Source organism: Indicator indicator, chromosome 3, assembly GCF_027791375.1.
Source record: "Indicator indicator isolate 239-I01 chromosome 3, UM_Iind_1.1, whole genome shotgun sequence".
NCBI classification, from domain to species: domain Eukaryota; kingdom Metazoa; phylum Chordata; class Aves; order Piciformes; family Indicatoridae; genus Indicator; species Indicator indicator.
In genome coordinates this window covers 48,809,562-48,943,395 of record NC_072012.1, presented here as the reverse complement: position 1 = coordinate 48,943,395, position 133,834 = coordinate 48,809,562, and the positions used below count along the sequence as shown (strand labels likewise).

At 46.0% G+C, this 133,834-nt stretch overlaps 2 protein-coding genes across 2 annotated transcripts; one reads left to right on the top strand and one right to left on the bottom strand.

The window, feature by feature from the left end:
* Positions 1–34,935: 34,935 nt before the first annotated feature.
* Positions 34,936–91,502, top strand: CPM (carboxypeptidase M). Its single transcript, XM_054399792.1, has 9 exons — positions 34,936–34,953; positions 35,172–35,322; positions 69,118–69,215; positions 82,036–82,208; positions 84,425–84,609; positions 85,598–85,768; positions 87,156–87,308; positions 89,703–89,851; positions 91,266–91,502. The coding sequence occupies exons 1-9, from the start codon at positions 34,936–34,938 to the stop codon at positions 91,500–91,502; spliced, it is 1,335 nt and encodes a 444-aa protein (XP_054255767.1).
* A 5,975-nt stretch (positions 91,503–97,477) lies between these two features.
* On the bottom strand, positions 97,478–113,102 carry MDM2 (MDM2 proto-oncogene). Its single transcript, XM_054399443.1, has 10 exons — positions 113,031–113,102; positions 110,547–110,621; positions 109,743–109,876; positions 109,531–109,580; positions 108,161–108,228; positions 107,925–108,018; positions 105,064–105,221; positions 103,954–104,109; positions 101,557–101,634; positions 97,478–98,790 (listed from the first exon to the last, which is right to left on the bottom strand). Exons 1-10 carry the CDS (start codon positions 113,100–113,102, stop codon positions 98,224–98,226), a joined length of 1,452 nt encoding a protein of 483 aa, XP_054255418.1. The 3' UTR covers positions 97,478–98,223.
* Between the last annotated feature and the right edge of the window lie 20,732 nt (positions 113,103–133,834).

Below are 133,834 nucleotides of genomic sequence, written 5' to 3'. Positions count from 1 at the left end.
AAAAATAACAGGAGGATTTGCAGGTTGTGTGCAGCTAAATGTTTTACATGCATCTGAATATCTTAAGTTATGCATAGGTTTTATTGAGGTTTAAGAGGGCAAGAAAATGAAATATGAATGCAAAGGTCATTGCAGTCACCTCAGAAACCACCTCAGAGATTGCCACTGGCACTTGAAGGACCCCCTCTGGGAGTCTCTGGAGGGGAAAAGACGTTGGCTCTTTACTCTTTAAGATGATAAAGGATCATCAATGAAGCCCTTGGACACCCCTTCACCTGTGCTATGTTTCATGCTTAAGAGGCTTCTTCACTTTGGAGCCTTTCTAAATAGTTTGACTTTGCTAGATTTACTATCCTCCGGCATTTACAGAAGAGGCTGTGATCATTTCGATCCTTGTATACATATCATTAAGCAAACTGTAAATGGTGTACGAATCTAAACATTCTGCAAGCTGTTGTATTTACTTGCTGCTGCTTTTCATTCTTTTAATGAGTAGACCCCCTAAATATATCCTCATATTTACCCCCTAAATATATCTTCATATTTCTTGTCGCTCCCTTGTGATTTATTATCACAGTATCACAGCACATTAGAGGATGGAAAGGACCTCAAGAGATCATCAAGTCCAACCCCTCCACTAAGAAGTTTCTCCTCATGTTCAGCTGAAATCTTCTCTGTTCGTCTCCATTGGTCCTTGCCTTATTAGTGTGCACCACCAAAACCAGCTTGCCCCCCTCCACTTGACCCCCAGCCCTCAGCTATTGAGAGACATTGATCAGATCCCCTCTCAGCCTTCTCTTCTCCACACTAAACAGCCCCAGGGCTCTCAGTCTCTCTTCCCAGGGGAGATGCTCAAGTCCCCTAAGCATCCTCCTGCCTCTCCCTTGGACTCTCTCCAGCAGGTCTCTGTCTCTCTTCAACTGGGGAGCCCCAAACTGGACACAGGATTGCAGCTGTGGTCTGAGCAGGGCAGAGCAGAGGGGGAGCAGAACCTCCCCAGCCCTGCTGGCCACACTTTTCTTGCTGCACCCCAGGATGCCATTGGCTCTCTTGGCCACAAGGGCACATTGCTGTCCCATGCAGAACTTGCTGCTCACCAGGTCTTACGTCTCTGTAGAACACATTACGAGTTGATCCACTCCAGTGAAAATGTTCATGTTTCATGTTTTGCACGCATCAGAATTATTTAGCCCACATGTTGCCTTCACCTGGCAAAATTCAGAAGGCTGAGTTGGAGCATGGGCTGAAATACAAATGTGACCATCAGAGAGAGAATTAACAGTGGCATAGCTTGGTTAGAGAGGAGAGGCCTGATACAGTTTATTTGGGACAGCAAAAGCCATGACTTGTGAAATAATTGCATGCCTTCCAGACCTGTATCTCACCATGAGAAATAGTGACACCAGGCCCTTCCCAGCTTCCTTGCCCTCCTCTGCACTGGCTCCAGCACCTCCACATCTCGGATTGAGGTGCCCAAAACTGGACACAACACTCCAGGTGTGGCCTCCCCAGAGCTGAGTCCCAGGGGACAATCCCCTCCCTGCTCCTGCTGGACACAGCATTGCTGATGCCAGCCAGGATGCCTTTGGCTTTCTTGGCCACCTGGACACAGTGCTTGCTCAAATTCAGAATTGGGGCAATACACAAAGTGAGAGGAGGCCTCAGTTTAGCTGATGTGTGTTTTGTTGTATAAACTTACATTGTAGCTGTGTTATTTCAACTCCATTGAAAATGTTTTGTTTCTTTAGCCACAAAAGCTGCCTGGAGCCACTGTCCACATTCTTGTACTGTTTTTCTCCCAGCAGTGTAATCTATGTGGTCAAAAAGTGTATATTCTAGTGTCTTTTTCACTGAAATGCCCCAAATTATAAAAGCACTGGAAAAATGCCCCAAATTATAAAAGCACTGGAAAAAAAAAAAGTGTTATGTTCCACACAAGGTGCAAATCAGCACAAATCCTTGACTGTGTGCTTGCTTTCAAAGGCCAAAAGTGTTATTAACTCTAGTGTAGCTGCAGGCTGACAAGGAAAGAGACAGTCATGTCCCAGTTCCCAGACAAAGGCAGCAACAGCTTGTGCTGGCAAAGGGGGGATATTACCTCACAATAGAGATTGGAATGTGCCCAGAGAAGGATCATGAGGATAATCAGAGGGCTGGAGCTCCTCTCCTGTAAGGTCAGGCTGAGAGAGCTGAGGTTGTTCAGTTTGGAGAAGAGAAGGCTCTGAGCAGACCTTCTTGTGGCCTTCCAATATCTGAAGGGGGCTCCAAGAAAGCTGGGGAGGGACTTTTTAGGGTGTCAGGGAGTGACAGGACTGAGGGGAATGGATCCAAGCTAGAGGAAGGAAAATTTAGATTGGATGTTAGGAGGAAGTTCTTCCCCATGAGGGTGGTGAGACACTGGCACAGGTTGCCCAGGGAGGTGGTGGAAGCCTCATCCCTGGAGGTTTTTGCAGCCAGGCTGGATGTGGCTGTGAGCAAGCTGATGTAGTGTGAGGTGTCCCTGCCCATGGCAGGGGGGTTGGAACTGGATGATCTTTGAGGTTCCTTCCAACCCTGACTATTCTGTGATTCTGATTAAGTGTAATGTGAAACTGTATCTGAAGGGCACCTACAAGTCCTCCTACTGATAGGGCTATTGTAGCAAAATGGCTAATATTACTCATCTCTTGCTCAGAGTTGTCTTCTTGTAGGTATTCAATTCTCCTGGATTCATGCATGTGATCAGAGTGTTCCTTTTTTTTTTTCCCTCTTGTTTCAGCTCTTTCTTCTGTGGTTCAGAGGCAGGTTGAAAATCAGAGGGATCCAGAGGTGATTTGCAAATGGCATGGATATCCCAACCCTCAAGGGAAAAAGGTGTATTAGAGAAGGTGAGTATAGTGCAAGAGGTGATAATAAATTCAAGTCAAGCTCGTTGAATCCACTTCTGTATGTGCTGTTAATCAGAATGCTCAGTTTCCTCCAGAAGTATGACATTTAATTTTCAGCTTTAAATCACCTTTTTTTTTTATAGCTTCACTTTCTCTGTTTAAAAACTTCTCACCTAAAATTCATTTCTACCCTTAAGATAACACTAGTGTATTTTTTCTAGTATTCTTCTGCAGTTAATCTCCTCTTCTAAATGGACTGAAATGTCCTGGGGCTGAGGCTGTTCAGTTTGAAAAAGAGGAGGCTGAGGGGAGAACTCATTGCTGTCACAAAAGCTACTTGTCCCCGGCTCTGGTGAGGCCACAGCTTGAGTATTGTGTCCAGTTTTGGGCACCTCAATCCAAGAGAGATGTGGAGATGCTGAAGCCAGGGCAGAGGAGGGCAAGGAAGCTGGGAAGGGCCTGGAGAAGAAATCTGATGAAGAGAGACTGAAGGAGCTGGGGATGGTTAGTGTGAAAGAGAGGAGGCTGAGGGGAGACCTCCTGGCTCTCTACAACTCCCTGAAAGGAGGTTGTGCAGAGGTTGGTGCTGGTCTCTTCTCCCAGGTCATTAGTGAGAGAAGAAGAGGGAATGGCCTCAAGCTGCCACTGGGTAGGTTTAGACTGGACAGTAGGAAAGATTTTTTCAGGGCAAGAGTGGTGAGGGACTGGAATGTGCTGGGTAGGGAGGTGGTGGAGTCCCCAAGCCTGGCTGTGTTTGAAGGTGGTTTGGCTGTGGTGCTTGGGGCTGTGGTTTAGGGGTGAGCCTTGCAGAGTAGGGTTCTGGGTTGGACTTGGTGCTCCTGAGGGGCTTTTCCAACCTGAATGTTTCTGTGATTCTGTGACTCTGTGATCCTAAATATGAGTGCATTAAATGTATCTTTCTTTCTCTGAACAAGATATACCTATAAACATAGGAATAGCTCTATGAAGATCACTTTCAGATGTCTTTTTGAAGAGTTTAAGGTCTGGGGTAGCATAATTACATAGGATCCTGTTATTTTTCTTTTCCCTTTTTAACTGTTATTATCTTTTGAGATCAGGAATCACTTTAAATTTGAGACAAATAAACAAAAATCACTGTCACTCCTGTTTTGCACCTGCCTTTGCACATGGAGCCCAGGCTGGTACAACTGTTCTGCAGCCTTTGTCTCTCTTAAGCTCAGCTATTTAAAGCCATGCTTTCAGACAAGAGAAGCCTCCTCCACGACATTCAGGTTTGCTTCCAGATTTCAAGAGTGGCAGTATCTGTCAGCACTGTGTTACAAATATGCAAGAATTGGAAAGCAAAGTATCCTATTCAAACAGTGTGCCATCCTGTCTCACACTGCTCCTGGTGCACCTCTGCACAGCTCTGTTGAGTGATGTCTGTGTGAGGGATGAGTGATGTTCTGAGATGTGGCCATGCCAGTGGCCTGCAGAGGCTCATTGCTCCTGCTGCTGGGATGGTGTTTTGTGTGTTGTGGCAAGTCCCTATCCCACTGCTGGGATTGCTGCAGAAGGGTTAGGTGTCCCGTTTGTACCACCAAGATTTTGAGGAGTGGCTGTGCAGGGGAAGGGGCTCCTGCTTTGCAGAAGTGCAACATTGAGCAGGGATCATTCACTCTCATGTGCAGCTCTCCTGGGAGCCCTTCTGCCTGCAGAGAGGAACAACTTTTCATAGGTTTTCCTTTCAACATCCTGAGAGTGCCTGGGGGATGAGGCTGCACAGATAGCCCAGGGGGTTGCTCTTGAGGATACTGCAGTCACACTGTGTGTCCCATGGAGTCACCCCAGAGGAGAAGCCATCAACCACAGCCCATCCCATAAATCACAATTATATGTGCCCACTTGTTACAGGACAGAGATTTAGATTTAAAGAGAGCAAAGGGAAGGAAGTAAGCAGGACTGCACATTGATAAAAGTTGTGTGCTCTGGTGAGCTGACAGCACCAGACTTACTGTCAAGAATCAAGAATCAAGAATCAAGAAGGTTGGAAGAGACCTCAAGGATCATCGAGTCCAACCTGTCACCCTACACCTCATGCCTATCTAAATGTACTTGTAATACAGCAAGACTGTGGTTTTCAAGGAGTGCTTCAGTGATTCTCATCACAGAATCACAGAATGCTGGAGATTAGAAGGGACCTCCAGAGATCATCAGGTCCAAATCCCCTGCCAGAGCAGGATCACCCAGGGCAGTCCACACAGGAATGCATCCAGGTGGGGTTGGAAAGTCTGCAGAGAAGGAGACTCCACAACCTCTCTGGGCAGCCTGCTCCAGGGCTCCCTCACCCTCACTGGAAAGAAGTTTCTCCTCATGTTGAGCTGAAACCTTCTCTGTTCAAGTTTGTCTCCATTGTTCCTTGGCTTATCACTGTGCACCACCCAAAAGAGCCTGGCCCCCTCCACTTGACCCCCAGCCCTCAGCTCTTGAGAGACATTGATCAGATCCCCTCTCAGCCTTCTCTTCTCCACACTAAACAGCCCCAGGACTCTCAGTCTCTCTTCCCAGGGGAGATGCTCAAGTCCCCTAAGCATCCTCCTGGCTCTGCCTTGGACTCTCTCCAGCAGGTCTCTGTCTCTCTTCAACTGGGGAGCCCAAAACTGGACACAGGATTGCAGCTGTGGTCTCAGCAGGGCAGAGCAGAGGGGGAGCAGAACCTCCCCAGCCCTGCTGGCCACACTTTTCTTGCTGCACCCCAGGATGCCATTGGCTCTCTTGGCCACAAGGGCACATTGCTGTCCCATGCAGAACTTGCTGTCCACCAGCACTCCAAGGTCTTTCTCCATGGAGCTGCTTTCCAGCAGGGCAGCCTCTAAGCTGTCCTGGTGCCTGCTGTTATTGCTCCCCAGCTGCAGGACCCTGCACTTGTCCTTATTGAACTCCATGAGGTTGAACTTCATGTGTGTAAACAGCACATGGTTTTGCTGTTCACAGCACAGTGGCAAAAAACCCATTCCTTATGCTCAGTAAGGTAATTTCTTTAGGAATTTTAAGGGTATTTTAGGAATAAATAATTTCCATATCTAATAATTAACTTCTGGTGTGTAAGATGTTATTCTGAATTTCTTTTAGCCCAGTTTGATTTTGTGTTACTGAATACACACAAAGTACTCAATTATTTTTCGTTTTCCCAATCTTTTAGGATACAGTTTGCAAATATATATATATTAATTATATATTACATACTATGTATTATATATTATAATATAGTCATGAGCTCTCCCACTGTGCATTTTGTAGGTATACAGTGATATTTTTGTTATCAAAGGAGACATTTGGGCTCAAATTTCCATCTGCTGAATTTGGGAGAATGTGGGATCTAGAGTACCAAACACAGCAGTAGTAGTTGGTAAACACTGATGGAATTTAACACTTGTAGATGTTTGAGCCACTCAGAATGAGGGGGACATTGTTTAAAACTTTGATCTTCTCTTTCTGCAGGTGTGAGGCCAAAAGGTATCACTACAGCAGAAAAAAAAAACTAGAAAATGTCAGAAATATTGGAAATTAATGAAAACAGTGGCAAAAATCATAGAATCATAGAATCAGTCAGGGTTGGAAGGGACCACAAGCATCATCCAGTTCCAACCCCCTGCCATGGGCAGGGACACCTCACACTAGATCAGGCTGGCCAGAGCCTCATCCAGCCTGGCCTTAAACACCTCCAGGGATGGGGCCTCAACCACCTCCCTGGGCAACCTGTTAATATCATTTGACTGATTTAAAAGGCAACTAAGCAAATACAAATTCCCATTTATGTTTGTGTAACCTATCTGGAATGATTGAATATTAACCAGGAGAATAAATGAGAATCTATATTAGATTCATTAGAAGGGAGATAACATCCTAATGTTAATCTCATACTTCATTGTGAGAGAAAAGGAAAGGATAAGTATCTATAACAATAATTTTGTTCTTTATGCCTTCTGTTTGGCTTTTAACTTTTGTTGTGAGCTGAAAACATACATATGAGGAGCAATGGAGAACTGCATTGAGAAAAATAATAAATCTGTGTTTCAGGTAGAAGTTATATTTCTGCCAGACATTATGCATTGAAATAAAAATCAGACATGAAAGGAAAAACAACAGAAAGAAAAGGAAGAGAAAGCAGAAAAGCAGGATCAGAAAACCTGCTGTTTGTCAGGCAGATATAAAATGGCTCTAATGGCTGTTTCTATGGCAACTAAAAATGAATGGCTCTGAAGATAAACTCTGTCTTTTCTTTTTTTTTTTTTTTTCTTTCATCAGGAACATTAACATTGCTATCTACTGGGACACACTCCAAATGACATTCTGTGCCCCAAACTTGAGTGTGTACAGGTTCAGTATTACCATCCTATCGTTTCACACAGATCACAGAATCACACAGTGTCAGAGGTTGGAATGGACCTCCAGAGATCATCAGGTCCAACCCCTCTGCCAGAGCAGGATCACCCAGGGCAGTCCACGTAGGAATGCATCCAGGTGGGTTGGAAAGTCTGCAGAGAAGGAGACTCCACAACCTCTCTGGGCAGCCTGCTCCAGGGCTCTGTCACCCTCACTGGAAAGAAGTTTCTCCTCATGTGGAGCTGAAACCTTCTCTGTTCAAGTTTGTCTCCATTGGTCCTTGGCTTATTGCTGTGCACCACCCAAAAGAGCCTGGCCCCCTCCACTTGACCCCCAGCCCTCAGCTCTTGAGAGACATTGATCAGATCCCCTCTCAGCCTTCTCTTCTCCACACTAAACAGCCCCAGGGCTCTCAGTCTCTCTTCCCAGGGGAGATGCTCAAGTCCCCTAAGCATCCTCCTGGCTCTGCCTTGGACTCTCTCCAGCAGGTCTCTGTCTCTCTTCAACTGGGGAGCCCCAAACTGGACACAGGATTGCAGCTGTGGTCTGATCAGGGCAGAGCAGAGGGGAAGCAGAACCTCCCCAGCCCTGCTGGCCACACTTTTCTTGCTGCACCCCAGGATCCCATTGGTCCTCTTAGCCACAAGGGGACATTGCTGTCCTATGGAGAACCTGAAGATGACCTGCAACAACTTTTGTGGACAGAATCTGGTCTTTGGTAGTCTCAGCTGCACATACTTAGTATCTGCACATTAATCTGATCTGGCTGGGCTAGAATGGATATCTAACCCTATACCAAAGAATACTGAGGTGCCCCAAATGGTTTATTGTTTGTTCTCTAAGAATCATAGAATTGTCAGGGTTGGAAAGGACCTCAAAGATCATCTAGTTCCAAGCCCCCTGCCATGTCAGGGACACTTCCCACTAGGTCATCCCAGTAGGTGTGGAGACACATTCATCCTGGCCTTAAAAACTTCCAGGGATGAGGCTTCCACCACCTCCCTGGGTAACCTCTTCCAGGGTCTCACCACCCTCATGGGGAAGAACTTCTGCCTAACATCTAAGCTAAATCTCCCCTCCTCCAGCTTGGATCCATTCCCCCCAGTCCTATCACTCCCTGACACCCTCAAAAGTCCCTCCCCAGCTTTCTTGTAGCCCCCTTCAGATACTGGAAGGCCACAAGAAGGTCTCCTGGGAGCCTTCTCTTCTCCAGACTGCACAACCCCAACTCTCTCAGTCTGTCCTCATAGCAGAGCAGCTCCAGCCCTCTGCTCATCCTCATGGCCCTTCTCTGGACACACTCCAGCACCTCCAGATCCTTCCTGGTGGAGGCTCCAGAACTGGAATCAGAACTCCAGGTGGGGTCTCACGAGAAGAAAAGCAAGTTCTACACTCTCTCAAATTCTGATTGTAGTTTTCCATCTGTCTAGTTTCCTAATAGCACATTCTGGCTACCTTATTGTAACTCTGGGTGTCCCTTCTGTCTATATCCCTACCTGATACTATTTAAAGTGCTTCAAAATTCATAGCTTGATTTGATTACAGCTACAGTGGAAAATAATCAAAAAGAAGCTCAGGAGAGGGAAATTTTCTGTTCTGTCTGGACTTTCTCCTACAGTAGATGGCACCATAACTTCAGTCAAGTGACCAAGGCAGCTCCATGGGGATCTTACAAATCTCTCAATAATGAGATTCTTTGTGCAATTTTAAAGAACATTCCAATGAAGCAAGTAGGAATCAGGCCTTTGGCATGCATCTGTGTGGTGGCCAAACTCCAGTTTTTGATTTTTGTCAGGTCAAATTATTTCCTTAGAAAAGCTATGAATCACGCATTTGCATAATAGTTTTTCCATCTGCTTGCATTTCTCTGCTCACAGAGACTTATTTTTGTTCCTTTTTAATAGTTCACCTGAAAACACATACATCTTGTTTTCTCTATTAAATGCTATGAAAATCTTTTGAGCTGCTGTCAGTGACACACAACATGATGATCTAATCTTCCTATCCTGTTACTAACCAAAACAATCATTTCTGACTGTAAATGGGGAGGATCACATCCTGGAATGATACTGCACATACATTAATTTGATCTGGCTGAGCTAAAATGGGTATCTGAACCTATACCAAAGAATACTGAGGTGCCCCCAAGTGGTTTATTGTTTGTTCTTTAAGAATCACAAAATTGTCAGGGTTGGAAGGGACCTCAAGGATCATCCAATTCCCACCCCCCCTGCCATGGGCAGGGACACCTCACACTAGATCAGGTTGCCAGAGCCACATCCAGCCTGGCCTTGAAAACTTCCAGGGATGAGGCTTCCACCACCTCTCTGGGCAACCTGCTCCAGTGTCTCACCACCTTTGTGGTGAACAACTTCTGCCTAACCTAAATCTCCCCACTTCTAGTTTTGCTCCATTCCCCAAAGACCTATCACTACCTGACACTCTAAAAGGTCCCTCCCCAGCATTCTTGTAGGCCTCTTTCAGATACTGGAAGGCCACAAGAAGGTCTCTCATAGTTCCCATGAGGTAAGATGGGAATGTTATTCATATTTCCAAATAGAAAATGAAAGAAGAGATAGACCTGATGAGTTCACTGCATGAGTTCACACAGGGAGTGTGTTAGAGTGGAGCCTTCCATTATGCCTCTACACACAGATGTACAATGCAAGAATACATAGAATACATCATGGACACAGAGTACTTTTATTTCCCCCCTCTGTATCCCATTTGAAGAAAATAGCTGACATTCCTCTACTCTTCTATTTAGCTCATTCTGGTGGTTTTTTAGAATGAAGGCTTGGTTTGAAGTGAGTCTTGATGTTAAGCACTATATACTATGTACAGAAAAGGCCCAAACTACTGGGTATCTGAAATAAAGTATCAGAGGATCACAGTCTCACAGTACATCAGAGGATGGAAGGGACCTCCAGAGATCATCAGGTCCAAATCCTGCCAAAAGCAGCATCACCCAGGGGATCCAGCACAGGAATGCATCCAAGCAGGTTTGGAAAGTCTCCAGAGGAGACTCCACAACCTCTCTGGGCCAGCCTGCTCCAGGGCTCCCTCACCCTCACTGGAAAGAAGTTTCTCCTCATGTTGAGCTGAAACCTTCTCTGTTCAAGTTTGAACCCATTGGTCCTTGGCTTATTGCTGTGCACCACCCAAAAGAGCCTGGCCCCCTCCACTTGACCCCCAGCCCTCAGCTCTTGAGAGACATTGATCAGATCCCCTCTCAGCCTTCTCTTCTCCACACTAAACAGCCCCAGGGCTCTCAGGCTCTCTTCCCAGGGGGAGATGCTCAAGTCCCCTAAGCATCCTCCTGGCCTCTCCCTTGGACTCTCTCCAGCAGGTCTCTGTCTCTCTTGAGCTGGGGAGCCCCAACCTGGACACAGGATTGCAGCTGTGGTCTCAGCAGGGCAGAGCAGAGGGGGGAGCAGAACCTCCCCAGCCCTGCTGCCCAAATTTTTCTTGCTGCACCCCAGGATGCCATTGGCTCTCTTGGCCACAAGGGCACATTGCTGTCCCATGAAGAACTTGCTGTCCACCAGCACTCCAAGGTCTTTCTCCATGGAGCTGCTTTCCAGCAGGGCAGCCTCTAACCTGTCCTGGTGCCTGCTGTTATTCCTCCCCAGCTGCAGGACCCTGCACTTGTCCTTATTGAACTCCATGAGGTTTGCCTGCAGCCAGCTCTCAGCCTGTCTAGATCTTGTTGGATGGCAGCACAGCTTGACAGGCTGCTTTAGACAAGATGGTTGCTTTAGACAAACCTAAGGCATTTGTAGCTGCTACTTAAACTTCATCCCTGTTTCTAATCTTCTTTCCATTCTGTTGAAAAACTCACAGGCCTTTGAATGAATTATTTCTCTGGCTTGATGCTGTATTTAAAAGACAAGCTGAATCTCTCCAAGAAGCAAAGAAAGAAGTAATTCCACCAGAAAGCATGAGATTTAAACCTTCCCATGATGTATCATTTTATTGTCCACTGTATGCTGAAATACAGCTGTGGCAGCTACTGCATTCCATCAGGGTCATTGCTTTCTTCAAGATCATGTTGGATATGTATGGACCTTTGTTTCTTCAGTAACACACAGCCAAAACAGAACTAGATCTTGAGGTGTAAGGGGTTTTGTTAGTGTTCAAGAAGAAGTTCAGAAAGGACTCTAGTAATTTTTATTATGTTTTATTAACATCTGTATGACTATGTTCATCAGAGCAACTATGCTGCTGATATTACTTTATATCATGTAAGGACATGCCTTTCTACTATGAAAAAATAGATTTTAAAGACATCAAGAGCTGAATCTGAAAGTCAGGAAGAAAAAGATCACAGAATCACAGGATGTTAGGAGCTGGAAGGGAACTCCAAAGCTCATCCAGTCCAACCCCCCCCTGCCAGAGCAGGAGCACCTACAGCAGATCACACAGGAACACATCCAGGCAGCTCTTGAATATCTCCAGAGAGGGAGACTCCACAACCCCTCTGGGCAGCCTCTTCCACTGTTCTGGCACCCTCACAGGGAAAACATTTTCCTCCTGTTTCCATGGAACTTCCTATGCCTCAGCTTCCACTACTGCCCCTTGTGCTGTCATTGGGCATCACCCAGCAGAGCCTGGCTCCAGCCTCTGGGCACTCCCCCTGCACATCTTGATCACCAGAAATGAGGTCACCTCTCAGGCTCCTCCTCTCCAAGCTACAGAGCCCTCAGCTCCCTCAGGCTCTCCCCATAAGGAAGATCTTCCACTCCCTTCAGCATTTGTGTGGCTCTCAACTGGACTCTTTCAAGCAGTTTGCTGAAGGCCTTCTTGAACTGGACACAGTATTACAGATGTGGCCTCACCAGGGCAGTGAATGACGTGGCATGAGGCAGAACCAGAAGAAAAATTTGCTTACTAGGATATTTGATTCCAGTGCAGAGAACCATCTAAGTCATAAATCTTTTTTTACATAACCATCCCCTTTTTCCAACCAAGCATTCTGTTGTCCCAACAAATTATCTACAGGGCACTGTTTGTCCAAAAATTCGTCTCTAAGATAAATATTTTGACAGTTTTCCTCCTTTCTAAAATAGAGGCCTTGAGGTGTTTTCAATTAAGGCTAAGGAGTTTGCTGAGAATTTGGAGGATGCTTTTGAACCTGGGAAAAGAGTCAGTTGACAACTCAGATCCCTTTGGCACAGCCCCAAGGATTACAAACCCAAGACACCATGTGATTGCCTCTTGCTGCTGTTTCCAAACCCAAGTGTCACACTGAATGCTTTCCTCTGTTTTCCTGTGGCTCTTACTCTGTTCTTTTAAGGGAATGTGCTTCATTTCAAATTCACCGTAACAGATGCAATACCATCATGTCTACAAGAAAAAAGTCACACAATCACAGAATTATTTGGCCTGGAACAGACCTCTGAGATCATCAGGTCCAGCCTATGACCTAACACCACCACACCACCAGACCATGGCACTAAGTGCCACATCCAATCTTGCCTTAAACACCTCCAGGGATGGTGACTCCATCACCTCCCTGGGCAGTCCATCCCAGTCTCTCATTCCCCTTTCCAGCAGGAAGTGCTTCCTAACATCCAACCTAACCATCCCCTGGCACAGCTTCAGGCCATGCCCTCTTGTCCTGTCCCAAGTTGCCTGGCAGCAGAGCCTGACCCCCACCTGACTACATCTTCCCTTCAGGTACTTGTAGAGTGTGCTAAGGTCCCCCCTGAGTCTCCTCTTCTCCAGGCTGAACACCCCCAGCTCCCTCAGCCTCTCCTCATCACTTTCCCTCCAGTCCCTTCCCCACTCTCATTGCTCTCCTCTGGTACTCCCTTCAGGTAGTTGTAGAGTGTGATGAGGTCCTTCCTGATTTAACTGCCTGTGGTCATGGAGATGGGGAGAACACCAGGGAGAGACATTCTGAGGAAAGAGTAGGCATTTCTGTTTGCTTTCAGACATTTTAGTTACTGCTTTTCTACCTTGCAAGATTTCTACCTTCTAATCATTAACAGGGTCTCAAAATAGGCTAAAAGCACAGGCTGAGCAGATAGGAAGCCTGGGGAAAAACCAGAAGCAAATACAATTGTTCTGGTGCTTTCACAGCAGCATTTCTAACTCATAGAAAGCTCAGGAAGCAAAAGGGCTTCTTGCTGACATGACAGACACAAATGGTTGATTAAATCTAGCAGAGGAATAACAGGGCCACTTTGGCAGGAGGTAGGCAATACCTCTCCCAGCTCTAGCAGATTGCTTCAGTTTCATAAATGTGCTTTTGTTATGTTCATGCTCACAAGGGGAAGGCTTCATGTGGATAATCTCTCTAATCACTGTGCAATCTGAAGTTTATTTTTTCCTGGAAAGGTCACTGCAAAAGCTCTTGAGAGAGAGGATGAAAAGGGTGTGAGCTCTGAGAAGTTGTAAACTGAGGGAGGGAGAAAAATCTTGTCCTCACGGGATAGTGGAAAGGAACAAAAGGAGGAAGGAAGATGAACCCAAGAGCAGTGAGGAATACAGTAAAAATATTACAAGAGGCATGAAAAATGTCTTCTGTAAAGGAACCAGTGGGACTTGTATGCTCTTGGTGTGTACTTGCAGTCCAGAAAGCCAATTGTATCCTGGGCAGCATCGAGAGAAGTGTGGCCAGCAGGGTGAGGGAGGTGATTCTGCCCCTCTGCTCTGCTCTGGTGAGACCCCACCTGGAGTACTGTGCCCAGTTCTGGAGCCCCTAGTACAAGAAAGATCTGGAGGTGCTGGAACATGTTCAGAGAAGGGCCACAAGAATGATTAGAGGGCTGGAGCTCCTCTCCTATACAGACAAACAAAGAGTTGAGGTTGTTCAGCCTGGAGAAGAGAAGGCTCCAAGGAAACCTTCTTGTGGCCTTCCAGTATCTGAAGGGGGCTCCAAGAAAGCTGGGGAGGGACTTTTTAGGGTGTCAGGGAGTGATAGGACTGGGGAGAATGGAGCAAAACTAAAAGTGGGTAGATTCAGATTGGATGTTAGGAAGAAGTTCTTCCCCATGAGGGTGGTGAGACACTGGCACAGGTTGCCCAGGGAGGTGGTGGAAGCCTCATCCCTGGAGGTTTTTGCAGCCAGGCTGGATGTGGCTGTGAGCAACCTGCTGTAGTGTGAGGTGTCCCTGCCCATGGCAGGGGGGTTGGAACTGGATGAGCCTTGAGGTCCCTTCCAGCCCTGACAATTCAATGATTCTATGATACTATGATTCTAAAGCTGGCAACAGAGTCTCTCAGGACAGCGATGAACATTGTTTAGCTGAGGAAAGATATCACCAGATGCTGTTTCTTTCCTCTTTCATTCATCATTATTTTGTCTGTTCTGATTTATCTCCCTCTGGTTTCTATCCTCAGCTTTTCCCTTCTGTGTGGGAACAGGTACACCTCTACTTGCAGTTATGGGAACTGAAAAGACTGAAATATTTTTCCTGTACATTTCAAGGGAGAGAAAAGATAACCTCAATGTGCATTTGTAAATCCATTTTGTAAAAATATTTACACTCTTTGCGTTGTTATCTTGAATAGTTAAAATTATCCTTGTAACTTCAAAGAAAAACAAGTTATTGTTTTGATTTTGTTGGCTTACACAACTAGGACTTAGAATGGAGATTCTGTGGTCCTGCTCTGGCAGGGGGTTGGACACCAAGATCTCCAGAGGTCCCTTCCAACCCCTAATATCCTGCCTGTGTAATGTGTCAGATTGTCGAATATTTGATAGCAAAAGTCCTAAATCTATGGTAAAAATAAAATAAAATCTCTCTTCGCTGCTTGGTCCTAGAATCCCAGGATTACAGGAAAACTGAGGCTGAATTTGGGATGTCAAGAAGTCTGTGGCACAGCTTCCTGCTCCAAGACCAGACAAGGTTACTCAGGGCTTTATCCATCTGGGTCCTGAAAACCTCTAAAGGTGAACACTGCATAGCATCTCTGGGAAACTTGTTCCAATGTTTGACTCTCCTCAGTGTGAAAAACCTGTGTGTCTGTGCTGGTGTCTGCCAGTGAGACAATATTTTACTTCAGGAATTTGTACAGCTCAGAAGCGTACAAAGGCTTCATGTCAGTACTTCAAAATATTCAACCAGAATTTCTGAATTATGTTTTTTAACTGTGCTGTGTGTCTGTAAGGATAACAAGGATAAGTGCAGAGTCCTGCACCTGGGAAGGAAGAATAAACTGCAGCAGGACAGGTTGGGAGGAGATCTGCTGGAGAGCAGCCCCAAGGAGAAGGACCTGGGAGTGCTGGTGGACAACAAGTTCTGCATGGGACAGCAATGTGCCCTGGTGGCCAAGAAGGACAATGGACTCCTGGGGGGCATTCAGAGGAGTGTGTCCAGCAGAGCCAGGGAGGTTCTCCTCTCCCTCTACTCTGTCCTGCTGAGACCTCACCTGGAATATTGCATCCAGTTCTGGGCTCCCCAGTTCAAGAGGGACAGGGATCTGCTGGAGAGAGTCCAAGGGAGGGCTACAAGGATGCTGAAGGGACTGGAGCACTGTCTGGTGAGGAGAGGCTGAGAGCCCTGGGGGTGTTTAGCTTGCACAGGAGAAGACTGAGAGGGGATCTGATCAGTGTCTATACATATCTGAGGGCTGGGTGTTAAGAGGGAGTAGACAGCCTCTGCTCAGCTGCACCCTGTGATAGGACAAGGGGCAATGGATGTAAATTACAGCACAGGAGGTTCCACCTACACATGAGGAGGAACTTCTTCACTGTGAGGGTCCCAGAGCCCTGGAACAGGCTGCCCAGAGAGGTTGTGGAGTCTCCTTCTCTGGAGCCTTCCAGCCCTGTCTGGATGTGTTCCTGTGTAACCTGTGCTGGATTCTATGCACCTGCCAGAGCAGGACCTCTCCAGAGGTCCCTTCCAACCCCTAACGTCCTGTGAGCCTGTGATATCTGCAAAAAGCTGAAGAGAATGCAGAGGACTGCTGTTTAAACACAGAGCTTCAAAAATGTCCAGCTGGCTAACCCCCAGAGCAGATGGATGTCTAAAAAAGGCTAGAATCTGTACATTTAGGTGGCTATTTTGTGGTATGGAATACAAGAGACAGCTGTGGCTCCAGCCAGCTTCTCATGAAAGGAAATTCTGATTGCAAAGTTGTCACAGCAGTGTACACTGATCTATATACTTAATGGACATTTCAAGGAGAGGAGAACACTGAAATGTTCTTACCCTCTGAAGCTGGGAAGTGCTGTGAATCCTAACCCTTCAGAACCCTGGAGACAGAACCTAATGATTCATTGAGATTAGTTTAAAAACAGAGGGGTTACAAAGAATGAATGTTCCCATTTTCTGGCTACACATGCTTGAAATTTATTGAAAAATACAACTCCTTTTCAAAGCAGATAGAGAGCAGCTGGGGCCATTGTATAACCCAATGAAGCCACAAGCTTGGCTTTATACTGATGAACACTGCAAAAGGGCCTTGGTGTAAGAGTCAGGAGTTTTAGTTCAGTGAGATCAATACCTTCTACAGCAGGGTGATAATCAAAGCCACAAAACTGGAGGCTTGAACTTCTGCCTTTTCTTTACAGAAATCTCAGATGAAGAGAGAAGAAAGCTGATGCTTTTTTCTGAAAGGTTCAACTGCTGATCCTGCTTCATAGATCATCTCTCTCTTTCCTAAGTAATGTAGTGGGGCCAGCATGAGGAATCACAGAATTGTCAGGGTTGAAGGGACCTCAAGGATCATCCAGTTCCAACCTCCCTGCCATGGGCAGGGACACCTCACACTACAGCAGGTTGCCCAGAGCCACATCCAGCCTGGCCTTAAAAATCTCCAGGGATGAGGCTTCCACCACCTCCCTGGGCAACCTGTGCCAGTGTCTCACCACCCTCATAGGGAAGAACTTCTAACATCCAATCTGAATCTACCCACTTCTAGTTTTGCTCCATTTCCCCCAGTCCTATCACTCCCTGACACCCTAAGAAGTCCTTCCCCAGCTTTCTTGTAGGCTCCCTTCAGATATTGGAAGGTCACAAGAAGGTCACCTTGGAGCCTTCTCTTCTCCAGACTGAATAGCCCCCACTCTCTCTGTCTGTACAGGAGTGGAGCTCCAGCCCTCTGCTCATCCTCGTGGTATCAACCCTGCTCAGACAAACTCAGATGCAGTACCAGATACTTTAAAAAAAATTAAGAAAAAAGAAAGGAAAAAGAAATTTTTTTTTGCCTCGTTTCTTCATAATCAATATCAAAATTTATGTTCTGGCAGTGATCCACATTTCCTGATCTCCAGCAACTCCTGACTCTGTGGACACAGAAGGTCACAAGAAGGTCTCCTCAGAGCCTTCTCTTCTCCAGACTGAACAACCCCAGCTCTCTCAGCCTGTCCTCATAGCAGAGCAGCTCCAGCCCTCTGATCATCCTTGTGGCCCTTCTCTGGACATGTTCCAGCACCTTCAGATCTTGGGTCTGACACAGACTCTTTTCTGCATGCAACCCTCCTCACCCTAAGAGCTCTCCTGGTATCAGTGCTTGTGCTACAGCTGTGTTTCTGACATACTGTTCTCTGCTCTGTCCTTGCAATGCCCTTTGCACTGTGGCTTGAGGTTGTTGGAAGACACTCCTACAGCTGTTTTCCTTAGTGCCTGCCAGGACTCCAGAAGCCATCTCAGTTGCAGAGTGTTTCGGACTCTTCCAAAATGCTTCTCTTTTATTTTTTTTTTCTTTTTCCCCAGGGCTTAAAGGTTTTAAGGTGCAGGTGAAAATGTCATGGCAAACCAAGTCCTAACATCCTCCCTCAGATGTAATTTAAATTCTACTCAGTCAAAAAAACTCCTATTAACTCACTAAGTCTTTGGAGATTAGCAAACTGCAATCAGCCATAAAAGCAGCAACAGAGCTGAATCCCAGAGAGTAACATCAGAGTAACATACATTATTTCCATCCAAGTAAAAAGGTCTTCCAGGATTTTCTTTGGCCAAATCTAAAGCTAAACACATTACTCATCTGTGCACAAGTCTGTTTCCTTTCCAAGCCAAAACTCACTAGGAAAAAAAAACAGGAAATGATAAGATTGTGATATATAAAACTAGGTTGCTCTACTCTGTTCATTTGTCAGAGGAACAAAATGTGTTTTCCATTAGTTTGCAAGCAAGGGTGAAATGTTCAGTGCATCTCTATAGCCATCAATCCATCCATTGATCCATCCATCCATGCACCCATCTGTTCATCTTATTTTTTTCTGAGTGGAGCAGAAGTTCAGCAGAGTTTTTATCTCTATTTCTTAGTGTCTTTTGTTTAGAGAAAGGAACTGACAATTGTAAATTGCATTTTTCTCTTACTGGCAAGAGGGTCCCTGGAAAGGGGGAGTAAAACAGAGTCAAGAACCTCATGCTTAGAAGTGTGGTTCTGCTGGTGCCAGTCCCAGCAGCTCAGGAATCACAGAATCAACCAGGTTGGAAGAGACCTCCAAGATCACCAAGTCCAAACAATCACCCAATCCTGTCCAATCAGCCAGACCATGGCACTGAGTGCCTCATCCAGGCTTTGCTTAAACACCTCCAGGGATGGTGACCCCTCCACCTCCCTGGGCAGCACATTCCCATGGCCAATCTCTCTTGCTGGGAAGAACTTCTTTCTAAGATCAAGCCTAAACTTCCCCCTGAACAGCTTGAGACTGTGTCCTCTTGTTCTGGTGCTGCTTGCCTGGGAGAAGAGACCAACCCCCACCTGGCTACAGTCTCCCTTCAGGTAGTCACAGTCCTCCCTAAACCTTTCCTAAGGGCTGCTGAGAGCAAAGGAAAGTCATTGGGAAAATGCCACTGTTCTCCAGGTGCACTGCATCGCTTCCTGAAGAGCAGCATTCACCTTTATTTCCACATGCTTTAACTTGCATTCTCTTGTCAAACCTCCATGCAACCCCAGACCCCTGCAGCTCTTTATTTTCTGACCATGCTCTCAGAACTGAAAGTGTTGCAGCCACTGTTCAGAGGGCAGCTGCTGGCTGCATGCAGAGTGCAGGATTCCTTAGCAGACCAATTCCTTAGCAGGCTACCTAGAGCAAAACAGTCACATTCCATGGGTGCCAAGAACAGCCTCACCGTGGCACCCTTGGATTGGAGCATGCTGCAGGAGCCACCTCCTTGACATGCTGGCACCTCTCATTGAGAAAAGATTTGAGCTTATCAATGTGGTTGGGGTTTACTGGTTAAGGGTTGGTAACAAAGAGTATAAGAAAGCAGCCACTGAGCAACAGGCACTTGGCTTAGGGCTTCTCTAGGGACTTTGGTTAGGGCTGCTAGGGACTTCTGCTCCTGTTAGTTAGCTACTTCTGACTAGGGCTTTGGTGTAGAGATGCTGCTAGGGACATGCTTAGGACTTCTGTTAGTTGCTTTGTCTGTTAAGGGCTTCCAGGACTCTGCTAAACTAAGCTGATTGTGCATTGCATCATTGCCTAAGTTAATTGTGCATTATGTTACCACATTTACATTAAGCTCCTTTTATCATATCTCAACTCTTTATCTCAATCCAGAGTTTTCTGGGGGTGTGTTACTTTTCTCTCACTGCTGTGCTGGGGGAACCAGGCAGGTTAACCCATTCATAGGGTCACAGAGTCACAGGATGTTAGGGGTTGGAAGGGAACTCTGGAGATCTTCCAGTCCAACCCTCCTGCCAGAGCAGGACCCAGAATCCAGCACAGGTCACACAGGAACACATCCAGACAGGGCTGGAAAGGCTCCAGAGAAGGAGACTCCACAACCTCTCTGGGCAGCCTGTTCCAGGGCTCTGGGACCCTCACAGTCAAGAAGTTCTTCCTCATGTTGAGGTGGAACCTCCTGTGCTGCAGTTTCTATCCATTGCCCCTTGTCCTATCACAAGGTGCATCTAAGCAGAGGCTGTCCACTCCCTCTTGACCCCCAGCCCTCAGCTATTGATAGACATTGATCAGATCCCCTCTCAGTCTTCTCCTCTCCACACTAAACAGCCCCAGGGCTCTCAGCCTCTCCTCTCCAGGCAGTGCTCCAGTCCCTTCAGCATCCTTGTAGCCCTCACTTGGACTTTCTCCAGCAGATCCCTGTCCCTCTTGAACTGGGGAGCCCAGGACTGGATGCAATATTCCTGGTGTGGCCTCACCAGGGCAGAGCAGAGGGAGAGGAGAACCTCTCTGGATCTGCTGGACACACTCTTCTTAATTGCATATCTTCATAATGAGAAGAACTCTCTAGATAGATTTTTTTGGACAAGTTTCCTGAGAAGACTCCCATGTCATGCCCCCTTACCCTCCACTGACACTCTTTTCAAAACCACCCTGCTATAGAGGGGTATTTTTGTATGTTCTGGAAGATTTACTGTGGCTCATGAGACACTAAGACAGCACTGTTGCCTTCTGGTACGAGCTGTTACTGTGTTAGCCCTCTGTATTCACAGAAAGAAGCTACAGTAGGGCTGTTGTCCTGCCTTTCTGGGATGCACATCACTCTGAGCCAACCTCATCCATTCACTGATGATATCTGGACTGTTGTGAGGTCTGGGACACTGCAGTTTTGTTTCCATTTTCTTGACTATAGGCTTTGTGATGCTGTTCCTACCAGCATGCTCTTTCAGTTCTGCTTTACAGGAACTGAGCCCCAGAATCTCTTTCTGCAGTTGAAGGCACATTTCTACTAAATCTCTCCTATTGCATCAAAATTACTTCCTACTCTGAAAAGCAAGGAAGCTCAGAGCAGTGCTCCGTGACTTGAGGAGAAAGTACCACAGGGCCAGCCCATGATCCTGCTCTGGTGGGGGGGTTGGACTGGATAATCTTTAGAGGTCCCTTCCAGCCCCTAAGATTCTGTGATTCTGTGAACCTGGTTCACTGTCACCCATGCTACAACAAGGATTATTTCTAGCATTACATACACAGTGTTATCACAGGCAACCAAAACTTCCCCTTCTGATAGTCTGCAAACTGCAGGCTCCTTTACTCACCAGAACAGAAAGGATATTGCAAACACACTTTCAGCTCCTGAGCAGGACTGAGCAGGCTCTTCTAGGGGTCATCTGCTATTTCCTACCTGGTGCTGTCTTGTAATGATGGTTACAGGCCTGTGATTCCCGGCTTGGACTCCCTCCAGCAGGTCTCTGTCTCTTTTGAACTGGGGAGCCCCAAACTGGACACAGGATTGCAGCTGTGGTCTCAGCAGGGCAGAGCAGAGGGGGAGCAGAACCTCCCCAGCCCTGCTGGCCACACTTTTCTTGCTGCACCCCAGGATCCCATTGGCTCTCTTGCCCACCAGGGCACATTGCTGTCCCATGCAGAACTTGCTGCCCACCAGCACTCCAAGGGCTTTCTCCACAGGGCTGCCCTCCAGCAGATCACCTCCTAACCTCTACTGCTGCAGTTTATTATAGCTTGTCCTGTGCTGCACTTGCTGGTTAGACGTTCCTCCATTGGTGATACAGGTCTCTGTGGCTGTCCCTTGATCCAGTGATCTTTTGTCCTTGCAGTTTTCAGGGGTTTAAGAATCTTCTGTGAGATAATGGTTGGGTCAAGCAATTCAATGGCCAGCACTAAACCAGAGGTCAAACAGCCTGAGGGGTTAAACCATGACACACCAGAACTCAGAAACAAGAGGTTTGCTGCCAAAGTGCTTTTGATGATCTGCTCCAGGAGGTCTCAAAGCTCCTCTCTTTCATGAATCAGCAGGGACTGTCTTGGAGGCTACTGTTTCCACTTAAGTCATGGTGTGTTTGCTGTGGCACAGACACTCCTTTTTCACAGAGCTGCCCTGGAGCTGCAGTTCTCTGCTTGGACTGGGAGCATTAACAGCTCCTGTTTCAAATCTCCCATCTCTTTCAGACACTGGCTTAACCACTCCTCTGGAAAGTACTCCACCTTCTAGCTGAATCTCTGCCCCTGTGAAGAAAAGAATTGCCAAATTCTGAGGTCTGAGTGAATACTCTGATGGAACCTGGCTTTGTGATTGCAGCCCTCTGGCTGGTAGGCAGGATGCTACTGGTCTTCTGGTTGTAAATGAGCCCTAATAAGACCAGCATGGGAAAGGAACCCATCCTAGAGGCAACTCCTGTGATACTGGAGAGAGACCTGTTCCTACCAGCTGCTGGTTCTCCAGACAGTGGCTGAGACTTGCCACTGGCAGCAGCAAAACTGTTGGAGGAAGATAAGAAGGAGGACAGTGGGGAGGGGGCCACCAGCAGCAACTGGAAGTGGCTGTAAGGAGACAAAAGGTATATCTGAGGGATGAGTGTGGCCACTGTCCTCCCCATTCCCCTGCCCTTTGCAGCCTCCCTGAATTGCACAGATCACAGTGTGGCCAGAGTTGCTGGCTAGGGAAGAAGGACACTAGAAACCTGCATTTCAAGAAAAGCAAAATCAATTAAAGCCACTTATTTTGGCACTGAAGGAAACAAAACCATCTAATTCTGGGAGCAGACACTGGAGCTGAGGTGACTGCCTGGCCACCTGGGCAGTGCCTCCCCTTTCCCTGGCATTTTTGCGGCCCTTGGACGTTGCCTGCAAGTACTTAGGAGCTAAGTACTTCAGTGGTGAGCCCACTGTATGAGCAGATTCACACTCTGAATGCATGACCTTTCAGAGAGGATGTGTCTCCCTATGATGCTGGGCTCTGTGATTTATTATCTGCCAGGCTGAATATCCCCATCAACAGCCTTGTGTTCTCAGTGCTGTGTTATGTGCTGGGGAGTGGGAGGGTTCAGTAAAGTCACAGAATCACAGAAACATTCAGGTTGGGAAAGCCCCTCAGCAGCACCAAGGCCAACCCAGAACCCTACTCTACAAGGCTCACCCCTAAACCACAGCCCCAAGCACCACAGCCAAACCACCTTCAAACACAGCCAGGCTTGGGGACTCCACCACCTCCCTGCCCACCACATTCCAGTCCCTCACCACTCTTGCCCTGAAAAAATCTTTCCTACTGTCCAGTCTGAACCTACCCAGTGGCAGCTTGAGGCCATTCCCTCTTCTTCTGTCACTAATGACCTGGGAGAAGAGACCAGCACCAACCTCTCCACAACCTCCTTTCAGGGAGTTGTAGAGAGCCAGGAGGTCTCCCCTCAGCCTCCTCTCTTTCACACTAACCATCCCCAGCTCCTTCAGTCTCTCTTCATCAGATTTCTTCTCCAGGCCCTTCCCAGCCTCCTTGCCCTCCTCTGCCCTGGCTCCAGCACCTCCACATCTCTCTTGGACTGAGGTGCCCCAAACTGGACACAACACTCCAGGTGTGGGCTGAGCAGAGCTGAGTCCCAGAGGACAATCCCCTCCCTGCTCCTGCTGGACACAGCATTGCTGATCCCAGCCAGGATGCCTTTGGCTTTCTTGGCCACCTGGGCACACTGCTGGCTCCTCTTCAGCTGCTTGTCCATCAGCACCCCCAGATCCCTTTCTGCCAGCAGCTTTCCAGCCACACTGCCCCAAGCCTGTAGCATTGCTTGGGGTTGTTGTGACCCAAGTGCAGGACATTTGGCCTTGTTGAAGTTCATCCCATTAACGTTGGCCATGGATCCAATCTATCCAAGTCCCTCTGTAGAGCCTCCCTACCCAATCTTCTAGAGTCCTCCTTACCCATTCTTTGTTAGCTTGCAGTCTCTTTCCCTCCCCTGTGCAAGGCAAGCATTCAGATATCAGGGGAAAAATCCAACTGCTGGGACAAATTGTAAACTTCTGTAGCAAAAAGCACAGACAATGGAGTCACCAACTGGTTCTTTATTACAGGCCTCTCACTCCAGGGTCATGCATGGGAGGTCTGCATTCATACAGTGCATGAAGCTGAGCAAAGGGACATGGAGAATAAGGAATTAAATCAAAGGGAGGGTGGGGTGATGGAAACTGTGGGAGGGAAGAAGGAATAGCCAGAAAGGAGAGAGGAAGGGAGGGAAGATAGGAAGGGTACAAGCAGCTAAAGAAGGGGAACAGGTTAATGGGTGATCATACATCTGATGTGAATCATCCTGTGCTATCATTTCTCCCACTTTGTCGACTGCTGGAGCTACCACTTGACATTTTTTCATGGTGTGTTGCTGGGAACAGGAGTAGATCATGTTTCCAGGGAGCAGAAATGGAGCTGTTACTGGAAACCAGTAGCTTTTGGAAGAGATGAAGGTCCTCACAGATCTGGAAATAGAGCTCAGCTGCAAACGACACACAAAAGATGAAATCCTTGCCATCTGGCAGATTTCCTGCTTTTTAAGAGTGATTACAGTCCAACAATATGTTTTATTAAATGGTGGGAAATTATTAATTATGAATGTGGCATCCCCAAAGGAACTGTTTGCACCAAGTTGCATCTTTCCCCTCTTGGAATCCTTTGGAGATCTGTAAACATCAGTGGATGATGTTTGTGACTGGAGACAATTGCAGGGCTTTCTGTTTCTGCATTAAACTCCCCATCTGCCAGGCATCTCAATGTTTTTGCAAGGAACAGGAAGACAAGCTTCAAGGGTTTGTCTCTCCTCAGGGGCTGCAGGATTTGGCTATTCCAATTGTACAGAGGATCGGTCTGGATTGAAGTCTTTTCTGGATCTGGGCAGGGATCTCATGTACTTCCTAGATGATCCTTGTGGTCCCTTCCAACCCTGACTGATTCTATGATTCTGTGATTCTATGATCTTCTTCACCACAAATATCCCCCTTGAGGTTCATCCATCTCTCCCGGCACCAGTGCCAAGAAGAACTTATTGAGGTAGCATCTAACAGTGTTTTTGGATGCTGTGATTTTAATTTCCAAAGTGACTACTGCGATTTTTTTTTCAGCTGGCTCTTGGTGCTCTTGTTGGCAGCCACCTTGTTGGAAAGGATAATTCTCCATTCTTTTAATCTTTCTGCAGAGTTTTCTGTCACCAGATACTGTCTTGAGGCTTGAGGTTTTGAAGCAACCACTGCTGCATTCTAGAGGGTTTGGATGGAAGCTCTGGAGGTAAGAAGATCACAGAATCACAGAATGTTAGGGGTTGGAAGGAACCTCCAAGCTCATCCAGTCCAACTCCCCTGCCAGAGCAGGAGCACCCAAGCAGATCACACAGGAACACATTCAGGCAGGATTGGAATATCTCCAGAGAGGGAGACTCCATCACCGCCCTGGGCAGCCTCTTCCAGTGTTCTCGAACACTCACAGGAAAAATATTTTTCCTCCTGTTTCCATGCCTCAGCTTCCACCACTGCCCCTTGTGCTGTCATTGGGCATCACCCAGCAGAGCCTGGCTCCAGCCTCTTGGCACTCCCCCTGCACATCTTGATCAACATAAAGTAGGTCACCTCTCAGTCTCCTCCTCTCCAAGCTACAGAGCCCTCAGCTCCCTCAGTCTACCCAGAGACATCTGGCCCTGGCAGAGTATGTCCCCCTGGGCCACAGGTACTCTGCAGCACAGACACCAAATTGGACGGAAGTTTGGAATCATAGAATCATAGAATCAGTCAGGGTTGGAAGGGACCACAAGGATCATCTAGTTCCAACCCCCTGCCATGGGCAGGGACACCTCACACTAGATCAGGCTGGCCAGAGCCTCATCCAGTCTGAATCTCCCCACTTCCAGCTTTGTTCCATTTCCCCTAGTCCTGATATCCTTTGTTGTGCTTGTCCTGTCAAGAGTAGCAGCAGCCTAAGGGCAACTTTGACTATACAAAAGTGTATTTTCATATATATCATCAATTAAAGGATGGTATCTTGGCCACAATTTTGCTAATGAGCCACCAGTGTCACATCAGGCATTACAGAGGAAAAACCCCATCATCTTGATCATCATGATGATCATCATCCAAAACATTGCTGTGTGTTAGGAGGAGCTGTGTGCTCTGCACACTATAAGGAGGTCAGCAAAATCTGACAAAAGGAATAACAGATCTGTAAATAAAGGCAAGGAATATTGGTCCCCCGAGTTTGAGCACACCCAGAATGTACATGGCAAGGCTTCCAGCAGGTCTGGGGAGTTTCTCCTCCCCCTCTACTCTGCTCTAGTGAGGCCCCACTTGGAATATTGCATCCAGTTCTGGGCTCCCCAGTCCAAGAGGGAAAGGATTCTACTAGAGAGAGTCCAAGGGAGGGCTTCAAGGATGACAAATGGAGCACTGCCTGAGGAGGAGAGGCTGAGAGCCCTGGGGGTGTTTAGTGTGGAGAGGAGAAGACTGAGAAGGGATCTGATCAATGTCTATCAATAGCTGAGGGCTGGGGGTCACCTCCACATCTCTCTTGTACTGAGGTGCCCAAAAGTGAACACAGTACTCAAAGTGTGGCCTCACCAGAGCTGAGTTCCATTATCAAACTGTTCTTATCTCAACCCAGAAGTTTTACTTGGTTTCAATTCTCTTCTCCATCCCACTGTGGGATGTGGAGGTGAGTAAATGAGCAGCTGCTTGGTGGTTAGTTGCTGGCTGGAGTTAAACCATGACAGAACTCACTGAAATTTTGTTTCAAAATAGGATGGGAGGAATCAATGATGTCCAAACTTCTGAGCCCAAATCATGAAAAGAAGACACCATAGAAATTACAGATGCTTATGTCCATGGATCAGCTCTGGTTTTATATAAAGCAATGTAAACTCTACAGTGACTAATGAAGACCCAGCTATGAAAGCTTCCAAGCCTGTTCCCTCTCCTACAAGATAGCACATGTGTCCTCTTAACAATATGCTGTAACTGTGACTGAAGTCAAGAGAGCTTTGGCATAACTTTAAAGCTGTTGAATCTATGGTTGTGTGATTTACTGTTTCAGAGTCTTCATTTGCAGCTGGGTAAGGCTGGACAACAGAGAGAGATAAAGATCTCTTTTGTAACTCTAGATCTAGACAAAAGTACCAAAAATACTGAGAGTAATTAGGACAGCACTGGAAGAAATTCCTTTTATAAGGAAGAATGTCCTAGATATAAACATAGAACCATGAATCAACAAGGTTGGAAAAGACCTCAGAGATCATCAAGTCCAACCTATCATCCAGCACCTCATGACTAACCAAACCATGGCTTCAAGTGCCATGTCCAATCCTTTTTTGAACATCTCCAGGGACAGTGACTCCACCACCTCCCTGGGCAGCACATTCCAATGCCAGATCACTCTTTCTGTGAAGAACTTTCTCCTCACCTCGAGCCACCCTGCTGCCAGAGCAGGATCACCTAGAGCAGATCACACAGGAACACATCCAGGCAGGTTTGGAATATCTCGAGAGAGGGAGATTCCACAACCCTCCTGGGCAGCCTCTTCCAGTGTTCTGGCACCCTCAAAGGGAAAAAATCTCTCCTCCTGTTTCCATGGAACTTCCTATGCCTCAGCTTCCACCAGTGCCCCTTGTGCTGTCATTGGGCATCACCCAGCAGAGCCTGGCTCCAGCCTCTTGGTAGCCACCCTGCACATCTTTATCAACATGAATGAGGTTGTCTCTTAGTCTCCTCTTCTCCAAGCTGAAGAGACTCCAGTAGGCTGAACAATAATTAAAACTGCGTACAATCAGCAAGAGAAAAGCTTTGGTAGGCAGTAGGTGCAGCTTTGCAGTGCACACAACATTCAGCCTTGCTATCTGTTACGCAGATTTGAGCAGATGTCTCGAAGTGAGGGGATCCTTCAAGCTGTTTTAATTTAGTGACTCTCCTTACCATCTGGGGTTGGATGTTTTCCTTCTTGTATATTTTCAGGCTTCCTGTGTGGTAGACTGCCAAAAAAAATTACCAGTGCAAATGAGATGAGGCTACTCTTTCTTAAATGCGTGAAATCTGAAGGTAATTAGCAAAAATGGCAAATTGCTGTTTCAAAGCTTGGCAAATTTTCCAAATATTGACATTTCCCAAAAGTGTCCAGAGAAGGGCCACGAGGATGATCAGAGGGTTTGAGCTCCTCTCATATGAAGACAGGCTGATAGAATTGGGGCTGTTCAGTCTGGAGAAGAGAAGGCTCTGAGGTAACCTTCTTGTGGCCTTCCAGTATCTGAAGGGGGCTATAAGAAAGCTGGGGAAGGACTTCTTAGGGTGTCAGGGAGTGATAGGACTGGGGGGAATGGAGCAAAACTAGAAGTGGGTAGATTCAGATTGGATGTTAGGAAGAAGTTCTTCAGCATGAGGGTGGTGAGACACTGGCACAAGTTGCCCAGGGAGGTGGTGGAAGCCTCATCCCTGGAGGTGTTTAAGGCCAGGCTGGATGTGGCTGTGAGCAACCTGCTGTAGTCTGAGGTGTCCCTGCCCATGGCAGGGGGGTTGGAAGTGGATGATCCTTGAGGTCCCTTCCAACCCTAACCATTCTGTGATTCTGTGACAGCTGAAATGAGTCCAGTTCTTGGGATGAACTTTAGATCACTCAAAAGTATTGCTTAACATTCACAAGAAATCAGCTATGAAGAATCTCTGCAATTTCCATGGAATTAACTGCAATGCATTTCATACACAAATTAGCAGATCTGACAACATGCTATGTCAACATCTTAAATCCCTTAAACTTTGTTATCTTGAGGTCAGAGAGAGTGGGAAAATCACCCTCAGTCCTTTTCTATACAAATCCCTCACCTTGAATCCACTCAGTTACTTTTTCCTACAAACAGCATCTATAACCTTTCTACCTTCTAAAGACATTCCTCATCTTCCTCCTTCCCATTTACTTCCCTGAAATCTGTTGGTCCCCACCCAACTGAACTACTCATCAACCCTTCCTGGCTTTCCCCATTCTTAGTGCTGTGCTCTTACCTACCCAGGGATCCATTATGCCACAAGTGCAAAACTAAGTTCTGCCATTCCAAGGATAATTTCATAGAACCACAGAACATTAGAGGTTGGAAAAGACCTCCAGAGATTATCCAGTCCAAGCTCCCTGCCAAAACAGCATCACTCAGGGGAGTCCACACAGGAATGCATCCAGGTGGGGTTGGAAAGTGTCCAGAGAAGGAGACTCCACAACCTCTCTGGGCAGCCTGCTCCAGGGCTCTGTCACCCTCACTGAAAAGAAGTTTCTCCTCCTGTTGAGGTGAAACCTTCTCTGTTCAAGTTTGTCTCCATTGTTCCCTGTCTTATTACAGTGCAATTTAGTTTCAAATTACACCTAATTCTAAGTGAACTACTGACAGGACAGGTATAAGGCAATTAATGAGAGGAGAAAGATAAAGCTGAAACATTTTACACCTGTATTGCAATACCAAACACGCAGCAATCAACACACTTCTCTTGAACCAGGTTGAGTTCCCACACTTCAACCCCCTGTGGAGCAGAACAGACCTGTTCCACCGTAGCACTTGATAATGTGCTGTCATACAGTAGCTCAGAATCTCTGCTGTGTGCAGATTTTGCTGTTTGCAAGATGGGATGAGTGAGAGGCTCACCAGGCAGCTAGTTGTGGTTCCAGATTCTCCAGCTAATTCAGTGCTTGTCTGGACAGCTCTAAACTATACTAGCTGCTAATAGTCTCCCTCGGGATCATTTCTAATTGCAGATTACCAGACACAGCAGGGCATCCCTTTCTTCTCCAGGGGTAATCCTTGTGCTGGGACAGAGGAGAGGAGATTTATGAACCAAGTATGCAAGCCTCAGATGAGAATTGCCTGTGTGTGAGAGAGAACAAATAAGTTGCTGAATGCTTGAGCGATTTCTAGAGCTTTTGTGCTCTTTCATGCAGGGAATCTGTATTTTGCCCCACTAACATCAGCCTGTTAATTCATCACTGTAGGTATTATACACCAGAATGGCTTCATTCAGGTGATTGTTATCTGGATTTACACTAATCCAGGGCTGTGCTGTCCTATCAAAGTCAGGCTCCTGTGTCATCACTTGTACTGAACTCACTTGTCTTGTCTGTCTCACTTGAGAAAGCCTTTATCTCCTCTTTTTCCCACACCAGAGATCTGATTGTCAGGTCTTTGGTGTTGCATCGGTACAAGGAAAACAAAGCTGTAGCTTGTGTGCCCAGGACATGATTTCAAACGAGAAGATTTTAATAGCAGCAGTGATCCTTAAAAAATTTAATCTTTGTTAGTGATCCCTCTGTATTCCTCACAAAAAAAAAAAAAAAAAAAGCTTCAGTTATGATGTGGGGCTCTCATTTTTTTTCTTAATTAATTTTTGGAAAGTGCAGAATTCCTTCCCAAAAGATGACAAAACACTGAATAAAATATTTCCAGTTCCAAGATTGCAGAATCAGAGAACGTTAGAGGCTGGAAGAGACTTCCAGAGATCACTGAGTCCAGCCCCTCTGCCAAAGCAGGATCATCCAGGGTAGTCCACACAGGAATGCATTCGGCAGGTTTTGAAAGTCTCCAGAGAAGGAGACTCCACAACCTCTCTGGGAAGCCTATTCCAGGGCTCTGTCACCCTTACAGTAAAGAAGTTTCTCCTCATGTTGAGCTGGAACCTTCTCTGTTCATTGTTCCTTGGTTTAATTTTACTGCACACCACCTCTGTGAGTGGCTCTCCAAAATCACAAAAGCTTCCAGAAGATCTTTTACTGCTGAGACCTATCTTAAGTGTATGTTTTCAGGGTGTCGCCTGCCTTGCGGTGCTACCTAACTATTGTGTGAAGGTTTTTTCGTACCTGTTGCTCGTGGCAGGATTTCCTTTACCTGCCACTAGAGGGCAACACTGCTGCTCGCATCATTACACCACCCCGGCAGGCTCCCGAGCAGCTCTGCTGAGACCACGGCCGCGAATGTCACGTTAAAATGTGCATCATCATCATCATTGTTAACATTAAGATTGATATTATAATAATGATCTAATACTACTAATAATAATTTTATTATTTATTATTATTATGGGCTCCCCAGTTCAAGAGGGACAGGGATCTACTGGAGAGAGTCCAAGGGAGGGCTACAAGGATGAGGAAGGGATTGGAGCATTGCCTGGATAGGAGAGGCTCTTTAGTGTGGAGAGAAGACTGAGAGGGGATTTAATCAATGTCTGTAAATAGCTGAGGGCTGGGGGTCAGGAAGGAAGGGACAGGGACAGCCTCTGCTCACTTGTGCCCTGGATAGGAGAGGGGGCAATGGATATAAACTTCAGCACAGGAGGTTCCACCTCAATATGAGGAGGAACTTCTTGACTGTAAGGCTCACAGAGCACTGGAACAGGCTGCCCAGAGAGGTTGTGGAGTCTTCTTCTCTGGAGCCTTTCCAGCCCTGTCTGGATGTGTTCCTGTGTGAGCTGTGCTGGATTCTCTGGTCCTGCTCTGGCAGGGGGTTGGACTGGAAAATCTCCAGAGGTCCCTTCCAACCCCTAACATCCTGGGATCTGTGATTATTATTATTATTCTTACTACTACTATTCTGTGAAACCCACCCTCAGGTACTAGCTTTAATAATTTCTTGTTGAATACTTCTGAATGGGCCATCCGGAATGACACTGAGAGGAGAACAATTGCTGCTGTTTGTGGCCATGGGATTTCTCTGTTCATCTGACTCCCTCATAGGGGTCATTGTCCATCCCACTGATGAGGACAATAACTGCAACTGATTTCAGACACGTAGTTGCTGATTTTGAACTAGTGGTGCCAACAGGAGATGAATGGAAAGAAGGAAAGAAAAAAGGCAAAGAGGGGAAGAAAAAAAGGGAGAGAAGGGGAGGAGGGAAGGAGAGAAGGAGAAAAGGAGGAGCCAATGAGGAGAGAAGAAGGAGAGGAAGGAAGGAGGGAAGGAGAAGAAGGAAGGAGGGAAGGAGAGGAAGGAAGGAGGGAAGGAAAGAGCGAGCTTGATCCTGTCACATGTGACTCAAATATTGCCAAACATGCTGACTTGTCTTAACTTGCAAGCACCTGGCATGGAAAAAATCCATCATTTTGAACATTCCTAAATACAGTAATACTCTCATTTAACCACGACTGTGTTGGCTACATTAAAGGGTGATGTAAGTTCCAAAAGAGATAACTGGATGATTACCTGCTATCAAAGGTGATTTTAGTTGTTTCACTGAGATTAAGTTTTTACAACCCCCTGTGATTTTTACTATGTTGCAAACACCCTACTCAATTGTGGAGTCAAGGTTCTCTGATTTTGTGTCATGATCTTGGGACAGTTTCCACATGTGTGTACACATAGATATGTTGGATTACCACTTGAGTATATTTTCTTCCCTGCTTACTCACGTGGTGCCTCCAGATCATCTTTTAAGGAACCTATAAATCACAGAATCACGCAAACATCTGGTTGGAAGAGACCTCAGAGATCATCCAGTCCAACCTTGACCCAGCACTGTAGGGTCAACACCAAACAATGTCCCTAAGCACTGGGGCCACAGGCTGCTTGAACACCAAACAAACAAACAAACAAACAAATGACTATTCAAGCCTCACAAATTCAAATGTGAAGCTCATATACTTGCCTCCTGCTTCTTTGAACACATTTGCAGTGTAACCCCAAAGTGTCTCTCCCATTCCATGTAGCAAACGCCGGTAACTGTAACTAAATATTAATGATGGAGTCAGAGTATGGGCGAAAAGCTCTGGGGCTGTCTCCTCCCCCAGAATCACAGAATGTTAGGGGCTGGAAGGGACCTCAAAAGCTCATCCAGACCAACTCCCTGCCAGAGCAGGAGCACCTACAGCAGATCACACAGGAACACAGCCAGGCAGGTTTGGAATATCTCCAGAGAAGGAGACTCCACAATCCCCCAGGGCAGCCTGTTCCAGTCTTCTGGCACCCTCACAGGGAAAACATTTTTCCTCCTGCTTCCATGCAACTTCCTATGCTTCAACTTCCACCATTGCCCCTTGTGCTGTCATTGGGCATCCCCCAGCAGAGCCTGGCTCCAGCCTCTGAGCACTCACCCTGCACATCTTGATCAACATGAATGAGGTCACCTCTCAGGCTCCTCCTCTCCAAGCTACAGAGCCCTCAGCTCCCTCAGGCTCTCCTCATAAGGAAGATGTTCCACTGCCTGCAGCATTTGTGTGGCTCTGTGCTGGACTCTTTCAAGCTCTTTCTTGAGGTCCTTCCTGAACTGAGAGGCCCAGAACTGGACACAATATTCCAGAGGTGGCATTACCAGGGCAGAGTAGAGAGGGAGGAGAACCTCTCTGACCTACTAACCACAGCCCTTCTAATCAACCCCAGAACACCATTGGCCTTGGCCACCAGAGCTCATTGCTGGCTCATGGTCAACCTCCCATCCACCAGGACCCCCAGGTCCTTTTCCCCTTCACTGCTCTCCAGCAGCTCAGTCCCCAACCTATACTGCTCCATGGGGTTGTTCTTTCCCAGGTGCAAGAATGCTGTGCTTGAAGGAACACTATTCAACAAAAGCTTAATATTTTTTCTTTTAACCAAGTAGCCTTGTACATTGCATACATCCTTTGTCATATGTGATATGGAAATTCTTCTCGTGAATTAAGAATACTTGAGGGGACTGAGCATAGACATCTTACCACCACAGACAATTGCATTAAAGTATAGTTTATTTATTTCTGTCCCCCCTAAAGCTTTGGAGTAAAAAACCACAAACAGCCACCAACCAACCTTTAATTTAATGGTAGCTTTTTATTTAACAAGAGTTTTTTATTAAATGCAGGATCTTCTTTTCAGAATGTTATTTGGGATTGCCTCACGAGCAACCTGATCTAGTGTCAAAGTGTCCCTGCCCATGGCAGGGGGATTGGAACTAGATGATCCTTGAAATCCCTTCCAACTCTGACAATTATATGAGTCTATAAGTTAAATTTCTTCAGTATCTTTTTTTTCTGACCTTAACCAGCATAGCAAGCTTCAGAAGGAGGTGGATAAGATCCTGCTGCTGGTTACAACGAGAGCTGTCGTTTTTCTTTCCCAGAAAAATTATGGAGAATTTACAAATAGTTGTATTCTAGCACTCAGCTACAACCACATTCACAAAAGAAATTTAGATGCTATCCTAATTTTTGTTGCTGGAGGCCAACTTCACTTTTTTCCCCTCTCTTAGCCCTTTTCAATCTTAAAGCCAACAAAAGGTGATGAAAAAGTCTTTGTGGTAAATCCCGAGACTAGGAGATCCCCAACGCAACGTGGTTAGCGCAAACCCCAAAGAAAACCTTTTAATTCTGTAGATATAATCCAGGCCTTTTCGTAAATTAATGCAAGCCTATTAAAAACTTCTCTTAATAAAACCCCCAAAACACAAGGAGAAAACGGTAGGCAAAGATCTTGTTAGATGTGGGCAGCTAAATTCTCTCAAGAGTTCCTCTGCACGCAGAGGTTTTGGGACTTGATGATCTCAAAGGTCTTTTCCAACCTGGTTAATTCTACAATTCTGCCTCTGGAACCCAGGTGTTGAGGATCCTGCTCACAGCCCAGGACTACAGAGGTGCTGAGGAAGAGCAGCGGTATGAACGGCACATGGAGCCGGCAGCCTCCACATCTCCTATAAAAAAAGAAAAAAAGTTGGTTTTTTTTTAAACAACCCTTGACAACCCTTCCGGGAAGAAAAATGAGGCAAATCCAACGGGGACTCGGTGAAAGACGTGGCCGCGTTGTTTCTCAGAACACCGCGCAGCGGGGACGAAGCCGGCCGCCAGCCGCTCAGCTGGGGCTTGTCCTTCCTTTGTCCTTCCTTTTCCCTCCCCTCAGCCCCCGAGGGGTTGCCACGGGGAGGGCTGCCACGGGGAGGGCTGCGCGGGGCGCCGCCGGGCTGGCAGCTGCCGTGCAGCGCACAGGTGAGAGCCGTCGGCGAGGAGGGAAAGAGGCAGGGCTGAAGGGGAGGGGTGTGTGCCCCCCCTGCCCCTTGGGCGGGTCGGGGGGACCTGAGTGGATGAAGCCTGCGTCAGTCAGGGACAGGGCGAGGCTGGCGGCTGGGGATGGCGGCCCCCGCCCGGCATTGGGGTTCCAGTTGTGGAAGAGCGGCGGCAGCATGCGGGCGGCCGCTGGGGTAGGAGCGGTGGTTGTGGGTGGAAGGCACCTGCTGGCTCTGAGGGAAGGAGGGCTGAAGCGGGGAGAGGGGTTCTCTCCGCCGGCTTGTTGCTGTCCCGGCTCTGCCACCACAGCGACCAGCCCGCTGAGGAAGCCTTCCCTCCTCATCCCGTTGGGCAGGGGCAGCGGCCAGCCCCCGGTCCCCTCCGGCTGTTTGGTTCATCTCTTTCCTTCTAGGACGTGGTGGGCATCTTCTGCCTGATCTCCGTGGTGGCCGCGCTGGATTTCAAGTACCACCACACCGAGGAGCTGGAGGCGTACCTGAAGGGGGTTCACGCCGCGTACCCCTCCCTCACCCACCTGCACAGCATCGGACGCTCGGTGGAAGGTAGGGAGTGAGGGCGAGGAGAGGGAAGCGGAGGCTTTCTGGGTTCTTTAAAGTCGGACACGCGTGGGGGAAAGGTGGCCACGGCGGCGTTTCGTGCGCGTTTGCTGGCGGCGGGGACTGCTCTGATCGCAAGTCTGATTGCCGGCGCCTCTCTGCTGAAATCTCTGTGAAGTTTCCACTTCCTTTTGCTTAAGCGTGAATAACAAACTCTGGCGACACTTACGACGCTTCAGCTAGGACAGAAATTCTCCCAGCTGTTCTGTCTTTCTGTCTTTCTGTCTTTCTGTCTTTCTGTCTTTCTGTCTTTCTGTCTTTCTGTCTTTCTGTCTTTCTGTCTTTCTGTCTTTCTGTCTTTCTGTCTGTCTGTCTGTCTGTCTGTCTGTCTTTCTGTCTGTCTGTCTTTCTGTCTGTCTTTCTGTCTGTCTTTCTGTCTGTCTGTCTGTCTGTCTGTCTTTCTGTCTGTCTTTCTGTCTTTCTGTCTTTCTGTCTTTCTGTCTTTCTGTCTTTCTGTCTTTCTGTCTTTCTGTCTTTCTGTCTTTCTGTCTGTCTGTCTTTCTGTCTTTCTGTCTTTCTGTCTTTCTGTCTTTCTGTCTGTCTGTCTTTCTGTCTGTCTGTCTTTCTGTCTTTCTGTCTTTCTGTCTTTCTGTCTGTCTTTCTGTCTTTCTGTCTGTCTTTCTGTCTTTCTGTCTGTCTTTCTGTCTTTCTGTCTGTCTGTCTGTGAATTGGAAACCTCCTAAGTGGCAATTTCAGAAACGGCTTCAAAGAGCTTTAAAAAATGTGTGGTACCCCCTTTGCTGAGTGCCCAGTCTAGGTGGGTCTGTAACAGGAGTGTGTGTTTGCCAGCTTGTGGCTATGGTAAAAATATCTTCTCTTTTGGCTTTATCTATTATTCCCGTCAGTCTGGACTGACTAGAAAAGGGATTTCAGATTCCATACTGATACAAGGTCTTGTGTTTTAAATGAGGAATTTGGATTTGGTCTCAAACCCTACCCTACTAAAATCAATAATAGTCTTTCAGGCCTTATATGTCTCTCTGGTATTTTTTTACAATAGATCTATAGGGAGAAAAACAACCCAAAACCACACGTTGTTTAAAGAGGTTAAAAAGTTTAGTATTTATTAACGTATAAAGAATGTCTACTTTTAAGAATAAAGAAAAAAACCAAAACAAACCAACCAACCACCCAAGAACAACCAAATGAAAAACCAAAACAAAAGTAGATTTTAATTCATAATATTCACTGTATTGAGGCTGGAATAGACCTCTGAGATCATCAAATCCAGCCTGTGACCTAACACCACCACACCAACCACACCATGCCACCAAGTGCCACATCCAATCTTGCCTTAAACACCTCCAGGGACGGCGACTCCACCACCTCCCTGGGCAATCCATTCCAGTCTCTAATTCCCCTTTCCAGCAGGAAATGCTTCCTAACATCCAACCTAACCCTCCCCTGGCACAGCTTCAGGCCATGCCCTCTTGTCCTGTCCCAAGTTGCCTGGGAGGAGAGCCTGACCCCCACCTGACTACAACTTCCATTCAGGTTCTTGTAGACTGTGCTAAGGTCCCCCCTGAGTCTCCTCTTCTCCAGGCTGAACACCCCCAGCTCCCTCAGCCTCTCCTCATCAGCCTTTCCCTCCAGTCCCTTCCCCACTCTCTTTGCTCTCCTCTGGACCCATTCCAGCACCTCAATATCTTCCTTGATGATATTAAATAACTTTGATAAAGAGGTATAAATCTAAACAGAAGTTCATTCTTTAGAAGCACATCTGTTTCATTCCATTTCCTACCAAAGGAAGGAGATAGTTGTGGCATCTATTACCAATCTATGCTTGTGGGTTTTTTTTAAAACCTGCAACTTCTTCTGAGTAGATAATAATGAAATTTGATAGTAGTTTCTTTTCATACCTCCTTCTGCTGTTACCATGTGTGTCTTCAAGTTGTTTAAGCATTTTTGTATTTGTCTAGGACATAACTGTCAGCTGAAGAGAGGTATCAAACAGCTGTCATGTTGCTGTGTATATGTGCTCTTATCTCTGTGCATGTCTTCACTCTTCAGAAAGTCTCACGGGAAGGCTCAAACTAGACAAGGAGTCTTAAAGTTATTTAAGCTGTGATATTGGCTTCATCAAAGGCAGAATCATAATGGATTATGTTACTCATCCACTTGAGAGAAGGCTGGTCTCTAGAAGTCCTTCCACTACATTCTACCTATTAACCATATCTTCGTTTTCCTGCCTTGAAGGGACTTAGCTAACATTTTAATGATAGGATTAGATTCTGACTTCTCTGGTGTGAACTCTGCTGGCTTATCTCTGTGAAGGTAGGACAGAACCTTTCATCTAACCTGAGAGAATGAAGTTTTGGCACTTGTGTATCTAGACATCTGAAAGCTGATAACATGAAAGGTTTACCTTGTCTGAGTGCCATTAGCATGAAAATCTCTTGATTGGGATCAAGCAATGCACTGTAACTTCATTCAGGTCTTGGTATTTTGCCTCCTGCTTTGCCAAACTGCGTGAGAAAAGATAATTATGTGGACTCTCCCTTGTTCTGCCAGCTCCATGACATGATTCATAGAATTGTTTGGGTTGGAAGGGACCTTAAAGATCATCTAGTTCCACAGTCAAGAGAAACCTTCCACTAGCCCAGGTTGCTCAAGGCCTCATCCGACATGGCTTTGAACACCTCCAGGGAGGAGACATCTACAGCCTCCCAGGACAACCTGTTCCAGTGTCTCACCACCCTCACTATAAAGATTTTTTAATTAATATCTTGTATAAATGTGCCCCCCCCCCAAAAAAAAGGTCTAAATCTACCTCTAAAAGGTGATCAGTTATGCTTTTTGCATGTCCTCTGTACATCCAGCATTCCTCTGAATGGAACGGGTGGACAGTGGAAAGTTTCTCAGTGCCATATAAAGCAGAATGACAGTGAAAAATCTTCTGTACTTCTCTATTTATTCAATTTTTATTTTTTAGTTCAATTTTTTTTTCAATTAAGATATTTCTAGTTCTAAGAAATGTGCCTCTAAAGTCTCCTGTAATATGGTAGAGGATGGAACCAAATTGGAGTGTCTCTTCTTTCTTTGTTTTCCCCCCTCATACTAAAAGAAACCTTTGTGATGGCAGTGGTTATTTAATTTTTGTGAAAACAAAGTTTGAATTTTAGTCATCAGGCTGAAGTTCTGTTCCTCTTTTCTTAGATAGGATGACAAACCCAAGAATGTGTGCGTGCACATACAAGTGCTCTTCCTTGTATAGGTTTATTTGTGTCCCACTAGCAATCGGCTAATCTGTGATAGCAAAATGTATTTAATGATGATGAGAAACAGAAATTATTTAAATATTATAAAATTGAGATCAATTCTTTGAGAAAGAACTATTTACTGTCACCCTCTGGGTTATGGCCTGTCAAGCCAGTTCCCCAACACCACACAGACGACTTCTCTAGGCCATAATGTGTCAGTTTGTCTAGGAGGAGAAGGTGGATGACTGTGTCAAAAGCCTTGGAGAAGTCCAGGTAGCCGATGTCAACTGCTTGCCCTGCATCACCTGAGTGAGTTACTTAGTCATAGAAGGCCATCAGGTTTGTCAAGCACAATTTGTCCCTGGTGAATCCATGTTGGCTTTTCCCAATTACATGCATCAGCTGACTTGTGGTGGTCCCCAGGAGGGTTTATTCCATAACTTTCTCAGGGATTGAAGTGAGGCTAATGGGTCTATAGTTACCTCAGTCCTCCATGGAACCCTCCTTGTACAGGGGGTAGCATTAGCTTTCTTCCAGTCTTCAGTGATGTCTCCTGATCTCCATAATTTCTTGGAACTCCACGTGCAGCTTTTCATCCACCAGTACTCACAAGTTGTTTTCTGCAGGGCTGCTCTCTATCACTTCATCTCCCAGCATATATTGATAGTGAGGATTGTCTTGGCCCAGGTGCAGGACCTTGCACTTGGCTTTGTTCAACCTCATGAGGTTCACCTGGGCCCATTTTTCCAGTTTGTCCAGGTGCCCCTGGATGACATCCTGTTACTCTGGTTTGTCAACCACACCACTCAGCTTGGTGACATCTGGTCACAAGCGATGTGGAAAAGGCTGAGGATGGTCACAAGCGATGTGGAAAAGGCTGAGGTTCTCAATGACTTCTTTACCTCAGTCTTCACTGCAAGGGCCTCCAGCCACACTCCTGGAATAGTCATTGAAGCTAATGGCAAGAACCAGAAGGAAGAACTGCCCATCATAAGTGAAGATCAGGTTCATGATCACCTGAAGAACTCAAAAGTGTTCAAGTCCATGGGACCCGACGGGATACACCCAGGGGTACTGAGAGAGCTGGCAGAGGAGGTTGCTAAACCCCTCTCTATTATATTCCCAAAGTCCTGGCAGTCTGGGGAAGTCCCCACTGACAGGAAAAGGGGAAACATTACTCCCCTTTTCGAAAAGGGGAAGAAGGAAGAACCAGGGAACTACAGGCCAGGCAGTCTCACCTCTGTGCCTGGTAAGATCATGGAGCAGATCCTCCTGGAGGCAGTACTGAGACAGAAGAATAGTGAAGAAGTGATTTGGTACAGTCAGCATGGGTTTACCAAGGGCAAATCCTGCCTGACAAACCTGATGGCCTTCTATGACCAGGTGTCAACATGAATAGATGAGGGGAGAGCAACTGATGGCATTGACCTGGACCTGAGCAAAGCCTTCCACACTGTCCCACACCACATCCTGGTCTCCAAACTGGTGACACATGGGTTTGATGGGTGGACCACGAGATGGATAAAGAACTGCTTGATGGCCACACCCAAAGAGTGGCTGTCAGTGGCTCCATGTCCCAGTGGAGGCCAGGGACAAGCAGAGTCCCTCAGGGCTCAGTCCTGGGACCAGTCCTGTTCAACATCTTTGTCAGTGCCATGGACAGAGGCATTGAGTGCACCCTCAGCAGGTTTGCTGATGGCACCAAGCTGTGTGGTGCAGCAGACAGGCTGGGGGGAAAGAATCCATCCAGAGGGACCTGGACAGGCTGGAGAGGTGGGCACAAGCCAACCTCAGGAGGTTCAACAAGACCAAGGGCAGGGTCCTGCATCTGGGGTCAGGGCAATCCCAAGCACAAATCCAGGCTGGGCAGGGACTGGCTGGAGAGCAGCCCTGAGGAGAGGCACTTGGGGGTGCTGGTGGATGAGAAGCTCAACAGGAGCCAGCAGTGAGCACCTGCAGCCCAGAGAGCCAAGCAGAGCCTGGGCTGCAGCAAGAGAAGTGTGGCCAGCAGGGCAAGGGAGGTGATTCTCCCCCTCTGCTCCACTCTGCTGAGACCACACCTGGTGTACTGTGTCCAGTTCTGGAGCCCATATTACAAGAGGGTTATGGACATGCTGGAAGGTGTCCAGAGAAGGGCCATGAGGATGAGCAGAGGGCTGGAGCTGCTCTGCTATGAGGACAGATTGAGAGAGTTGGGGCTGTTCAGTCTGGAGAAGAGAAGGCTCTGAGGTGACCTTCTTGTGGCCTTCCAGTATCTGAAGGGGGCTACAAGAAAGCTGGGGAGGGACTTTTTAGGATGTCTGGGAGTGATAGGACTGGGGGGAATGAAATAAAGCTGGAAGTGGGGAGATTCAGGCTGGACATGAGGAAGAAGTTCTTCCCCATGAGAGTGGTGAGAGCCTGGAATGGGTTGCCCAGGGAGGTGGTTGAGGCCCCATCCATGGAGGTGTTTAAGGCCAGGCTGGATGAGGCTCTGGCCAGCCTGCTGTAGTGTGAGGTGTCCCTGCCCATGGCAGGGGCATTGGAACTGGATGATCCTTGTGGTTCCTTCCAACCCTGACTGATTCTATGATCTGCAAACTTGCAGATGCAAACTGCAATCCCACTGTCTATAGCATTGCTGAAGATATTGAACAGCACCAGTCACAGTACAGACCCCTGAGGGGAACCACTTGTCACCTGCTTCCATGTGCACATTGAGCCATTGACCACTACCCTCTGGATGCAACCATCTAGCCAATTCCTTGTCTACCAGTCAGTCCACCCATCAAATCCATATCTCTCCAACTTGGAGAGAAGAATGTTGTGGGGGACTGTGTGAAAGGCCTTGCAGAAGTCCAGATAGATGACATCCATTGCCCTTTCCTTGTCCACTGATGTGTGCTCACTCCATTGTAGAAAGCCACTAAGTTGGTCAGGCAGGACTTGCTCTTAGTAAAGCTGTGGTGTCTGTCTTGAATCACCTTCTTGTCTTCCATGTGCCCTCTCAGATCATCTAGGAGGATCTGTTCCATGGTCTTCTCAGGCACAGAGGTGAGGCTGACAGGTTGGTAGTTCCCTGAGTGGTTCTTTCTACCCTTTGTAAAAATGGGTGCAATGTTTCCTTTCTTTCAGTCTGCAGGGACTTCCTGGCTGCCAGGAACATTTCAAATATCATGGAGAGTGACTTTGCAACTGCATTAGGCAATTTCCTCTGGACTGTGGAATGCATCTCATCAGGTGCCATAGACTTGTGTATGTTCAGGTTCCTCAGGTGGTTGTGAACCTTGTCTTCACTTAGAGTGGGAAGGACTTTGTGCCTGTGGTACCCATATTGTGGCCCCTCAGTCTGGGAGGTGTGAGGAGAGATGTCACCAGTGAAGACCAAGGCAAAAGAAAGTTTTTGAAAGCCTCAGCCTTCTCCTCATCTGTTGTTACTAACTCACCCTTCTTGCTCATCAGGCACTAGGCTTTAACTTTCCTTTTCTCTTTGACATGCCTATAGAAGCCCTTCTTGTTATGCCTCATATCCCTTGCCAAGTTCAGCTCCAACCACACCCTGGCCTTCCTGACCTCATCCCTACAACCAGGCAGCATCCCTATACTCTTTCCCAGGCCTGCATACTGCCATTTAGACTTGGATTCATGAAGAAGGTGTAGTAAAGGCTTGACTTTTGGCTGGCATGTGTAGACCCAGAGCTCTGCAGGGACATAGAATTGACTCTTGGAAGCCCAAATGTTGGAGGATGATAGGGACCTGTGTCTTACTATTTCAGGAAGTGACTGCATGTAGTTCTTTAATGGAAGCATCTAAACACTTTTTATGTCAGAAACCTCACTTGCTTCAGGCAGATCATAAAGTGATGTAGTTCTGGAGGCTATCTAGTTTGAGCTCCTGTTCTAAGCAGGGCTACTTGAAAGATTATGACGCTCAGGGCTTTCTCCACCCATGTGCTGAATATCTGCAAGGGTGGAGATCCTGCAAGGTGACTTGAGTGCCTGATCCAGTGCTCAACTACCAATGTTTCATTGCATCCAATTAGGATTTCCCTTGCTGCTGAGTTGTTACCTGCCCTTTTGTTGTGTATGTCTATTAATAAAGGTCTGGTTAGCTCTTCTCTATAATGTCCCTTTAGGTAGCTGAAAGTTGTAGCTGTATTATCCTCTAGGCTAAACAAACTGATCTCCAGTCTCTTCTCAGACATAATGTGATCCACCCACCACTGCGCTTCCTCCAGTGTGATGTTGTCACTCTTGAGCTAGGGAATCATAGAATCATAGAATTGTTAGGGTTGGAAGGGACCTCAAGGATCATCCACCTCCAACCCCCCTGCCTTGGGCAGGGACACCTCACACTACAGCAGGTTGCTCACAGCCACATCCAGCCTGGCTGCAAAAACCTCCAGGGATGAGGCTTCCACCACCTCCCTGGGCAACCTGTGCCAGTGTCTCACCACCCTCATGGGGAAGAATTTCTTCCTAACATCCAATCTGAATCTACCCATTTCTATTTTTGTTCCATTCTCCTCAGTCCTATTATTACTTGACACCCTAAAAAGTCCATCACCAGCTTTCTTGTAGGCTCCCTTAAGATGCTGGAAGGCTGCGATAAGGTCTCCTCAGAGCCTTCTCTTCTCCAGACTGATAATCTTGGTATGGGCTTCTTCCATTCCAGATGTAGGAGTTTGCATTGGCCTTTGTCAAACTAAATGAGTTTGCTGTTGAGAAATTCTTTCAGTTTGTCAGGGCCCTTCTGAATGCCAGCCCTGCCTGTGATGAAGATGTGAAAAATATCAGCTTCAGTATTGACCCTTAAGAAATACTGCTAATAATTTGCTGTCACCTGAACCACCAAATACTCAGTCCAGCCAATTTCTGACCTCACTGTAGCCTGCTCATCTAATCCTATGTTCCCAGCTGGTGTACAGAAATGCTGTGAGAATTGACTGAGCACTGGAACAGGCAGATTCTCTGTCCATGGAGATATTCAAAAGCCATCTGGAAAGAGTCATGGGCAACTAGCTGTAGGTGGCCCTGCTTGAGCAGAGGAGGGTGTGGCTTTGTTGATAGCCTTGCTAAGGTCAAGGCTAAAGAGAGAGAGTTCTTCCCTTTCTCCCACTACCCAGCCACTTCTGCATAAAAGCTAAGCAGTCAAGTATGATGGGTCACAGGTGAGTTTTGAGGTGAGGTGTACAAAATGTGTTTGGATGCAAGCAGACTGTAACAGCAATGTACACACCAGAACCAGTACCAAGACCCTCAATGGAAAGTGAAGTAAAAGATGGTCAGTCTATGTTGTGGTGTTCTAAATCACCAAATGGAAATTCACTGCTGCTCTGACTGATTGCTGGGAAGATAGAATCATAGAATGGTCCAGGACAGAAAGCACCTCCAAAGGTCATCCAGTCCAACCTCCCCGCAGTCAGCAGGGACATCCTCAACTAGATCAGGTTGCCCAGGGCCTTGTTGAGCCTCACCTTGAATATCCAGGCAACCTGTTCCAGTGTTCCACTGCCCTTATAGTAAAGAACCTGTTCCTAACATCCAATCTCAATCTGCTCTGCTCTAGTTTGAAGCCATTGTCCCTCATCCTGTCCCTGCAGGCCTTTGCAAACAGTCTCTCTCCAGCCTTCCTGTAGCCCCCTTCAGGTACTGACAGGCTGCTATTAGGTCTCCCCAGAGCCTCCTCTTCTCCAGGCTGAACACCCCCAGCTCCCTCAGCCTGTCCTTGTAGCAGAGGTGCTCCAACCCCTTGATCATTCTTGTGGCCCTCCTCTGGACCTGTTCCATCAGGTCCATGTCAACATCTCTGCTAGATTACCAGGAACAGTGCGTTCTAGACTGCCAATGGCCTATTCAGTCTCCAGGTCTGTACATTTGGAAGCTATGGTATTTAGTTATGCATCTCACTTGCTAAGCTATTATCCTTAAACAAGGGGAGAAAGAATTTAAGAAAGATGTAGCCCCTTGGCTGACAAAACTGAGAGTTTGGTCTAATTCAGTAGGCAAATTCATCACCCATGGTTGTGAGTTTGGGAGAGACCTGATGTGGTCTTGCAGGTGGAAAGACATAGATGCATGATGGCCCAGAAAATACTTTGATTCTTTTCTATTTTCAAATGTGTTGTTGAATCAGCCTGTAAAAGATCTTTGGCAGGAGCTGTTTTCTGATGCACACAATACCCAAGCTCGGTACAGTGTGAGCTCAATAATCGTAGGGGATGCAGCAGAGCTGTGTCAGCCTGGAGAACAGGACCTGGTGTAATTGTATTAACATGTCCTGCCTAATACCACCCCAGCAAAAACCAGACTGGCTGCTCAGCAAGCAACCCTTAGTGTGTGTTATCAAACAGAAAACATTTGATGCATGTGCATTATCTGTGGCTTTTTGTTGCTCAGGACAGTGTGCTGTTATTCTTAATCGGCAAAGAAAACCAGGGAGGTGGGAAGCAGGCTTCAGGAGTCTGATAGACCTAATAACCTTATCAGGAGGGGAAAGACAAGCAGCTGTTGAAATGGCTGAGTGGCTTTGGTAGGAGATCCCCACTCTTTAAAAAGCTCTAGATTTGCACAAAGGGATGGCAGGCTGATTACAGCTTGTTTAAGGTCTAGCTTCTCTGGAGGCAAGTCTGCATTTTTAGAATTCCACTCAAACTGGAACAATTGCAAGCACCATTCTTAGGCCAGTTCCTGTTCACTGAACAAATGTGTGTGGGTAAAGTAACCCTGTCTTTACCTAGTGAAGAGCTTCAAAGCTGGCTTAATAGATGAACATCTCTTTGGCAGATGCTGGCCACGGAGAGACAAAACCCAAAACAAACTGACCAGATTATAATGTGGTTTTAATTTAGAAATTTTCAGAAACAGCTTAGTTCAAAAGGGCTGTCCTGAAAGATTTTTAATTTTTTAAGGTGAGCACCATGGTTTAATCCTATTCTGCTGTTTACTGTTCAATTACTCTCTCTGTTGCCCTTGCACTGGCACATTCCACTCTCATCTTGAGCACTTTGTTAATTTTGACTGGTGGGCCAAAGAAAATCTCACTTATCAGCATTCTGCTATCCCTGCTCTATAAACAGAGAGGCTGAAGCATGCAGAGGGTGTGTGCCTTTGGTTGGTTTGGGTTTTAAAGTCTATGCAGGACTTCCACATGGCTGTGTGCACAGAGCATACCATGTGCTACAGGGAAGGTGTACTCTGCAGGGCTCCCTGCCAAAGGGCTCCTTAGGGATTAGGACTTGGTGCAGTAGTCCTTGGTGCAGTATCAGTGCTTGCCTGCTAACAGAGTTAATAGAGAACCTAGGCAATTAACCTGTCCCTGACATCATTCTGCACAATCATTAGTGGAACCTGTGCCTAAGGTGTGACAGGGATCAGTTTAGATCTCTTGACTATTCTGATACCCTGTGATTGATACTTTTAGAGGAGGCTACTGAACACAAGTGCTAACTTCAGGTTCATTGCATGCCAGTGAGAACGCTTAATAAGAAAAGACCAGACATTATACTTGTCTGGTCTATATATTGATAGTGTGTAGCTGAAACATGAAAATGAAAAATAGGAACTTATTTTCAGACATTTCTTGTAACACACTATGGAAAGAGCCTGGGTTACTACCATCAACCATAAAATGCACTGAAAAATTTATTGAATTTACATTAGAAACACATATTCTGGATGGCAGTTTGTATCCATAAAATGTTTGTACTCTACTGGAGTTCTTAGGAGGTTAGTTTCAGGGGTCCTGGCACTATACAAAAACAGAAAGAGAAGGCTGCACAGAGCCCAGTGTACTCTGAGCTAACTTTCTCAGTCTTACCCATTATTAAATGTTGACACAAACTGAATTGGAGTAGCACTGTGTTTATAAAGAAGGAAGAAATAAAAGGTGATTAAAAAAGAAGACTCTCTAACTTGAAAATAAATTCTCTAGAGGAAAACCCACAGGGAATGTGATGTCTTCAAAGAGAATATTGCAATTCTTTTTTTTTCTGGGGTTACATGATGTGAGCTATGTTCATGCAGAAGAGTTTTGGTTTGTTCCGCTTGAATGACAGCTGCAGATGGCTTTCCTCTTGTCTCCCATACTCACTTGTGCATCCCCTTCCGTTCTCCTCATTTCTCACCCTACCAATTTCCTTGGTACTGTGAGCTGCAGTCTCAACACGCAAGCATGGCATGTGTAGATAATATAAGCATTGAGATTTTCAATGTTCATTTTTAGAAACAAGAATGAATGAGACTTTCTGCACTCTGAGGAACTTGTGTAAAGCACACTAGATTCACTTGGCTCAAGTCCAGAGCTTCATTTTAAAATGGCCCTTCTAAAACTTATCATAGTAGTTAAACTTTTACCCACTCTTGGTTGCCTTTCCTTTTTTTTTTTTAATGATTTCTTTTTCCCCTTATATGTCCCAGTTGCTCTTTTTGGGTTCTTTCCTTCATAACCATCTTTATTCTACTCTTTGCCAATACTTGTGGTGTATTAGAAGCATATTTACAAGAATCTAGGTAGGTTTATGTTTTAGTTTTTATAATTCAAAGGGTTTTTTTTTTTTCCTTCATGGATGGACTTTGTCTTAACAGCCTTGTAAACTCTATTTGCAGCATATTATGTGAGTCACTGTGATGGGAAGGGGGAAAAAAAAAGTAGAGGAGGAGGAGGATTGACTTCTTCAAGGATTATCTAGTCAAGGCTTACCCATGACTTTAAAAACACAAAGTATTAGCTTGTGTTGTTAAAAACCTCCAGCTTCCAACAGAGCTTTTCTCTAAACCACGTGCTTAAATAGAACTTACAGTTGCTACATTATCTTTGTGGTCCATTTGTCCTAACTGAAGCTAAAAAAAAAAAAATCCTTAAATCCTCTGTTGTAGTTTTACCTCAGCTGGCAACTAAGCACCATGCCCATTTGCCCCACCCACAGTGGGATAGGGAGGAGAAGTGGGGGTGGAAGTAAAACTCATTTGTTGAATTCCAAACTGTTTAAGTAAAATAAGATAATTGTAATGAAAATGAATGTAGCAAAAAGAGAAAAATAAACCCCAAATCAAGTGATGCACAATGCAGTTGCTTACCACCTGCTGACCAGTTGCACCCTGTGATAGGACAAGGGGCAATGGATATAAACTACAGTGCATGAGGTTCCACCTCAACAGGAGGAGGAAATTCTTCACTGGGATGGACATGGAGCACTGGAACAGGCTGCCCAGAGAGGTTGTGGAGTCTCCTTCTGTGGAGCCTTTCCAGCCTTGTCTGGATGTGTTCCTGTGTGCCCTGTGCTGGATTCTCTGGTCCTGCTCTGGCAGGGGGGTTGGACGTTGGACTCAAAGACCTCCAGAGGTTCCTTCCAGCCCCTAACATCCTGAGATCCAATGCCAGAGCAGTGCCCCTCCTGGCCAATGCCCCCCAGTCTAGGTACTGAGCATGATGTTCTATGGTACGGAATATTTCCTTAGCTAGTTTGGGTCAACTGTCCTGGCCATACACCCTCCCAACTTCTTGTTTGCTTGCTCACCAGCAGAGCATGGGAAGCTGAAAAATCCTTAATTTACTTGTTGCTAAGTAGTGCTTATCTTAAAGCATCAGTGTTTTATCAACATGATCCTCACACTGAATCCAAAACACAACACTGTACCAGCTACTAGGAAAAAAATTAACTCTGTCCCATCCAAAACCAGGACATGTTAAAAACAAATGTAGTTTCACTTTACATCTGACTGTATCTTCTAGGAATTAAGGAACAAATTGTTCACATTTAAACTAATTCTAGGATGTCTCTTTACAGGAGAAAAGCCACAGACCTCCTACCTTTGCAGTAGCAGTAGTGTAATGTGTCACAGGTAGTTTGTGTGCAATCAGTCTTCTGATAGCCAAGTACTAAGATTTTTCCTGATGATAACATGACTCAACATTGCATTCCTGTCAGTACAGTTATGGCTTTTATGCATTTTTTAATGCTATTTTTTAGGCAAATTACTTAGAAAAAGTGTAATGATCAGTGTCAGATGTTCAAAAGATTGCTAAGCTAAGGCATTACTCTCAGGCAATCACTGACTCTGAGCATGTTTCTATTTTCTTGCAGTGAAAGTAAAATTATTGGTTTTACTCACCACACCTGAGGTACTGTGTCCAGTTCTGGAGCCTCTAGTACAAGAAAGATCTGAAGGTGCTAGAACATGTCCAGAGAAGGGCCATGAGGGTGATCAGAGGGCTGGAGCTCCTCTCCTATGAGGACAGGCTGAGAGAGTTGGGGTTGTTCAGTCTGGAGAAGAGAAGGCTCTGAGGAGACCTTCTTGTGGCCTTCCAGTATCTGAAAGGGGCTACAAGAAAGCTGGGGAAGGACTTTTGAGGGTGTCAGGGAGTGATAGGACTGAGGGGAATGGATCTAAGCTAGAAGAGGGGAGATTTAGATTAGATGTTAGGAAGAAGTTCTCCATCATAAGGGTGGTGAGACACTGGCACAAGTTGCCCAGGGAGGTGGTGGAAGCCTCATCCCTGGAGGTTTTGAAGGCCAGGCTGGATGTGGCACTGAGCAACCTGATCCAGTGTGAGGTGTCCTTGCCCCTGGCATGGGGGTTGGAACTGGATGATCTTTGAGGTCCCTTCCAACCCTGTGATCTTTATGCTTGCTGTGGTCAGTCATATTTGTCTTGCCTTCTCTATGTCCTACACCTAAAAATAGTAATGACAGTGTGTGTGCATGTTTGCATTTGTGTGTGGTGTGCAGTCCTACATACATGCATGCAAATGAAACTTAAATACAATTCTTATGGAATTTTTTTTCTGTGAAGCTTCTGTGGCAGAGAGTCCTGCCCCAGCACTTGCTACACCCCTAGAAAAAACAAAACAAAACAAAAAAATTCAAACAACTGTTTGAAGGGAACCTGTCCTAGGAATACAGATTAAACACTTCTTGTATAAAAGCTGTGATCTAGTACTGGAAGCTTTGTTGTCACTTTATGAGGGGAAGACCTCATGTGTGATCAGGCTCCATTGATGAGCTGAGGCCAAGGGTACAGGATTCAAGAAGGCCAAGTGTTGAGTCCTGCAATTAGGTCACAACAACCCATCCCATGCAATGTTACATGCTTGGGGAAGAAAAGTGCTGTGGCAGAAATGAACCTGAGGGTGTTGGTCGACAGCTGGTTGCAACAGTGTGCCCAGGTGGTGAAGATCATGGAATCGGTCAGGGTTGGAAGGGACCACAAGGATCATCCAGTTCCAACCCCCCTGCCATGGGCAGGGACACCTCACACTAGATCAGGCTGGCCAGAGCCTCATCCAGCCTGGCCTTAGACACCTCCAAGGGTGGGGTCTCACTACTCTCATGGTGAAGAACTTCTTCCTCATGTCCAGCCTGAGTCTCCCCACTTCCAGCTTTGTTCCATTCCTCCTACTCCTGTCCCTACCTGATATCCTAAAAAGTCCCTCCCCAGCTTTCTTGTAGCCCCCTTCAGATACTGGAAGGCCACAATAAGCCTTCTCTTCTCCAGACTGAACAGCCCCAACTCTCTCAGTCTGTCCTCCTCCAGCCCTCTGATTGTCCTTGTGGCCAACAGTCCTCCTGTACTTGGCCCTGGTGAGGCTGCACCTTTAATACTGTGTTCAGTTTTGGGACCCTTGCTACAAAACAAAAACAAAAAAAACCCAAACAAACCAATGAGGTCCTGGAGCGTGTCCAGAGAAGGGTCTAAGGTGAAGGGTCTAAGGACAAGTCCTGTGAGGAACTGGAGTTTTTTTTAGTGTGGAGAAAAGGAGGTGCAGAGGAGGCCTTATTGCTCTCTACAACTACCTGAAAGGAGGTTGTAGTGAGGTGGGGGTTGGCCTCCCAAGTAACAAGTGACAGGACAGAGGAAAAGGCCTCAGATTTTACCAAGGAATGTTTGTATTGGATATTGGGAATAACTTCTTGAAGTGTCATTGAGCATTGGAACAGGCTGCCCAGAGAAGTGGTTGAGTCATTGTCCCTGGAGGGATTTAAGACATGTAGTTGTGATGCTCAGGGACATGGTTTAGTGGTGACCTAGCAGTGCTAGGCTGATGTTGGACTCAATGATCTTTGAGGTCTTTTTCAACCTAAACAATTCTGTGATTTAGAAATAGGTCACTGTTCTGTGAGCAGCATTTAAAACCAGCATGGAGGAAAGAATCTCTGCTCTTCTGACTCCTCTTTACCCCTTGCTTCGTAGTTGTCTATTTGCAGCATATATTTGTTAAACTTTTTTTCTTCGGAGCAGTAAAGGCCTTAAGCCTGCAGCCCATCCTGTTTTCCCCTCAGCAAGACTTTGCAGCTTTCCATGTTAGTTTAGAAGGGTATAGAACTGACAACTGGATACTGGAACTCACACCAGTGAAGTTAGCAATGCAGGGGAGCTTGCTGTCATAGAATCAGCAATGGCAGCTGGTGGGTGCAGTTTGATTCTTGTCTATCTCCATGTCCTTTAGCTGCTGTTGAGAAAGTAACTGTGGAGATGATGTTGAAAAAAATCCAGGAAGCACAAAACTGTAGAGCTCATGACACTGAGAGCACAATGGGCAGATAAATTGCTGAGGTTTTTTCCCCTTCTTGTAGGATTCTCCTTTTTAGAGTACTGTACGTACATTTTTAGTTATGAAAATATGAGGTGTGATTTTCACAGAATGGTTTGGCTTGGAAGGGACCTCCAAAGCTCATCCAGTCCAACCCCCTCTGCAGTCAGCAGGGATGTCCCCAATTAGATCAGATTGCCCAGAGCCCTGTCGAGTCTGATCTTGTATATCTCCAGGGATGGGGCCACAACCACCTCCCTGGGCAACCTGTTCCAGTGTTCCACCACCCTCATGGTGCAGAACTTGTTCCTCACATCCAGTCTAAATCTCCTCTAATGTAAACCCATTGTCCCTCATCCTGTCCCTGCAGGCCTTTGCAAACAGTCTCTCTCCATCCTTCTTGCAGCCCCCTTCAGGTACTGGCAGGCTGCTAATAGGTCCCCCTAGACCCTCCTCTTTTCCAGGCTGAACAACCCCAGCTCCCTCAGCCTGTCCTCATAGCAGAGGTGCTCCAGCTCATCTGGAAACATGGATTGTGATCCTTTGTAAAGCTCATAACTATACTGACAATTTAACTCTAATTTATGGTTTACTTATTGCAAGGAGTGGAGGAATTAAACCTCTACTCTCACTTCAAATTACTTCTTAAACGTAACTCAGTCTTGACTTACCCTGGTCCTAAATAAATATTCACTTCCTCAGACTGTTGGGGTTTTTTTTGGATGCTGGAGATTAGCACAAGAAGAGAAAGATTCTCCAATAAAGAAAAGGTAAAGTATCAACATCAGTCAAGAGGTGGACTTCAGTTAAGGGCCTTCTACCACCAGATTAGGTCTCTTTGTTAGCCAGTCACAGCCTACATTTGCTGGTCCCTGGGTCACACTACAGGGCCTGTATTTCCCTAGGAATAGGGAATATGATGTGAGTGTCTATGCTAATGATCAGTGATCAAACTGCAACACTGGGCTGTAGTTTGACTTGCCTCTTCAACACAACATTGTTAGTTTGTAAGAAAATGCGAATGGCAGACTAAATTAAAAAGAATGAAACTCTTAGCCTATGCTTTTGTTGTACCTGAATCACAGAATCACAGAAACATTCAGGTTGGAAAAGCCCCTCAGGAGCACCAAGTCCAACCCAGAACCCTACTCTACAAGGCTCACCCCTAAACCACAGCCCCAAGTACCACAGCCAAACCACCTTCAAACACAGCCAGGCTTGGGCACTCCACCACCTCCCTGCCCACCACATTCCAGTCCCTCACCACTCTTGCCCTGAAAAAAGGTTTCCTACTGTCCAGTCTAAACCTACCCAGTGGCAGCTTGAGGCCATTCCCTCTTCTTCTATCACTAATGACCTGTGAGAAGAGACCAGCACCAACCTCTCCACAACCTCCTTTCAGGGAGTTGTAGAGAGCCAGGAGGTCTCCCCTCAGCCTCCTCTCTTTCACACTAACCATCCCCAGCTCCTTCAGTCTCTCTTCATCAGATATCTTCTCCAGGCCCTTCCCAGCTTCCTTGCCCTCCTCTGCCCTGGCTCCAGCACCTCCACATCTCTCTTGGATTGAGGTGCCCAAAACTGGACACAACACTGGAGGTGTGGCCTCCCCAGAGCTGAGTGCCAGGGGACAATCCCCTCCCTGCTCCTGCTGGACATTTCTAATCCCAGCCAGGATGCCTTTGGCTTTCTTGGCCCCCTGGGCACACTGCTGGCTCCTCTTCAGCTGCTTGTCCATTAGAACCCCTATGTCCACTTCTGCCAGGCAGCTCTCTGGCCACACTGCCCTGAGCCTGTAGCATAGGTAGTCAATTTGTTTGCATTCTCCTCTTGCTTGGGGAGAGGACAGTAATGTATCCCTCTTACATCATTTCAGGGGTTAAGGCTTTTTAGTGGAAAAGTGTTTCTAGTACTTTTTGGTAACACTCCACTAAAGAGCAGAGCAACTTGTGTCCCCAAGGGGAGGCTTTTCTGCCCAGGACCTCTGGCTGTAGGTTCTTGGAGCCACCAGTGTTGCTGGTTCTCAGGGTTGTCTAATTTAAAGCTTTCCTGGATGCAGCTATGGTATGGCATGTTGTGTTCAGCCACTCCACATGACTACAAGTGGAGACCTACTCATAATACATTAATTACTTGAGAGGCAAGATGTGACTTCCTACCCTGAAGCATTTGTTCCTTAGGCAGTTGTTCCATGCATTATTTTGCATAGAAGATAGATCTAGGTATTTTATCATATTTTAGACTGGGTTTGTTGTTTGCTTTTTGGTTTTGGTGGGTGTTTTTGTTTGGGGGTTAGTTTTTTTTGGTTGTTTGGTTTGATTTGGTTATCTTTGAATGAAAGCTGGATGTGCACATGATTGCTAGTTCTGCTTTTATTACTTTTTAATACATTGGGTGGCTACTGGAGATGAAATCAATGCATAGGGCTGGCTGTAGCAAACTTCCCATCCAAGTTAAGATGCTTTCCTCCCTGTAAAGTGCTCCTTTTCTGGCAGAGGGATTAAGATGTGAGCAAAAGGTTAGAGGATGCTACCAAGCAGATGATTCTGCAGCTTGATGTTTACTTGTTGTTATGGGAAAGGTCAGTCCATGGCAGTTGGAGTTATTTAATGACATATCTGTAGCTGCTGTGGAGCACACTGAGCACACAGTGGATTTAGGGCAGTTTAAGTGACATTTCCTGTGTGTTCCTAGCCAATGTGTTCTACATCTGTGGGTCCTGCAGTTACCTGAGGCACTCAAGCAGAACTTGAGCAGGTCTGCAAAAGTAAACTTTATCCTAAAGCTAGAATTGAAGCAAAATGTGCTCTCAATAAGAAATTGATGCCTGCTGTGTCAGTTCAAAAGTCCAGTCTGACCCAGAAGGCTTTTAGAACAGAGAAAAGTCTGGGAGTGGAGTACATGCAGGATGATACTTCCCCAGTGTGCACTTCTAGCAAGGTACAACCTGGCTGCTTGTGACAAAGCCTGGTTCCTAATCGTGGTGGACACAAAGTAGGTTAAAGTACAAAGCTTGCTTTGATGCATGATTGCATTAGGCTGATCTCAGAATCCAAGAGGAAACAAAGGCCACCAAACCATGTTACCTCACAAAGGACTGAGTTCTTCTGTTTTGTAGGTGGTAACACAGCCTGAAACTTAGTTCCATGTAACATCTGTTGCCTTTCCTAAAAAGCAGTAACTCATGTTTCTGAGGAGACATTTTGCTACCCATTTTGAGAGAGAAACTGGAAGCAACTGGTCAAGCTAATGTAGCTTGTGAAGTGAACTAGAAACAGATGATGGTGATAAGGATGGGATTATTAAAACAAACAAAAACTCTTGCCTTTTTTCTCCTTCTAGCTTGCTTTTTTAATTAAAAAAAAAACCCAACTTATTAAAAAAAAGGGGGTGGGGGTGAGAGGGGAAGCTGCCCACTGTGTGAATTTGTAGGGCTCTGCTTGTCAGTGTGAAGATGTGTATGACAGAATCACAGAATTGTCAGGGTTGGAAGAGACCTCAAGGATCATCTAATTCCAACCCCACTGCCATGGGCAGGAACACCTCACACTACATCAGGTTGCCCAGAGCCACATCCAGCCTGGCCTTAAAAGCCTCCAGGGATGAGGCTTCTACCACCTCCCTGGGCAACCTGTTCCAGTGTCTCACCACCCTCATGGTGAAGTCCTATCACTCCCTGACACCCTAAAAAGTCCCTTCCCAACTTTCTTGTAAGTCCCCTTCAGATACTGGAAGGCCACAAGAAGGTCTCCTCAGAGCCTTGTCTTCTCCAAACTGAACCACCCCAACTCTCTCAGTCTGTCTCTATAGAAGAGGAGCTCCAGCCCTCCAGTCATCCTCATGGCCCTTCTCTGGACACCTTCCAGCACCTCCAGATCCTTCTTCTAATAGAGGCTCCAGAACTGGACACAGAGCTCCAGGTGTGGTCTCACCAGAGTGGTATAGAGGGAGGAGAATCACCTCCCTCACCCTGCTGGCCACACTTCTCTTGCTGCAGCCCAGGCTCCTGTTGGCTCTCTGGGCTGCAAGTGCTCACTGCTGGCTCATGCTGAGCTTCTCATCCACCAGCACCCCCAAGGCCTTTTCTTCAGGGATGCTCTCAAGCCAGTCCCTGCCCAGCCTATATCAGTGCCTGGGATTGCCCCAGTCCAGATGCAGGACCTTGCACTTGGTCTTGTTGAACCTCATGAGGTTGGCATTGTTTGGAGCTTCATACTAGAGCAAAAAATATCTGGGATCTGCCAAGGATGTTTGCAGGATATGCCAAGCAAGTCTCATGATGAGACACTGCAATGCATCAGTAACTTCTCAACCATGTGGGAGTAATAAGCCTCTAGTCTGGTTTTCTGCTCTTTCTCACCTTCAAGTGGCAGGACAGTTTTGGCCTCTTCTACATCTGGTGTTGAAAGGGTAGGCCAAATAAAATGTTGAATCTGGATAAAGTGCACTTCAAACTATCTTTGTACCTGGCTTGTGTTACAAGCAGTCACTGCTTGTGATCCAGTGGTACTACTGTGGATGGGCAGTGTTGATTTCTTTTACATATGCAGTATCAAAAAATAACATTCAGGTTGGGAAAGCCCCTCAGGAGCACCAAGGCCAACCCAGAGCCCTACTCTACAAGGCTCACCCCTAAACCACAGCCCCAAGCACCACAGCCAAACCACCTTCAAACACAGCCAGGCTTGGGGACTCCACCACCTCCCTGCCCACCACATTCCAGTCCCTGACCACTCTTGCCCTGAAAAAAGGTTTCCTACTGTCCAGTCTAAACCTACCCAGTGGCAGCTTGAGGCCATTCCCTCTTCTTCTATCACTAATGACCTGAGAGAAGAGACCAGCACCAACCTCTGCACAACCTCCTTTCAGGGAGTTGTAGAGAGCCAGGAGGTCTCCCCTCAGCCTCCTCTCTTTCACACTAACCATCCCCAGCTCCTTCAGTCTCTCTTCATCAGATTTCTTCTCCAGGCCCTTCCCAGCTTCCTTGCCCTCCTCTGCCCTGGCTCCAGCACCTCCACATCTCTCTTGGATTGAGGTGCCCCAAACTGGACACAATACTTGAGGTGTGGACTCACTAGGGCTGAGTACAAGTAGCTTTCCTGAAAATTACCAAATGCCTACCAGTTTCACATCTTTTCCAGAAAATAAAGCACAGATTTTTCACAACCAGTTTTAAAAACTCTGTGGTAAGAGATGCAAGAGTTGATGAAAGGGAAAATTACTCATTTTGGTTAATGGGAGTGAATAGCAAACGAGTCAGTGTGAACAGTGGAGAAAAGCCTGTTCAGCCCTAATTCTGTGTGTCCGTGGTGTCCTCAGGCAGCAATTCTGAGTAAGATTAGTGTATCTTAATTTCAGAAAAGTGTTCCTTTCTGGGTTGGTTTTGTTTGAATTTTTAAAATATATGTTTGTTTTTTATAATTTCTTGATTTGTGCTCCAATGAAAGTGTTGCAGAGACTGTGCTTTGGACTGGCAGTTTTCCACGTTTTTGTGTCTAAAGAGTGGTTATGAGAACTGGAAATGGGACAGTGTGATGAGTCACATATATGTAGGAAGAAAGAGTTGTCATTCTCAGAAGATACAAGTCCTGTGAGAGTGTCTCAAGCAGTTATGGATGTCCCAATTGACCACAGATTTGTAAACCTTTAGGAAAATAAGCACACACATAAACCATGAACTGTTTTGACTCCTTTCCCTTAAGTGCTTTGGTTACAAACAGTATCTAAGTTTATTACAAGGCATTGGTCATTCCTGCACTTCTACTTATAAGGTACTGACTAAAGAGGACTGTCTGATACAATCTCTGTAAATAGATAAGTACGTATTAAATGGTGGGAAATCACTACTTTTATTTTTCTCTCTCTAGAGAGAGGTAGCTTTATCACAGGCTCACAGGATGTTAGGGGCTGGAAGGGACCTCTGGAGATCTTCCAGTCCAACCCCTCTGCCAGAGCAGGACCAGAGAATCCATCACAGGTCACGTAGGAACACATCCAGACAGGGCTGGAAAGTCTCCACAACCTCTCTGGGCAGCCTGTTCCAGTGCTCTGAGACCCTTACAGTCAAGAAGTTCTTCCTCATGTTGAGGTGGAACTTATGCCTGTAAAAAGGGGATGCATAGTAGGAGACCAGAAGTGGTCCTAGCACAGTAACTGTGTTGGTGGTGTATATGTTGCTCAGACATGCTGGGTCTTTGTAGCTCAAGAAATACCACAAACTGGCTGAGATGGGACCCTCTTTATTAGCACTTGTAAAGCCTCAGCAAATAGGTGTCAGATGCAGCTGGGAAGATGTCCTGAAACAGTTCTGCAATGGAAAACAAACTGTAAAGATGTCTTAGCACCTTTCATGCTAACAATTAACCTGGATTTGCAGTACTATTACAGGTAGCCAGTAAGGATGGCTTATCCCAAGCCATTGCAGAATATGTTGCCAAGTGCAGTTAAGGACATGTTTCCAGTGCCAGTAAGCATAGTTAAAGTGGATTAAAGAGCATATGGAAGATGATGTGGGGATTGTGGTATATCAGCAGAAGAATTCTTCAAGGAGTGACTCTCTTGCCATCCTGTCTCACCACAATACTCTGTATAAGTAACATGGATGCTGGCTTTATGCATCATTTCTCTCTTCTGTCAAGCCATCATTATGTAGTGGTTGCTCTTGTTGTAAAACCCAGCTGGTGTGTTTATTTCACTACTGTTACTGTGTTCTCATCATAGACAACTTACAGACATGCCTGTAAAAAGGGGATACATAGTAGGAGACCAGAAGTGGTCCTAGCATAGTAACTGTGTTGGTGGTGTGTCTGTTGCTCAGACATGCTGGTTCCTTGTAGCTCAAGAAATACCACAAATTGGCTGAGATGGGACCCTCTTTATTAGCACTTGTAAAGTTTACAACTGGAAACACAGAGCACAGAATAGTCCTAACACTTTGAAATGGTGCTACATAGGGCACTGTACCAATTAATCTCTCTTGGAATCTTCAAACAAGCATTCACTCCCCTGTATAGATGTTTGTTTGGGTTAATATTATTATTGTTGTTAAATACATTGTATTATATACATTATATAATATAGATATTATGTATGCAACATATTATTTAGTAGTAGTAGTAATCTTCAAACAATCATTAATTTCCTTATATAGATGTTTCTTTGTTTTTAAATTACTACTACTACTACTAATAATAATGATGGGGGGGTTATGCTTCTAATAGCTGAAGGACAGCATGGTTACAGTAGTTCTTGCTAAGTATGATGTCTTTTAATCTCTGCATTAAACAGGAGACTTACGTATCAAAGGGATGAGAAGAAGTTCTTCCCCATGAGAGTGGTGAGAGCCTGGAATGTGTTGCCTAGGGAGGTGGTTGAGGCCCCATCCCTGGAGGTGTTTAAGGCCAGGCTGGATGAGGCTCTGGCCAGCCTGATGTAGTGTGAGGTGTCCCTGCCCATGGCAAGGGGGTTGGAACTGGCTGATCCTTGAGGTCCCTTCCAACCCTGACTGACTCTATGACATAAGATGCATATTAAAACCTTTTCTTCCCTTCCCGGACAAGAACCTGTCAGTCTGGGGGGTGGAGGAATGGGGAGGTGGCCATGGTTGGCCTTCAGTCTAATGTTACCTTGGGCTGGTTTGGATTTGTTCTGCTTACCTATGCACTGTGCTGAACATTGCCAGACATGCCTGGTTAACATATGTGAGTGATCTGCAAGTTTTTAATCCTTCAAAATACCTGGAAGACTTCCTGATTCCAAGTGCCCTAGTTCTTCTTGCATATCAGCTTTTTTTTTTTTTTTTTCATTACTAATGCTTCCTCAGGCTGAGAGTTCAGAGAATGCTTTCTCTCTCAGTGGACCATGAGAACATGGTATACTGAAAAGTGAGGATAAGCTCTAATGGAAGGAACTGAGGTACTGCAGTTGTTCACACAGACATGTGTCTGATCCCAGCTTTCAGGTACATAGATTATTCTGAGTATAAGCCAGAGTGGCTGTTTTCTGAACAGAAACAGCTGCTTTCTTTTCTTTTTTTTTTTTTTTTGGCTGGTAACTTACAAGATTTATATCCCCAAAGGATACATTTATATCACTTACCATAATCTGCAGGGTGCTTTGTTCAACGTTCTGGCTAAATAAAGCTTGCATATTTGGTCATGCTTGTAAGACTACTTCTGCAGTGCTGCTACATCAGTCATTCTGATTACACTTCTCTGGCTGTATAAATCATGTGTTGGTAACTCAAATTCTGTTCAAATCAAGCCATGTATGCTGTTGGGCAGTCCCCTTGTGGAAGGCAAGTTTCAAAATACCTTGCGGGTTTCTATCTTGAATTACAGAATCATAGAATGGTTTGGCTTGGAAGGGACCTCCAAAGGTAATTCAGTCCAACCCCCTCTGCAGTCAGCAGATCAGACTGCCCAGAGCCCTGTCCAGCCTCACTTTGAATATCTCCAGGGATGGAGCCTCAACCACCTCCCTGAGCAACCTGTTCCAGTGTTCCACCACCCTTATAGTAAAAAACCTGTTCCTAACATCCGATCTAAATCTGCTCTGCTCTATTTTAAAGCCATTTCCCCTTGTCCTGTCACTGCAGGCTGCCTTTGACTTTGACATCCCTGATTACTTCACTTGCATTTGTGACCAACAGGTCCAATAACTCAGGGCTGTTATTTTCTTACCTAAAGTAGTTGTCATCTAGACACTCTAGGAGCCTCCTGGATTGCTTACAACTAGTTGTGCTGCTTTTCCAACAGATGTCAGGGTGGTTAAAATCCCCTAGAAGGATAAGAGCTTGTGATCACAATGTCTCCTCGAGCTGGAGTAAGAAGGCAAATTGGTGATGGCAAATGGGAGTAGCTCAGGGCAGAGGTGCTGCTGGTGCTTGCTTAGCAAAAGAGAACTGCTCCTGGAGTCCTTCATTAGCTGTGGTAGTGTTTTGCCAGAAGACAGTGTTGCCCCACTGTTATCATGGAGAAATCATCACTGTGTGTTGAAGCTTGGAAGCACAATGCTGAGTTGTATGAGCATTTATTGTCTTTGTATTTCCATCTTTGTGTGTGCACAGGCAGCAGTTGTACTCCCATGTTGCACACTGACAGTACTGAGCCTTGCAGGGAACACAAATAATGACCAAGAAAACTTAGAAACCAAAGACTGACCATGAGTGTGACTTCACAGCTAGGAGTGATAAAGACAGGACTGATTTCTTCATCTCTCTCTTCCTGCGAGACTTGAAACTGTGTGTAGCAATAAGCATAGTTTGACTTAGCCTCAGCAACAGGTGTCAGATGCAGCTGGGAAGATGTCCTGAAACAGTTCTGCAATGGAAAACAAACTGTAAAGATGTCTTAGCACCTTTCATGCTAACAATTAACCTGGATTTGCAGTACTATTACAGGTAGCCAGTAAGGATGGCTTATCCCAAGCCATTGCAGAATATGTTGCCAAGTGCAGTTAAGGACATGTTTCCAGTGCCAGTAAGCATAGTTAAAGTGGATTAAAGGACATATGGAAGATGATGTGGGGATTGTGGTATATCAGCAGAAGAATTCTTCAAGGAGTGACTCTCTTGCCATCCTGTCTCACCACAATACTCTGTATAAGTAACATGGATGCTGGCTTTATGCATCATTTCTCTCTTCTGTCAAGCCATCATTATGTAGTGGTTGCTCTTGTTGTAAAACCCAGCTGGTGTGTTTATTTCACTACTGTTACTGTGTTCTCATCATAGACAACTTACAGACTGGAACTGAACATGAGCTATGCTTAAGACAAGGCTGCCATCCTCTTATCTTCTCATTGAACCAAACCTTATTTGTCTGGTCCCTCTTCTCACTGTGCAGTGCTTTGATTTTACGCTTTGGGGGTCAACAAAATGTATTTTAGAGGTTTGTGTGGATCACAACAGAACAAATCCCTGATAGGGAGAGTTCTCAGGACTGCTGAAATGTTGGTAGTCAATAATAGTCTGAAGGATATGATAAAGCTTTTAAGTCGTTTACATTTTTTCTTTGGCTTCTCTGCATTCAAGTCACCTTCCCTGCAGCTTAGGGCCACATTTTTCTGGGTAATATGCAAAACTTCTCCAGTCTGGAGAAGAGAAAGCTCTAGGGAAATGGTGTAATGGCATTTTAATATCTGAAAGGGGCCTGTAGGAAGGCTGGGGATGGACTTTTTAAAAGACCTTGTAACAACAGGGCAAAAGGCATTGGTTTTGAGGAAGAAGTTCTTCCCCATGAGAGTGGTGAGAGCCTGGAATGGGTTGACCAGGGAGGTGGTTGAGGCCCCATCCCTGGAGGTGTTTAAGGCCAGGCTGGATGAGGCTCTGGCCAGCCTGCTGTAGTGTGAGGTGTCCCTGCCCATGGCAGGGGGGGTGGAACTGGCTGAGCCTTGTGGTCCCGTCCAACCCTGACTGATTCTATGATTCTATGCTTCTAACTAGAGCAGGGTAGATTTAGGTTAGACATAAGGAGGAAGTTCTTCACCATGAGGGTAGTGAAATATTGGGACAGGTCACCCAGAGGTATGGTAGAGGTCCTATCTCTGTAGTCATTCAAGGTCAAACTTGATGGGGCCCTGAGCAACCTGCTGTAGTTGGATATGTCTCTGCTCATTGCAGGGGAGTTGTACAAGATGGCCTCTGAGGGTCCCTTCCAACACACTGCATTCTATGATTCTCTAATGTGGTACTTGGCCTGTAGAGTTTGTTGCCAAATATGAATTAAGAGTAAAAATCAGTATGCTTTGAGGAAAAGGATATGAACTACAAAGAAAAGTAAATTGTTGCTGGAGAGAGTTCAATGAAGGGCTACAAAGATGGTTAGAGGACTCAAGCATCTCTCTTATGAGTACAGGTAGGAGACCTTGGGCTCTTTAGCCTGGAAAAGGGAAGACAGAGGGGAATTATCAATGCATGTAAATACCTAAAGGGTCATGAAGATGGTTGAAGGAGCAACAGATACAAAGCAGAACACAGGAGGTTTCACTTGAACCTAAGGAGAAACTTCTTTATTTTGAGGATGATGGAGCACAGGAGCAGGCTGCTCAGAGAGGTGGTGGAGTCTCCTTTCAAAACTCTCCTGGATGTGTTCCTGTGCAACCTGATCTAGGTGAACCTGTGTTAGCAGGAGGGGTGGTCTAGATGATCTCCAGAGCTGCCTTCCAACCCCTACCATTCTGTGAGTCTGTGTGATTCTGTAACCTGGGGCTCCAGGTGGGAGATACAAAGCTGAATGGGAGTCAGCAGTGTGGTGCTACAGTAGTGAAGGCAAATTGGATCCTGGGCTGCAGTCACAGGGATGTTACTGGCTGAGAGAGATGTGATCATCCCACTCAGTGCACTCAGGCTGCATGTGGAGTACTTGTTATGAAATGTAAATACTCGCCGAAAAGAAGCGGCGGAGATATTTATAAAGGTTTAATAAATATTTATTAACACTAAATTGCAAGTGATATACAACTGGTATTTACAGGTTCTAGTATTCAGTCGGAAAGAATCAACTCTGCAGAATGTATATATATAGGCACTTTGAATAGTTCGAGGAAATCTTTATGTTTAGAAAGTGAAACTAAATTGGAGTGAGGTAGAGAGGGGAGGGCTGAATGCTTGTCGGGAATCGGCAAGCCCACAAACAGGCAGTTTGCACAAACCGCCCCAGAAACTCTATGAGGAAATGTTCGGTTTACTCACTACCTGAAGAAAGCTCTCGAGGTTCTTTTCTTGATACTGTTTGATAGTCCCGGAAATCGTAGCACGGATGTATCGTAATAACGTGATACAAATGGCGCCGACCGCGTGGTGCTGTGCCGCGTGGTAGCGGCTTCTCTCGGAAGAAAGGGTCCTGGAAGATTACCGGGGATTCCCGGAGGCTTTGCAAGTCAGTTCGCCGTTGCGCTGTGTAAACAAGCTTGCCGCTCCAGGGGAAAACCCTTGTCGCTGCGGTCGCAGGATACGGCCAAAAGCGGCTCCTCTGTGAAGCTGGAGCGACCCTTTCCGCGATCTTACGGAGATCGGCTGGGGAGGGTGCCGGTCCTTTGGGCAGAAGCGGCGACTTTCGGCAATGCACTCGAACGCTGCCGGCTCGAGTCCCGGGCAAGGCGGATCTCTCGGCGGCAGAAGGCACGAGGCGAACACGGGAACAGGCGCGGGTATTAACACGGAGCACCGAACACGGATACCGGGCACGGAACACGAGTTTTCCTAAACAACCGCTATTTAACATTTGCCGTAGGGACACCGGTCCAGTGAACATCCTTGTTAAACAGAGCAATTGACCAATGAACTGATGTTTCACCAAATATAATGTGAACACAACCTGTGAACAAAGGGCAACGGGCATGTCGTCGGAGTGCCGTTGTCCCAAACGACCCAGGAGATGGTCTACTCAGACAGAGTGGCGCCCAGCCTTCCCCCCCACACTCCAGAGGGGAGAGGGGGTTCCAGCTGAACACGTAGGCCATGTCCCACCACTTTAAGGATATAGCCTTGGGCATAGGCTTCTTTCACCACAGTACTGCATCCAGTTCTAGTATCCACGGTTTAAGAGAGATGTGGACAGACTGCAGAGGGTCCAAAGGTGGGGCCAGATGATCAAAAGGCTGGAGAACATGCCCTGTGAGGATAGACTGCAGGAGTTAAGGCTCTTCTCCCTGGAGAAGAGAATGCTTGGAGGAGAACCTCTTCATAGGATCCTAGTACTTAAAGTGTGGCCACAAAGAGGGCAGAAGTGCTCCCTTCACAAGGAGCCATATGGATGAAGACAAAGGGCAATGGATACAAGCTGCACCAGGAGAGGTTTCCTCCTGCTCATTCTTCAGAACAACTTCTCCAGGGATGTCATAGAGTCCCCATCACTGGTGGTTTCTAGATGCAGTTGGACAGGATGCTCAATCACTTCTGGGCTTACTTTCCCATGCAAGGTTGGACCCGATGATCTTTTGAGGTTCTTTTCAACCTGGACTGTTCTATAATTCTGTGATTGTTCCTATGATTAAATTGTTCTTGGACCTTGCATTCTAATGAGAATCAATCTTTCTTTCCTCTTTTCTCATTCCTGTGCCTTTTAAGGTAGGGACTGCATCAACATAGAATCACAGAATTAACCAGGTTGGAAAAGGCCTTCAGGATCATCAAGTCCAACCTATCACCCAACACCATCTAATCAACCAAACTAAACTAAACATAGATCAGCATTACTTCAGTTCCTATGCATGAAGTCAGTGGGCAACACATGGCCAGCCTATTTTTATTTATTTTATTTCTGGTCAAAGTGGACCTGCATGCAAGCTTTTGAATCAATAGCCTAGCCTGAGTGGTACTGTCAGTGGGTCTAGTGGGTCAGTGGGTCATTCACTTTATTCCCTAGCCACAACTTTCTTACTTTCTTTGAAATAGCAACAGTTCTCTCTTTGTTTTGTTTTGTTTTGTCTTGCTTGTTTGTTTTTTTCTATAAATGAAGCTGTAAAGAGCAAAGTGGAGAAAAGTAGAAAGAAACTTCAGAGCAGAACAAGCTGGGGAGTGCAACCCCAGATACACCATCTACAAATGATTTGGTTTCTTTGCCCACTGGATCTGGAGATTGGATTCAATTCTCCTTCTTAATTCCCAGTTTACAAAGCTCTGTTTAGAATATTGATACTCTGCCATGAACTGTGGCAGTGCTAGAAAACTTAAAGCTGAGTGGTCTGGCTGTGTTCCAATACAAGCCTTGTAGTAAATTGTCCTGAGACGCACAGTTAGAAACACACATTTGTCTTGATTACTCAAAATACAGTTCACTAATTAGTTGAAGTCAGTTCTGGTTTGGCAGTGAGAAATGGCTTTGTGATATACATCCAGTTAATCCAAAGCATGTGAGGTAGCTTAGCTGTTCACTTCATATACAACCCCAAAGTTATCTCTGCTGTACTGATTAAAGGAAACTTTATCTCAGTGCTGGATCTTTTTTCACATGCACTAAATTACTGCTGTTTGGAAAGAAATCTTACATCATCCCTCACAGGTACACTATCCAGTACTGCAGGCTGAGCAGACCCTGGAATTTATTTTAATTGTTAATAGTAGGTTTAATCCTTCTCACAAGCTGGAAATGCCAGCTTGGAAATGGTGTTTCAGTTCATGGGAGTGTTTATCATTTAGATGGCCCTCACACAAACTATAAACAGTTTAATGCTGAAGCCAGAAAGCCCAATTTAAATCAGTACTTAATGCTAGACTATACTTAGCTCTTTCTTGTGTTTCCTATGAGTGCAGTTTCACAGTGATAGCAGCAGGAGAGAGCACTGCTGATGGCAAGGTACTGGCAAGCTCTTTTGAATTTTCAATCAGGATATTTGTAGAAGACCTTACATGACAGAAATAACTGAGAGGGGATCTCATCAATGTGTATAAATATCTGAGGGGTGGGTGTCAAGTGGAGGGGGCCAAGCTCTTTTCAGTGCTACACAATAATAAGACAAGAAACAACAGGTACAAGCTTGAGCATAGAGGATTTCACCTCAACATGAGGAGAAACTTCTTTACAGTGAGGCTGACAGAGCCCTGGAGCAGGCTGCCCAGAGAGGTTGTGGAGTCTCCTTCTCTGGACACATTCCAAACCTACCTGGATGCATTCCTGTGCAGACTACCCTGGGTGATGCTGCTTTGACAGAGAGGTTGGACTGGATGATCTCTGGAGGTTCCCTTCCAACCTCTAATGTACTGTGCTACTGTAACTACAGCATTTTAGCTGCACTTGGACTCTTGGTGCTTTAGTATATATAGTATTGAATTGGTGCTAGTCCTGCTATGAGGAAGTGGCTGAAGAATATAGCACTGCCCTACACTGACTCACAAGATGCTCCAAAAAGTCTGTATGGAATGGATGTCAATGTCATCATTGCTAGTAATTGGATTTGAAATAGCCCCTGTGACCTGCTTGCTTTCAAATAAAACCAAGGGCCAAATGTCATACCTAGTCATTGGTGGCATAAGATGCTTCATGTTGTAGGGGTGTGTCCAGAGAAGGGCCACAAGGATGAGCAGAGGGCTGGAGCTGCTCTGCTATGAGGACAGGCTGAGAACGTTGGGGTTGTTCAGTTTGGAGAAGAGAAGGCTCCCAGGAGACTTTGCTGTGGCCTTCCAGTATCTGAAAGGGGGCTACAAGAAAGCTGGGGAGGGACTTTTTAGAGTGTCAAGTAGTAACAGGACTAGGGGGAATGGATCCAAGATAGAGTAAGGGAGATCCAGATTGGATGTTAGGAAGAAGTTCTTCCCCATGAGGGTGGTGAGACACTGGCACAGGTTGCCCAGGGAGGTGGTGGAAGCCTCATCCCTGGAGGTTTTTGCAGCCAGGCTGGATGTGGCTGTGAGCAACCTGCTGTAGTGTGAGGTGTCCCTGCCCATGGCAGGGGGGTTGGAACTGGCTGATCCTTGAGGGCCCTTCCAACCCTGACAATTCTGTGACACTGTGTTGTTTGGCTGCTGTGGTTGGTTGGTTGGTTTCTACATCGGGTAACTATGTACAGAAAGGCAATAGAAATGTAGTCAATGTATTGTTTAGCTTAATGAAGGATCAGGGCATTAAACTTTCCAGGTCACTGTTTTGTGCTTGTGTAGGAAGTTTTTTCTTTAGTGCATCTCCTAGTGTTCCTTCTGTCCTCTTCAACCTGTTCTCCTGTTCCTGAAGGTGCTGCAGTTGCCACATCATTTTTGTCTTCCTTTCTGGCTATATGACTTGTGCCTTGCTGCCACTTTACCGTGAGGGTCATGACTTTCACTTCTGGAAAATTGTTGTGCTCCAGATCATTTATTGCTTATTGCAGATTTAATGATCCACAAAGATTTAGGAAATAATGGAGGTGTAGTAGCACTACATATAGCAGAACCCACATTCTCCTTTCTTGTGAGCAACAATGATGTCTGGACTCCTGAGACAGCTTGTGGGGGACAGGGAGCATGCATGCAAGGTCTGGGCTTTAGCAATCCGTAGCTGTGAGGGCTGTTACCAGGGAACTTGTCAAGTTTCATTGCTGCCATCTACTGAAACTAGAGCTTTCACAGTATCACAGTACATTAGACATTGGAAGGGACCTCTGGAGATCACAGAGTCCAAGCCCCCTGCCAAAGCAGGAGCACCCAGGGGAGTCCACACAGGAATGCATCCAGGTGGGCTTGGAAACTCTCCAGAGAAGACTCCACAACCTCTCTGGGCAGCCTGTTCCAGTGCTCTGTCACCCTCACTGTAAAGAAGTTTCTCCTCATGTTGAGCTGAAACCTTCTCTGTTCAGGTTTATATCCATTGTTTCTTGGCTTATTGCTGTGCACCACCCAAAAGAGCCTGGCCCCCTCCACTTGACCCCCACCCCTCAGCTATTACAGAATCACAGAAATAACCAGGTTGGAAAAGACCTTCAAGATCATCAAGTCCAACCTATCACCCAGCACCATCTAATCAACTGGCACTAAGTGCCTCATCCAGCCTTATTTTAAACTCCACCACCTGCCTGGGCAATCCATTTCAAAGGCCATTTCAATAGACATTGATCTGATCCCCTCTGTGACACTGAGTTCCACCTCATTGAGTAGATGAGTGAGCAGCAGAGTTTTGCAAGTGAGATCTGAAATGCCACAATATCCCTGGAAATACTAATGAATTGCTTCTCCTCACCACACATCCCAATAGGTGTGTTTGCTTCTTTTGTTACCTAAAGTTCAGCTTCCTTTGTAGCTTTAGTGGCCCCAACTAGTACTCTTTCTGTGGCTATTAATTCTTTCTCTGCTCTTTTGGTTTGGAATATGTCTCTGATAGAGCTCAGCCTGATATCCCTCTGAGCAGTAACTGATGAATGTGTTCAGCTTTTCTGCCTTGTTGTTAATACAAAGAAAGAGATGCTCTTTCTTTGTGATAATGAAAACTTCTCTGTGTATTTCAGAGAACTCTTATGATTTAATATTTGGGAGGAGGGGGGAGAGTGTCTTTTAAATAATTTTCCATTGGTTAATGACTTTGCTTAACAAGATATTGCTTGCTTGGCTTGTTCTGAAAAATGTTTATTACCAAAAAAAAACAAAAACAACAACATGAAAAACAAACAAACCAACCCCAAAAACTATTTACTAGCACTGGTTAAATGCTTTTCAAATTGCAAGGTTCACTACACACTCTTGGTCAGAAGGCAAAACATGTTTATTCCTCTAATTAATACAGCAAGTATTCATAGAAGAAAAGTCCCACAGCTTGCTTTGATGTGCTCTATATAGGAGTGACTGGGAAACAATGAAATAAGAGAATTTCTGCTATCTATCTATATATCTGTCTATCTATCTATCTATCTATCTATCTATCATCTATCTATCTACCTATCTACCTATCTTCCTACCCACCTACCTCCCTACTTACCTATCTTCCTACCTACCTACCTCCCTACCTACCTACCTACCTACCTACCTTCCTTCCTACCTACCTACCTACCTACCTATCTTCCTACCTACCTATCTTCCTACTCACCTATCTACCTACCTATCTACCTACCTACCTATTTCCTATCTTCCTACCCACCTATCTTCCTACCTATCTGTCATCCTCTCTCCCTCCCTCCCTCTCTCTCTCCCTCCCTCCCTTCCTACCTATCTATCTATCCATCTATCTATCTATCTATCTATCTATCTATCTATCTATCTATCTATCTATCCATCCATCTATCTATCTATCTATCCATCTATCTATCTATCTGTCTATCTATCTATCTATCTATCTATCTATCTATCTATCTATCTATCCATCCATCCATCCATCTATCTATCTATCTATCCATCTATCTATCTATCTACCTATCTATCTATCTATCCATCTATCCATCTATCTATCTATCCATCTACCTATCTATCTATCCATCTATCTATCTATCCATCTATCTATCTATCTATCTGTCTGTCTATCTATCTAACTATCTATCTGTCTGTCTACCTATTATTTGTTTATTTTTCTCTAAGGTTTGTATGATTTTTGCACTTGTTTAAAAAGATGTCTTTTTCCCCTTCCCCTCCTAAAGGTAGAGACCTGTGGGTTCTTGTTCTGGGAAGGTTTCCAACCCATCATAAGATTGGCATTCCAGAGTTCAAGTATGTGGCTAATATGCATGGGGATGAGGTACGTTTCAACTTTTGCATTTATACCAGATACACTGACCAGAGGTTTAGAGTGAACTTCTTTCAAGCATGTGCTACTTATTATGTCATACCTCAGGGGACCTAATATGTGTTTATTTTTTGAGGAATTTGAAGAATCAAGCTCCCCTGTGTTGGAGAAAGGGCTTTAGGAGACTTTGCATCCTCCATTCCTACACCTACAATCTTTCTGAAGTAGAGAGCTTCTCTACATGAATAAACTCAGACACTTTATCTTTCCTGGCAATGAGCCAAACACAAGGGTTTGCCTGTACATTATTATTATTATTATTGTTTTGGCCTGAAATATTGACTGATAGAGCTTCAAAAATGCATCCTAAGATTGTAAAATAATTGCTGTGAAGCAGAAAATGTATTTATTTTAGGAAGAAAATGTCTCTTGGGAACCTTAAGCTAGGAATGTCTAGATTTATCTTAGATAACACAGTGAGTACCAAAAAAAAAAGCAATTTCAGGATTAACTTGCTCTGGAAACAATTCCCAATTATTAATGATAAAGGAAGGAGTGGTGTTTATGAATCTTCCAGGTGTAGCACATGAATCTGGAACAGAAAGGCTCAAGGATTCACTCTATAATCTTGCTTTCTGTTTCCCTTATTATTAAACTCTACCTGCTTATATTAGTCAAAGAATCATAGAATCATTTAGTCTGGAAAAGGCCTTTAAGATCATCTGGAACATGAACAGAGAAGGGCCATGAGGGTGATTGGAGGGCTGGAAGTGCTCTCCTATGAGGACAGGCTGAGAGTGTTGGGGTGGTTCAGTTTGGAGAAGACTCAGGCAACCTTCTTGTGGCCTTCCAGTATCTGAAAGGGGGGGCTACAAGAAAGCTGGGGAGGGACTTTTTAGGGTGTCAGGGATTGATAGGACTGGGGGGAATGGATCCAAGATAGAGTAAGGGAGATCCAGAGTGGATGTTAGGAAGAAGTTCTTCCCCATGAGGGTGGTGAGACACTGGCACAGGTTGCCCAGGGAGGTGGTGGAAGCCTCATCCCTGGAGGTTTTTGCAGCCAGGCTGGATGTGGCTGTGAGCAACCTGCTGTAGTGTGAGGGGTTGGAACTAGGTGATCCACCAGGTCCCTTCCAACCCTGACAATTCTATGATCATCTATTCTATGATCATCGAGCCCAACCATTAACCTAAAACTACCAAGTCTGCTGCTAAACCCTGTCCCTAAGCACCACATCTACCATGTCTTTTAAATACCTGCAGGGATGATTAGTCAACCACTGCCCTGGGCAGGTGTTCAGGATTAGTTTTAAACTGCACAGTGTATTCCTTATGCAGCCATTAATGGGATAGGCAAAGAATTCAACAGAAATGGCAGAATTTATATATAACTATAAAAATGAACATAGATGTGCAGCAGGCAGAATTCCCAACACTAAGAAAATCAGATAGAGCAGGAAGTGTATCCTGTGAGAAGCATAACTCATCACAAGCTGTTACTGTTACCCATGTGTCTGTGAGCACTTGCACGCCTACGGGCACTTGTGACATGAGGTGCCAAGAATTTTCCTCAAGCTAGACTCGTTTTGCCTTGTTTGACAGTGGCTATGCTTGAATACTCTGCTGGGAGTCTGACTGCTTTGCAATTTAACTCTGTGTGGGAGGGAGCTGATTCATCGTTTCAAATGAGTACTCCGGTTCTTGGATGCCCAACACAGGCTTTGCTACTCCAAAAACCTCATGTGTGTCAGCTAAGAGGTCCTAGGAAGTGAGGCTCCATGTGACAGTCCCTGCAGACTGATGAAGGAAATTACCTTGAGTACTGTGTCCAGTTCTGGGCCTTTCTGTTTAACAAAGATGTTGAGTTGCTGGAAGGTGTTCAGAGAAGGGCAAGAAGGCTGGGGAGGGTCTGGAGCACAGCCCTGTGAGGAGAGGCTGAGGGAGCTGGGGGTGTTTAGCCTGGAGAAGAGGAGGCTCAGGGCAGACCTCATTGCTCTCTACAGCTACCTGAAGGGAGGTTGTAGCCAGGTGGGGGTTGGTCTCTTCTCCCTGGCAACCAGCAAGAGTACAAGAGGACACAGTCTCAAGCTGCGCAGGGGGAAGCTTAGGCTTGATCTTAGAAAGAAGTTCTTCCCAGCAAGAGAGATTGGCCATGGGAATGTGCTGCCCAGGGAGGTGGTGGGGTCACCATCCCTGGAAGTGTTTAAGAAAAGCCTGGATGAGGCACTTAGTATCATGATATACTTGATGAGGTGATGTTGGGTGATAGGTTGGAGTTGATTATCTCAAAACTCTTTTCCAACCTGGTTAATTCTGTGATTTAGTTCTGTGACTCTCACTTTAGTTAAACACATTCTGTGAAATCACAAACCTATGGCTACAGATAACCCAGCTTTGGTGGGAAAGGGGTGAAGGGCAGGATATGATCTCATTAAGGATAAACCTGCTCTCAAATCCAATATTGCTGGATTGCAGAAGGCAGCTCCTCCTATTGAAACCTCCACAAGGAAACGTTCCTGCCATGGTCACTGCCCAGCTGGATATGCCCAGGGAACTTTGACCACGAAGACAGTGCACAGTTTCCATGTCCACGGAGTCAGGAATTGCTGGAGATCAGAAAATCTAGGCAGTGGATCACTGCCTAGAACATACATTTTTATATTGATTATGAAGAGATGAGGCCAAAAAAAATTTTTTTTCCTTTTTTTTTTTTTTTTAAGTATCTGGTATTGTGTCGGAATTTGTCTGAGCAGGGTTGTTACCACTAGAATGATCAGGGGCTGGACCTCCTCTGCTCTGAGGACAGACTGAGACAGTTGGGACTATTCAGTGTGGAGAGGAGAAGGCTCCGAGGAGACCTTCTTGTGGCCTTCCAGTATCTGAAGTGGGATCCAAGAAAGCTGGGGAGGGATTTTTGAGGGTGTCAGGGAGTGATAGGACTGGGGGGAATGGAGCAAAACTAGAAATGGGGAGATTTAGATTGGATATTAGGAGAAAATTCTTCATCATGAGGGTGGTGAGACACTGGCACAGGTTGTCCAGGGAGGTGGTGGAAGCCTCATCCTTGGAATTTTTGAAGGCCAGGCTGGATGTGACTCTGAGCAGCCTGCTGTAGTGTGAGGTGTCCCTGCCCATGGCAGGGGGGTTGGAAGTGGATGATCCTTGAGGTGCCTTCCAACCCTTACAATTCTATGATTCTATGACTCTTGAGCTGCCTCAGTACCATATAGCACTAAGTGCCATGTTACGTTTTAGCTTGTTCATTAGACCAGGCATGCACCTACAGAAGAGTCTGCAAATAGAACTGTTCCTCCTTTTCAGAGCCTTATGATGATCTCTGCCTTATGTTTTGGGTTGGTTGGTTGATTGTTTGTTTGTTTTTGGGAGTGGATTTGTTTTGGGTTTGGGGTTTTTTTTGTGTGTGTTTTGTGTGGTTTTGGTTTTGGGTTTTTTTGTTGATGTAACACATAGTTGGTGTTTTGTTGTTTGTGGTTTGTTTTTTTTTCCCCTATCTGTCCATAAATGTATTTCAGATGGCAGGAAATGAATTCCTCATAATAAGAAATATTGGAGAACTTGGATATATTTTCCCATAATCTAAGATTTTGCTGGTCTTTAGTCACTGGGGAAAGATTCAACTACCCCTATAATATATTAAGCAGATAAGTTTTGCACTAACTGTACAACAGGCTTCAACTTGTGTTCTATAGTCTTTCATAACATTGCAAGATTATGACTTCATTCATCTAGTTAAGTCTTTTGTACTTCAGTGATGCTTTCCATAAATCATACAAAGTGAGGAAAGTTCTGTTCTCAGGTGTGTAGTGGGGTGATGCTGCCCTTCTAACCTGCCATGATCACACAAATGACTTTTTAGTTTTGACTCAGCTGGCCAATTGCTCCTAAAACCTCAAACTTGAGAGGGAGTTTGAATTGCATGTGTGCAGACTGCTCACTCATGCTGCTGGAAAAAAATGTAGGTTATTTGGAAAGCTGCCCAGTAAGGAAGGTCTAATAAAGTAATGTGAGTACACAATACTAGGAAGGGAGTATTGTTTTTTCAGAACTGGAAATATTTCTTTTTTAAAGAAGATTCATTTTAATACTATAAGGCATTCCCAACCAAATTTTAAATGCTTCTATTTTGTGATGACTGTTTACAAATAGAGTGAACTTTGCCAAGAGGCTGGAGCCAGGCTCTGCTGGGTGATGCCCAATGCCAGCACAAGGGGCAGTGGTGGAAGCTGAGGCATAGGAAGTTCCATGGAAACAGGAGGAAAATTTTTTTCCCTGTGAAGGTTTCAGAACACTGGAAGAGGCTGCCCAGGGGGATTGTGGAGTCTCCCTCTCTGGAGATATTCAAGACCCACCTGGCTGTGTTCCTGTGTGATCTGCTGTAGGTGCTCCTGCTCTGGCAGGGGGGTTGGACTGGATGAACTTTCAAAGTCCCTTCCAACCCCTAACATTCTGTGATTCTGTGATTCCCAGAGATGCAACAAAAGACTACTCCCATGCTTTGTGTGCCTTGATGAAGGTGGACACCATTTTTAGCAGTACCTTTTGTTTAACCCCAGCCAGGTTAAAACTGATGATAAGAGGTAATTGAGTCACTTGCAGCTATGTGAGACTTTCATCAAAGTGAACTGCACAAATGTATAAGCCTGTGAAATGTTTGTAAAGTCTGCACTGAGGAAGATCATAGAATCATAGAATTGTCAGGGTTGGAAGGGACCTCAAGAATCATCCAGTTACCAACCCCATACCATGGGCAGGGACACCTCACACTAGATCAGCTTGCCCACAGCCACATCCAGCCTGGCCTTAAAAATTTCCAGGGATGAGGCTTCTACCACCTTCTTGGGCAACCTGTGCCAGTGTCTCACCAGGATGAGGGAGAAGTTGCCTGCTGTGTTCTAGTGCAGCCTCTCTTGTCCTACCTTGTGCTCTTACTTGAAAAATCTCCTCCCCCTTAGTGTGCACACTCACATGTTTCTCTCTAGGAAAGAACTCATTCCACTTAACATTGACCACAACCAAGCTCCCAAATACTCTTAAGTCATAAATGGAGCAGAATAATTACATTTTGAACAGCTGTGCCAGTAACTCAGAATCACAGAATTGTCAGGGTTGGAAGGGACCTGAAGGATCATCTAGTTCCACCCCCCCTGCCATGGGCAGGGACACCTCACACTTGAGTCCACAGTTGCACCAGAAGGCTGTTCCTGAAGCTTGTGTGTCACAAGCAGGAAAACCCTGTAAGGAAAAGCATGTCTGAACAAAGTGGAGACTACCTTGTGCATTTCTGCTTGTTGCCTTTAATGCATTGAGTCTGTGGCTTCCTTAACTTTCTGCAGCTATGGCCATCACAAGATAAACTCTTTCCCAGGATGGTAATGCTGATACTAACCTGTTCTTCCTAAATCACAGACTACTCATTACTTTGTTTTCTTAGCATAATAGTATTTCGCCTCTTTCATTACTGACCCTGTACTGGTAAGGCCTGAGCTAGCCTAGATGAAAGGATGTGTTTATCTTGCTGGCCTATCTTGTGATTTAAGCTAAAGCAACTAGACTTTATTTCCCACGTCATTGTAGACACAGTCATGTCCTCAGAAGGATTTCCTGAGGTATGTTGACTTACTAGGGCTTGGGTGACTGGGACCTGGGATAGGTTTATTTGTGATCAATATAATTGGCATTTCAAACAAACCAACCCCAAACCAAAAAGGGGCCAACTAACTGCTTCACTGTGAGGGTCACAGAGCACTGGAACAGGCTGCCCAGAGAGGTTGTGGAGTCTCCTTCTCTGGAGACTTCCCAGACCCATCTGGATATGTTCCTGTGTGACCTGTGCTAGATTCTATTGTCCTCTTCTGGCAGGGGCATTGGATCTTCGAAGGTCCCTTCCAACCCTTAACATCCTGTGATGAACTAATGAGTCTTGTGAAGAATTTCTCACTCTGATTTCCAAAAAGTGAGTGGAAGCTGCATATACACATCCAGACAGGGCTGGAAGGGCTCCAGAGAAGGAGACTCTACAACCTCTCTGGGCAGCCTGTTCCAGTGCTCTGTCACCCTTACAGTAAAGAAGTTCTTCCTCATGTGTAGGTGGAACCTCCTGTGCTGTATTTTATATCCATTGCCCCTTGTCCTATCACAGGGTGCAGCTGAGCAGAGCCTGTCCCCTCCCTCTTGACACAGAGCCCTCAGGTATTTATAGATGTTTATTAAATCCCCTCTCAGTCTTCTCCTGTGCAAGCTAAGCACCCCCAGGGCTCTCAGCCTCTCCTCTCCAGGCAGTGCTCCAGTCCCTTCAGCATCCTGGTAGCCCTCCCTTGGACTCTCTCCAGCAGATCCCTGTCCCTCTTGAACTGGGGAGCCCAGAACTGGATGCAATATTCCAGGTGTGACCTCACCAGGGCAGAGTAGAGGGGGAGGAGAACCTCCCTGGCTCTGCTGGACACACTCCTCTCAATGCACCCCAGTCTCCCATTGGCCTTCTTGGCCACCAGGGCACATTGCAGTCCCATGCAGAACTTGTTGTCCACCAGCACTCCCAGCTCCTTCTGCACAGGGCTGCTCTCCAGCAGATCCCCTCCTAACCTGGTGGTGTGGCAGGGAAAAGTGGTCTAGACAAGATAACTGAAAAAAACACACTTAGTGTACAATGAAATATTTTTTCCATGTTGCTTTAGTACCAGCTGATGTGATGTAAGGGTCAGAAGGACCAGAGATTTCAATATTCTAAGCAATCAAATCTATTTGCTAATGGCTTGAAAGAAAAAAAAAATAAAAATAGATTAAAAAATCTGGATGCTGCTGAGATCCCTTTCAATACAAGCAGGGCTACTGCCTCACCCCAGTTACTTTTTTCCTTCTCTTTCCTCACACTCAGAGTGGAAAAAGTGATCCCTTTCTCAGCCAGGTGCTGAGAAGCCTGAAGCCTGTGGATTTTGTGCAGGTGCTAACATCTTATGCCAGTCACAAGCTGAAAAGCAGGCTTTCTATTGTCATCTCCTTCAGTGCAGTTCTGTCATAGCTGGTAGTTCCCATACTTCCATAGTGAATTCTGCTACAGAAATAAAGGGCTAAGTGCCAAACCACATTTGCACAAACAGCTGCTGTAACACTGGTGTGTTTTAGTAATGAATCATAGAGTGGTTTGGGTTGGAAGGGGCCTTAAAGATCATCTAGTTCCAACCCCTCCCACCATGGGCAGGGGACACCTTCCTTCCACTAGCCCAGGTTGCTCAAGGCCTTGTCCAACTTGGCCTTGAACACCTCCAGGGAGAGGGCATCCATTACCTCCCTGGGCAACTCTTTCCAGTATCTCAACACCTTCACTGTAAAGAATTTCTTCCTAACATCCACAGTCTAAATCTGCCCTCTTCCAGCTTCAATGCAGAACAAACACAGTGCAGTGTATAGCAGCAATGCATCCTCATAATAATGCTGTACAAGTTTGGAAAAAACAAAAACAAACAAACAACATCCTCTGAATGTGGCATTTAAGTGGTAAACCAGGATGGAGTCTGGATTTCCCTGCTGTAAACCCACTTCCTTAGGCAGGGGTTGTGCCTGCTCTGCTACACCAGGTCTACAGAGCAGTCAGGGCTGGAGCAAGGTGTTCAAAAAATAAAAAGCTTGGATGTGGCACTTGGAGCCATGGTTTAGTTGTCAGGAGGTGTTAGGTATAAGGTTTGACTCAATGATCTCTGAGGTCTTTTCCAACCTGGTTGATTCTATGATTTTGACTCTCTCCTGAAAATAAAATAAAATGAGGCTGGCAAGGCAGTGTTGCTCTGAAACAGGTCCTGCCTGATGGTTTGGATCTTTCTTTCACCATAGTTCAACCTGAAAAAAACCCAAACCAAAACAAAACACAAAACCACCCCAAAACAACCACCAAAACCCCAAAACAAACCAACAGGCCATGTTTAAGGAAATATTTTTAATCATAAAAGGGGCAGATTCTATCCACCCATAGTGCTCTGGTAATAGGTCTCTGTCATGTGGTAACAAAAAGGGTTGTAAAACCAGAGGTGCTGCAGTGAAGTGTTACAATGCAGGTGCAATTGGAGCTAACCTCAATCTTTTAAGTGGCTGCCACTAGGACTTCTTGAGTAAGCCCTTCAGTGGGTGAGCAGGGTGCTGACTCAGCCATACCAGAAGCAACAGTCAGCAAATTCAAGGTGTATGTATACAGAAATGGCAGTCACACCCTCTTCTGCAGTGTTGTTCCATGCCCTGACACACACACACATCCTTCCTCACTCAGGGCTTTTCCAGAGGATCACTGAAAGCCTTTGCTTCTGGCTCTTTCCCTTTGGGGCACATGAGGAAGCTGACAACTGAAGAAGGAAGCTGACAACTGAAGAAGGAAGCTGACAGCTGAAAATGCACAGAGAAATTTAATGTCTAACTGTAGCCCTAGAGGTGGGAGAAAGGGTTCTCCTCACCTGAGCTACAGCAAAACAATGCACCTGGGCATTGCATCTGGGATGCTGCCATTAAAACCAAATATTCATCATGTCTTCTCAGAGCACACAAAGCCTGTCCCCTGCTCTCTGCATCTTCACATCAGACTAGAGGCAGGTTAAGGTGTCTGTCCTTGACTTCCCTGTCAGTAGCCTACCTGCACTGTGTCCAGATGCTTTGAACTGGATGACTTTGGAGGTCCCTTCCAACCCAGACCATTCTATGATTCTATTTGAAGCTGTAAAGTACAAATCAGTTCTTCATAACTTCTCTTCCCAGGTGCTGCTTGACCTCTCTAGGAACAGAGTAAAGCTTGGTTGGACAGTAGATATCTTCCAAGGGCTCGATCAAAAGTTCAGTTATGCTTCCCTAGAAACAAATTTTTCCCTTTCCTTTCCCTCAGACACCTCCAGATGTCCTTTCTCAAGACATGTAGGGTGCTCTGCACCAAAACAAAATCACCCTTCTGTCCTCCCACCAAAACAAAGAGGTAATAAATACACTCTCTCCCCGCAAAGACTGCTCAAACCACCAACTCTCTGTGCTAGAGGTTAGCTGAATTGATGAATGCACTTGGATACAACAACAGTTACACAAGAAATCCTGTAAAGTAGAGCTAGTTTTTAAAACATAAGCATATCTTTGAAGTGCAAGACTGTTGGCTGTGAAAAACTGGTCACCTTCCATTCCTAGAATCCTAGAATCAGTCAGGGTTGGAAGGGACCTCAAGGATCATCCAGTTCCAACCCCCCTGCCATGGGCAGGGACACCTCACACTACAGCAGGCTGGCCAGAGCCTCATCCAGCCTGGCCTTAAACACCTCCAGGGATGAGGCTTCCACCACCTCCCTGGACAACCCATTCCAGGGTCTCACCACTCTCATGGGGAAGAACTTCCTCACCTCCAGTCTGAATCTCCCCACTTCCAGCTTTGTTCCATTCCCCCCAACCTTATCACTGATGATATCCTAAAAAGTCCCTCCCCAGCTTTCTTGTAGCCCCCTTCAGATACTGGAAGGCCACAAGAAGGTCTCCTCAGAGCCTTGTCTTCTCCAGACTGAACAGCCCCAACTCTCTCAGTCTGTCCTCATAGCAGAGCAGCTCCAGCCCTCTGCTCATCCTCGTGGCCCTTCTCTGGACACCTTCCAGCATGTCCATATCCCTCTTGTAATAGGGGCTCCAGAACTGGATGCAGTACTCCAGGTGTGGTCTCAGCAGAGTGGAGCAGAGGGGGAGAATCCCCTCCCTGGCCCTGCTGGCCACACTTCTGTTGCTGCAGCCCAGGCTCTGCTTGGCTCTCTGGGCTGCAAGTGCTCACTGCTGGCTCCTGTTGAGCTTCTCATCCCCCAGCACCCCCAAGTGCCTCTCCTCAGGGCTGCTCTCCAGCCAGTCCCTGCCCAGCCTGGATTTGTGCTTGGGATTGCCTGGAAACAGGACCTTGCACTTGGTCTTGTTGAACCTCCTGAGGCTGGCTTGTGCCCACCTCTCCAGCCTGTCCAGGTCCCTCTGGTAAACATTGCTCTTTTCCACCACCTTCTCTTGTTCCTTCTCTTTATCTTTTTTCACCCTTCCTGGTCCTACTTCCCAACTCTTTCTTTTCTTGATGTCTTTTTCTCAGGCACTGAAAAAAAAAAAAAGTACAGTAGGAGCAAAGGCACTTTTCCAGCTTCTCCAGAGAGCAGTCCAGTCTTGTCTGTGTTAGGCTGTCTCTGTGGCAGGGCCATTCTTGCTGCTTCCGAGTCTGCTTGCTTTATCTCTCATGCCCAGGGCCATGACTTGGCTGACTTCTCTCCTTTTTCTTCCTTCTCTGTGTGCTTCCCAAGATGTCTATCACCCAGAGCTGGAGCTGAGCTGCCAGTACAAGACAGGTTCTGTTGCATCCCTTCTTAAATTTTGTGAGTAAATGTATCAAACCTGCAGAGCAGTCTGCTTTCAGGTACTCAGGTGCTGTTCTGAAACCTACTGGCAACACAGGAGATTAGGTATTTTCACAGAATCACAGAATGTTAGGGGCTGGAAGGGACCTCCAAAGCTCATCCAGTCCAATCCCCCTGCCAGAGCAGGATCACCTAGAGCAGATCACACAGGAATGCATCCAGGCAGGTTTGGAATATCTCCAGAGAGCTATTTCCCCCTCCGCCTTGTCAAAACCCATTTGCTGTAATGTCTAGTAGAGGAACCACATATTAACTGCCAGACTATATCCTTTGATGTAATGCAGCTTCCCCTGGCAGGTCACTGGATGGTGGCTTGCAGGAGATCAGTGGGAGTTGACAGGCAGGGGCTCAGAAGCTTAGGAACAAGTCTGCTGGAGGGCAGGGTGTGAGGAGATCATTCTTTTTCCCAGAATTGATTACCAGCTCAGAGACCATGGCTGCCTTCAAGTATGGCACTTAAAATGGTGTCACCTGCATCTTAGCAGAGTTTTTTGGAGCTACAGTTGTTTATTTGTTTCTCCTGCAGTAAACAGCACTTGCCAGCTAACTGGCAAGACCTGGCTAGCTCCCATCCTGAACAGCAGTTACTCTCACAGATTCACAGAATGTTAGGGGCTGGAAGGGACCTCCAAAGCTCATCCAGTCCAACCCCCTGCCAGAGCAGGAGCACCCAGAGCAGATCACACAGGAACACAGCCAGGCAGGTTTGGAATATCTCCAGAGAGGGAGACTCCACAACCCCCCTGGGCAGCCTCTTCCAGTCTTCTGGCACCCTCACAGGGAAAACATTTTTCCTCACGTTTCTATGCCTCAACATCCACCCATTGCCCCTTGTCCTGTCATTGGACACTCAGCCCTCCTTGCCCTGTCATGTACCAACCCAGCTTCTGCAGACAGAGCTCCTGCTGGGTGATGTCTGTGTTTCTGTGTACCTTAACACCCAAAGCAGCATTTGTCACTGAAAATGCACCAATGTGAAAATTCAGCAACATATTTGTGCAGAAGGTAGCTGTGGAGAAGCATTCCTTGTGCCCTGCCTGATTTCACCTGCCTCTTGCCTCAGTCTGAACAAGTCTAAAAGCAAGAAGCTGTTTATCTGTGATGCTAGGTGCATCCAGCAGTGCCACTCCACACTCCTCACTTTAGAAATAAAAAAATTATTCCCTGCAATAAAATTTCCATTTTAGTGGGGCAAGACTCATTCTAAATGATACTGAGATGCTGTAGCTCTGAAGTAGAGCTTGCAGTGATTTAGCAGGCTTGGTTCTTGGAGATAAATTACCTCCAGAGTACATCCAGTTGCAAGTCTTGATTTGTTCCCCTCCCAGCCAGGGCTTGGGAGCCCTACAGCACCCTTGAGGCATGGCTCAGAGTGCTATAGAAAGTGCTCCTGGAAAGTATGGTCCAGTGAAAGAACACTGCACTAGTTGGTTTCCAAGGTAGAACAGGATTGTTCTTCACTTGCTGGAACTTGCCACTATTTTGCCTGAAATCTGATAGAGCAGATTAAAGGGAGATGTCCTGCCAGCTTTCACAACCTATACAAGCTTACAGGAAGAAAAATGTGTTCAGCTTGTTCTCTGCCACTGCCTTTCCTTGATCCAAAGGCTGCACAGAAATGTCCTTCCATCTGTTTTTCTGAGGACTTACTTATATTTACCTACTTGAATTCCTCAGTGCCTGTGTTCATGGCATTAAAACAAAGCAAAGCGACAGAGAATGTAACAGAAGTGTCACAGGATCACAGGATGTGAGGGATTGGAAGGGACCTCCAGAGGTCATCCAGTCCAACCCCCCTGCCAGAGCATGGGGCCTCTCTTGATCCTGTGTTAAAGCTGACTTCCCATAAAAGGGGATCAACAAGAAATAAAAGTCCTGCTTGCTCCATAGCACCATGGAGGCGATGCACAGCACTGCCACGTTCAGGGCCCAGGGTCCCTGGGGATCTGCACAGAGCTGACTCTGCAGAGCATCCGAGATAACACCCTGGTGCATTTCCAGGCCCACGTGGTCCTTAACAGGCAGCTGACACAGTTTTAGGTTTTGATAAGGAGCTGCCTTATCCCTGCAGGATTTCAGCTATGCAGCTGACACAGTCAGTTTCCCATTATAGACAAAGCTCTGGCTGATCTAGGTTGAAAACCCTTGTGAAAGCCCTCCAGTGACTCCTCCTGTCTATTAAAGGACTTTATGGGAGAGTGTGAAATGGTGTTGACCACAATGCTCTTGGGTGTCTGTGTAATCCAGTAAGAAATAGCTGTAAGTGCAAGAGAGCAGGTTTGGTTTGTTTGGGGGGTTTGTTGTTTGTTTTGGTTTTTTTGTTTGTTTGTTTATTTGTTTGGGGCTTTTTTTTTTTTTGGTGTTGATGCTCTTCCACAGCAGACTTAAAATCCAGTTTGTGCTTCTTTATACTACAGACAGTTGGGAGAGAAATCCTGCTGCATTTGATAGACTTCCTGGTGACCAGCTACAGACGTGACCCAGCCATTACCCAGTTACTCAACAACACCCGGATTCACATCATGCCAACAATGAATCCTGATGGATTCGAAGCTACCAAAGTGCCTGATTGTTATTATACACGAGGAAGGTAAGGGTGGCTGAGGAGGGTGGCTGCAGGTAAAGGAAATGGGTGGGGATTAATAGTGGGAGATAACCGAGAGGCTGAATCATACTTGGTGGAGAGGACAGCCTAGAGGATGTGTTAGAGCTAATTTTGGCTGTTACAGCATGGAGTTTTTGGGAGGGTGAGTCAGGCTGGTGTTTATATGGGGTGCAGCTAAAGAAAGTTGGTCAGAATGGTGTAATGACCTAAGCTTTGAGGCAGGAGAACTTGACTGCAAAGGGAAACACTTATTTAGACCTTTAGGATGGAACACTGGAACAGGTTGCCCAGGGAGGTGGTTGGGGCCCCATCCCTGGAAATATTCAAAGTGAGACTTGGCAGGGCTCTGGGCAGCCTGATCTAGTTGAGGATGCCCCTGCTGACTGCAGAGGGGGTTGGACTGGATTACTTTCAGTGGTCCCTTCCAACCCAGGCCATTCTATGATGCTACCAAGAAAAAGAAGGAAAATTCCACCCACAAGGATCTATTTCAATTGGAGAACCCTGTAACTATTCTTTGTGAGAAAAAGGTGTGTCTGAGCTTGTTGAATGGACTTCTAGAAATGTGTTTACAGAACATGATGAATGCAGATGTAGTAAGAGGGAGGAGTGACACAAGCAGAGCTAGCTGTAATAGATGCTGTGCTAATAGCAGAAGGAAATGTAACCTGGCATTGCATCCTGTGCTACTTTTACATTCCTTAATGTAACTCTTGCAAGAGACCCAAAAGGGGGGGAGGAAAAATTTAACTAGAAGCTAGAAGAGGGAAGAAGAAGGGAGAGTGAGAGAATGGGAAGAAATGCAGAGGGACAAGTTGGAATACGCAGAAAAAGCAAACTCATGAGCTAGAAGTTTCCTTAGATCTCTGGCCATGGCAACCTCAGAAGGGAGTGAAAATGTAGTTTAGCTCTTGGGGTGACCAGTGCAGGCCTTTCTTTTTATTAGGAGAGAAATTTATTCCTTAGTAAATAGATGAGACTTTTATGGAGGTGCCAATGGGATCCTGGGCTGCATTCAGAGGAGTGTGTCCAGCAGATCCAGGGAGGTTCTCCTCCCCCTCTACTCTGCCCTAGTGAGGCCCCACCTGGAATATTGCATCCAGTGCTGGGCTCCCCAGTTCAAGAGGGACAGGGATCTACTGGAGAGAGTCCAAGGGAGGGCTACAAGGATGATGAAGGGACTGGAGCACTGCCTGGTGAGGAGAGGCTGAGAGCCCTGGGGCTGGTTAGACTGGAGAGAAGACTGAGAGGGGATCTGATCAATGTCTATCAATAGCTGAGGGCTGGAGGTCAGGAAGGAAGGGACAGGGACAGCCTCTGCTCACTTGTGCCCTGGGATAGGACAAGGGGCAATGGAAGGAAACTACAACACAGGAAGTTCCACCTCAACATGAGGAAGAACTTCTTTGCTGTAAGGGTGACAGATCACCAGAGCAGGCTGCCCAGAGAGGTTGTGGAGTCTCCTTCTCCGGAGCCTTTCCAGCCCTGTCTGGATGCATTCCTGTGTGACCTGTGCTGGATTATATGGTTATATGGTCCTGCTGTGGCAGGGGGGTCAGATTTGAAGACCTCCAGAGGTCCCTTCCAACCCCTAACATCCTATGATCCTATGATTTCTCATCCCCTCACTGTCAAATACACAGTTAGTTTAACTGAGGTAAAAACTAGTGGAGCTAAGGCTAAATGCTCCCTCTGCTGACCTGAGAGAAAAAGGAAGAAAACATCTGCACAGGCTGGACCTTCATGTGCAGGGAGAAGAGAATCCATCATATGTTAGAGCCACACTTTCTGCTCAGTGTCCACAGAGACAGCAGTACAAGGGACACAGCCATCCAGTAGTTACCTTGATCTTCTATACAAGTGAGAAAAACACAGAAAGTCAAGAGAGACAACATCATTTTTATCTGGCTTAGGTGGTTCTAGCTTGTGTAGGTGGCTGCATGCCATAAGCCTGTTAAATACTATTTGCTGTTTCTACCTGGAGTGCTCTAGAATTGTTTGGTTGTATCCTGTGGAAATTGCAGTGCTGCTAGAAAGTGAACAGAAGTTCCATCTGCTCAATGCTTGACCTGGTTTGTAGTGGTCACCTTGCCTGTCTCCTGAAGGCACTAGCATGCCACAGACCTTAAGTGCTGGGAGGCTGGTGATGTGGAAGTGCTTACAGGCAAAATGTTAATGGGCATGCCTTCTCTCTTGCCAAGGTACAACAAGAATGGAGAAGATCTGAACCGGAATTTTCCTGATGCCTTTGACAGCAACAGTGCTAACATCCAGCCAGAGACTCAAGCAGTCATGAACTGGATCAAAAATGAGACCTTTGTTCTTTCAGCAAACTTGCATGGGGGTGCCCTGGTTGCCAGTTATACCTTTGATAATGGTAACTCAGGTAAGCAAGCCATGAACTCTCTTCTCCACAGCTGATTTACTTTAGGAACCTCAGGGACAGGGATCTGCTGGAGAGAGTCCAAGGGAGGGCTCCAAGGATGCTGAAGGGACTGGAGCACTGCCTGGGCAGGAGAGGCTGAGAGCCCTGGGGCTGGTTAGTGTGGAGAGGAGAAGACTGAGAGGGGATCTGATCAATGTCTATCAATAGCTGAGGGCTGGGGGTCAAGAAGAAAGGGACAGGGACAGCCTCTGCTCACTTGTGCCCTGGGATAGGACAAGGAGCAAGGGATGGAAACTCCAGCACAGGAGGTTCCACCTCAACATGAGGAGGAACTTCTTCACTGTAAGGGTCCCAGAGCCCTGGAACAGGCTGCCCAGAGAGGTTGTGGAGTCTCCTTCTCTGGAGCCTTTCCAGCCCTGTCTGGATGTGTTCCTGTGTGACCTGTGCTGGATTCTCTGGTCCTGCTCTGGCAGGGGAATTGGACTTGAAGACCTCCAGAGGTCCCTTCCAACCCCTAACATCCTGTGAGCCTGTGAACAGCAACATTTGTAAGACTTTCTGCAAGATTTTTTCCAGGTTTTTATTTGGGATAAGTCAGACTTTGATAAACCCCATCAAAATTCCCTGCCTGGTACAGCTGTTTGGGGGAAGTTTGTGTCTCACCACCCTCAGGGTGAAGAATTTCTTCCTAACATCCAATGGGTAGATTCAGATTGGATGTTAGGAAGAAATTCTTCACCCTGAGGGTGGTGAGACACTGGCACAGGTTGCCCAGGGAGGTGGTGGAAGCCTCATCCCTGGAGGTTTTTGCAGCCAGGCTGGATGTGGCTGTGAGCAACCTGCTGTAGTGTGAGGTGTCCCTGGCCATGGCAGGGGGGTTGGAACTGGATGATCCTTGAGGTCCCTTCCAACCCTGGCAATTCTCTGATTCAGCACTGTAGCTTTCACCAGGAATGGGAGGTACATGCTGGCTCTCTTTATTCTGCAGTTACAGGCTCTTCAAAAGGCTATAGCAGGTCTCCAGATGATGATGTCTTTATTCACCTGGCAAAAACCTACTCTTTCAACCATGCCAGCATGTACAAAGGGACTGGCTGTGACAACAGACAGACCTTCCCAGAAGGCATTACCAATGGGTACTCTTGGTACCAGCTGGAAGGTAAGAATCTCAGTTATCATTTTTTCAGTTGCTTCAGATATGACCTTCTGACTTTCTCCTGGCATCTTTGATGATCAAAGGGCTGTGATTTTGACCAGAGGAAGGGGTTCATGAGGGGAGTAAGCAAATGCCTTGAAGCAGATAGTCTGAGCAGGACCTGAGTGTTTGCAGACTCTCACATTTAGGAGTTACACAAGCCACCAGTCTCTGCTGTCTGGCTGCTTCTGAGCCCTTTCCTAAGGCCTGCAGAGCTGTATAGATTACACTGTGTGCAGGCACTGGTGTGGCTCAAAGGTCTGGTCCTTTCAGGGAGATAAAATGGTCTTCTGTTCATGTATCATCTTTTTTCCAATGACTGATCACCAAAAGCAATATTCTTGTTTATGCTGTGAGGGTAGTGGAATACTGGAACAGGTTGCCCAAGGAGGTGGTTGGGGCCCCATCCCTGGATATATTCAAGGTGAGGCTGGACAACCTGATCTAGTTGGGGATGTCCCTGCTGACTGCAGAGGGGGTTGGGCTGGATGACCTTTAGAGGTCCCTTCCAACCCAGCCCATTCTATGATTCCATGATTCTATGTGTAGCTAAATCGAGTCTGAGCCCTGTGTACTGTGCCACTGCCTGTTGCTTTCACAGTCTGAATTCAAAGCCTTAAAAGGCTCTTAAGATGCCTTTGGCAGTGGCAAACAGTGCCAGCCTGTGAATTTATCTGCCCATATTTATAGTTGGGAGTGCCTGAATGAGTTTAAATCCAAGGCCCTCCCTTCTTCAGCCATAGTATTCATCATTTCCAAAGTGCCACCCTGCCTTAGAAAGCAGCACTCTATGTGTAACTGGAGTAATTAAATTGGTTTTCCACAGGAGGCAGCAAATCCAAGTGTGGCATTGATGAATAATTTATCTGATTTGAGGAGAAGGCTCCAAGGAGACCTTCTTGTGGCCTTCCAGTATCTGAAAGGGGGCTACAAGAAAGCTGGGGAGGGACTTTTTAGGGTGTCAGGGAGTGATAGGACTGGGGGAATGGATCCAAGGTGGAGGAGGGGAGATTTAGATTAGATGTTAGGAAGGAGTTCTTCACCATGAGGGTGGTGAGACACTGGAACAGGTTGCCCAGGGAGGTGGTGGAAGATCCATCCCTGAAGGGTTTTAAAACCAGGCTGGATGTGGCTCTGGGCAATCTGATGTAGTGTGAGGTGTCCCTGCCCATGGCAGGGGGGTTGGAACTGGCTGATCCTTGAGGTCCCTTCCATCCATGACAATTCCATGATTTACTTTTCTTACAAGTGTGATGTAAGTGCCAATATTTTAACTCCCCTATTTTTCTTCTAGCTTGAACTCAGTGCTTCTTTGCAGTTGAACAGTGCTTTGTTTTATTTGACTTTTAAGGTGGAATGCAAGATTACAACTATGTCTGGGGACAATGTTTTGAAATCACATTGGAGCTGTCATGCTGTAAATATCCTCCAGAAGACCAGCTGGAAAAGTTCTGGAGAGACAACAAAGCTGCACTGATCGAATACATAAAACAAGTGCATCTAGGTGGGTATGCAGGTGGGGAATGGAGCTAAAGCTGGTGGGAAAAGTGGAAACTCTGATGCTGGTCCAGGCTGCTGAAGAGCTCACAGGTGAGGAGCTCTGTCACAATCTTGGGAGTTACTGCTTCTGTCCAGCAGGTCTAGAGAAGTTCTTCTACCTCTCTACTCTGCCCTGCTGAGACCACAGCTGCAATCCTGTGTCCAGTTTGGGGCTCCCCAGTTGAAGAGAGACAGAGACCTGCTGGAGAGAGTCCAAGGGGGAGCCAGGAGGATGCTTAAGGGACTTGAGCATCTCCCCTGGGAAGAGAGACTGAGAGCCCTGGGGCTGTTTAGTGTGGAGAAGAGAAGGCTGAGAGGGGATCTGATCAATGTCTCTCAAGAGCTGAGGGGTGGGGGTCAAGTGGAGGGGGCCAGGCTCTTTTGGGTGGTGCACAGTGATAAGCCAAGGAACAATGGAGACAAACTTGAACAGAGAAGGTTTCAGCTCCACATGAGGAGAAACTTCTTTCCAGTGAGGGTGACAGAGCCCTGGAGCAGGCTGCCCAGAGAGGTTGTGGAGTCTCCTTCTCTGGAGACTTTCCAGCCCCACCTGGATGCATTCCTGTGTGGACTCCCCTGGGTGATGCTGCTCTGGCAGGGGGGTTGGACCTGATGATCTCTTGAGGTCCCTTCCTACCTCTGATATACTGTGAGACTGTGAGACTGTGAACAGCAAGTGCTACAAGGAGAGGGATGAGAACTTGCATGTGTGGTGGGTTGAAAGTACCCCCAACTAATTTGAGAGAATTATCCCCCAAAATAAAATTGCCAGACTGTAAAATTGCCAGTTGGAAAGCAAATGAAGCAAGTCTACAATTATAGAAATATGGAATACAATGAATATGTACAAAATCTACAACATTTCCATATATTTACAATTTATAAACAACACAAGAACCCCCACAGACAAAACCAGGGGGCTACCAACAGCCTCCCCTTCCCAACTCCCTTACCCCTTCTCCCCATCCTCATACAAGGGAGAAGAGAAAAGAGAAGAGCAGGGAGTAGCTTGTTAGTACTTAGCCAGGACAAGAACACAGCCAAAGTCAGCAACAGCCAAGCAAAAGCCACCAGATGGTATCTGCTAGAGCAAAAAAGCCAAAAAGAGAGTTAGTTCATATAAAACTTTATGTTAGTTACCAAACCCATGAGGTTATTTAGACCTTATAATTAATTACCTTTACATCCAATGGTAATTTGTTTACATTCTACCACTTTCTACTCAGGCTGTGAAAAATTTCCTAGGCACAATGCACCATGGGTCTTTGCTGCTTGGACTTGGTATTTTTGCAAGGCTTTCTGAGAGGTGATCTTGACTCCACAGCTGGATCATCACAGGATCATAGCATCCCAGGATGTCAGGGGTTGGAAGGGACCTTTGAAGATCATCCAGTCCAACCCCCCTGCCAGAGCAGGACCAGAGAATCCAGCACAGGTCACACAGGAACACATCCAGACAGGGCTGGAAAGGCTCCAGAGAAGGAGACTCCACAACCTCTCTGGGCAGCCTGCTCCAGGGCTCTGGGACCCTCCCAGTGACAAAGTTCTTTCTGATGTTGAGGTGGAACCTCCTGTGCTGGAGTTTATATCCATTACCTCTTGTCCTATCCCAGGGTGCAACTGAGCAGAGCCTGTCCCCTCCCTCTTGACACTCAGCCTTCAGATATTTATAAGCATTTATTAAATCCCCTCTCAGCCTTCTCTTCTCCACACTAAACAGCCCCAGGGCTCTCAGCCTCTCCTCATAGGGCACATGCTCCAGTCCCTTAATTATCCTGGACTGGAAGGGAGCTGCTGCTTAGTGAAGCAGTGGTACTTCACAATGAGTTTGAAGAGTTCACACAAATCCTTTTGCTCATCTTGTGTTATACTGCCCAGAGTGTCTGGCTGCTGTCTTATCTTCACTTAATGCCAGGGCTGCCTTGAAGATGGTGTGTGAGGGTTTAGGGGAAACGACTTCATAAGGAGACACTGTTGGTATTCTGCCATTGGGAAGTACTAGAGAAGAGGCTGAATTATTTTAAATTTAAATATAAAAAAAAAAAGGACCCCCCCAAAAAAAAAAATCCCCAAACCAGTAGTGAAGCTCTCAGCCCACATACAGTAAATTATACCTGATGCTCTCTGCCAGTGAGATTAGGAAGCAGAGATTATAGTTCTGCTTTCTAACTGAATGTGAGGGTAAGCTATTAATGACAACAACAAAGGATTTTGTATTTTAACTTCCTTCAGTAAGGCAGAAGTGATAGAAGCAGTGAAGCAGCCTCTGAGTGCATCTGGAAAGAAGGAGCCTTTCTCAGAGAAGGATGCTCACCGTGGTTACAGGTTGTGATCTTTCTTTCCTCTTCCTTTTTCATAGGTGTCAAGGGTCAAGTTACTGATAAGAATGGGAATCCTATTCCCAACGCTGTTGTGGAAGCCAAAGGAAGGCCTCACATCTGTCCCTACAGAACAAATGAGCAGGGGGAGTACTTCCTTCTCCTTCTGCCTGGGACGTACGTGATCAATGTAAGTGTGCCCCATCTCTGGAAGTTTTTCAGGCCAGGCTGGATGTGGTTCTGGGCAGCCTGATCTAGTGGGAAGTGTCCCTGCCCATGGCAGGGGGGTTGGAACTGGATGATCCTTGAGGTCCCTTCCAACCCTGACAATTCTGTGATTCTGTGCAGCCTTACTGTATTATTGCTTCTAATTACATTGAGTTCCTGAGCACAGTGAGATTGCATCCTTATAGACCAGTGAACTGAGCTTGCTCAAGTCAACATACAGGATCTCTAAGGCTCTTTAGTAGATTTAAAAGAAAATGTCTTGAGTCAGTAGAAAGGAAGGAGTAGGGAGGGGATTGTCCCCTTCTACTCAGCTCTGGTGAGGCCACACCTGGAGTGTTGTGTCGTTTTGGGCACCTCGATCCAAGAGAGATGTGGAGGTGCTGGAGCCAGGGCAGAGGAGGGCAAGGAAGCTGGGAAGGGCCTGGAGAAGAAATCTGATGAAGAGAGACTGAAGGAGCTGGGGATGGTTAGTGTGAAAGAGAGGAGGCTGAGGGGAGACCTCCTGGCTCTCTACAACTCCCTGAAAGGAGGTTGTGGAGAGGTTGGTGCTGATCTCTTCTCCCAGGTCATTAGTGATAGAAGAAGAGGGAATGGCCTCAAGCTGCCACTGGGTAGGTTTAGACTGGACAGTAGGAAACCTTTTGTCAGAGCAAGAGTGGTGAGGGATTGGAATGTGCTGGGCAGGGAGGTGGTGGAGTGCCCAAGCCTGGCTGTGTTTGAAGGTGGTTTGGCTGTGGTGCTTGGGGCTGTGGTTTAGGGGTGAGCCTTGTAGAGTAGGGTTGTGGGTTGGACTTGGTGCTCCTGAGGGGCTTTTCCAACCTGAATGTTTCTGTGATTCTGTGAAATGTTTTGACACAGTAAAATCATGAAGTCTTCAGAATGTCTAGAGATAAGCACTGGGGGAGCCAGCTGGGATGAGTGTCTGGACCTCGGTGACACTAGCTTGAGGTGTTTGAAACAACGTGCAGAGTTCTTGTAGGGTGAGGAGGTGGAAGCTGGGATCCACATAGCCCCAGGCAGTGAGAGGCTGACAACAGCCTCAGTTATGTCTTTGGGTCAAAACAACTTCTCTGTGGTGACTGTCAGTAGCTGGCACTAGAGAACATCTATGCAGAATAGGCTCTGCCTGCTGCCAGCCAAGGCCTTGTGCTTAATATTATAAATAAATATCCTATTACTCTTTCTATCTCCATTTTTGGGGGGGTTGTCTTACCACTATTGTGTGAAAACTTTACTCTCCTCTCATGGTGTGCTCTCAAACATGTTTAGAGCCCTTTCCCTATGCACTGTGAGTATAAATAAGTCCATTAGAGAATGACTGAGAGCTAACCTCACTGTTTCCAACCAAGTGAGAAAGCTTTTGTGTCTTCTCCTAGGCTACTGTGCCAGGCTTTAGATCCATGCTGAAGACAGTGGAAATACCTGACAACACTGGCAACTTCAGTGCTGTGAGACAGGACTTCTCCTTCTCAGAAGTCTCAGTCAGACCAAAAGCTGCTTCATGTCCCAAAATCCCCCTCTACCAAGAGCTGGAACAGGTTTTGTCAGCTGCAGCCAAACCAACTCTGCATCTCTTGGTCTTAATGACCATTCTGCTTGGAATGCTCCAGTAAGGTCAAGAATGGCATGGGCAAGGCAAATCCCTTCCTGCAGAAATGTGGTTCTTCAAACCAGGAATTCTATATGCAAAAGAATGTAAGTTTTTATAAAGCAAATTCTTGGGGTTTACTGTGGGGGGTTATGGTATTTTATGAAACACTGACTCAACAATCAAATGTTTGACTGTAACAATGACAGACTATCCTATTTTTCTATACAAGTTATTTTACTCTGAAGAAATTCTGTACAGGTAACTGTAGAAGGATTCTGAAGAATTTGCCTGAGTTCCCAAAAAAGCCTTTGCATCCAAAAAGGATTTGACTGCAAATGTTTCATGCAAGCTCAGGTTCCTTATTGAACCAATGGCTCATGTGCCATACACCTGTAAGCCATGAGCTCACTGCTCATTTCTCATAATAAAGTCACTGCTGTAAATGGGGAATGGCATTTTTTGCCTACATTCTTGCTTACCTGCACAGATGTGAGACTGCTCAGGGCTGAAATAAGCTAAAAACCAGGAACACAAATATGGGGTAAGACAAGATGGAAATTAGCCAAGAAGGCCAATGGCATCCTGGAGTCTATTAGGAGTGGGGCTAGTAGATAGAGATCCTCCTCCCTCTCTACTCTGCCCTGGTGAGCCTGCATCTGGAATATTGTGTGCACTTCTGGACAGGGAACTGCTTGGAAGAGTCTAGCTCAGACCAACAAAGATGATTAAAGGAGTGGAACATCTCCCTTATGAGGAGAGGCTGAGGGAGCTGGGGCTCTTTAGCTCGGAGAGGAGGAGCCTGAGGGGTGACCTCATTAAGGTTTATAAATATGCACGGGGTGAGTGTCAGGAGGATGGAGCCAGGCTCTGCTCAGGGATGCCCAATGACAGGACAAGGGGCAATGGGTACAAGCTGGAGCAGAAGGGGTTCCAGGTGAACATACGGAAAAGTTTTTTTCACTTGAGGGTGACAGAACACTGGAACAGGCTGCCCAGGGAGGTATGGAGTCTCCCTCACTGGAGCTATTCAAAACCCACCTGGCTGTGTTCCTGTGTGATCTGCTGTAGGTGCTCCTGCTCTGGCAGGGGCGTTGGACTGGATGAGCTTTTGAGGTCCCTTCCAACCCCTAACATTCTGTGAAATCTGTGACATGAAGTGGAAGTACATGCTGAAGGGCCACCACGTTGGAAGCCTGATGATAATCTGTGCCAAAAAGAGTTAAGTTGGGTTTCTTAAACCAGCACTCCTTTAAGACAGAGCTGTGGAAAAGCTCACTGGCAGTTTCATATTGGTGCTGGTGGTTTGTTGTTTTTTTGTATTTTGTTTTTTTTTTTTTCCCCACTGGATTCATTAAGGAACAGAACCACACCATTCTGGAGGGTTTTTTAACCTGAATAATTTTACCAGTGGCTTTAGAGTGTTTGTTTCACAGCGTACCAGGCTGTCTGGATGACAGCCAACCCATGTGCCAGAAGCTGGGTGGCACAAGCAGCAAGATGCAGACCAGAGACCGGTTTCTGTGACAGCTGAACTCACCATGTTTACCTGGCTGGGCTGTACTGTGTTCAAAATCAGCAGGTTCTTTTTGTCTGGCCAGCTGCAAGTCAGGTTCAGGGCCCTCTGCAGCAGTCCAATAAACAAAACAAAACAAAGCTCAAGAAAATTCTGGCTCACAGAATAAAAATCTCTATGAAAATCAAGTTAGCAGGAGTCTTAACAAGCAAGTAGATGACAATAAAAAAAAAGAGCACCAAGGAGTATATAAACAAATCTTTATTAAAGCTTTTTTTTCAATGCAACATAGTATTGTTTCCTCAGAAAAGGAAAAACTGAGAACAGAAAGACAAAGGCATTACACATAATAATTCTTCTGCTCATAAATGGATCTATGCTCTGTGCAAATTTGAGTGGCTATTTGTATTTCGATGGTTACTGGCTGTGGTACTAGGTGCAGTGGGCATCTAGAAGGCAGGCACCACGACAAGTTCTTGAAAGCATCTTCACCTAGGAACAGTGGCAACATTGCCTAGGGGTTTCAATTCCCCCTAACCCAGCCTCTGGAAGAGCTGTTGCTGCTAGGTGCAGTCAGACAGGAAAGTGAAGGCTCTGCTCTTGGAAAAGCTGTTTGTGACTTCAGGAACTGTGCCTTCAGAATCAGGCTGTTAAGTTAAAGCAACACCTGCTCAGAAGGGGAGACAACACCTTTTGAACTATCACCCACAAACGTTACAGGTACAATAGAGAGGCACACTACAGAGAGGCCTTCACTGGAAGCTTTCAGTGCATCTGTGCTAAAAGGCAAATAAAAAGCAGCAATTAGCTAAAGCATTACTTTAGTCGTCGTCTAAGTGCAATCCATTGTTAAAAGACAGCTTAAGCCAAGGTTTCAGTTGTGGTTTTTTTTTTTCCTTTACATTGTTCGTGCAACCTTTAAAGGACAAGTAACTCAAGAGAAGACTTTGACTTGGGTACCAAGAAGCTGGAGAGTTTCAGCATTGAGGAGATTCCCCACAGCAGACACCAGGCAGCCACCTGGGATTGCTGATGCTCCAGCAGAGCACTGGCCTGGGGAGCTGGATGCACCCTCGTGCAGGGGGGCACACATGAAGAGTGGAACACACTGCATACTGTGCTTTAGGAAGTACAGAGGGGACCCTACAGGCACTCACAGCCTGCTTCCACCTGCTGGCACTGTGGCACAGGTATGAGCACTGCTCTGCCTACAGGTGCCCTTCGAAGCTCCTTCCCACAGGGAAGCACCACAGCCAATATCCCCTCTTAGGCCAAGTGTTGCAAAATAAAAAGATGTATCCTCTGTGAAAGTTTCTATCTGCTGCTCCACCAGAGGTGTGGCAAGTTAACACACTGAGTCAATTAACTGCTTTAGAATGAGAAACTCTTACTTCTGAAGTTCTGCCCTAACACAGCAGCAGCTTTAGGTTAAGATGGGGAAGAAAACTCCTTCACCTCTCTCTTAACCCTGTATTCATTTCAGTTTGTCCAGGTGCAGTCATGCTTCTAATAATCATCTGATCTCTCCTTTTTAAGAGCAGAGTTTTCTGAAACAATTGTTTCTTGCTGACAGTAAATAGTGAGGACATTTTTTTTGCCTCATGCTAGCCTGTAAGGGGAGAAATCTGCCTGAAGTCTTTCCCATGGCTTCATACCCAAACCCAAGCATTTTGGAGACAGCAACATTTAAATTCACAGCAACCAGACCTTGGTGATAAAAGCTGTACCATGCTGTTAGGCTGAAGTAAGCTTTGCAGTGGCTAACATTTTGAAGCACTTTTAGCCTAAGTCAACCTGCCAATGGAAGTGGCAGCCACAGTCCCCCTGCACCAGGGCTGCAAGTTTCTTCCAGTGTGCTCATCAGCACCACTGAAGCAGCCAAGGGTTGCTGTGCTGAGCAAAAAGCAGCATCTTAGTAAGGTGGGTGTTCAACATCATCAGCAATGCAGGTACTTCTGTTTCAGCTGTGCAAGGCTTTTAAAGGAGGAAAGCAGCAGACTTCACAACCAATCACTCCAAAGTGAAGGCTCCAGCACCACAGGTTCTCAAATATTTTACTACTCAACGCTTCAAGCCCCTGGAAAAGAAACAGTTTTGCCATCGGCCTGGAGTGCTTCACCTGGCTTCCTTGGGTCAGGAGCTGAACTTCAATACTAATAAATAGCTACACAGTGGGCAAAAAAAGAGTAATATTTAAGTAAAAAAATAGGTGTATTGTACTTTATAAAAAAGAATAAAGGGGAGTTCTTGTAGCATCTGCACCTAACGCCTGCCTGACCTGCATGAAGGAACAGACAAAGACCATTATTGCTGTCACATTTTGTCAGCATCCAGCCAGCCCTTCAACTGTCTTGGTCACAAAAGTTATTACCACCCCTTGCAAATTAACACTGAAACCTCTCACCACACCATCACCCCATCACCTCCAATGTAAGCAGCACCACAAAGCAGACAGTTTAACTCCTTGGCTGTACTCAAAAGATGCAAAAGCATGTAGAAGGAAAACCATCAAAACATTTTCACTCTGCTGATGCTGCACCAGCCTCCATCCCTATGCAATAAATGATGTTATAGAAGGAAAAAAAATCTCAAAGACATCAATCCTCCTATGCCTCTCTGAATAGATTCTGAATCTTTAAATGCTAGTTCCTTAAATATTTATTCTTGTGACTGTGATTTACCAAGTCTGCATATTTATGTTATCTACACACGTACCAACCAAGAGACTACTTCAATAAATTAAAGCTCAAAACCACTAACTGTAAGCACAAAAATATTTACAAACTGCAATAAATTAAAATCTGTGCCATATTAAATTAAGGATCTCACAAGACCTCACCAATTAAGAGCAATTCTCAGCTTCTGTACCAAGATTTTTGCTGAGTTCTGTGCTGCTGCCTGAGGCCAGAAATGTGTTTACAGGTTCGAAAGCACAGGGTGATGAATGCCAGGGTGGTCACCACCTACCCTACATACACTGAGCACAGGCAGCAGTAGCACAGAGGCAGACCCAGAGACTTCAGACTTTTGGGTTAAGGGCACATCCTGGCCTGGGGTTGAGCTGCAGTGCACCCCCCAAAACCTCTGGAGCTCCCTTACTTTTAAGACATGCTGAAGGGAAGCAAAACAAAGCAAACCAAACCCTAAAGTTCTCCTGGAAGTCATTAAAATTGTATTAAGTCAGAAAACAGAATTCAAACCAAGCATCCACTCTGACACAGCAGTTTGGCCACAGAGGCAGCGATCAGAATTAGTCATTTCCTCAGCACCACATGGAGCAGAGGGTATCTCCAGGGCTATTCTCCACAACACAAAACATGCCAGGGTGGTACAATTTTTGCCAAAGCAAAAGGTGTTACTTAGGAGATTAAATTGGTTTTGAAGACAAATCCCAAAGCTGAGCAACTGGTAACAGCAGGGATTGTGGCTCTGGCCACGTGTTGTTGCCTTTTGTGAGAGCTGTAGTCTTGTTTTGTAAATAGAGACCACTTCAGGGGGCTGATTGCAAGGGAATGCCAAGAGTGGGATGGTACAACTTGTCCAGAAGTTTGGAGGCCTGGTTCACAGACACTTTATACCAGAACAACTATTTCAGCTCTGACAAGGTGATTACAGCAGTCAAGGTCCTTGCATTAGCACACAGGCATCAACATTTTGAATCCTTTGGGTTGGAAAGAACCTTTAAAGGTCATCTGGCTTCATCTATGGTTCTGTACTGGCGGAGTTAAAGAAGTTGCTTAACCTTGGCCTGCAGGAGATAACAGCACAATACCTGCATTTAGGCTACATCTCCATTCTTTGCACTCCCTTGACTACTTTTTTTGACATTATTGGGCAGATGATCAGCCACTACCTACAAAATTAAAAGGTGCTGAAAACAGACACTTCCTCTTGTGTCTAGTTGTGTGAAGGAATAAATACAACTCACTGGTACAGAAACTCTCTAAAGAGCAGCTCAGATGAGCTCTCTACTGTATTCTGGAGATAACTGAATTTAAACAATACATTCATGCTACCTATGCTGAACACACCACAGAACTGAGTCAGTTAGCAGACTCCTTAACAAAAGGAACTGCTAAATTTCACAAAGTTTTGGACAAAGTACAGAAAGGAGACAAGAGCTGATAGCAGGACAGGACAGGTCCAGTGAGAACAATCCGGAGTTAGCCAAAAACCTTGCAATAGATCATCAGAACTCTTGTGATAGAAACAGCAGAAGCTGGACACACTACTGAAGTTAAAGACTGTCTGTCTGAACTAGAACTAGACAGCTCACTTGTTTCTGCAGATGGAGCTGGACTTTTTTTTTCTTATTATTTTTTTTTCCCTGAACATACTGAGGAAGTTGCATGCTACACTGCTGACATCAAAAGCAAGTGCAGAAAAAGAGTAAGGCTCTCCCCTACTATATTGCCTGACTTGACATCACTCATCTTCTCCTTCATTTCTCTTGTCTGTTCAGGTCTTTCCTCATGCTGCTAAAAAAAAAAAAAAAATCATCTGGATAATACAGACCTCCAAACCTACATAGCATTTAAGAGGCAGTTTTTATCAGGACATTTAAGAGACAACTGTTAAGACTGAACTTGAATCAATGACTTCTCAGGACACACACAGCCCTGAAGTTGGCAATGCACACTCTAAAAAAAGAGACACACAGCACCCTTCCCTATTTCCCAAACCTTAAACAATTTTCTATCACATCTTCCCTCACTTCATGGTAAGATCTCCCTCAGAATTTGGTTACTTGCAGGAACTGAAGTTTTGGGAATGAGGGAGACAAGATTCTGTTTATTTATTTTATTGACTTACTGCTGTCTTCACCAAACAAATGACACTGGAACATGAAGAATTTTCTTTGTCTTAAGAGGAGGAACTCATGTGAATGAACTCTTCCACGTGTCTCTCTCTTCTCCTAACAATTGAATTTGGGTTTTTAATGTGTGTATTTACTCCAGGAAAACAAAATCTCACTAACTTGTATGGAACATCACCTACTGGAGAGGGAGGTAGCTCACAGGAATTACTTATTTCTATTGAGAAGGACTTAAAACCTTCAACTTGCCTTCTGAATGCCAAGCTAACCTCTTCACTCCAGTGAATTTCTTTCAGCAATTATTTTTCATACCAAACATTGAGAGACCCAAAATATTAATTTTTCCAATCAGCATACAAAAATAGCATCTTATTCTGTTCAGCAGTTTATGAAAAGGCTTTTGCTGCTCTCCACCTAACTAAAATAAGTTAGTACAATCATTTGGATGGGCTGTCTGCACACCGGACAGGGCTTGTTCCTCTTCTTCAGCTTCCTGGCACACGTGAAACAAGACATGAGGTGTCCTGTTTTGCCATGTACTATGCAGCCATTCTTGGGTCTGCTCTGACATATGACACAGGGCTCTATGCTGCTAACAGGCAGACTGGATTCCGTGCTTTCCACTTTGTCTGGCATTTCCCTCTTCTCAGGTTCCTTATAGTCCTCCTGACTGCTACAGAACATGCTGCTGGATGTTGATGGCTGGGAATAGTCTTCACTTTCCTGGGACTCAGAAATTTGTGCTGCTTTGTCCTTGGTCTCCTCCACAGCTGGTTCTTTCTCTTCGGTTGTTTGCACTTTCTTGCCGTCAGGAACATCAAAGCCTTCAGATTCTAGGGGGAAGGAACTTTCTGACTTGCTCTTTTCCAATTTGTCCCTCTTTTCTTCTGGAAGCCAGTCCTCACGAAGGGCCCAACATCTGTGGCAGTGCCTTGGAAGCGGAGGGTTCATTTCGCTACATTCGGGACACTTCCAATAATCCTTTAGTGAATTAAAGGTTGGAACAACTTGAGCTACTTGCAATGCTTACAACTGAAGTATTCAGACATTATAAACAATTGATTACTGCCACAAAAAAATAGGTAATTTGGTACTTTAAAAATTCCCTTCAGTGTTTGCTCTCATTTCACAGTTTTGTTCAGCTGGAACAGGCTGCCCAGGGGGGTTGTGGAGTCTCCCCCTCTGGAGATACTCAAAACCCACCTGGATGTGTTCCTGTGTGACCTGCTCTAGGTGATCCTGCCCTGGCAGGGGGGGTTGGACTGGATGAGCTTTGGAGGTCCCTTCCAGCCCCTAACATTCTGTAATTCTATGAAAATAGCCTTGACTTGAAAAAGACTCTCTGGTTTTTCTTTTTGCAGTAGATTTGTGAAATGAATGTACGAGATAGAACAAAAATTATTTACTGTTTCTTATGCAAACTTGAAGAATGGCCACAAGGATGATCAAAGGGCTGAGAAAGTTGGGGTTGTTCAGACTGGAGAAGAGAAGGCTCCAAAGAGACCTTACTGTGGCCTTCCAGTATCTGAAGGGGACCTACAAGAAAGCTGGGGAGGGTGTCAGATAGTGATGGGACTGGGGGGAATGCCATCCAAGCTACCGCAGGGTACATTCAGACTAGATGTTACAAGACAATTCTTCACCACAAGGGTGGTGAGACACTGGAACAGGCTGCCCAGGGAGGTGATGGAAGCCTCATCCCCGGAAATTTTTAAGGCCAGGCTGGATGTGGCTCTGGGCAACCTGATTTAGTGTGAGGTGTCCTTGCCCATGGCAAGGGGGTTGGAACTGGATGATCCTTGAGGTCCCTTCCAGCGGTGACAATTCTGTGATTCTAAACCAAACCACAAGAGTTTTTAGAGAACCTCACAAAAAACTTCTCACAAAATGGTCACGACGCCCATTAATTTCAACAAAAGACTTCCAAAATGCAAGCTAGGTAGGGGCTGAAGGGAGCTGTAACCTGCGGGATGCTAACTGCTGGTGCGCAGAACTGCCGGGAGAGGGCAGCCTGACACAGCAGTAGTAGAGAATGCAAAACACCAGCCATAAAACTGCTACCCCGAGAAGCCACTACCTCGATTAAACATACACTGCATTTTTAAGGGGAAATAATGCATGCCGGAGGGGGAACGGACGCAGGAAGTCCCAAACCAAACTAAAATTTACTTAGAAGCTTCAAGGCACATTTTGTTTGAGTCCCAAGTGGCCAAGAAGACCAATGGGATCCCAGAGTGCATTAAGAAGATTAAGCAGATCCAGGGAGGTTCTCCTCCCACTCTGCTCTGCCCAAGTGAGGCCCCACCTGGAATATTGCATCCAGTTCTGGGCTCCCCAGTTCAAGAGAGACAGGAATCTACTTGAGAGAGTCCAACAGAGGGCTACAAGGATGATGTAGGGACTGAAGCACTGGCTGATGAGGGAAGGCTGAGAGCCCTGGGGCTGTTTGGAGAGAAGGGGATCTGATCAATGTCTATCAATATCTGAGGGCTGGGGGTCAGGAAGGAAGGGACAGGGACAGCCTCTGCTCACTTGTGCCCTGGGATAGGACAAGGGGCAACGGAGCCTCCAGCACAGGAGGTTCTACCTCAACATGAGCAAGAACTTCCTCACTGTGAGGGTCAATGAGCAATTGAAGAGGCTGCCCAGAGAGGTTGTGGAGTCTCCTTCTCTGGAGCCTTTCCAGCCCTGTCTGGATGTGTTCCTGTGTGACCTGTGCTGGATTCTCTGGTCCTGCTCTGGCAGAGAGGGTGGACTGGAAGATCTCTTGAGGTCCCTTCCAACTCCTAACATCCTGTGATCCTGTGACATCTAAAGCTTACAAGACCACTTTTAATTCCTACAAATAACATCCAGACCTCTTTTTCCACACAAAAGCAGTGCTGGGTTTGGAGGGTGGTTACCCCTGTGTTTTACACATACAGTAAAATCCCTCAGTCCTACAGACCACCAAGGGACTGGAATGCTTATGACAGTTTTGGACAACAGCTTTATTCAAGCTTTAACTGTGAAAAGCAAGTAACAAGTATACAGAATTGACAGGGTTGGAAGGGACCTCAAGGATCATCTAGTTCCAACCCCCCTGACATGGGCAGAACACCTTCCACTACATCAGGTTGCCCAGAGCCATACTGCATTTAATTCTAGCTTGTGCTTTTTTCTGATGTCTACAAACTTTGCCTCAAATCCCTGAACTTCTTCCCACACTTCAAGAATGCTCTCACAGGATTTAGAAAAAGCCCCAAAATCTTTTTCATTTCACAGTCCTGTTCTGCAAACAGCTTTGCCTTCACATCTGTAATCTACTGATTCTTCCCTCAGGGTAGACAATTAGATGTTATCATTTCTAGGAAAACTTTTCAAAGTATCTATGACTTTAAGATTTTATAGGTTTTCCATTTTGTGCAAAAAGACAGATTGAGGCTCCAAATCATTTCCTTCCACCAAGACAGTGAAATAGTGATGTTTTGTTTTGTTTTTTTAAATGAATTAGGAAGCTTTGAGAAAATTACTAATTTAAGCTTCCTAATTAGCAATTTTCTTATTAATTCAAGAAAATGGAATAGAATAATCAAGGTTCCTTAATAATGAAATCATCAAGCAAACAAGAAAATGTCAGTTTAGTTCTGAAAAAAAAAAAAACAAAACCAGAATCCAATCACTGGTAGCAGTAGAATTCATCTGTACTCCTTGTTCTACTGTCAGCTCACCCAGCTAACAAGCTTTGCCAGTCAAGATTTTACTCACAGCTAGAGAGATCTCTGGATCTTCATCAAAAGAATCAGCATCACTGTCTTCATCCTGGTAAATAGTCAGCTGATAGACCTGGTTTCAGTAAAGAATTCAGATTCAGTTCAGAATTCAACATTCAATTCAAAATCTGCTATCTGGTTATCTCCTGGTAAGGCTTTTATTCCAATGTCACAAGAGGCACGTGTGTGTCAATGTGTGTCACTCCACAAAATCTCATGATTGGCTTGGGGGAAGAGAATTCTGTTCACATCTGTAACAGCTTGAAGAAAAATGTAGACTAGATAGATAGAAGGTACTGCTCTTGAGAACAGAGGGGATCCTTCCCTTCTGCCACACCTGCAGCACTCCCCAGCTCTGGGCTCCACAGCATGTTGACAGAGATGGAGCTACTGGAGAGTGGAAGTTCAGCAACAGGCCACCAAGACATTTAAGGGATTGGAGGAGCTTGCACATGAAGAAAGGCTGAGAGCTGGGACCATTCAACCTGAAGAAGAGCCAGCTCGGGGGGGGAGCGTTTGTCTGCCTTGTTAATGTGCACAAATACCCAAAAGGAGGGTGTTCAACAAGACACAGCCAGGGTCTTCTGAGTGGTGTCCAGTGACAGGACAAAAGGCAGCTGGCACAAACTGGAACACAGGAGGTTCTACCTGAACATCAGGAGACACTATTCAAAAGCCATCTGGACATAGAATCATAGAATTGTTAGGCTTGGAATGGACCTCAGGGACCATCTAGTTCCAACCTCTCTGACATGATCAGGAACACCTCACACTACAGCAGGTTGCTCACAGCCACATCCAGCCTGGCCTTAAAAACCTCCAGGGATGAGGCTTCCACCATCTCCATGGGAAACCTGTTCCAGTGTCTCACCATCCTCATGGGGAAGAACTTCTTCCTAACATCCAATCTGAATCTACTCACTTCTAGTTTTGCTCCATTCCCCCCTAGTTCCATCCCTACCTGACACCCTCAAAAGTCCCTCCCCAGCTTTCTTGTAGCCCTCTTCAGATACTGGAAGGCCACAAAAAGGTCTCCTGGGAGCCTTCTCTTCTCCAGACTGAACAACCCCAACTCTCTCAACCTATCTTCATAGTAGAGCAGCTCCAGCCCTCTGATCATCCTTGTGGCCCTTTTCTGGACACCTTCCAGCACCTCCAGAGATTTCTTGTAACAGGGGCTCCAGAACTGGACACAGAGCTCCAGGTGTGGTCTCAGCAGAGTGGAGCAGAAGGGGAGAATCCCCTCCCTGGCCCTGCTGGCCACACTTCTCTTGCTGCAGCCCAGGCTCTGGTTGGCTCTCTGGGCTGCAAGTGCTCACTGCTGGCTCATGTTGAGCTTCTCATCCACCAGCACCCCCAAGTCCTTTTCCTCAGCTATACTGGTGCTTGGAATTGCCCAGCCTATATTGGTGCTTGGAATCGCCCTGACCCAGATGCAGGATCACAATTTTACTGTCTTCTTGCCTACTAATGAAAATTTCTAAACTTGTGTTTCAGCATCTCTATGAAACGTTTAGATTCATGGAGACAAATGACTCAGCAGTACTCCTCTGCAAGGAGTTACTAGGCAAGTGCATCAGAAGTGTTGTCAAAGCTCAACACATACTACTACAAGTAAAAATGCAGCAGCAGACTCACTGCCATTAACTCCAACACCTAGTGAGTGAAGTTACTCACAGTTTTTCAGGCTGTCAAGAGCCTGTAGAAAGGCTTAGCACCATCCCAGCTACTGCCTGGTGGGTGTGTTAATGGTGACCCAACTGCACAGGCACCTGATTTGGTTTAAAAATGGCTGGGTGCAGTTTGTGAAACAGTACAGGAAGTCCTGAAATAAACCTGCTTCTGTTGGAATCCCAATGTGAAGCATTCCTGTAAATTGGAAGGCCACAAAGATGAGCAGAAGGCTGGAGCACCTCTCCTAGGAAGACAGCCTGAGAGAGTTGGGTTTGTTCAGGCTGGAGAAGAGAAAGCTCCAGGGAGACCTTAGAGCAGCCTTCCAGTATTTGAAGGGAACCTACAGGATGGCTGGAAAGGGATTTTTTACCAAGGCATGTAGTGACAGGACAAGGGGTAATGGCTTCAAACCAGAAGATGCCAGATTTCAATTAGACATGAGGAGGAAATTCTTCACCATGATGGTGGTGAGGCACTGCAACAAGCTCTCCACAGAACCTGTGGGGGTTCCAACCCTGTAAGTGTTCAAAGGCAGGCTGGATGATGGGGCCTTGGGCAACCTGGTCTAGTAAGAGGTGTCCCTGCTCATGGCAGTGGCATTAGAACTAGATGATCTTTAAGGTCCCTTCCAGCCCAAACCATTCTACAATTCTATGCTGTTTCTTCCCACTCTCACCACCTCTCTAGTCAAAAAACCCCAAACAAACCAAAAATGTACCTCATCATCTTCATCTGTGAGCTCCTGTCCTTCGTCATTATGGCTATAGTCTTCTGAATAAATAGACTCAACTTCAAACTCTACACTGAACTGGTCTGAAACAGAACTGTGGTCAAACCAATCAGAGTTTTCACTTAAGGAACTGGCATCCAGATCCTGAAAAACAAGAAGAAAGGACACATTTAACCTCACCAGTCCACATCCATAACCATTACTGTTAAGATAACTTGTAAGACAAAACTGAACTCCTCAGTTTAACTGGCTATGGTAGCAGTAAGACCAGCTGCTGTTAGACAGAACATCTTTTATGAGACAAATGAGATCATAGGTAGCCAAAACCAAAACCAGATCTGAAACCCTTTGGTTGGCTCTGTAGTAAGAGGCTGCAGTCAACCAACAGCCATGTTGAGGACTGCAGCTACTACCTCACAGAGGCTCTCCTACAAGGGAAAGAACTGCTGCAAAAAGATGTCTTTTGCCTGTGTGTCATTACATTCTCTATTCTCAACTTTGCTAGCCTTAAACTGAATTATGAAACAGCAAGAGTGCAGATCCAGCACAAGTACTGTCAATTCAGAATACAGTGTATGACTAGGAACTGTTAGTTTAGCTCTTTGTGACTTACATCTAACCACAGATAATCTGCCTCAGGCCTTGCTGAAAATTAAAACACATTAAAAGCTTGGAAAATGAATACAGCTTCTCCTCAGAGCACTAACAGGTACAGATGCAAAAGTTCTATTGGAATTATTCTGAACTGTGGACTGTCTGTGACTGCTTTTCTTCTCTCAGCATTCTAAGAGATTCTTCTATTAAAACACAAATTACATCTAACATTTTTTTTCTTCTCAATACTGTGCCAAGCAGGAAAAATCTGGTTTTAAAAGAATAAATCAAAATTAATACTTAAAAAGAAATCCCTTCAGCTTTATCAGCAGATATATGAAAGACCCCACTCCACCCACACTCCAACTTCACTTTTCAACTTCTCTTCTTTCCTCAGACACCGCTGAAGGCACTGCAGCTTTTAATTAAGGACAGGGTGGTTTAAGAAGCATATCTGCACACACACACACACACACACAAAAAAAAGAGGTGTTTTTCACTTACAGGAATGGAAAGAGAATCTGTTGAATCACTGCTATTGCTTCTTTCCCGGCACAGACCACTGACTACACACCATGAGAGACTTTCATCAAAGGTCAGGGAAATGCTGTCTGACTTGTGGCGTTTTCTTCTGTCGCTATGCAGATCATCTGAAGAATTTTCTTCTGGGCACACACATCCAAGAACATTTATTACTCCAAAAAACATCTATGGAGTGTTCACTTTGGAATATTCTTAACGGAAGTTTAAAATGTCATTGACTTACAGAGGAATTTAAGGAAAGTAAAAGGACATTCAGTATTATTTTATAGGGAAAAAGGCATCAAAACCTTATTTATTTAAGAGAGGGACATTCATGCTGAGAAACATGAGAAGTGTGAAAAGTTCCTGAAAACAGTACTTCAGGAGCTGGCTTTCCCCTCTTGTCTCAGCAGAACAGCTTATAAATGGCAGGAAATAAAATAATTGCAGATTTGGCACCATTTTTACTCCATTTACACAGGACACATTAAATTCTCCCTAATTTGAATAAATACAGCTAGGATGTGAATTTTCCTAGCTCCCTCTACAGTCAGTAGACACAAAGACACTTTGAGAGGGCTTCTGAATCCAGCCCAGAACCTGCAGGGAGACAGAGTAACCAGCTCCCAGGTCGCATGCATATAGAAGACCTCCTGGTTCAAGTTTCAGACACCTCAACAAATTTATCAGCCAATAGTTTTACCATATGTAATTGCATTTACTCAACAGGGTTTTTGTAACAAACCATTAGGACTTCCACCACACAGTAGCAAGAGAATCTTCAGGGCCTACTGTGTACAAATTGAACTTGGAAAGCATTGCTTTAAGCTGTGCTTATTAAGCATGCTTGGTTTGTAGGCAAAAAGACAATGCTTTTTAGATACATGTTTCAAAATAACCATCTACAGCAGCACAAGGAGTAGAGGGACAGCACTTTAGGGGTAGGCAAGTCAAAATTCAGCTCCACTGACTTTGAGGAGTGTTTGGCAAGAAACAATGTTATCAAAAAAGGTATTGCAAAGTCAGTACTGTAAGTGCAGTGGAGTGAAAACTTCCCACCAGGTCTGACAACTCGGCTCAACAGACCTCAGTTAAGAGCCTGCTGCCCCCCTACAGGTGCCTTCTGCACCCACCCTCTATTGCCCAGCTTCTCCCTTGCCTTGCAAAGCACACCCTGGCAATCCATGAGTCTTCAAGCCTTGCATCTTTCAACGTAAAAGAAAAGAGAACGAAACACTTGTACATACTTTGAGACTTCTCTTACTTTCCCTTGGTGCTTCTTGGCTCAGCCCCTCTCTTTTCTTTTTTCCGCCCTGAGAGCCCCACCAAATTTGGTGCCCCCAGGCCCAAGGGTTGCTCCTGTCCATCGTTGTCCTCATTTAGTTGTCATGGCTCCATGCTGTACTGATATTGTACCACCACCACAAGGTTTCTATACACTCTCTAAACGGCTCCAAAGGAGCCGCTACCATCCCAATTTAACAAGAATAGTGGTTTAAAAGGAAGATTTCCTATAAATTAGAAAGAAAGTGTATATAAAAACACTATATTAAAAGAAATTTTAAGGTTGCAACAAACTAATAAATGGATGCAAAGGCAAGAGTTAATCATCAGACCTACAATAAGTAAGCACAGTGCAGGACTTTCAAGGTGCCCTGGGCCATGCCTAAATATTACAGGTTGTGATACTTAACCAAGACTTTCCATCCCTTCACCAGTTTTTGTTACAACATTAAAATGTTCTTTTAATTTAGTGCAAACCGCTCATCAATGCAGCACAATTTCTGGACTGACTCACGTAAGAGTGGCCTATGATGAACAAAAACAAAAAACAAAACAAACCCAAAAACCTGAGGAACTGAAAAATGTTCCCTGAGGAAAAGGAAGCTCTGTGCAGTGACAGGAGGTTGTCATTGACCAGGTAGTTACAACCACCAAGTCACCAGGTAACAGAATCGTAGAATGGTCTGGGTTGGAAGGGATCTCCAGAGCTCATCCAGTCCAAGCCCCTCTGCAATCAGCAGGGATATCCCCAACTAGATCAGGTTGCCCAGAGCCCTGTTGAGCCTCACCTTGAATACCTCCAGGGACTGGGCCCCAACCACCTCCCTGGGCAGTGAATGAAGTGATGGAAAAAACTAATGTTAAGATTCCCACAGCACAGTGTTTAAGTAGAACTGCAGCGAACATTTCTATTGAGAAACTTGTTCAGCTCTGTGCTGACCAGCTTGGAAATTTGCTCTCAGAAGAAACATTCTGTGTTTTCAAAGTGTATTTGTCAGTGATTACTGAGTAACCATGACAAAGGTGCTTAAGCCACCAGATGTTTTAAAAGTGCTTTATTAGTAACATTGCTTAAGTGCTTGGTCAGGTAACTAAACATATCCACAATCATCCCATGTTACTACCAGAATTTTCATGTCTGTCACAATAAAATCTGGTTTTAGGGAGCCAACAGAATGTAAAATCTTGTGGCTGCCTAGAACTGAAATGAATTTGACTACATCAGTCTATTATTAAAAAAAACCCACAACAGTTCTTGCCCTCAAGACAAAACAACTGCTAAGTCCTGCTGATATGAACCAGTTCAACAAGTCTGTGGAACAAGTTATTCCATCACCTCACTAACAGTTCTAGACATCCAAACTGTAGTATGACACTGGAGCAATGCAAGGCAGCTTGACTTTTTTTCTAGCCTGAACATTTTGTTTCAGGTAAGCAGAGAAACATGAATGGTACTTGTCAGCATCTTTCAAAGTCAGTAAGGCAGCAGAATGTACTTCTTTCCCCCCCTAAGTGGCCATGCTACTACTGAAAGCTCTGCACCATACATCTGCACATACCAGATTCACTGTGTGTTCTCCTCCTAGAAGATGTAGCTGGTCGTGAAGCCAGGTTTGATGAAGTCTGCTTCTCTTCTAACTCTTGCATAGATTCCTGGGTAACACAAATACTAAGCCTGAGCATGAATATGATGAGGTAAAGGCCAGAATCAACTAAATGCATCTAAACCATTATCACACAAAACTGAAGAGGATTTACATCACAGAACAATTTATTACAAGGAAAAAAAAATCACCTTAAGAACATTTTCTTCTTCGAGCTGCAATCTGCTATCATCCTCAGGTGTGTCAGCAAGGGTAGAGTCTGAAACCAAACCCAAGACGACAAAGCAGAAAAAATTCGGTTTTGGGCTCAAAAACAGAACAAAAGGAGGTAATTTAACTGCAGACAGCATTTACAAAGCACTAGCAGAATGTAAAATAGAGACATTTTGCAACAATGGAAAAATGGCCCTGTGCAGGTGTGTGCAGCACTTTCTCTGCAACATTCCTGAAGTGGGAAACTGAAGAAGAAACCTCAGCTGCAAAGATGCTCCAAATTTTATGATTAAATGCTTTCAGATGAAGGCTGTGCATTAGCTGGAATTCTGCAAGTATCAAAGAATATAGGCAGGAAATATTTTACACTTCTTCTCCAAAGTATATTTTATTAGCTGTCACCTTATGGGAAAGCTGAATTGAAAAGAAAAATTAACTGTAAATTGTATATGCTTACTACAAGCCAGACACTGAATAAATTATCATAGAATCACAGCATGTTAGGGGTTTCAAGGAAGTGACCTTGAAAGAACATCGAGTCCAACCCCCCTGCCAGAGCATTCTCTTTGAAGAAAAGAGAGGTGCATTTGCAAGCATAACAATGAGGGATAACAAAGAGAACATGTTTCCCATCTTCACCAGCTGAACATTTGCCTTTTGGGAAGAAACAGAAACAAAAGGAATCTTAATGTGGGTTTAGAAGAAAATTTAGCAAATGGCTTCCATTGTTTGGACTTCTGGTTCTTGTTATTAGTCAACAATTACAGCTCTAGTGAGCATTTGTACACTGCAGGGAAGATGACAGTGTGTTACAATTCTCCACTTACGGAGTGGCTATCCACATAGCTACAAGAAAGCTAACTTTGTAAGCATGCAGACATTTTAAACCAGGACTCCACGTAGCTGAGGGTGACCAGTTCTAAATGCACTCCACACGAAGATTTGAGAACAGAACACTAACAGAAAGAATAAAAAGAAGCATTTGCTCTGATTTCATCACTGGCATAAGTTGAAGGAACTAACTTTTCTTATTACTAATTAAGTTGTTGCTGAGGGCTTTATCTGTTAAGGAATACAAATAAATGACTCATTTTTCAATTTACTCTTATGCTGAGCTCTGATTGTGCTGACAAAAATCACCCAAATGCTATTCAGATTTTTTTTCCTCCCTCAGAAGCAGCAGTATGTGCTTTGATTCACTGATTGCTCTGGACAATAGTAAGGCCAACCAGCCAGCTATGGAGAGACTGACATCATCTGATCACTACATACAAGAGATGCATTAATGTAAGCTGTATTTTCCCTACTACTATATCCTGAAACAAAAGCTCCTCCCAAACTAGCTTACCTTGTTGATTGATTGCTATCAGATTTCTGGATATCATTGAATATAGTCTCCTTAGAGGGGGATAAAGAAAGAGATGTTGCAAGTTAGGTCCATGTCATGATAAAAGACAGCTTACCATTTTTGAAGGTGTAAAGAGTTTTTAAAACACCATACTCATTATTCTTCATTATTTCACAAACAGACTCTCAGAAAAAAAAATAATCCCATTTTACCTGTGTTCTTTTACTGAAAAACTGGTTACTCCAAATAAATCCCCCAGGAGATCATTTGCACAGTGTACAATATGTTGCTGTTTTTCATCATACAATTGCTTAGACATAATATATTGTCCAAGATAGAATATTACCTGTAAAATAAATAACATACACAGACATTAAATACGTAAGTTCTGTTGTTTTCAGTTTAAGAGAAAATACATTAAATTCCTTGAAATTTGCTCTTCTCCCTTTGATTACCTTCAGCTCTGGGGCTTTTCAGTCTGAGAGGGAATCTAATAAATGTCTACAAATATCTGAGGGCTGGGGGTCAGGAAGGGAGAGGGACAGCCTCTGCTCACTTGTGCCCTGGGATAGGACAAGGGGCAATGGATGGAAACTCCAGCACAGGAAGTTCCACCTCAACATGAGGAAGAACTTCTGGACTGTAAGGGTCCCCAGAGCACCAGAACAGGCTGCCCAGAGAGGTTGTGGAGTCTTCTCTGGAGACTTTCCAGGCCTGTCTGGATGTGTTCCTGTGTGACTTGTGCTAGATTCTATGGTTCTGCTCTAGCAGGGGGGTTGGACCAACCCTTATCATCCTGTGATCCCGTGATTCACCAAGTGATCTGCTACTGTACTGACCAGTGGGCAACTTTGTTCAGATTCCAAAAGACTTGCTAATCACCACCTAACAAGTCAGCAGCAGAATAAAAACAATACCTTGTCTCAGTATCTTCTAGGTAAGCTGTGAACTACACCGCCCCCATTCGCTCAAAATGGAAGAGCTGTAATCTATGTTTAGCAATCAGCAGTTCTCACCTCCTTCATAGTAAAAGTGTCCTTCTCCGCACCAGCTAGCTTTAACACCTTCAGCAGCAGGGGCTTTGGCTTAACCTGTGTAAAGACAAACAGTATGCACCAATTATTCACCAAACAAACTTATTTATGCAGGTTGGCTTCCTCCTTCTCTATTAATCCCATACACAAACACTCAACTGTATTTAAGCCTATATTCAAGATTTTAACTTGGCAAAGCTAAACTTAAAATGACACAACCCAAATCATACTAAACTTTTCATACAGCAGAGATCTTAGTTCAGACCCCAGTACATACAGATCCTGAATTGGAGCTACAGGATTAATTTGGTAGTTCCAAGTACAGGTCTGTGTCCTGGTGAATTCAGCTTCATTCCTTTAGTCCTAGCAGTGGCTGCTCCCGAAGTGGGGGGAGGAAGGCAAAAGGACCTTTGTGACTGTCAGGTCCAGACTGCAGCCCCAAAGCAAAACACAACTCCTCCTTTTTCCTAGCCTCTTCCTGTGACTTTCTAGGGCTGCAGTTTTGCATTTGCCAGCTGGCTGCTTTTTATCTCTGACCTTTTCTCAGCTGGGAAGCACCCTCTGTCCTTTCCATCTTATTTCAATCACCACTACCTCCCCAGCAGCTTCCCACCCACTGGCCCCACATACTTAGATGTGCAGACAGGCTTTGACTATTTCCAAGGTAGAGGAGGGAAAAGTTAAAAACTAAACGAACAAAATCCTTTCCCTCCTATTTTTTTCTGACCACAGCACTGTCCTGATTCCATTCACTGCAGTGTTCCACAAGCAGCTGTGCCAGAGCAGGAGATGAGAAAACATTGCAGGAGACTGCCACAAGTGCAAAGGGAACTCTCACGGACCCACTAATGGTTCCCAGTGCCCCCTGGTTTAGTATTGCCGCTTAAAACAATATCATAACCGTTTTAAGAACTGGCTAATATCTAGCTATCCCAATTTATTCCCTAAAATAAGAGAAAAAAATACTATAGAAAATAAACACATCACAGGGAAAGCATGAACAGAATATAATGAGACAAGAAATAAATGCTTAAGTGAAGGGATGAGACAAGAAATAAATGCTTAAGAGAAGGGGGTAGGGAGAACTTAATTGCATTTCAAATATCTGCTAAAACCAACCTTCAGTTTTAGCGTTATTAATAAGAGATTAAGTTTCAAGAATTATAGATAATGAGACCAATTAACAAGCTGTGGAAAACGTCAGATGCCTGTTCACCCGTGTGGCATGGATCACAGTTTCATAAAGGAAGCAAACAGTAACTTATTAAACTACTAATGCCAGCTAAGCATAGGAAGGAACAGTTTCAGATCTTTGAATCCAGAGCTAAATCCATGAGCTCAGATGCTTTTACCCTCCATCCCTCTCCTGCCGTTTAACCCTCCTTCAAGTAGAAGGATGGTAGAAGCCTCCTCCCTGGAGGTGTTTAAGGCCAGGCTGAATGTGACTCTGAGCAATCTGATGTAGTGTGAGGTGTCCCTGCCCATGGCAGGGGGGTTGGAACTGGATGATCCTTGAGGTCCCTTCTAACCCTAACAATTGACCCCAACAATTCCAACCCTAACCCTTGATTAGGTATCTTGAAGGTCTTTTACAACCTGGTTAATTCTGTGATTCTGTGTAATTCTACGATTCTATGATTGTGCCACTTTCAGCTGTCCCGATCCGGCATGAGGAAGGCAGGGGCTGAACAAATCCTAAACCTCACTGCAAAATTCAGACAGTCCACATACAGGTTGGTTACACAGGGCTGGCAGACCTACCACACTAAGCAGTCCTATCTAACCCCATAGTCTGGAGCTAGTCCCAAGCTTCAGCTATGTAAAACATTGCTGCAATATGGAGCAAAAACTAGGAAAACTGTTTTCAAAAGTCGGATTATTATAAACTAGGACATGATAATCCTTGAGGTCCCTCCAACCCTGACAATTCTATGATTCTAAGGATAAAGTGCCATACTGATCTGACAGCAGACAGCATCACATTATGGTAACTTAAAAAAAATTAAAGGGAAAAAAAAAAAACAACAAACAAACAAAACAAAACAAAAAAAAAAACTTTTAACAGTCTGCTGTGACTACCACTCTACACTTTTAAGCTTTACCCTTCTACAAAAATAATCCAGTTCAACCACCACTGCACAGGTCATTTTAACCCTCTTCTCGGTATAGCACACAGGCTTTCATCCTCAGCATACTTACCAAAACCGTAAGAGACTTTTCATTAAAAGAAAGCACACTGATCGTCAAAGGTCTCCAGGAAATAGTCTAGACCTAAACCATCACCCTCAACTCAAACACGAATGACCAAGATTTGCTTCACAATTAGAAGATCAAAGAGGGACCATCTTCACCGGATTTCCTGGCTTTTCTCCAGCCATCACTCGAGAAGCAAAGCAGCTCTTCTGAATTAGTAGATCGAAACTGCAAAACCCACGAAAAATTCGCGCATCCAACAGTTTTACTGACCAGCGCCTCTTGCTCCGAAGTGGTGACAGAAGCGGCATCCGTAAGGGAGGACGACATCTTGGTATTGCACATTTGCCTGCAATGAGGGGAGAAAAGCCTCAAAACGTGGCACACAGCGACACAACCCGGGTTTCCCCCACGCAGTACCGAGGCACCCCGGGGCGGGGGACACCGCAGCGCTCCGCAATCCCAGCAGTGCCCACTCACCTCGGTGCCCTTGTCCAACCCATACGCCGAGTTTCGGCAGCAGGTTTCTCGGCCGAGTCGGGCCGGGCCTTATATAGCGCTGCCAAGAGGCAAGTCGGGGCTTAGCTCCTCGGCCGGCCGCGGCCCGACATGCCTGAGCATGACCAGGAGCGGCGGCGCTGCCCAGTCACCGCGGGGGACAGGCGGGGCGCGGGCCGGCGCTGACTCACCGCTGCCGCCAAAAGCGGAGTGAAGGGAGCGGGCGGCGGCGAAGCCAAGGAACAGCTTAGTCTCTGTACAGCCTCTTGCGCAGCACCGAGTTCGCTCGCTCCCTCCCTCCCTCCGCCAGCAGGAGCCGCGAGGCTCGCCTCCGTGTCAGGCCCCGAGCGGAGCGCCCTGCCGCGGTTCAGCCGCCCCTCCCCCCAGCACCCGGGGTCGCCGCCAAGAGCGAAAAGCGAGCCCCGAGCGACCCCTCAGCCGCTGCCCCGAGCAAGCCCGGACCCTCACGCACCGCTAGCCGCGCCCGCTCTGCTGCCCGGCCTGCGGAAGACCGGGGGCCCTACCACGCTGCAGCGCGGTCTGCACCTAACGCCGCCATTTTGGCCGCCGCGCGGCGCGGCCCGTGGGTCTCCCCGGCGCCCCCTAACGGGCTCGGGGCAACGGCCGCGCCGCAGCCGGGCAGCGGGGCAACGGCCGCGCCGCGCGCCGGCCTGAGGCAGCGCCGCTCCCAGGCAGCCGCGGCTCGGGCGGGGCTGGGTTGAGCGGCCGGAGCTGCTTGCCCGGCCCGGCGCCCGTATGGCGTAGACAGCGCGGGCCCACCGCAGGGAAAAGCGGTGCCCGGGCTGAGGGATAGACAGGGCGAAGGCCTGGCAGCGGCAGGCGCTGCGAAACGAGCGCTGGCGGGCTACTGGGAAAGAGGAAGTTCAAGCAGTGCTTTGCCGCTTTTTCTCTTCACAGCAGTGCTCCTCTTGTCCATCGGCCCAACTGTGTTTACGGCCACTGCGCTACACGGGTCGGGTTGTGGTAACCAAACCGCGTTGTCGTTTGTGGACATGAGTCGTTGAGGAGGCAGAGCTGGAGGAGCACTGCTTGTAGTAACTGCCTAAAAGAGTATGAATGTGCCCTACAGATACTCGGCTCACTTGATGCTAAAGGCTCTCCGGCTTCCTCTCAGACACCTGCAGCTTTCCTGAGGTACGGCCCTGCCTGCGTGGGGTGAGGCCGTGCACCCCCCCACCAGTGGCAGCCATCAGGACCTTAACGTTGTGAGCTCGGGTCCCAAGGCATCAATCCTTGTTTGGGGGTAAACGGCCTTACAACTTCTGATGGCAACCTTGTCCTCTGAATCCAGCTGCGGTATGTTAGTGATAAAAAAACTTTATGTCATTTATTTTGAGGTCGTTGAAGGCGAGACTTGCTTGTAGCCCACGTAAATCCAGGGATGCCCTAAGAAAAGTGCTGGGATGCCTTTGGGTATTAGTTTGATGTGTAATGGTCATTTGTGCCTTTTATGTTGGTGGGTTTTTTGGCATTGATTTTTAGGAGAGGAAACTAGGTGAAAACATCCAAAGAGAACTGGAGGCTGTCATGTTGTTCTATATTCCTGTTTTCCTGCTGAAGCAGGGAGAACTCTTGTCATCTCCCCTTCTGTGGTTTTTAGTATCTCCTAAGTGTGGGGGATTTGGAAGCGTGTTATTTGGGTAGTTACTTATTAATTGGTCTAGAAAGGTACTTCTCTACTCTGCCCTGCTAAGACCACAGCTGCAATCCTGTGTCCACTTTTGGGCTCCCCAGTTCAAGAGAGACAGAGACCTGCTGGAGAGAGTCCAACAGAGAGCCATGAGGATGATGAGGGGACTTGAGCATCTCCCCTGGGGCTGTTTAGTCTGAAGAAGACTGAGAGGGGATCTGATCAATGTCTATCAAGAGCTGAGGGCTGGGGGTCAAGTGGAGGGGGCCAGGCTCTTTTGGGTTGTGCACAGCAATAAGCCAAGGACCAATGGAGACAAACTTGAATAGAGAAGGTTTCACCTCAACATGAGGAGAAACTTCTTTCCAGTGAGGGTGACAGAGCCCTGGAGCAGGCTGCCCAGAGAGGTTGTGGAGTCTCCTTCTCTGGAGACTTTCCAACCCCACCTGGATGCATTCCTGTGTGGACTCCCCTGGGTGCTCCTGCTCTGGCAGAGGGGTTGGACTGGATGATCTCTAGAGATCCCTTCCAACCTCTAACGTTCGATGATTTTATGAATTACTACACTTAACTAGAAGTAGTTATTTTTCAGTCTGACTTCCTTTTCTAACTTTTAGGGGTTTGTTTTCATTGCCTATGGTGATATTTTTGAATTACATATGAAGAGGGGCAGATTTACTGAGAACATGAGCGCTGCAGATAGTGTTTAAAGCTAAACTAGTGCAGAGTGAGGAGAACACTAATTTTCCATGACAACTAACTTGTCCAAACAAGCAGTGGATAACTGCCTGAACTTGTCCCTTGGCCAAGGGTAGATTCTCAGCTACCATGGCACCTTGTAAAATGGTTTAAACCTAGATATTTGTGTTATGACAGATTTTTCAAGACAAGCTTGCTACCCCTCTAGAGCATAAAGCTCAAGGTCTAGTGAGGGACAGCTGAGAAGCTGCCAGGATTTTACAAAGTGTGCTCAGCTTTAGTCAGCACTGGGGTTTCAAGGGGAACAGAAATCTGTTTTAAGGGGAATGTCCTGACACTGGTGAAGTCAGATATCTGGGGCTGTTTAGTCTGGAGAAGAGAAGGCTGAGAGGGGATCTGATCAATGTCTATCAAGAGCTGAGGGCTGGGGGTCAAGTGGAGGGGGCCAGGCTCTTTTGGGTGGTGCACAGGAATAAGTCAAGGAATAATGGAGACAAACTTGAACAGAGAAGGTTTCAGCTCCACATGAGGAGAAACTTCTTTGCAGTGAGGGTGACAGAGCCCTGGAGCAGGCTGCCCAGAGAGGTTGTGGAGTCTCCTTCTCTGCAGACTTTCCAACCCCACCTGGATGCATTCCTGTGCAGACTCCCCTGGGTGCTCCTGCTCTGGCAGAGGGGTTGGACTGGATAATCTCTGGAGGTCCCTTCCAACCTCTAATGTTCTGTGATTGTGTGATTTCCACCCAGTACCCCAGTTCCGGAGATCCTTCGCCTCGCTAGCTTAGATGTTTAAGCAGCCTGTGGAGCTGGCGCTCAGGGACGTGGTTTAGGATTTGGACCTAAACTGGGTCAAAGGTTGGAGTAGATGAGCTTTGAGGTCTCTTCCAACCAGATGTTTTCTGTGATCATTAAAAGAAAACTATGTCTGCACAAAAATGCAAGAGGATAGCACTGAGTGGCTGCATTCAGCGGGTATGACACTGAACAGCAAAATTACTGGTGCTCAATCTTGTCTTAAGGTGACATGAAAACTACTTCATTCCTATACAAAATGCATTTTACTGAACTGAAGCAAAACAAAAAATAGTGTTTTATGTAGTTCTCCCAAAACTGCATTGTGATTAAGACTTGTCTTAAGGACATTGTCATTTTACAAGGCTGTGGAGATTAGGGTGCTTTTAAAATTTGCAATAGATTTTCTATGGTCCAGGACTTAAACTGGTAACTATGATTTTCTTTTTTCCACTTCTCAACCAAAACATATCTTGTAACCAATGGCTTTGAGATTAAATTGAGAATCTTTAAATAATAGTTTCCCTTACTGATTTGCTAACTGCTAAGGATTAGGGGAAAAAATAAAGAAAAAAAAACAGTTTCTGTCTAGAATTTTTATCAATGTTCAAAGACAATCTTATCTCTCTTCTCAGACAGACTAATCTCAAGTAAAGGGAGGCTCTGTAGGTGAAATGTGCTGTCTATGCTTGCTCCAGGAGATAGGGGGATATTTTCTGTCCTGCAATGCTGCATCACTTCTGCCCTTTTTATCACCATTTTGTCATTATACAGCACATTATCACAGAATTATCAGGGTTGGAAGGGACCTTAAGAATCATCCAGTTCCAATCCCCATGCCATGAGCAGAAACACCTTACACTAGATCAGGTTGCTCACAGCCACATCCAGCCTGGCTGCAAAAACCTCCAGGGATGAGGCTTCCACCACCTCCCTGGGCAACCTGTGCCAGTGTCTCACCACCCTCATGGGGAAGAATTTCTTCTTAACATCCAATGTGAATCTACCCACTTCTAGTTTTTGCTCCATTTCCCCTCATCCTATCACTCCCTGACACCCTAAAAAGTCCCTCCCCAGCTTTCTTGTAGCCCCCTTCAGATACTGGAAGGCCACAAGAAGGTCTCCTGGGAGGCTTCTCTTCTCCAGACTGAACAGCCCCAACTCTTTCAACCTATCTTCATAGTAGTGCAGCTCCAGCCCTCTGATCATCCTTGTGGCCCTTCTCTGGACACCTTCCAGCACCTCCAGATCCTTCTTGTAATAGGGACTCCAGAACTGGATACAGAGCTCCAGGTGGGAGAAGGAGAATCACCTCCCTTGCCCTGCTGGCCACACTTCTCTTGCTGCAGCCCAGGCTCTGCTTGGCTCTCTGGGCTGCAAGTGCTCACTGCTGGCTCATGTTGAGCTTCTCATCCCCCGGCACCCCCAAGTCCTTTTCTTCAGGGCTGCTCTCAAGCCAGTCCCTGCCCAGCCCCTATTGCCCTGCCCCAGCTGCAGGACCTGTATGTCATCAACAACCATAATTTTGTATTCTTATGCTTGCTATTTCAGGCCAAATATAATTAAAATGTTTTACTCGAAGGGTAAGTGATCAGCTTGTGTAGTTATGAGAGCTGACTTGCCACTATTTGAAGGTCATGAAAAGAAAAGGAGACATTGCTACCTGTGTGTTTCATTTATAACACTGCAGAAAGTGGCTGGAGCAGAGGGAAGCCTTAGTGGAGTTACTCGCTTTACATTGTAGTTAACTAAGGTGGTGTGACACCCTTTTTGATATAAATTCAGATTCTAGCCATAGACATTTCATTGTTGAATGCTGGCAAGCTAAACTCTTCTGAACTGGATCTACTCTTACCTATAGGCACATGTGCCTAGAGGAAAGATAGGTTGCTATGCTGCAGGGGAGCCCAGCTCAAGTGGGACTTCAGTGGAGATTTTTGTTCCAACTCTAATTCTTCTCTCTATATATTTTTTCCCCCTAATGGCTTCATAGCACATCCAGCACATACATGAAACAGTCTGAAGTTCCACAGTGCAGATTGCATAGGTGTCCAGATCTCATCTCCAACCCATTTGTCACTTCATAGTTTTAAGACATGTTAAGGTCATGTGATGTCTATCAATTGCTCCCAGACAAAAAAAAGAAACAACCAAAAAACCCCTTACATCGCGCTGCTGAATCCTTTCTGTAGCTCTAGTTGGGGGTTTGGACATGAAGATCTCTGGAGGTCTCTTCCAACCCCTAACATCCAGTGATACTGTGAGGTAAAATACCAGAGGAAAAAGGATGGTGAAGTGCAGCTGGGGCATGCGTGGCTGAATGCTGTGTTCTGCCAGGCCTGTCTGCTGCAGCCATGACCCCACATGCCAGAGCGTGGGTCAGCACACTTCAGTACAAACACAGGAGAAAGAATGTTGTTGTGTTCTTGACGTTCCTGTTTTGTTGTGTAACAAAAAGCACATCGATAAGAAAGCCTCATGCCAGCCAGTAACAGCACGTTCTGTTCAGAGAACTTAAACTTGATAAGGTAAGACCAGTCCCAGTGGAGAGGTCTGACAGTCTCCAGAGAAAGACAGCAAAGCTGGGGAGGGGTCTGGAGCACAGCCCTGTGAGGAGAGGCTGAGGGAGCTGGGGGTGTTTAGCCTGGAGAAGAGGAGGCTCAGGGCAGACCTCATTGGAACTAGATGATCCTTGAGGTCCCTTCCAGCCCTAACAATTCTATGATTCTATGATTGATACCTGAAAGGAGAATGCAGCCAGGTGAGGGTTGGTCTCTTCTCACAGGCAACCAGTGACAGAACAAGAGGACAGTTTCAGGCTGCACCAGGTGAGGTTTAGGCTGGATGTGAGGAAGAAATTCTTCCCAGCAAGAGAGATTGACCATTGGAATGTGCTGCCCAGGGAGGTGGTGGAGTCACCATCCCTAGAAGTGTTTAAAATAAGCCTGGATGAGGCACTTAGTGCCATGGTTTAGTTGATGAGATGGTGTTGCGTGATAGGTTGGACTGGATGATCTCTGTGGTCCTTTCCAACCTGGTTAATTCTGTGATACAGGCCCTTTCTGGAGATATTCAAGAGCTGCCTGGATGCATTCCTGTGTGATCTGCTGTAGGTGCTCCTGCTCTGGCAGGGGGGTTGGACTGGATGAGCTTTTGAGGTCCCTTCCAGCCCCTAACATTCTGTGATTCTGACTATCACCAGAAACAGCTTGCTATAAATGATGCCAAAATTCTACTGAATGAAAAGGGGACACAGTCTTCCTGGGGACAGTTTTGAAGAGATAGTGGTGACATACAGGAATCAAGAGCAAGGCTTGAACAGCAGTGGGAACCCAAAGACCACTGCTGCTATGGCAGCTCTTTAACAGGGAACATTGAAGTGTGCTTTGCTGTTAAATTTGAGGTTTTCTGGTGCTCAGGAACTGTGTCTTTGAGCTGCCCAGGACTGCACTGCCCTTCCCAGCAACCCCAGCAGCTCTGGGACTGGGTGGCAGGGCAGGGGTTCTGCAGCTTCTCCTGTGCATGCACCCTGGCTCAGCTACCTGCAGTATTTTGTGGGTGCTTTGGATAGAATCATAGAGTCACAGAATGTTAGAGGATGGAAGGGACCTCCAGAGATCATTGAGTCCAACCCCTCTGCCAAAGCAGGGTCACCCAGGGTAGTCTGCACAGGAATGCATCCAGGTGAAAGTCTCCAGAGAAGGAGACTCCACAACCTCTCTGGGCAGCCTGCTCCAGGGCTCTGTCACCATCACTGTAAAGAAGTTTCTCCTCATGTTGAGCTGAAACCTTCTCTGTTCAAGTTTGTATCTATTGTTCTTTATCTTATTTCTGTGCACCACCCAAAAGAGCCTGGCCCCCTCCTCTTGACACCCACCTTTGAGATATGAAGATACTGGATCTTCAGCAGATTTCTACATGTCCCTAACCCCAGATTCGACCCTGTTTGTTTTTTAAAACACAGCATTACTTCAGGTGGGCTGGCAAAGATGGTCTCAACCCAAATGTTTCTCTATCTGCTCTTCATGAGCTCTTCCCTCCCTCCCCCCAAGCACACTGTTGAAGTGCACTCTGCTCTTGCAAGCATTAACTACAAGCTGCTTCAGATCCACCTGGAGCTGGAACAATCCCACATCAGAAGACAGCAGCTCTTCTGCTTTTGTTTAGTGGGTGTACACATTCCTTCATGCATCTGGGAGATGCTGGTAGTCTCTCTGCCCACATGTGATTCCCATTTGCTGGCAGCAAAATGAGCCACAGCCAACATTTTACAAAACAATAGTGTCTGCCTTCTGAAGAGAGGCTGACTGGCAAGAGCATAAACCAACTGTTTTGCACTTCTGCTTAGAGATGCTCAATATCTAACATGAAATGAAAGGCTGGAGAGGGTTTGTTTGTTTGTTTGTGGTTTTGTTTTGTTTTTCACCTTCCAGTTTTCTCTTTAGCGCTTGCTTTTGGAGTTCATGGAGCAATTCTGAAGAACCAAAAGGGAAAAATCTCAGGAAAAATCTCTCCTTACTCTCATTAGTTTGGGTTAGGAACTTCACTGATGAAGCAATGTTCTCCTTCTACTTTTGTTAAGCATGGGTGAAGTATGTGGCTAGGTTATGACCATTTCCTGCTTTACTAATCTGTAGCTGTGAAGATGAAACAATCCAGGGATCTCTCTTTCTGTAGGAGTACTTGATTGCATGTGATTAGATCAGAGAAAGCCTCAGTTTATTATTGCCTTGTTCAAGCAAACCAGGGCGACCCCAGTTCAGCTTGGAATTGTTCTGTTTGTGCAGTGTTCATTTGTCATTCAACTGTACTATTCAGTCTAACACAAAACACGTTATCTGTTGAAGGGAGTGGCCCAGAAGGGCATGTGGGCTGTGCACAAGCTAATAGGACTCGTGTGGCAGACTGAGATGTCTTCTAGAAGCTTTTGAGGAAGCACTTTGCAATGTATTCAGGGACAGCCTAGATCTGGGACAGGCTGAGAGCATGCCATCCATATCCAGTCTCTTTGGGAAGCCATGCAGAGACAGAGCTGCAGCCTGAAGTGCTGTTAAAGTCAGGCTGTACTTTGGAAGGGAAGATCCAAACCTGAACTGTCTGGCAGTTAGTTGGGCTGTTTGTTACTAACAACAGACCCCAGCATGGCATCTTATTACACAAACAGCTTCCTAACTCACAGCTATTCTAGCCATCAGATCATCTGTCTCCTACAAGTGTCCCAGCCATGCTAACCCATTCGTCTGCATCTCCCCCTGCATGTTTCTATCCTTGTTTTCTAGCTGCCTGTTATGGAAGGAATTTATCCTTTATTGTCGACCACAAAGTCTCTGTAACATCCTCCCTTGTGGACCTGCCTGTGGTCTGCTCCACAGCTGAATGCTTGGTTGATGAAGCCTTACTGACTGGACTATGATTTTACCTGATGCAGAATGAGGTATCTGTTCCTCAGAGAAGCCTCAGCACTCTCCTCTGGCTACTACAATTGATTTTTCTGGTGAATTACAAGGCCACCTTTCTGCTGGTATCAAATGATTGGATGTTAGGGACATCAACCCCAATTCCACTTGAGACCCAAATCAAGAGGAGGACTGAATCCATGGGCTCCTATTAGTGAGCTTTTATGCACTGCATTGCTTTCTTTTTTAAAACCCAACCCAAATTACTGTGTAACTCCATGTCCAGACAGTGGTTATTCAATCCTCTTACTTTTATACTTGGAAGTGTGTCCAGAGAAGAGCCACAATGATGATCAGAGGGCTGGAGCTGCTCTCCTATGAGGACAGGCTGAAAGAGCTGGGATTGTTCAGTTTGGAGAAGGCTCCAAGGAGACCTTGGGGCTACAAGAAAAGTGGTGAGGGACTTCTTAGGGTGTCAGATAGTGATGGGACTTGGGGGGAATAGATTAAAGCTAGAGCAGTGTAGATATTAGGAACTGGATATTAGGAAGAATTTCTTCACCATGAGGTGGTGAGACACTGGCAGAGGTTGCCCAGGGAGGTGGTGGAAGCCTCATCCCTGGAGGTTTTTGCAGCCAGGCTGGATGTGGCTGTGAGCAACCTGCTGTAGTGTGAGGTGTCCCTGCCCATGGCAGGGGGACTTGGAACTGGATGATCCTTGTGGGCCCTTTCAACCTTGACAATTCTGTGATTCTTTGAAATGGTGGTTGGTTGTATTTGGTCTGAATGAAAAACCCTTTTATGGGAAAGAAATTGAAGAAAAAAGGCAGGTTTTGTGGATATATGTACAAGAATGACAAACTCTCAGAGCAGAAAATAAATTCAGTGAATCCCTGTGCAGTACAGGCTTGTACCACAGGTTTTCCTTTTACCTAGCTGGCAAAGTAGTCTGTGAGACAGTGCTTTGCATCTCAAGCACACTGAGCTTGCCACAGAAAAAAGACTGTCCTGGAGGGGCAATCATCTTGAAGCATGTGGTCTGGTGAACTTTGATGTTTGTACAGCATAACAAATATGCAGTAAAGTTCTTGTTTCTCTCTCTCTCTCTTTTTTTTTTTTAATTATTTGCTATGTTTCCAGTGGTCTGTTTGTGTTCTGAGAAAGATTTACATATGATGTATACAGAGGTTCTTTAACTGCCCTAGCATCCACAAAGCCTACTTGTCATGTGCTTGTAGTAGGCCACACATTATACTTTCATCTTGAGTGATCTTTTCCCAGGTGTCTTCTTCTAGCAGTAGTTGAAGGGTTTAGATTTCTGAAATATCTCAGAGCTTGCATCCCTCATATTTATTTTTTTAAGGCCAGGCTGGATGTGGCTCTGAGCAACTTGATCTAGTGTGAAGTGTCCCTGCCCATGGCAGAGGGGGTTGGAAGTAGATGATTCTTGAGGTCCCTTCCAACCCTGACAATTCTATAATTTTATGATTCTAATTCTATGACAGATTCTAATTTTATAGCAGATGGTGTGATTTATTTCTTCCAGGCCACAAGCATAGCTCCTCTGCACTTCCATCTCCACAAAGAAGATAGTCATCTGGTTCTCCATTGGAAAAAAAGCTGACAAGGATTGTCAAGGTATCTTATCAATATGACATAATCATGTTAACAAATGTTAAAGATGGGATAAAAGCTGTTTATTCACTGATATGCTTAATGGTCTTGTTTGATCTGTTCCTTCCATTGAGCCTCAAGGTTTGTCCCTTGCTCTCAGGCTACCGAAACCATGGAAAGCAACTACTTAGCTTCACCACTTGGGCTCCATCTGTGCATCAACTGTGTCAATTTCCCATACTGCAGCTACTCACAGTTCCTCTAACAGCTCTTTTTTTTTTTTTTTTCCCCTATTCAGACGCCTGGTAAAACAGGGCTGGCAAAGTAGGGACTAAGCCTCATCTCTCAGAGTTAATCTACTACTACTGTCAAGGTAGAGCAAAGCAAGAAGTATTTCTGTGCTGTAACAGAACAGACAAATGTCCCTAAAGATCTTGGATAGCTAAAGATTACTGCAAAAATGATTTGCCCTTCAAACATTCTGTGTAAGAGCTGTAAGGGGGCAGGGGAGACCTCCTGGCTCTCTACAACTCCCCGAAAGGAGGTTGTGGAGAGGTTGGTGCTGGTCTCTTCTCCCAGGTCATTAGTGACAGAACAAGAGGGAATGGCCTCAAGCTGACACTGGGTAGGTTTAGACTGGACATTAGGAAAGATTTTTTTCATGGCAAGAGTGGTTAGGGATTGGAATGTGCTGCCCAGACCTGGATGTGTTTCAGGGTGGCTTGGATGTGGTGCCTGGGGCTATGGTTTAGGGGTGAGCCTGGTGGAGTAGGGTTCTAGGTTGAACTTGGAGATGCTGAGGGTCTTTTCCAACCTGAATGTTTCTGTGATTCTGTAAGAGCAGGTGCAAGGACTTAAGCACAGGCACCTAGGCCCTTCCAAAGGCCTGGGCAACTTTAGGGAATTGAGCTAGCTAAAAAGATAGTTGGGTGTCCCTGGAAAGAAGTTCTGTGACCCACAGAGATTGAGAGCCCTGGGGCTGTTTAGTCTGGAGAGGAGAGGACTGAGAGGGGATCTGATCAATGTCTATCAATAGCTGAGGGCTGGGTGTCAGGAAAGAAGGGACAGGGACAGCCTCTGCTCACTTGTGCACAGGAAATTCCATCTCTTTACTGTAAGGCTCCCAGAGCCCTGCAACAGGCTGCCCAGAGAGGTTGTGGAGTCTCCTTCTCTGGAGCCTTTCCAGCCCTGTCTGGATGTGTTCCTGTGTGCCCTGTGCTGGATTCTCTGGTCCTGCTCTGGCAGGGGAGTTGGACTGGAAGATCTCTTGAGGTCCCTTCCAACCTCTAACATCCTGGGAGCCTGTGAGATGCAGTGGGCAGTTCTGCTGCAACAGCCTTGATGATTAATCTGCTTATGCCAAGCTGGGTGCTAAGGCCCTGGAACATGAGTCACAGAAGTCCAGGGGAAAGCCTTCATAAATGTTTTCCCACTGAATCAAAGGAAAAGCTCTCAAACATATTTTCCACCCTTAGAGCTGCAGTGAGAAATGCCAAGGTAGGAACTCTGAAATTCAGGTGCCAGACAATGGTTGGGATGATTAGCACTGTAATGAGCACCCTTCTTATATTCACCTCTGAATTTGTCCACTTTGCCCCTTATATTGTTTATCTTCTGGTAGTAGCATATTCTTTGTCTTCTTTTCCCCTCCATCTCATTGCTGCTTTTCAGATTTTGTTCATACTTCCATAGTAGATTTCCTGTATATACTTTTTAATACATGTACTCCCATAGTGTATTTAATATATGTACTCTTTTATATATGTACTCCCATAGTATATTTAATATATGTACTCTTTAATACATGTACTTCCATAGTATATTTAATATGTGTACCAATTTCACACACAGAGCTTGCAAACTATTCTGCAAATACTCTGCCCTGCCCTCATTTTTGGAAAGTACATGGGAAAATATTTGTAGAATTTGATCAGTGAGGAAGCATATAGCAAGAGGGTTTATTCATCTTAAAAAGGTGTTTTAATATCCAGGTATTTCATACCCTGTCTTTCTTCTTTTATTGTAGAGTTTTAGTTCTTCATAGGTTGCACCTGAAAGCCACCTAGTACTGGTTTCCAGTATGGGCCATGCCTTAGCCTGAGGAGGACTCTGATGGATGCAGATGCACTGGAGAAACTTGAACAAGGCAGGTTGTTCTTGTCTGTGATTTAGTTTTGTTACCAGAATAGTTTGATTATTTTTAAACTAAATATGAAACAGAAAAAGCAAGAGGAGTCCCCACCCCAGCTGCCATGTAAATTGAAACCTCTAAGTACCAGTCAGTTATACAGATCAGGATAGCACCCAGACTCTTTATGATCATGGAATCATAGAATGGTCTGGGTTGGAAGGGACCTCCAAAGGTCGTCCAGTTCAACCCACTCAGCAGGGACAACCCCAACTAGATCAGGTTGTCCAGGGCCTCGTTGAGCCTCACCTAGAATATCTCCAGGGAAGGAGCCTCAACCACCTCCCTGGGCAGCCTGTTCCAGTGTTCCATCACCCTCATAATGAAGAGTAGTTTATTCCTAACATCCAATCTCAATCTGCCTTGCTCCAGTTTGAAGCCATTGCCCCTCCTCCTGTCCCTGCAGGCCTTTGCAAACAGTCTCTCTGCAGCCTTCTTGTAGCCCCCTTCAGGTACTGGCAGGCTGCTATTAGGTCTCCCCAGAGCCTCCTCTTCTCCAGGCTGAACACCCCCAGCTCCCTCAGCCTGTCCTCATAGCAGAGCTGCTCCAACCCCCTGAGCATTTTCATGGCCCTCCTCTGGACCTGCTCCATCAGCTCCATGTCCTTCCTATATTGAGAACTCCAGACCTGTACACAGTACTGCAGGTGAGGTCTCACCAGAGCAGAGTCAAGTGGCAGAATCCCCTCTCTGGATCTGCTGGCCACACATCTTGACATGATGAAGGCAAGGTTTGAACAGAGAGAGAGAGAGAGAGGAAATATTAACCCAAATGGTACATGAATTTTGGAAGGGTGGATGCTTGCTTTACAGACACTTCCCCTGGCTTCATTAGGCATAACAGACTAATTCTGCTTGCAAGCCTTCAGCCTCAGACCATGCTGTTTTGTTGGTGGTTGTGCCATCTGGTGGAGAAAAAGGCTTTTTCCATCCACAGCATGCAAAGAGGGAAGTGAGGAAGCTCGTACAAAGCCCTTGATGTCACTGCAAAAGCAGGACACAAACTAAACTCTGACTGCATATGAGGAAGCCATGAAAAAGGCAGCTCTGTGCCTTGTTTGGTTCGACTGAGGTATTGATAGCTCAGTTATCTCTTGCTCCCAGAGAAAGCAAATGCATGGACTTTTTGGCTTTCAGCTGGTTTCACAGGGTCCATCTTAGCATCTTAGTTTAGATCAGCCCTGTCTTTTAAAACCAATCTTTTTAGCTGTGGTAGCTTTGAGACTGTGCATTTTTCTTGGCAGTTTCTTCTGCCTTTCCCTGTGTACCTGGAGAGACATGCAGGTACTGAGGCTTTGACTTCTGACCCATCTTAATTATCTTAACATCATGTTGTTCAGATGTGAGCCAAGGCCAGAGGGACAACATGGTAGAACACCTTGAGCAAAATAAAGCATGGAAGTGGGGAAAAATCCCAAATGCACCACTGTGGGGCTATAAGATACTGCTACATCATGACTGGGATGTCGGGAGGACATTTCTGGAAGCAGTGTGGTATCAGATTGACTCTGCCACTTTGCATGGTTAGGTGATGCAGCTGAGCCCATCGGACAGCTCACTAAAGCCCAACAAATCTCTCACTGAAAGAATGTCCTGAGCCCATCTAATGCCCTACTTAAAACAATGACCTCCCCAGGAGCTGTGCATTCCCAGCCAAGTGTTCCTTTGAACTGGCTCTGGCTCATACAACAGATTAGCTGATGCAACAGCAAGGTATTTACTTTTATTTGTTGCTAGTATGTCAGCTTGCTTTATCATGCAGTTGCATTAGCACTTGAGACTGTCACAAGAAGAGCAGTAGGAACACACAGCTGGAAGCAGAGAATTGGAGGTGGAAATGGGGAGAACATTCCTTCTGAAAGCCAGGAGCCGTTCAGTGCTCCTTCCCTTATCACGTAGCCACATCCTGAATGCTCTGCCTGATTACCTGAGTGGCCTGGGCTGATAAGCCCCAGCAGTATCTCCAGTGATGGAACTGGGTCCAAATTCCTAAGGGTTTCTCTCAGGTGTGACTTAGGGAGAAGTAAAGAGTACTGATCATTAGCTAGCCCCAGCCAGCTTTTCTCTGTTGCAAAGGAGCTGAAAGTTCTCCTTGCAAGATGAGTTGGGTTGATTGTGCTGAACTGATCAAAATGCTTCTGGTGGCAATTTGCAAGCTATTTTCTTTTATAGCTCATTTGCTCTGTTCAGGCTGAACCTGCTCTCTTCTGTCAAAGCTTGGTTAGAAATATCCATCTGGACATCTGTAGAGAGCAAGTCTCAGCTGTGTGTTTTGCATTCCACTTAGGCAAGACACTGAGGGAATTTCCTTTATGACAGCACATACACACATTTTAATCTGGCAACTTCTTGATAAAAGACTGAGAAATGAGACCCTCTTCCATCTTTGGCTAATCTTCAATTAGAATCACAGAATTATGGAGGTTGGAAAAGCCCTCTGAGATCATCAAGTCCAGCCTAGGATCTAAACCATGTCACCAAGTGACACAATCTTTTCTTAAAGACCTCCAGGGATGGCGTCTCCACCACCTCCCTGGGCAGTCCATCCCAGCCTCTAATCAGCCTTTCTGTGAGGAAATGCTTCCTAATGTCCAACCTAACCCTCCCCTGGCACAGCTTCAGGCCATGCCCTCTTGTCCTGTTCCCAAGTTGCCTGGGAGCAGAGCCTGACCCCCACCTGACTACAACTTCCCTTCAGGTACTTGTAGAGTGTGCTAAGGTCCCCCCTGAGTCTCCTCTTCTCCAGGCTGAACACCCCCAGCTCCCTCAGCCTCTCCTCATCACTTTCCCTCCAGTCCCTTCCCCACTCTCATTGCTCTCCTCTGGACCTGCTCCAGCCCCTCAAGATCTCTCTTGCAGTGAGTGCCCAGAGCTGCACACAGTGCTGGAGGTGAGGCCTCCCCAGTGCCCAGGACAGGGCAGAATTCCATCCCTGGTGCTGCTGGCCACACTATTCCTGATCCAAGCCAAGATGCCCTTGGCCTTCCCTGCCCCCTGGGCACACTGCTGGCTCCTGTTCAGCTGTTGTCCCCCAGCACTGCCAGGTCCCTCTGTGCCAGGCTGCTCTCCAGCCACTCACCTCCAGTCTGTAGCCTGCAGGGGGTTATTGTGGCCAAGGTGCAGGACCCTGTACTTGGCCTTGTTGAATCTCATCCCATTGGCCTCAGCCCATTGACCCAGCTTTCAAAGCTGCTTTTCTCCCTATACAGTTTCAAAGTTCTGATCTTGAAGGTCCTTTGCCTACTAGCAGGCAGGAGTTGCTCTTGTTATTACAGCTTTGCTCAAGCAGCTCTGGCAAATAAAGTTGCTCCAGCTCAAGCAATCATTTCCCTCTACTGCTGGCACTTTCTCAGCAAAAGTGACTTCCCTGGCAACCCTCAAGGTCAGAGGGATTACTGCCCACATCTCAGTGAGTTCAGTTCACATTCTGGCAGATTAAACTCTTACTCAAATAAGAGAGATCATGACATGAGCACACATTCTTCTTTGCTGACACAGATGGGAAAAAGTCATTGTCTCTAGAAGAGGAGAAGCTTCAAGTAGCTGGGGAGCAGCACTGTCTCCATGATTGTCAGTGTGCACACATGGAATAAGAATTAAATGTTCTTTCAGTCCATGTAACCATAAAATTATTTTGTATTAGAAGGGCTGTGGTTAGTAGGTCAGAGAGGTTCTCCTCTCCCTCTGCTCTGCCCTGCTGAGGCAGCATCTGGAATATTGTGTCCAGTTCTGGGCCCCTTGGTTCAAGAAGGACCTCAAGGAACTGCTTGAGAGAGTCCAGCACAGAGCCACAAAGATGCTGAAGTGAGTGGAAGATCTTCCTTGTGAGGAGAGCCTGAGGGAGCTGAGGGCTCTGTAGCTTGGAGAGGAGGAGCCTGAGAGGTGACCTCATTGCTGGTGATAAAGATGTGCAGGGGGAGTGCCCAGAGGCTGGAGCCAGGCTCTGCTGGGTGATGCCCAATGACAGCACAAGGGGTAGTGGTGGAAGGTGAGGCAGAGGAAGTTCCATGGAAACAGGAGGAAAAATGTTTTCCCTGTGAGGGTGACAGAAGATTGGAAGAGGCTGCCCAGGGGGGTTGTGGAGTCTCCCTCTCTGGAGATATTCCAAACCTGCCTGGCTGTGTTCCTGTGTGATCTGCTCTAGGTGCTTCTGCTCTGGCAGGGGGGGTTGGAGTGGATGAGCCTGGGAGGTCCTTCCAGTTTCTAACATTCTGTGATTCTGTGATTTTACACAGGACCAAAAATGTGACTGCAGCAAAACCAGGGAAACTTCATGTTGCTTATTTTCCCTGTGCTTTCTAGATGCATATCAGCTCCCCATTTTCACTGGGCTTTGGTTCCAGTGTTCAGTGCAAACAATGCCTCTTTTCAGCCCAGTGTTTCTGGCTGCTTCTTCTGCTACATCCAAATCCTGTCAAGCCACTGTGGCAGAAAGGTCTTTCCAGAAGTCTGTTTCATTTCAGTCAGTCCCAGCCCCCAAAATGTTAAATCCTGTTAGTCAACAAGGATGTCACATCCTAAAGTAGTTTCTTTAGATATTTTGCATGCATTGATTTCCATCAGTTTTTAAAAGGAAACTCTGGAGACCAGGGGACTACTTATCTTACTTTTACACCCAGTGAAAAAAAACCTGAGAATACTTAACTATAAAATATTTAAATCCTGGCTTGCTTAGGAACAAGTAACCCATCAGCAAATTATCCAGCCTTTAAAAATAGCATCCCAGTGATTTCTGATTTGTCTGAATTATTATAGGCTCTCAAATGGGTAAAAGCTGTCTTCACAGCAGCAGGAACAGCTGATGTAGCACAGACTGGTACAGCTAAATAGAGCACAGTGGAAAATAGTCCCCACATATGAACCTGCCAAAGATCTTCCTGTTACACAGGGGACAAGATGAACAGAAAGCTGCTAGTTGACAGGAGGCTGTAGAGGCAGGCAACAAGCCACTGAGGCTCAGAGCCTGCTAGTCTCCCAAGGACTTCAAGAGCACTTATCCACACATAAAGGGGCTATGGAGTGCTTGAGGAGCTCTTAAAGGGCTTCTGGCTGAGGGGTTATGAGCTGTACATCAAAACAGGGCTTTTCACCATTGCATTGATGTGGGAAACCTTCTCCTTCAAAGCCTGTCTCCTGAGGCTGGACACCACAGTCTCACAGTACATTAGAGGTTGGAAGGGAGCTCCAGAGATCATCCAGTCCAACCCCCCTGCCAGAGCAGCATCACCCAGGGGAGTCCACACAGGAATGCATCCAGGTGGGGCTGGAAAGTCTCCAGAGAAGGAGACTCCACAACCTCTCTGGGCAGCCTGCTCCAGGGCTCTGTCACCCTCACTGGAAAGAAGTTTCTCCTCATGTTGAGCTGAAACCTTCTCTGTTCAAGTTTGTCTCCATTGGTCCTTGGCTTATTGCTGTGCACCACCCAAAAGAGCCTGGCCCCCTCCACTTGACCCCCAGCCCTCAGCTATTGATAGGCATTGATCAGATCCCCTCTCAGCCTTCTCTTCTCCACACTAAACAGCCCCAGGACTCTCAGTCTCTCTTCCCAGGGGAGATGCTCAAGTCCCCTAAGCATCCTCCTGGCTCTCCCTTGGACTCTCTCCAGCAGGTCTCTGTCTCTCTTCAACTGGGGAGCCCCAAACTGGACACAGGATTGCAGCTGTGGTCTCAGCAGGGCAGAGCAGAGGGGGAGCAGAACCTCCCCAGCCCTGCTGGCCACACTTTTCTTGCTGCACCCCAGGATGCCATTGGAGATGTGGACATTACTTGTGGACAACTGACAGAGGTGCCTCCCACCCCACCCTTTTTCCCTCAGTCCTGACTCTAGCCATGTCCCTTGTCCCAGCACTGAGATTTGCCTACCTGCACCTCAATACATCCACTTCTTGTCTGAAGCAGTCCTGGCCGTTCTGCCTAGCAGGGGGGCAGTTCAGAAGCAAGTGCCCAAGCTGTGTCCCTGGGGAGGAGCAGGTCACAAGCTAAATGTAGATGGTATCATGCCACACCACAGACTCTGCCATCTCATGTCACATCTCTCACTAAATCTGCTTGCTTTCCAAGCTTTCTGATTTTGAAGCCACCTGTACTATTATTCCTTTCTTTGGCTTCCAGGATGAGGTTTGAATGACACCCAAGTACATTTGGTTCTGCAAGCTTGCATCTTGTACAAAAAACAACTTACTGCAGGTGCTGAGCAGCCCCAGCTCTCTATCAACCCTCCCATGTGTCCATATCCACTCTGCTGGCCCTCAGGATGGTAGATTTAGGGGTTTAGGAATTAAGGTTTTTCATGTCTAGCCCTGATAAAAGCAAAGCTATATCCATAAATCAGAGTAGCCCTTGCAGGAAAGTACTGCTTAGGCTTTGTTTGAGAAACAAATGTATTACATCTCTCTCCTGTTTTCTACCTGTAGACCAAAGTATTATATAAACTGCATCTCAGGAAGAGCTGAAGAAGCCAGGTCCTGGAGAACAATGACAAACCATTGGTAAGTTGTTAATCCTGATCAGAAGAATCATCTTCCAAAAGTGTTGTTGTCTGTTTTCAGAAGTGTATCACAATTGCCTGAAGGATGTATGACCACTGCTGTCAGTTTCTACTCTCAACTGGACTAACAGGAGCACCTCTCCTGTGAGGACAGACTGAGAGAGTTGGGGTGGTTCAGTTTGGAGAAGAGAAGGCTCCAAGGAGACCTTCTTGTGGCCTTCCAGGATCTGAATGGAGCTACAAGAAAGCTGGGGAGGGACTTTTGAGGGTGTCAGGGAGTGACAGGACTGAGGGGAATGGAGCAAAACTAGAAATGGGTAGATTCAGATTGGATGTTAGGAAGAAATTCTTCCCCATGAGGGTGGTGAGACACTGGAAGAGGTTACCCAGGGAGGTGGTGGAAGCTTCATCCCTGGAGGTTTTTGCAGCCAGGCTGGATGTGGCTGTGAGCAACCTGCTGTAGTGTGAGGTGTCCCTGGCCATGGCAGGGGGGTTGGAACTGGATGATCCTTGAGGTCCCTTCCAACCCTGACAGTTCTGTGATTCTGTAACTTTCCTCTCTCTCTCTTGTGACCTTGCCAGGGTATCTCTGTTTTGACAACTATGTGAGGCAACAGGAAAGAGGGAGAGAGTGGGGGAGGAGGAGAACAGGTCCTCTGGATCTGTCCAGGCGGTCTGAGGAGTTTTTGTATTGTTTATAAATTGCAAATATTTATCTATTGTACGTATATTGTATATTTGGTACATATTCTTTGCATTTCATATTTCTAGATTGTAGTTTGCTTGTAAATGGAGCTTCATTTGCTTCCGTCCCAAACTGAGCTAAGTCTGGCAATTTTTGTTTTATTTTATTTTATTTTATTTTTTATTTTATTTTATTTCAGTTCTCTCAGATTAGTTGGGGGGTAATTTCAACCCATTACAGAGACAAAGGAGCATGTTCTGCTCCCCAGAGCCCATTGGACCTTTCAGCTCCTGGAAGAAGATAGAAGCATGACCCAGGACAGTTAGATGAAAGCAGGACTTGAGCAAGCCAGGCTCCACAGGGAGAGGTGATATGTTTTCATTGGACCAGCTGATAGAGGTGAAAAAAAGCAGACCAGCTTCCAGGAACACAAACCCTCCTTCACTCAGCCCAGCATCCCTGGGCGAAGGGGAGGCAGAACAATAACTCCCTTCTCTCAGGAAGGTTAATCATCACTGGTGGGACGAGTCTGGCAGAGATTTTAGACTCTCTGAATACAGCTTTCTTCTTTTTTTTTTTTTTCATGGCATTTATATTATTTTTTATATTATTAAAAGTCAGTTTAAATTTGCTATCTACTGCAGCTTAGCAATAATGAATACTGTTCAGCTGGAGAGAAACCTGCACCTCTCCCCGCTTAGCACAGGTCTTTATGGCAAGATGTCTCTGTCTTTTAGGATTTTTCATCACCCAAGATGATTTTTCACTTCATGTTCTTAACCTTCTGTGGCTGACATCCCAATCATCTCTGCAGCAACTGAGCTGTCAAATAGAATTGTCAGGGTTGGAAGGGACCTCAAGGATCATCCAGTTCCAACCCCCCTGCCATGGGCAGGGACACCTCACACTAGATCAGGTTGCTCACAGCCACATCCAGCCTGGCCTTAAAAACCTCCAGGGATGAGGCTTCCACCACCTACCTGGGCAACCTGTGCCAGTGTCTCACCACACTCGTGGTCAAAAATTCCTTCCTAACATCCAATCTGAATCTACCCATTTCTAGGTTTG

Excerpts from the sequence above, each read along its gene's own strand:
- CPM (XM_054399792.1), top strand. Across the intron at positions 35,323-69,117 it reads CATCGGACGCTCGGTGGAAG|GTAGAGACCTGTGGGTTCTT; the intron begins GTAGGGAGTGAG and ends CCCCTCCTAAAG. Across the intron at positions 89,852-91,265 it reads CTGGGACGTACGTGATCAAT|GCTACTGTGCCAGGCTTTAG; the intron begins GTAAGTGTGCCC and ends GTCTTCTCCTAG.
- MDM2 (XM_054399443.1), bottom strand. The coding sequence starts at position 113,102 with ATGTGCAATACCAAGATGTCGTCCTCCCTTACGGATGCCGCTTCTGTC. Across the intron at positions 108,019-108,160 it reads AAGAAGAAAATGTTCTTAAG|GAATCTATGCAAGAGTTAGA; the intron begins GTGATTTTTTTT and ends TGTGTTACCCAG. Across the intron at positions 101,635-103,953 it reads TCACAGATGAAGATGATGAG|GTCTATCAGCTGACTATTTA; the intron begins GTACATTTTTGG and ends TACTGAAACCAG.